Source organism: Salvelinus sp. IW2-2015, linkage group LG14 (assembly GCF_002910315.2).
Source record: "Salvelinus sp. IW2-2015 linkage group LG14, ASM291031v2, whole genome shotgun sequence".
In the NCBI taxonomy this organism is placed as follows: Eukaryota; Metazoa; Chordata; class Actinopteri; order Salmoniformes; family Salmonidae; genus Salvelinus; species Salvelinus sp. IW2-2015.
In genome coordinates, this window is record NC_036854.1 from 52,538,058 (window position 1) to 52,679,495 (window position 141,438).

A 141,438-nucleotide genomic window follows, 5' to 3' on the forward strand; every position below is an offset into this window, starting at 1 on the left:
TAAAGGCCTGCATCACTATACCGGGAAGTTTTCCGTTTCTAAAAGAACGTATTTGGGTGCTTTTGGAGCCTTTGCTCATGTTTTTTTCAGAGCTCCCATACACTGCACAGTAAGGATGAGGAAGTGATTTGTTGTTTGGTGTATGTTTCTCAAAAAAGGTGTCTATAATATGCCATTTGCATCAAAATGTTGATTTAGTTGTAAAAAAAAAAATAACTTATCCTTCATGACTCTCTACTCTGCTTGTTCTTCTTCAGTGGTTTTTAGCACCGGGTTCACGTAATGTACTTTGTGAAAGAGTACCCTGTAAAAAGTGCAGTACACATGACATTTGATTGAAGAAAGACATATCTATCTACCTATTTAAAACAATCAATCATAGTTACATTTGAGTAATTTAGCGGACGTTCTTATACAGAGCACTTTACTATTAGTGCATTCATCTTAAGATAGCTAGGTGAGATGACAACATATCACAATCCTGTCAAGTACATTTTCCCTCAACAAAGTATTTATCAGCAAAGTCTGTGCCAGTAGGATAAGTGCCATTTCTGGTGGGAGGGGGTGGCGCCGTGAGTGTTATTTAAGATACTCTTCAGAGGTAGGGTTAACGGTACAGCTACTGCCTTGCTCTAACAGTCTGCTCTCCTCTCTCAAAGCTGGATGCTGATGACGCAGAGCCCATCTTTGACGAGAGAGAGGTCCATGATGAATACTCAGAGATGCACATGCCTGTGTGACCCACACCATCATATACCTACCAACCACTGTATTCTTCCCTCAGTGTCCACACCATTCTGCCAATCAATCGACCAGCCAATGAAATGCCTGCCCAAAGGATCCACCAGCAAAGACCCTATATATATATATATATATATATATATATATATATATATATATAATTGACAGACCCTCTGACCATCATTGAGCACTGTTGGTACTGGTTTCCATTGCTTTAACCACACCTGACCAAAGGGTAAAGATGTCGCATGCAGGCTTTGGTCTTCTGAGACCCAGCTCTGTCATGGAGGGGTTTAAGACCACTCATAACCCCTGTCAATCTCATTCACTGGGACAGAGTTCAATTGGGTGTCATGAGTAGATTCAACGTTCTCATGACAACATACAGGTGTTCTCATGATGGCACACAGCTGGAAATGGGGACACATAAGGGGGAACTTCCTGTCCTCTGAAGGGGTCAGGGGTTAGGGGTCATAACCCTTCAGAGAGCACTTTGTGGCATTAGGTATGAATATAGACTGAAAGGTCCAATCGGTTCAGCATATTTATTTTGTTCATCCATGTTTTAAAATATTTCAACATATTTGCCTTTTGGGGGGGGGGGTCAAATTCAGTTGTGTTTTTATAGATGTGTATTTTCAAGGTTTATTCCAGTGACCGTATATGGTAGGTAGTTTAGTACACAATTATTCATTTTTCAACCCTGAAAGGTTGTGCTGATTCACATTGAATGCGTGGAGGATTATATATAGGATACATTCCTTGAATCAATATATTTAACATATTGTGATTTTACTTTTTATGTTTAGCTCTTTTAGCTCACTAAGCGCCTTATGAAGGACATGATGGCTGTACAGAGAAACCTAATTATGTTACTTTTGTTTTTAACAGCTGTTCCTTCAAGAGCACCTCTAAGCTCTCTGCACTTTTTAAGGCACCAAATCTGGACATTTCAACAACAAAAAATGTTTCTGGGGATATTATTGAATGTTTTATATTTTACTTAGTGTCTATCAAACACTGCTGTGTATTTTTTTWTTTTTTTTTTWAAAGATGCCTTAGATTTTTCTCTCCCGACAATTCCATTAGCTAAAAAGGAAGGAGTGTGATTTTATGTTTCCAAACGATTGCAAAGGGGACACAAACTGCTCCAACCTCAGACTGATATTAAGGTAGTGGTAGTCCGGGGGTTTTACCAATAGTCATTACAACACTGCTCAGCAATCACAGCAGTCTTGTGAAGTCGTGATGAAATGTGCGTATCTATGTTATTGTGTAGTTTATTTGCTTTCATCCAGTCATCATCCCCCTCTAGTGTTTATGCTGCCATTGTGGTGGCTAAAGTTTACCAGCAGAGGGAGACGAAATGTAACCAAAGTACACATTGTAGTACCGAATTATTTTAAAGTACTGTACTGAACGTGAAATAACTCTCCCCAACCGTTTCTTTTTCGTTAGCATTTTCTCCATTAAAAACCGAAATGGGATGACATCTCAAGTGCTACACAATCTCAAGACATTTCTGAAGTACCGTGTATATACACTAAACATAGTGCTACTTTCGCCAAGTACAGTAAACTTCTTGTAGTATTGTTTTAATAAGGAGCTGTTTAGTTTCTCATATTTGGTCATCTAAAGTATATCCTGCTGAATCCCTTTCTGAAGGTTTTCGACATGCATCTGTGGGGTTCACAATGAGGACATCAATAGAAGAGACAGTATATGTCCTGGGGGGACACCTTTTGCATTCTCACTGTGTGCATGTTAAAGTGGTCTACCTACCAGCATAAAGCTAGTCAGTGTTTTGGGGGGGGAGCACTAATCTATTTGTATTTTCCTGTGTGTGAGTGGTTTTATTTCTTGCCAAATCTCGGCCATTTAAAACGTTTCAAGTGTGGTCAGAACTATCAAATGTGGGTGTTAACTCACCTGTTTCTTGCCACCAGCTTTATGATGTTTCCGAGGTGGGCAAAGTGGTTCAGCAGGTCAACGCCATTCTCTCACAACATACCATTTTTGTCATACCTCTTAAGGTCTTTTTTTTTTTTTTCAAGTAGTATTACTGATTATTATCTAAATTATTATCATTATTATCCAAAGTTTTTAGAAGCAAATGCGTTATCTTAAATTCCTAAATGATACTATTGACGAAATTTCTGTTCAGTCTGTGTAGGCAATCTCCTTAGTTTTGCCCATGCCAGGGTAATCTCTTGTGGACAGACTACGTAAACATAAATCGTACTGTAGATCTGTCATGATACAGCTGGATGTGTGAGATCAGCAGCATTAGTTCCAGTGCTTGGGTTTTTTGTCGCTGGTTATTTGGACAAATCTTGATTTTTGCATCTTTCGAATTTCGGATGGAGCGGGGACATTTGGCTCTTATACTTGCCTGTAACTTGCAAAGAGAAAGGGTAGAGTTCTTTTTGTTTTCGGTTCTGATCCTCGTTCTATCTCTTCTCTTAACACTTATGGACCCAGATCTTAATTGAACATCTGACCAATTACGCAAGACTTAAGTTCTGGGTTTACTAAGATTGATGCCAGGGGAATGGCTTGAAGCCTTTTTAAAGATGTTGTTTTTAATATATACGGATGTCTGGAGTTAGACCTATGAATATACTTTTTTTACCTGAAATGCAGTCATTGATTGTGAAGACTGGACCTCATGTCTGTCTTTTGTTCTTTGTTGCCCCTTTATTGTTTCTCAAGCGAGGGGGAGGCCGAAGACATCGACCAACTCCTTGAATACCCTACTCCTTGAAACCAAATATTTTTATCCTTTAGTGTGTGTACCTTACTGTACTTATACTTGGGATATTGCCTTTCAACTGTAAAAGTTCAAAAATGTCTCTTTCTATGCACCTCAACTAAGCTATACTCGGCTCCATATTCCCATGGTCTATGGCTACAGGCAGCCCAACTCTGATCTTTTGTTCAATTATTGGCAAAAGAGCTGATCTGATTGGTCAAAAGACCAATAAGTGGAAAAAATATCAGTATCCGGCTGTCGGTGTAAACGCATTCGAAGTCCTATATTTGTGCCTGAATTGATCTACAACTGCACGTGAATGTATACGATATGTGATTGTGACATTTATCACCTGAATCTGTCATAGCCGTCATATATTTTTTTTCAGTATGTCACTCAAGTTCAAATCGTTTTCACTTTTAGAATGCCCATGGATCAAGGCCTGCATTTGCAACACGTTTCAGAGTAGGAGTGATGATGGGATCAGATTTCCATTTTAGATCCTACTGAATAAGATATGAACAGAGGGGATCTGATCCTAGCACTCCTACTCACTCTTCATGAATGCCGGTCCTGATCCCTCACATGTATTGCAATGTGGCATTATGTGTTGTCTTGAGTGTTTGAAGGGTGTTGTGCAGATGTTTTAAAAGATGTTGCTGTAATTCATGACCATGGACAAAATGGTGGTGTGCAAAATGTGTTTATTTTTATGGAAAACGGTATGGATGGAGGGAATATGTTCTGTACATGATTGTCAGTGCCCACGGAAACATTGCTATAATGCAGTTCCATTTTAAAAGAAACACAAAGCAGTCTGGGTGGTCATTGCTTATGTTCAGTGTACCGGTCAAAGGTTTTAGAACACCTACTCATTCAAGGGTTTTTCTTTATTTTCACTATTTTCTACATTGTAGAATATTAGTGAAGACATCAAAACGATTAAGTAACACGTGGAATCATATACTAACCAAAAGTGTTAAACAAATCAAAAGATTCTTCAAATAGCCACCCTTTGCCTTGATGACAGCTTTACACACTCTGCTCCGACTCATCCCAAACTATCTCAATTTGGTTGAGGTCGGGGGATAGTGGAGGCCAGGTCATCTGATGCAGCACTCCATCACTCTTCTTCTTGGTCAAATAGCCCTTACACAGCCTGGAAGTGTGTTGAGAAAAACGAATGATAGTCCCACTAAGCCCAAAACAGATGGGATGGTGTATTGCTGCAGAAATATATTATGATTTAACACTTTTTTGGTTACTACATAATTCCATATGTGTTATTTCATAGTTTAGTAAAACAATTAAGAAAAACCCTTGAATGAGTGGGTGTTCTAAAACTTTTGACCGGTAGTGTAAATAGTTAAAATATTGATGACCAATAAAGTCCATTTCTATTAAACATCACTGCTGTAGTGTTCTTTAACAATTCAACCAACATGTATTATTCATAACAAGATGAGTACAGTTAAAAGTTACAGGATAATACAGAAAATACTTTTTACGATGCATATACATTTTGATTTCATGTATGCTGTGACTAATACAAAACTATTTGTTATGTTGAAATATAGAAATTGCAACTTCCAGATTCTCATGTTGAATAACTTACTTCTTGTAACTAGGTCAAAAACAGCGCATGACCAGACCTGCACATTATCCTTGATTGCTCAATCCCTCTCCAAAAACACATTCGAGGCTCTTTCCCTTTTGTTTGTCAGTGTCAGTGTTCCTCCCTGAAGTGGAGTGGGTGTCTTCATACAGAACAACAGCCTTCAGTCAGGCTGTTCCATACACACTGGGAGGAAGATGGCTGCTCTGCTACTGCTGTTGTTGGTTAGTGCTGGAGTCCTGCTGTCTTCTACTGAGGCTTACAATAAACTCCCTGATAACTACAGGAAAGGAGTGGATCTGGCCCTGCAACAACTCAACTCTCACGCTGGAGTCAAACACCATTTTCTCTTCTTCAAGAGTCTCCTGAAGTCCGACATAGAGGTAAAAACCTTGTGCCGAAAACCATTGAGGTTTCCATTGCTGGGAGCTTGTTTTTCTGAGGACTGTGGCAAGACTGCGTTTTGTGTAGACCATTCTGGTAAATATTTATGGTTGTTTAGTCTACTCAATGATATACATTTTCTTCCTCTAGTCTGGATTTGATGTGGGCTACATTTATCACAATTTCTACCTGAAAGCCACCAAGTGCCCAAAGGGAACGGTTGACTCCATGCAATGCAAGTTCAGGAATGACCGAGTGAGTACCTGTAACTGTCTGAGCACAGTTGAGCTGTATCATCAATAACCTTAGGGCTTTCATACAATCCCATAAGTTATACACATCTACAGCATGGAATTGTAATGTACATATAATGCTGTCATATTGTGTGTATTTCTACAGCCATTGATAGACTGTTCAGTCTGCTACAAAACCTTTGCTGGAGAGATTGAGAAGGATCCCAAACCGTATGTCCACTGTGTCCACAAACCAGCACTTACAGAGGTTTGTTGGATCGCTAGTTGTCCCTTCCCCCAACACTAAACTGTTTCAATTACTCACCAGTCAAATTCTATAACTAAGTATGCTTATGAAGAAATTTTTAGATTTGTCATGAAGACAATTATAGAATTGTCTGTATACTAGTTCCTATAAAGATTAAGGACAATATCACGAGGTGAACTCTTATCTAATTCAGAAACGGACAGTAATTGCAGGGATTTGTTCCATCACATTATTGAGTAAAAGTTTATTTTGAAGACAAATATATATTGTGAACGTTATTTAAAGCAGAATATTAACCTGTTTATTTCCCCTTGTGAATTTCAGGATATGATGACAACAAGAGTAGAACACTGTAACAAAATGAGTTACCACAGTGGAACCCCTACTCTCCTGGCTTCAAAATCTTAAAGTGAAAGGGGCCATGTTAGTTCTGTGCCATGACGAAATAATGCTATTGCACAATACATCTGGATTTAGTCTGGAAAGAGAGCCTCATTTCGTCTGTATTCTGTGTTCATTATTCTGTATTCACCTTCATACTATTACTAATTACTTTAAACACGCTTAGGCTTGAGTTCCAAGTGTTCACGTCATGTATGCTACGTAGTTGTTTCCTATTCCTCTACCTCTGCAATATCCCAGTTGAATGTGGTACATTTATGTTCAATAAAGTTTTATTCAGAAAATATTAATTCAAGTCGTTGGTGTTCTCTCCTCCAAATAGCGCATAGGTAGACATGTTAGGGGAAATTCCTCTCGATGTTACAGCGTCTCCCATTTCTCTATAGGAAGGCCAAGAAAAGCAATCATGACAGTTGGTTGATAGCCTGTTTAAGCTTGAACTTGTGATTCCTATGGTCTGAGCAATATGTGTTTTGAGTCTCGTTAATGTTTACACCGGTGGAAGAAGTGTGTCTATTGTCCATAGGGTGTTACTAACAGTGAACTGAACAATGCAACACAAACAAAATTTGTTTAATATAAAATGTTATTTCAGTCTGGGTTTAATGTGCAATACATCTAGCACAATTTCTACCTGAAAGCCACCAAGTGTGCCAGGGGAAATGTTAATCCGTATGTTGTGTATATTCTAACAGCCACTGATGGACTTTGGAGTTTGCTATAAAACATTTGCTGGAGAGATTGAGAAACACCCCCAAGCCGTAAATTATTCATTTCTAAATGACAAGTGTTTAAATGTGTTTGAAATGATGACACGGCATAAGACCACTACCTTTATTTCATGCTATGACGACGACAAGACTACAGAGTACTGTCACAAGATGAGTTACACCGGCGGAGCCTCTACTCTCCGTCACCAAGACTGAAATACCATAGAATAGATGGTTAATAAGACAGAATTGAAAATTAACTGCATTTACAACACACTGGTGTTATTTCTAGTTTGTGCCAAGATCACAATTTCTTTTTCTCCAGCACCATACCAGTGTCGACATGTGTGAAAACGGCGCAATTATACATTTTGTAGTAGTTAAAAATAGCAATTTGATGTCATCAAAGTAAAAGATCTAATAACACAGAATTTCAAAACACTGAGATTGGCTGTGACGCGGGGAGCAGGAGAATTCCCACGCCCTGGCATGAAATGTGTGTTTTGAAAATCACTGTTACTTTTAATCCTAATCCTATCCTATCCTTATCTTTTTAACCACAGAACATAGAAACGTGCCATTTTCACACACTGGTATGGTGCTGGAGATGAGGTTGAAAAGTGGTGGAATTGCCGTTTAAGTAAATTCTGATAACATTTACACATATTGAATAATAATTTACTAAATGTACATGTACATATCTGTATATAGTGTAATATTTAGTATCTCAGCTACACTGAAATTATTTGTTTTAAACGACACAATAATGACCGAAATCTGTTAACTAAGCGGTGAGCCTTTACCATATTGATTTCATGCTTCCCTTTGCCAATTTAAACAAACAACTTAAATACTAGGCTAGCTGACTACTGAGAATCAACCTTTTGACCCGTGTTGTGAGACATTGGTTTCTAGATAATAGCAAATATAGAAGATTTAGAACATATCATTGTATGCTATTCATTTGAGAAAAGCAATTCTAGTGGTGGTAAGTACATAACAGTTGTGTAATGAAGTCCACATGGCCAGAGACCATGCCCTTGGGGCCCTCTTTGACCCAATGCCAGGGACAGATATTATTGTTACCCCAATCCGGTTCCTAACAAGTACATTACAAAGATATGCTCTGCCCATACTGCAAAAGAAATGTACAAAAAAATATTTTAAAAACATTTCCCTTTGAGTTTGTGCAGGTCACTACGACTTGGAATTCGGGTGATGAGCAGCCACAGGAAGATGGCAGTCTCCAGGGATGCAGGGCTAAATCCGTGGGGCGTTCACATGCAACAAAAGTATGGAAAGTAAGATGTGGGAAATAAATTGGCTTGTTTTGACTCTCAGCCCAGCTGCAAGATCAGTCCCGTTCCCTTGGTTTAGGTTCCTGCTTACATGGGTAATTCTACAGAAGTGGCGCAAATTGCAGTCCCACCCCTACATTTTTTTAATTTTATTTACATCATGATATGTTCTAATCCAGTCCAAGGCAATTACAAACATAATGCTAAATTAATATAGTACAATGTAATTGTTTATACACCTATTTGTATTGAGAGATGGCTGTGCCAAACACTGACTCCTGAACTTCATGTTTGAAAATAAAGCAATTCAAGATTTAAATGTTTTTAACGCTATTTCTATAGAACATCTTAAGTTGTTATATTATTATTATTATCTAATTAGTAGTTTTGTTTATTTTTAAACATCTTTCCCCCCCAAAAATGCTGTCCTACCTTTATATGTCACTGCCAAAACACACATTAAAATACTGTAGAATGAATGTGCTTTAAGCAACACCCATACAAATATCACTATAGATGACGGGATCACAATCCTCTCTAGCATGACCACATGGTGAGTAGTCTGTCTGCAAACATTTTGGAGTGAGGAAGTTGGTATATCTTCATGTATTTTTAAGAAGTGTCACTACCAAACATATAATATTGAAATAAATAAGTAAAGTATAGTTTTGGGATTCAAATATATGTTTGCTGGGCTGTACATATGTCCAAATGAAAGCTACCTATCCATATGCTAGCTATGGGAATGTATTAAGGTAAAAAAACAAGTCTATATTGTCCAAACCGAAACAATTGACACCATAGAGATATAGAGGTCTCAACTTTGTATCTGTGCCATTATGGTGTGTGTCACAGCACTGGCAGCACCTTTGAGGCTATCTCCATTTTAAAGTTGCATGCGCCATGCTCTACAACTGTGCTACAGAGGACCACCATGTGGGTAGTTACAGAGGGTCAAAGATCATACCCCAAGATATGCTAACCTCCCCTGTTATTGGTAATAGTTAGCATGTCTTGAGGGTATGATCTTTGAATCAAATCAAATCAAATGTTATTAGTCACATGCGCCGAATACAATACAGTGAAATGCATACTTACGATCCCCTAACCAACAATGTAGTTACTTTTATTTTTTATTCTTATGAAAAAAAAAATAATAATAATAATTAAAGAGCAGCAGTAAAATAACAATAGTGAGACTATATACAGGGGGCTACCGTTACAGAGTCAATATGCGGGGGCACCGGTTAGTTGAGGTAATATGTACATGAAGGTAGAGTTATTAAAGTGACTATGCATAGATGATAACAGAGAGTAGCAGCGGTGTAAAAGAAGGGGGCAATGCAAATAGTCTGAGTAGCCATTTGATTAGGTGTTCAGGAGTCTTATGGCTTGGGGATAGAAGCTGTTTAGAAGCCTCTTGGACCTAGACTTGGCGCTCTGGTACCGCTTGCCGTGCAGTAGCAGAGAGAAAAGTCTATGACTAGGGTGGCTAGAGTCTTTGACAATTTTTAGGGCCTTCCTCTGACACCGCCTGGTATAGAGGTCCTGGATGGCAGGAAGCTTGGTCGCAGTGATGTACTGGGCCGTTCGCACTACCCTCTTTAGTGCCTTGCAGTTGCCATACCAGGCAGTGATGAAACCAGTCAGGATGCTCTCAATGGTGCAGCTGTAGAACCTTTAAAGGATCTGAGGACCCATGCCAAATCTCTTCAGTCTCCTGACGAGGAATAGTTTTTTTTAATGCCCTCTTCATGACTGTCTTGGTGTGCTTGGACCATGTTCGTTTGGACACCAAGGAACTTGAAGCTCTCAACCTGCTCCACTGCAGCCCCGTCGATGAGAATGGGGTGTGCTCGGTCCTCTTTTTCCTGTAGTCCACAATCATCTTCTTTGGCTTGATCACGTTGAGGGAGAGGTTGTTGTCCTGGCACCACACGGCCAGGTCTCTGACCTCCTCCCTTAAAGGCTGTCTCGTCGTTGTCGGTGATCAGGCCTACCACTGTTGTGTCATCGGCGAACTTATTGATGGTGTTGGAGTCGTGCCTGGCTGTGCAGTCATGAGTGAACAGGGAGTATAGTAGGGGACTTAGCACACAGCCCTGCGGGGCCCCTGTATTGAGGATCAGCGTGGCGAATGTGTTGTTGTCTACCCTTACCACCTGGGGGCGGGCCATCAGGAAGTCCAGGATCCAAACAAACAAGAAATAAGACAACAAAACTGAAAACTTGAGCGTGCATGACTATTCACCCCCCCAAAGTCAATACATTGTAGAGCCACCTTTTGCAGCAATTACAGAAGCAAGTCTCTTGGGATATATCTCTATAAGCTTGGCACATCTATCCACTGGGATTTTTTCCCATTCTTCAAGCCAAAACTGCTCCAGCTCCTTCAAGTTGGATGGGTTCCGCTAATGTGTACCACAATCTTTAAGTCATACCACAGATTCTCAATTGGATTGAGGTCTGGGCTTTGACAAGGCCATTCCAAGACATTTAAATGTTTCCCCTTAAACCACTCGAGTGTTGCTTTAGCAGTATGCTTAGGGTTATTGTCCTGCTGGAAGGTGAACCTCCGTCCCAGTCTCAAATCTCTGGAAGACTGAAACAGGTTGCCCTCAAGAATTTGCCTGTATTTAACGCCATCCATCATTCTTCAATTCTGACCAGTTTCCCAGTCCCTGTGGACGGAAAACATCCCCACAGCATGATGCTGCCACCACCATGCTTCACTGTGGGGACTTTGTTCTCGGGGTGATGAGAGGTGTTGGGTTTGCGCCAGACAATGCGTTTTCCTTGATAGCCAAAAAGCAAAATTTTAGTCTCATCTGACCAGAGTACCTTCTTCCATATGTTTCGGGAGTCTCCCACATGCCTTTTGGAGAACACCAAACGTGTTTGCTTATTTTTTTCTTTAAGCAATGGCTTTTTTCTGGCCACTCTTCCGTAAAGCCCAGCTCTGTGAATGTATGGCTTAAAGTGGTCCTATGGACAGATACTCAATCTCCACTGTGGAGCTTTGCAGCTCCTTAGCGTTATTTTTGGTCTCTTGTGTTGCCTCTCTGATTAATGCCCTCCTTGCCTGGTCGAGTTTTGGTGGGCAGCCTCTCTTGGCGGTTTGTGTTGTGGCATATCTTTTTCATTTTTTAATAATGGATTTAATGGTGCTCTGTGGGATGTAAAATTCTGATATTTTTTTATAACACAACCCTGATCTGTACTTCTCGACAATTTTGTCCCTGACCTGTTGGAGAGCTCCTTCGTTTTCATGGTGCCACCTGCTTGGTGGTGCCCTAGCTTAGTATTGTTGCAGACTCTGGGGCCTTTCAGAACAGTGTGTATATACAGCGATCACGTGACAGATCAGTAACACTGAGATTGCACACAGGTGGATATTTATTTAATTATTATGTGACTAATGAAGGTAATTGGTTGCACCAGATCTATTTGTGGGGCTTTCATAGTACAAGAGGTGAATACATACAGTTGAAGTCGGAAGTTTACCATACCTTAGGTTGGAGTCATTAAAACTTGTTTTTCAACAACTCCACAAATGTCTTGCAAAACAACTATGGTTTTGCAGCCAAGGTTAGGACATATACTGTGTGAATAAACAACCAACATTTTCCCAACAATTTTTACAGACAGATTATTTCACTATATAATGCACTGTATACATCAATTCAGTGGGTCAGAAGTTTACATACACTAAGTTGACTGTGCCTTTAAACAGCTTGGAAAATTACAGAAAATTATGTCATGGCTTTAGAAGCTTTGATAGGCTAATTGACATCATTTGAGTCAATTGAGGTGTACCTGTGGATGTATTTCAAGGCCTACCTTCAAACTCAGTGCTCTTTGCTTGACATCATGGGAAAATCGAAAGAAATCAGCCAAGACCTTACAATTGTAGACCTCCACAAGTCTGGTTCATCCTGGGAGCAATTCCAAACGCCTGAGGTACCACGTTCATCTGTACAAACAAAGTACGCAAGAATAAACACACATGGGACCAGGCAGCCGTCATACGGCTCAGGAGGAGACGCGTTCTGTCTCCTAGAGATTAGCGTACTTTGGTGCGAAAAGTGCAAATCAATCCCAGAACAACAGCAAAGGACCTTGTAAGATGCTGGAGGAAATAGGTACAAAAGTATCTATATCTATTATCTATATCGACATAACCTGAAAGGCCGCTCAGCAAGGAAGAAGCCACTGCTCCAAAACCGCCATAAAAAAAAGCCAGATTACGGTTTGCAACTGCACATGGGACAAAGATCGACTTTTTGGAGAAATGTCCTCTGGTCTGATGAAACACAAATAGAAAGGTTTGCCATAATGACATCGTTATGTTTGGAGGAAAAAGGGTGAGGCTTGCAAGCCGAAGAACACCATCCCAAATGTGAAGCACGGGGGTGGAGCATCATGTTGTGGGGAGCTTTGCTTCAGGAGGGACTGGTGCACTTCAGAAAATAGATGGCATCATGAGGTAGGAAAATTACGTGGATTTAATCGAAGCAACATCTCAAGACATCAGTCAGGAAGTTAAAGCTTGGTCGCAAATGGGTCTTCCAAATGGACAATGACCCTAAGCATACTTCCAAAGTTGTGGCAAAATGGCTTAAGGACAACAAAGTCAAGGTATTGGAGTGGCCATCACAATGCCCTGACCTCAAACCTATAGAAAATGTGTGGGCAGAACTGAAAAAGTGTGTGCGAGCAAGGAGGCCTACGAACCTGACTCCGTTACAGCAGCTCTGTCAGGAGGAATGGGCCAAAATTCACCCAACTTATTGTGGGAAGCTTGTGGAAGGCTACCCAAAACGTTTGATCCAAGGTAAACAATTTAAAGGCAATGCTACCAAATACTAATTGAGTGTATGTAAACTTCTGACCCACTGGGAATGTGATGAAAGAAATAAAAGCTGAAATAAATAATTCTCTACTATTATTCTGACATTTCACATTCTTAAAATAAAGTGTTGATCCTACCTGACCTAAGACAAGGAATTTCTACTAGGATTAAATGTCAGGAATTGTGAAAAACTGAGTTTAAATGTATTTGGCTAAGGTGTATGTAAACTTCCGACTTCAACTGTATGCACGCACCACTTTTCCGTTTTTAACTTTTTTGAACTATTTWWWAAAAAAAATCACTTCACCAATTTGGACTATTTTGTGTATATCCATTACATGAAAAACAAATAAAAATACATTTAAATTACAGGTTGTAATGCAACAAAATAGGAAAAACATCAAGGGGGGTGAAAACTTTTGCAAGGCACTGTAGGTGTTCCTTTTGTCCAGTTGGGAAAGGGCAGTGTGGAGTGCAATAGAGATTGCGGAATGCAAATTGGAGTCAGTCTAGGGTTTCTGGGATAATGGTGTTGATGTGAGCCATGACCAGCCTTTCAAAGTACTTCATGGCTACAGACATGAGTGCTACGGGTCGGTAGTCTTTAGGCAGGTTACCATATTTTTTTTACCCCTTTTTTCTCCCCAGTTTCGTAGTATCCAATTGGGAGTAGTTACAGTCTTGTCTCATCTCTGCAACTCCCGTACGGACTCGGGAGAGGCGAAGGTCGAGAGCCATGTATCCTCCGAAACACAACCCAACCTAGCCGCACTGCTTCTTGACACAATGCACATCCAACCCGGAAGCCAGCCGCACGAATGTGTCAGAGGAAACACCGTACACGTGCACTGCGCCCGGCCCGACACAGGAGTTGCTAGTGCGCGATGAGACAAGGATACCCCTGCCGGCCAAACCCTCCCTAACCCGGACGACGCTGGGCCAATTGTGCGCCGCCCCATGGGCCTCCCGGTCACGGCCGGCTGCGAATCTCTGGTGGCACAGCTAGCACTGCGATGCGGTGCCTTAGACCACTGCGCCACCCGGGAGGCTGGCCTTGTGAATGTTGACCTGTTTAAAGGTCTTACTCACATCGGCTGCGGAGAGCGTGATCACACAGTCTTCCAGAAAACAGCTGGTGCTCTCATGCATGTTTCAGTGTTATTTGCCTCGAAGCAAGCATAGAAGTAGGTTAGCTTGTCTCTTAGGCTCGTGTCACTGGGCAGCTCTTGGCTGTGCTTCCCTTTGTAGTCTGTAATGATTTGCAAGACCTGCCACATTCGACGAGCGTCAGATGTGTGCCGGTGTTGTACAATTCGATCTTAGTCCTGTATTGACGCTTTGCCTGTTTGATAGTTCGTCGGCGGGCATAGCGGGATTTCTTATAAGCATCCGGGTTATAGTTCCGCTCCTTGAAAGCGGCAGCTCTAGCCTTTAGCTCAGTGTGGATGTTGCCTGTAATCCATGGCTTCTGGTTGGGGTATGTACGTACGGTCACTGTGAGGACGACGTCATCAATGCACTTATTGATGAAGCCAATGACTGATGTGGTGTACTCCTCAATACCATGGAGGAATGCCAGAACATATTCCAGTCTGTGCTAGCAAAACAGTCCTGTAGCTTACCATCTGCTTCATCTGACCACTTTTTTATTGATCTAGTCACTGGTGCTTCCTGCTATAATTTTTGCTTGTAAGCAGGAATCAAGAGGATCGAATTATAGTCAGATTTGAGGGAGAGAGAGGGCTTTGTATACCATCTGTGCATGGAGTAAAGGTGGTTCAGAGTTTTTTTCCTCTGGTTACATGTTGATAGAACTTTGGTCAAACGGATTTAAGTTTCCCTGCATTATTGTCCCCGGCTACTAGGAGCGCCGCCTCTGGGGGAGTGTTTTCTTGTTTGGTTATGGTGGAATACAGCTCATTCAATGCTGTCTTAGTGCCAGCCTCTGACAGTGGTGGTATGTAAAACAGCTACGAAAATGAAAGGTAAACTCTCTAGGTAGATAGTGTGGTCTACAGCTTATCATGAGATACTCTACCTCAGGCGACCAATAGCTTGAGACTTCCTTAGATATCGTGCACCAGCTGTTATTTGCAAAAATACGTAGTCCGCCTCCCCTTCTTTTACCAGACGCCACTGTTCTATCCTGCCAGTGCTGTGTATAACCAGCCAGCTGTGTGTTGATAGTGTTGTCGTTCAGCCACGACTCCTTTAAGTATAAGATATTACAGTTTTGAATGTCCCATTGGTAGTTTAATTTTCTGTGTAGGTCAGCTATTTTATTGTCCAAAGATTGCACGTTTGCTAGCAGAATGGAAGGAAGTGGGGGTCTATTCGATCGCCTACGAATTCTCAGAAGGCAGCCCCCCCTCCGGCCCCTTTTTTTTAGCCTCTTCATTAAAATCACGGGGATCTGGGCCTGCTCCCGAGAAAGCAGTATATCGTTCGCGTCGGGCTCGTCAGACTCATTAAAGGAAAGAAAGGATTCTGCCAGTCCGTGGTGAATAATCACAATCCTGATGTCCAGAAGTTATTTTCAGTCATAAGAGACGGTAGCAACAACATTATGTACAAAATAAGTAACAAATATAAGTTACAAACAACGCAAATAAACAAACAAAAGAACAATCGGTTGGGGGCAAGTAAAACGTCTGCCGCCTTTTCCGGGGGCCATTTTTCAAGAAATATTTTGAATTTGACCCTTACGCAATTTTGCAATTACGCCGCAGCCCGTCTGGTGTTCAACTTTCCCAAGTTCTCTCACGTCACCCCGCTCCTCCGCTCTCTCCACTGGCTTCCAGTTGAAGCTCGCATCCGCTACAAGACCATGGTGCTTGCCTTCGGAGCTGTGAGGGGAACGGCACCTCCGTACCTTCAGGCTCTGATCAGGCCCTACACCCAAACAAGGGCACTGCGTTCATCCACCTCTGGCCTGCTCGCCTCCCTACCTCTGAGGAAGTACAGTTCCCGCTCAGCCCAGTCAAAACTGTTCGCTGCTCTGGCACCCCAATGGTGGAACAAACTCCCTCACGACGCCAGGTCAGCGGAGTCAATCACCACCTTCCGGAGACACCTGAAACCCCACCTCTTTAAGGAATACCTAGGATAGGATAAAGTAATCCTTCTAACCCCCCCCCCCTTAAAAGAGTTAGATGCACTATTGTAAAGTGGTTGTTCCACTGGATATCATAAGGTGAATGCACCAATTTGTAAGTCGCTCTGGATAAGAGCGTCTGCTAAATGACTTAAATGTAAATGTAAATAATAAGTTGCATTGACTCACTCCATGTAAAATAATAGTGATTGTTTTATGACTCTGTACATCACACATACAGTACAATTATCTGTAACATCCCTCACTCTAGCAGTGCATTTCAAACACAGTTTTAACCACAAAGACCAGTCAGAAGTTTGGACACACCTACTCATTGAATGGTTTTTCTTTATTTTTACTATTTCTACAGACAAGTATGCAAAGCTGTCATCAAGGCAAAGGGTGGCTACTTTGAAGAATTTGTTTAACACTTTTTTGGTTACTACATGATTCCATGTGTTATTTCATAGTTTTGACGTCTTCACTACTTTCTACAATGTAAAAAATAAAGAAAAACCCTTGAATGAGTAGGTGTCCAAACTTTTGACTGGTACTGTATGTGTATTAAAGGTTTAGTATTTGGTCCAATATTCCTAGCACACAATGAATACATCAAGCTAGTGACTCTACAAACTTGTTGGATGCATTTGCTGTGTGTTTTGGTTGTGTTTCAGATTATTTTGTACCCAATAGAAATTAATGGTAAAAGAATGTTTTGTGTCATTTTGGAGTCACTTTTATTGTAAAAAAGAATATAATATGTTTATAAGCACTTCTACGTTAATGTGGATGCCACCATGATTACGGATAGCCCTGAATTAATCATGAGTAATGATGAGTGTGAAAGTTAGACGCACTCAAATTTTTTCGAAGTATATACCCAATATAAGGTAGGCTACTTTCAATTGGTATTTGATTCTGGGGAACATCAAGACAGGTGCAGGTTGTTAAATAGCTGTTTTATGATAGACACACATACAGTCGACCTGGCCCGGGTATCCTGGAAGGATATTGACCTCATCCCGTTAGTGGAGGATGCCTGGTTATTCTTTAAAAGTGCCTTCCTCACCATCTTAAATAACCATGCCCCATTCAAAAAAATGTTGAACCAGGAACAGATATAGCCCTTGGTTCTCTCCAGACCTGATTGCCCTTGACCAGCACAAAAACATCCTGTGGCGTTCTGCATTAACATCGAATAGCCCCCGTGATATGCACCTTTTCAGGGAAGTTAGGAACCAATATACACAGGCAGTACGGGAATGCTAAGGCTAGCTTTTTCAAGCAGAAATTTGCATCCTGTAGCACAAACTCAAAAAAGTTCTGGGACACTGTAAAATCCATGAAGAATAAGAGCACCTCCTCCCAGCTGCCCACTGCACTGAGGCAAGGAAACACTGTCACCACTGATAAATTCACTATAATTGAGAATTTCAATAAGCATTTTTCTACGGCTGGCCATGCTTTCCACCTGGCTACCCCTACCCGGATCAATAGCCCTCCACCCCCTACAGCAACTCGTCCAAGCCTCCCCCATTTCTCCTTCACCCAAATCCAGATAGCTGATGTTCTGAAAGAGCTGAAAAATCTGGACCCCTACAAATCAGCCGGGCTAGACAATCTGGACCCTCTCTTTCTAAAATGATCTGCCGAAATTGTTGCAACCCCTATTACTAGCCTGTTCTATTGGACTGGACTATTTATTACCTTACCTCCCTTATCCTACCTCATTTGCACATGCTGTATATAGACTTTTTCTACTGTATTATTGACTGTGTGTTTGTTTATTCCATGTGTAACTCTGTGTTGTTGTATGTGTCGAACTGCTTTGCTTTACCTTGGCCAGGTCGCAGTTGCAAATGAGAACTTGTTCTCAACTAGCCTACCTGGTTAAATAAAAGTGAAATAAAAAAATTACAAATATGTACTATCTCTGTAGAAGGATGGCAACTTTGTGATATATGGCTGGTAGCTCATGTGGTCTTCAGATACTGCCAGGCCCACCCCTCACCGCCTGTGCATGCAGGACAACTGCAACCTGGTCATGTACACAGAGAAGGACGCCGCCATCTAGCACACCAACACCTCTGCAAGATGTGCCTGATCCACCTTAAAGGCAACAACACCCTTGTGCTGCAGAAGGACGGGTTGACATCTGGAGCTCAAAAGACTCCCACAGCATTAAATGAATGAATCACAAAGACGAAAGCTTTTTTGTGTGTGTGGGCTACACTACTACAGTAGGCCTACATATAGTGTGTCTCTGAATATCTGAATTGGGCAATCATAACGTTTCATGTAAAAATGTGTATACTGTGTTGTGAACCAATAAAACAATCAGTTTATTTTAATTGTGTTAATTTTGGATTGTCAACAAAAGTGATGCAGAGGAGTTTTTGTATCATTTCAGCCAGCAGTTTTGAAAGGACCCCAAAAATTGCACAACGTATGGTTGCAAAGCTACCGGAAATGTATTCTGTAATCTATTGCAATTTTGTGTGTCCATATTGTCCATGAGTTTCTAGTGGATAGACCGTTCAAGAGAAAATAGCCAACTCTTCCAACTATTGCCATAATAATTGCCATAATAAAATAAGTGTAAAAAAATATTAAAGCTATTTCATGCTGAAACCCTCATATTAAACACCAATGGTATTCACTAAGTTGGTGCTTTATATTTAGGATCATTTTTTACAGCTTTGTCATAAAAATTATATTTTAAAACCATCTTATTTGATTATTTTAAATATTTTACGTGTGATAAAGCCACACAGAGGGCCAAAGATAATTACAGACACCTGTGATAATCTGAAGTACCCAAAAAAGCCACTAGATGTCATCTTATAAAATGAAATAATACATTTGAAAGCTACCAAAATTCTAGTAGTTAACTGGTAAACTTAAAACGGTTCCAGTAATATACCCTCCCTTTGCAATCCTAGTACAGCATTATCAATTTCTTATGATATGTTACGTCCTCCCAAAGAAAACTAACAATATTTGCATGATTTACAGTATCATTATTCATAATTAATTCATCATTCACTTTTGGTTAATGCATGTGACCGACCAATACCTCACAAAGCTTCTTCTCTCCAAGCTGAGAACTTGAAACAATCAAATGTATCAAATGAATCAAATGTATTTATGAAGTCCTTTTTACATCAGCTGATGTCACAAAGTGCTATACAGAAACCCAGCCTAAAACCCCAAACAGCAAGCATGCAGATGTAGAAGCATGGTGGCTAGGAAAAATTCCCTAGAAAGGCAGGAACCTAGGAAGAAACCTAGAGAGGAACCAGGCTCTGAGGGGTGGCCAGTCCTCTTCTGGCTGTGGCGGGTGGAGATTATAACGGCACATGGCCAAGATGTTTAAACGTTCATAGATGACCAGCAGGGTCAAGTAATAATAATCACAGTGGTTGTAGAGGGTGCAACAGGTCAGCACCTCAGGAGTAAATGTCAGTTGGCTTTTCATAGCCAAGAATTCAGAGTTCGAGACAGCAGGTGCGGTAGAGAGAGAGTCGAAAACGGCAGGTCCGGGGCAAGGTAGCACGTCCAGTGAACAGGTTCCATAGCCGCATGCAGAATAGTTGAAACTGGAGCAGCAGCATGACCAGGTAGACTGGGGACAACAAGGAGTCATCAGGCCAGGTAGTCCTGAGGCATGGTCCTAGGGCTCAGGTCCTCCGGGAGGAGATGGGGAGAGAGATAGAGGGAGCATACTTAAATTCACACAGGACACCGGATAAGACAGGAGAATTACACCAGACATAACAGACTGACCCTAGTCCCCCGACACGTAAACTATTGCAGCATAGAAACTGGAGGCTGAGACAGAAGAGGTCGGGAGACACTGTGGCCTCGTCCGACGATACCCCTGGACAGGGCCAACCAGGCAGGATACCACCCCACCAAAGCACAACCCCCACACCACTAGAGGGATATCCGCAAACCACTAACTTACTACCCGGAGACAAGTCAGAGTATAGCCCACGAAGATCTCCCCCATGGCACGAACCCGAGGGGGCGCCAACCTGGACAGGAAGATCACGTCAGTGACTCAACCCACTCAAGTGACGCACCCCTCCTATGATATGTTACGTCATGCAAAATAAATAAAACATCTCAACAACAAAAAAGAAATATCCTGCAATTTGTATGATGTTACAAATTCTAATTCAATATATTTAACATCCCCTACAATCTCTTTAAACTAACATCTTGTTTAAATCATGTTGTCATTGAAAAAGCTGTGGGATCGATTTCAAGGCAGGAGTACATTTACTCTCTATTGTGTCACTACGGTAGCATCTTCTGTAGTCTATGGAGACATCTTCATTTGTCTTTCCGTGATTTCTCGTACTTTATCTAATTGCCTCCTTCTCGACCAAATTGGAGGAGAAGGTGGGGGTCAAGGAAAGAGGAACTGAGAAAGAATATTTAGTGGCTACTATTATGCATTTTTCCAGTCCACCTCTCAGCCAAACACAAAAAGAAGCAGCCACGTTCAACTCAAAATCAATCAGATCAAGTCATTTCAAATCACTACTAGGCTGATGAGTTGCCAAGCAGTTTACCAACAGACACTGAATCTGGGAGCAATTGACCAATAGGCATAGAGCAGTCCTGCATTACTGTGTGAGTTATTTTATATTAAGCCTAATTAAATAAATCACACTGTAGAGTCAGAACAGTGGCACACATTCTTGCCATATTAGACAGTGTACACATTCATTTCAGTTTCTGAATACACCCCTGTATTGATACCTCCCTTGAATTTTTCCAAATGTCTGGTCATGTGAAATAATTGAACATTTAGGCCTCCTTGTGCTCATTTAGCGATTTGAAGGGTGTTTTTTGAGGATACAAGACTTATTTGATTGGATGTTGAATTTTCAGAAACAGAGTGCCTGTATGGTCTACATTTTTTCTATTTTAATACTTGATAACTGAATACATTAATCTAAAAACACGTATCACAGCTATGTCGCTGGAAATCGCGGTTACTATTGAAGTGAAAAACATGTTAATTGCTACGATGACTGAGAAGATGATTCCAATCATCACAGCACCCAGATGTCCAGACAAAACTTCTCAAAGGGATTCATCTTTACTTGTCACGTCACACTAATGTTAGCAATTTTTTCAATAAAACAAGCTCCAAAGCAAATTAGTGGGAGAAAAATTGGTTTATTCAGAGAGGACAAATCAAGATGTTACGCTGGGAGGTAGATGTTCAGATGTTCAGTCTCCCCTGTCCTCAGCTTTTCTCCACCGAACAAAGGAACAGGATTCCATGTATAACCCCCCACCCCAGCCTGGGGTTGACCAATCAGAAGTCCTTGCAGTACAACTTGGCCAATGGCCAAATAACAAGTATCCTGCCCCCGACTCGATGTACAGACCAATGAAAACCTGGCACACGTAGCTCACGTCGTTCTGAGTTCAGGAGTGACATTCCACAGATTCTGAACAGATGTTGAACTGAAACCCAACTCCTATTTACAATTCGCTATTGACCATTAGTCCTCTAGTTTTTAGTCCTCTCATCCTCTGTGTTGTGTATTTATCGTCAAAATATTCTTATATTCCCCCCTAGACCATGTATTTTTAGAAAACATTTAAAAAAAATCAGAATATAAACATTAGCAGTAAGCATAAAATCATTTACGTTAAACACCTTGCATTTCTATAAAACACAAAGGACATATTGTACTTGCCGTTGCAATAAGAAATAGATTTCACATAAAGTTATTGAAAAGAGGTATCAACAAGGGTGATACCATATGTGAGAGAGCATGGTTCACTCCAGCACAGTTACCACGGTCACATTGACCACAATCATGAGGCTTGGTGTGATGATGAAGACCTTTATGATCCTCACCACATTCTTGTGAAGATCACTGACACCCATCTCCAAAAGGACACGGTTGATGAATCTTATGATGTCCACTATCACGTAACCATCGGATTTTAGCATCGGGCAATAGCACACTGTATAACCTGGATGAGGATGAGAAATACCCGCAGCTCCCACTATTGGAAGTATCATGCTCATCAACAAAAACTTCCCCATGTACCGAATGTTGGAAGACAACCACATRACAAAGCCTAAATCATCTGGATTGTAATCATGATATTTAGTGCCTTCAGTCCTGATCTTTAGGATTAGGTCAGTTATTTCCTGACATTCAGCACCAATAACAGCACATGTACCCCCTTGTGCGGACAGAGGATAATCAAGGGCCAAACRATTTTGCATCACCACAGTCCGAATGGCAACCATCTCAGCTGTAATTAACTCAAGGCTCTCAACAGTACTATTAGCTAGGATTTCCAAAGAGTTAKCCATATTAATAACTTCCCGTGCTATTTTAGAAATACCATAAGMGGGAAAAGCAATCGCAAAGAATCTCTCCGTTTCTGTAATCTCACGTTTCATGATGGTGTGAAAAATGGAGAATTCACAGTACAACATATCCCAAAAAACACTACCCTTTCCACAACTTTGGTAAGCAGGAATAAGCATAGGGTCCACAGATAAAGTAAGTCCCGTTAGGAGCTATCATACCGTTATTGGCGATATTGGCGAAGGTATTGGCATAAAAAGTAGTCATAGTGCCATTACCGAGAATCAATTCAACAGACATTAGACATTCCGCAACCTTAGTACCATCACAGGCAGATAGATAGATCTGTTGTCTGATCACACTTACTCTGTCCTACTTTGACAAACACGTCCTGGTGCAGTTGAGACAAATTCCCGAGAGAGGGATCTATTAAAACATACACATGCCCTTGTTGGGTGGTTAATAACTAGGTAAGGTGGTTGCTGGTTAGTGTTATTGGTTATCTCAAGTGAAGGAAGGTACTGCAGAACTAGGTACTCTCGCGTGTTGATACTCAACATTCTCACCTAAATTAGTACCAATAATCGTCTCATACCAATTAACATCTCTCCATATACCCAACATTTCACTCTGGTTAAAAGGAATAACCCTTAAGACCTGCCCTTGATGTGAATGGTGCATACGTACAAACCCAACAGCTACTTTGATTGACTACTGTGGAGTCAAGTTGCATGATAATATCAAGGCCTAAAAAAGGTTGTTCAAATGAGCCTATCCACACCCCTGCATCAATCTTCCTTGGACCAATAGAAATTGATAATGTTTTTTTTTTTTTTCATATCTGACCCCCCCACTCCTCTTGCTCTCATCTTCTTCGCCCGTGTAGTGAGGACATATATGTTTTGCATAAGATATGGGCAATAGAGTGACTTCAGCACCCGTATCTACAAAAAAATCTACTGCAAAGTTGTTTTAAACATCATGTTCACATATATTCCATCCGATTTCATATGTACACCAGCTGAGATGGGATGTAAGAGGGGGTTTGTTAGTTTACCTCCACAAAACATCCAGCAAACTCTGCTGCTGAGCCGAAGAGTTTCTTACATTTCTCTATCAGCATTGTGTCGTTGGGGCTGTTGTCCTGTTTCCATTTTCCCTTAAGGGCTAGGCGTCCCGCTAGCGGGACAACTTCCGGTGAAACTGGAGGGCACACAATTCAAATAAATAATCATTAAAATTATGGATATTAAACATTTAGGTACATACAAGTGTCTTATGTCGGTTGAAAGCTTAAATTATTGTTAATCTCACTGCACAGACCGATTTACAGTAGCCATTACAGCAAAAGCATGCCATGCGATTGTTTGAGGACGYGCCCCACATCAAAATATTTTCCCACCGGCACAGGTTTCATAAATTCACAAATAGAGATTAAATATTCACTTACTTTTCAGAAATCTTCCTCTGATTTGTCATCCAAAGGGTCCCAGCTATAATATGTAGTGTCGTTTTGTTAGATACAATCCTTCTTTATATCCCAAAAAGTTAGTTAAGTTGGCGCCATCGATTTGAGTAATCCACTCGTTCAACATGCAGAGAAAGGAATCCGAAAATCTACAGCTAAACTTTGTTGAAACAAGTCAAAATACATTTCTATTGACTCCTCAGATACCCTAAAATGTAATCAAACTATAATATTTCTTACGGAAAGAAATATGTTCAATAGGAAACTGATTTTTAGCAGGTGCGTCTTCATCGCACGCCCAAATACACATTTCCAAGACTGTGTCCTTCTACTAAAACTCCTATTTCTTATTCGTTTTGGAAGTTACAAGCCTGAATCCATGAACATAGACTGCTGACACCCTGTGGAAGCCATAGGAATTGCATCCTGTGAGCTAGAATTCAGTATGCCTCTATACTTTCCATTGTAAGAGCATGGGCTCTCTCAAAAAAAATATTCAGGTTGGTTTTTCTTTGGATTTTCTCCTACCATATCTATTGTGTTATAGTCTCCTACATTATTTTAACATTTCTACAAACTTCAAAGTGTTTTCTTTCCAATGGTACCAATTATATGCATATCCTGGCTTTAGGTCCTGAGCAACAGGCAGTTTACTTTGGGCACGTCAGTCAGGCAGAAATTGAGAAAAAGAGACCCTAGCCCTAAGAAGTAAACGGACCCTTCTCCTCCTGGCCACTTTCTTTTCCAACATTCTCGTTGCCAGTGACCAGAAATCCTGCAATAATGACATACAGACAAATAATGTTGTTAGTTTCACTCGGAACCTGCACTACTCTAATACCCACGTCTCGTGAATGCTTAAAAGTTTTCGACCATCCAACTGTTTTGGAGATGCTGATTTATGTGTGATTACTGTCACTAGAAGTTTGTCTTTACTCCCTTTTACAGCCTGTGTTCTGGTTGGCCTAAGACATCATTTGTCACTGCTGTCAGAATCTGTTGACTCAAAGACAAGCAGTGCTGACCAGATGCTTGAAACCTGATCTGCCTTGCACAACTCAGTGTGAGGCTAGCTAAATTGGAGAACAGAGGCCACAGGTGGGGGTCACGTCTGACTTTTTCACCCGTGTCTCCAGCTTTACTTTGAAATGGTTCTAGACAGTGAATTTAAAATCTGTTTCATGTTCACATCCGGAAGAGCTGTACCATCCTTTTCTAGAGTGGTTTTCTCACTTAACAATAACATTACCTTAATGTCAAAAGTTATATAATATATATTCTATGTTTATACAGTGGCTTGTGAAAGTATTCACCCCCATGGCATTTTTCCTATTTTGTTGCCTTACATCCTGGAATTAACATGGATATGTTGGGGTTTTGTATCATTTGATAAACACAACATGCCTACCACTTTGAAGATGCAAAATATGTTTTCTTGTGAAACAAACAAAAAATAAGACAAAAAAACTGAAAACTTGATTGTGTATAATTCTTCACCCCCCCAAAGGCAATACTTTGTAGAGCCACATTTTGCAGCAATTACAGATGCAAGTCTCTTGGGGTACATCTCTATAAGCCACTGGAATTTTTTCCCATTCTTCAAGGCAAAACTGCTCCAGCTCCTTCAAGTTTAATGGGTTCCGCTGGTGTACAGCAATCTTTAAGTCATACCACAGATTCTCAATTGGATTGAGGTCTGGGCTTTGACAAGGCCATTCCAAGACATTTAAATGTTTCCCCTTAAACCACTCGAGTGTTGCTTTAGCAGTATGCATAGGGTCATTGTCCTGCTGGAAGGTGAACCTCCATCCCAGTCTCAAATCTCTGGAAGACAAACAGGTTTCCCTCAAGAATTTCCCTGTATTTAACACCATCCATCATTCCTTCAATTCTGACCAGTTTCACAGTCCCTGCCAATGAAAAACATCTCCACAGCATGATGCTGCCACCACTATGCTTCACTGTGGGAGATGAGAGGTGTTGGGTTTTCGCCAGACATAGCGTTTTCCTTGATGGCCAAAAAGCTCCATTTTAGTCTCATCTGACCAGAGCACCTTCTTCCATATGTTTGGGGAGTCTCCCATATGCCTTTTGGCGAACACCAAACGTGTTTGCTTATTTTTTTCTTTAAGCTATGGCTTTTTTCTGGCCACTCTTCCATAAAGCCCTGCTCTGTGGAGTGTATGGCTTAAAGTGGTCCCATGGACAGATACTCCAAACTCTGCTGTGGTGCTTTGCAGCTCCAGAGTACCTCCTTCAGGGTTATCTTTGGTCTCTTTGTTGCCTCTCTGATTAATGCCCTCCTTGCCTGGTCTGTGAGTTTTGGTGGGTGGCCCTCTCTTGGCAGGTTTGTTGTGGTGCCATATTCTTTCCATTTTTTAATAATGGATTTAATGGTGCTTCGTGGGATGTTCAAAGTTTCTGATATTTTTTTATAATCCAACCCTGATCTGTACTTCTCCACAACTTTGTCCCTGACCTGGAGAGCTCCTTGGTCTTCATGGTGCCGCTTGCTTGGTGGTGCCCCTAGCTCAGAACAGGTGTATATATACTGAGATCATGTGACACTTAAATAAAGTCCACCTGTGTGCAATCTAACTAATTATGTCACTTCTGTAGGTAATTGGTTGCACCAGATATTATTTAGGGGCTTCATAGCAAAGGGGGTGAATACATATGCACGCACCACTTTTCAGTTTTACATTTTTTATTTTTTTTTACATTTAATTTCACTTCACCAATTTGGACTATTTTGTCCATTACATTAAATCCAAATAAAAATATATTTAAATTACAGGTTGTAATGCAACAAAATAGGAAAAATGGCAAGGGGGATGAATACTATTGCAAGACACTGTATATTTATTTAATCCCAATATATATATATATATACAGTGGGGAGAACAAGTATTTGATACACTGCCGATTTTGCAGGTTTTCCTACTTACAAAGCATGTAGAGGTCTGTAATTTTTATCATAGGTACACTTCAACTGTGAGAGACGCAAGAAAAATCACATTGTATGATTTTTAAGTAATTCATTTGCATTTTATTGCATGACATAAGTATTTGATACATCAGAAAAGCAGAACTTAATATTTGGTACAGAAACCTTTGTTTGCAATTACAGAGATCAACGTTTCCTGCTAAGTTACTTGAACCAGGTTTGCACACACTGCAGCAGGGATTTTGGGCCCAACTCCTCCATACAGACCTTCTCCAGATCCTTCAGGTTTCGGGGCTGTCGCTGGCGAATACGGACTTTTCAGCTCCCTCCAAAGATTTCCTATTGGGTTCAGGTCTGGAGACTGGCTAGGGCCACTCCAGGACCTTGAGATGCTTCTTACGGAGCCACTCCTTAGTTTCCCTGCTGTGTGTTTTGGGCCGTTGTCATGCTGGAAACCCAGCCACGACCATCTTCAATGCTCTTACTGAGGGAGGAGGTTGATGCCAAGATCTCGCGATACATGGCCCCATCCATCCTCCCCTCAATACGGTGCAGTCGTCCTGTCCCCTTTGCAGAAAAGCATCCCCAAGTTAATGATGTTCCACCTCCATGCTTCACGGTTGGGATGGTGTTCTTGGGGTTGTACTTCATCCTTCTTCTTCCTCCAAACACGGGAGTGGAGTTTAGACCAAAAAGCTCTATTTTTGTCTCATCAGACCACATGCCTTTCTCCCATTCCTCCTCTGGATCATCCAGATGGTTCATTTGCAAACTTCAGACGGGCCTGGACATGCGCTGCTTGAGCAGGGGGACCTTACGTGCGCTGCGCAGGATTTTAATCATGACGGCGGTAGTGTGTTACAATGGTTTTCTTTTGAGACTGTGGTCCCAGCCTGTTCACGTCATTGACCAGGTCCTGCCATGTAGTTCTGGGCTGATCCCTCACCTTCCTCATGATCATTGATGCCCACGAGGTGAGATCTTGCATGGAGCCCCAGACCGAGGGTGATTGACCTTCATCTTGAACTTCTTCCATTTTCTAATAATTGCCTCAACAGTTGTTGCCTTCTCACCAAGCTGCTTGCCTATTGTCTCTGTAGCCATTCCCAGCCTTGTGGCAGGTCTACATTTTTAGCCCGCATGCGTCTTACAGCACTCTCTGGTCTTGGCCATTTGTGGAGAGTTGGAGTCTGTTTGAATTGAGTGTGGTGGACAGGTGCGTTTTATATACAGGTAACGAGTTCATAACAGGTGCAGTTATACAGGTTATGAGTGCGAGAACAGGAGGCATTCTTAAGAAGAAAAACTAACAGGTCTGGAGCCGGAATTTCTCTAACTTGGTTGGTAGGTGATCAAATACTTTATGTCATGCAAAAATAAAATGCAAGCAATTAGCTTAAAAATCACTACATGCATGTTTGATTTTTTCTGGATTTTGTTTTAGATTCCATCTCTCACAGTTGAATGTGTACTATAGATGAAAAATTAACAGACCTCTACATAGCTTGATAAGGTAGGAAACTGCGAAAATAACCGCAGTGTATCAATACTTGTTCTCCCACTGTTATTTATATAACTTTTGAGGAACTCAACCTCTTAGAACAGCAAATAGTTTCTTATAGTACACGAAAGATGACAACACATGCCATGACTGGAATACCATGATGCCTTAGTCAAGTTTTAGGGATATGTCAGTCAGCTGTTTGCTCAAGTGTGACCTTGAACTGGCGCTTCTTATGAATAGCGTGACGACTCGGTGAGTGGCAGAACGACGACTGATCCTCTTACCTGATGATGCCTTGATCAATCAGCTTGACCGACTCCCTTGATCGCAAACAGCTAGCGTCTGATGCAAACAGCTCTACCTTGATTGGATAACAGCTGACGTGATCTCCAGTTGATGCAAACAGATGCTGACCCTGACTTTCCTTGATGCAAACAGTCTGAGCCGACTCCCTTGAGTGCAACAGCTGACCACTCCCTGATGCAAACAGCTGACCGACTCCCTTGATGCAAACAGCTGACTGACTCCCTTGATGCAAACAGCTGACCGACTCCCTTGATGCAAATCAGCTGACTGACATTTCTTAAAACTTTCCACATACACATTCTTTGTACTGGGAAAACATGTTCCTTGTACTGGGGAAATCCAAACCTCTTACAGACATGTTTTTCACAGACAATATTTTCCGTTCATATTGTCCGAGATAGTTCAATCATATCATGCACTTGCAGCTAAGGTTATTAGGGTAACATGTTTAACTCATAACTTAACAAGATATTGATATAAAGCTCAGTCATGCCACCTCATTTGACTGGCTTATGTATTTTCCTGACACACAGATGAAATAAAATCATGGCCATGTATAGACTGGTTTACCTAACCTAAATCCAATATCTCACTCCAATCATTTCAATTGGGTCCATATTAGTTTTTCCTGACCAGACTCTGGGCCCTAGTTATAGCCTGTAACTAGGGTTAGAGTCAGGTCACATGGTCAGGGAAAATTTTGCCCATACTTGATGTCTTGTGAGACAAGATTAACTAAGACGGCCCTGTCAAACAGTACAGTGTAGATCTTACATGACTGACTCAGCACTGGAGTCAGCAGAACCTTACGATGCAGCCACTTGTCTTAGACCAATGATAAGACAACCTGGTGTTGCACATGGGATGTGTGAAACTTACTCCCCAGCCTGAAGTGTTCCCACTTGCACCGTCAAATAGCTAGCTTTTCACATGGCTTGACTGGTCATGTGTGCTAGTAAAGCAGAGGTCTTAGGTTCAAGCCTCAGTGTGAGCCGAATAAGGAGAAAGTGGTATTTGCTAAACAAGCAGTGTGACGTCCCTCATGAAAAAATACTATATTATTCACTGGAGTGTTTTTGCGTACTGTAGAATTTACAGTTAACTTTAGTATAAATACTGTCATGTAGGAAAATGGTAGTATATACTTAAGCAATTAATCTAGTGTTTTTGCAGATTGTAGTATATTGTAGCACTTACAGTAGTGTTTTTGAAGACTGTAGTATACTGTAGTATTTACTGCAGTGTTTTTGCAGACATTACTGTAGTATTTACTATAATGTTTTATTATCTTTGACATAGAAGTGGAGGCAGGGTATATGCAAATAAAATACTGTAGTATTTACTATAGTTGAAAAAGTGTTGTGTTTTTGCGTACTGTAGTGTTTCTGCGGACATTACTGTAATATTTACTACAGTGTTTTTTTACAATAGTATGCTACAGTATACTACACCATTCTATAGTAAGTACTACACATGATCGAGGGATACTACAGTGTGTAGTATAGTATTCTACAGTATAGAGGAGAGTGGGGTAAGTTGAGCCGAAAGATTAGTTGAGCCACTCCTTGTTTCTAGGAAACCATACACAAAATGTATCATGTTATCAAATATTTAGGATGAAGTTATCATTTCATGGAGTTTGTGAAGGAAGAAACCACATGGAAAAAGTGGTAAGCAAGTTAAAACTGATGTTCACAAAGTCAAATAAATGTATTCCGTTATAGATTTCATGATGCTTGTATATAAACCAAAGTAGATCGTTTTAAGATTGTTTTGTACATCAGTTGGGTCTCTTAAGCTACAATATGAGGTCCTAAACCTAGCATGAGAGTGCTTCCTGGGACCTGTGTGGGTTAATATGGTCAAAATGTTTGCCTTGGGGTAAGTTGAGCCAATGGCCATTGGGTAAATTGAGCCAATGGCCACCATACCCCATACAAATGATTACATTTCAGTTTAGTTTCTTGTCAGTTTCTCAAGAATTGTTATTGTTACAGAGCAGACATCATAATGCTGTGTATTTAAACGTAAAACAAGCAGGGGTCTAGCCACCCTTGAGGTTCTTGAGAGAGCAACCAAGGAAGAAGTCAATTTGAGAAGCAGCAAAGTATGAAAAAAAGTTACTGAATGACACTGAAGACAAAAAAGAAAAGAAAACAAACGAGAGGCTATGATAGGGTAGCAGAGGCACACAGGGTCTTATCTGATGACACGGAGTCTGAGCTTGCTAAATATATCAAGAATCGCGCAGACCAGTTTCATGGGTTCAGTAGCATCAAATGCAGAGAACTTGCCTATCAATTGTCACATCGAAAACAACATCCCTGTCCCAGACAACTGGTCAAGAAATGGAAGGCTAAGTAATATTGAACAGACAGATCTATATCTGAATGTAGGCATACGTTTAAGATATACAATATACCACACCCTCATTCCATGAATTAAACTTTTACCTACCCACACCATCCCCCACTGTTACAGGACACCATCACCCACATACCACAAGGCAGCTCAATTTACCCTGCACTGGGTATGCTCAACTAACCCCATACCTGGGGTAAATTGTGCCAAGAGACCACTTTTTTAGACAAGGTATGTGTAACGGCAGTCATATTCGTTCTCCTCCTCAGACGAGGAGGAGCATGGATCGGACCAAGATGCAGAGTGGTAAGTGTTCATATTTAATGAAAAAACAACAAAACACTTCAAAATACAAAAACCAGCAAACGTGACTAACCCGAAACAGTCCTGTGTGGCCCAAACGCTGACACAGGAACAAACACCCACAAAACACAAGTGAAACCCAGGCTGCCTAAGTATGATTCTCAATCAGGGACAACGATTGACAGCTGTCTCTGATTGAGAATCATACCAGGCCGAACACCAAATCCCAACATAGGAAATCAACCATAGACCAACCCACCCAACTCACGCCCTGACCAACTAAAATAAATACAAAACAAAGGAAAACAGGTCAGGAACGTGACACTATGTTTTGAAAACGTATGTTTACATGAATTGTAATCATTTCCAGGGTTACACAACCTTCTGAAATATATGTAGATATCTTTGTTAGAAGGAATACTATATTTCCCTTGATGTAGTGATGTTAAATGCGTAAGAATGGCTCAACATACCCCCCTTTCCCCTACTATAGTTTATAACAGAATTCTATAGTAAGTTCAAAAGTATTCTATAGTAAACTGTAGTGTTTTTTTCATGTGGGGTCCTTTAAAGTGGTGCCTACAGTTGCGCTCAGCTCCACGCTGGGGTCGCTGTTGAGTAAGTTTGAGGGGTGAATGTAGCACATGTGGATGTGTGAAACTTACTCCTCAGCTTGAAATTTCCCCACTTGCGCTGACAAATAGCTAGCTTTTCATGTGGCGCGACTGGTAAGAGGCTTCGGGAGGGTGGTCACGTGTGCTAGCCAAGCAGCGGTGCTGGGTTTGAGACTTGGTGGGAGCCATACCAGGAGGAAGTGGTACTCACTAAACAAGCAGCCTGATGGCCTTTACACCAGCATAATCCATCTATATTCTACATCATTTTACACATAAGGCCACTCAGGTCTACCGTAATTGAGTGAACATGGTGTCACATTTTGAGATAACCTCTAAAACATACAGTTCAGTGAGCTAAAAGTTCACTCCACTAATAGATCTGTACAGTGGCTCTGTATTCACCAAGTTTATGGGCATCCTATGAATGATGTCTTTCTTTTAAGTTATTTATTTAACCAGGCAAGTCAGTTAACAACAAATTCGTATTTACAATGACGGTGATGGGGGTCACCTTGGGGTCATGATAGGTTCTGCACCAAATGATTGATGTATTATAATAATTGATTATACTTATGTTGTATTAATAGAAGGGGAAGGGCTATAAGACCCCTCCCCCACTACATTTATAGGGTCCTGGACCACAGATGAGCAATATATGCATTATGAGGTTTAATACTGGTCCACAGTTCTTTTCTAGTCTCTGCCTCTTATAAGAAACGGTCTGAGAGATGTGTGAGTTATTGCGGTTCAAACAGGGTGTCTGTGAGAAAGCGCCTCAAGGCTAAAAGAGATACATAGACCCCTGCAGGGGAGTAAATAGATAAGAGTCTGTCACGTCCTGACCATAGTTCTTGTGTGTTTTGCTTGTTTAGTGTTGGTCAGGATGTGAGCTGGGTGGGAACTCTATGTTGTGTGTCTAGTTTGTCTGTTTCTATGTTCAGCCTAATATGGTTCTCAATCAGAGGCAGCTGTCTATCGTTGTCCCTGATTGAGAATCATATATAGGTGGCTTGTTTTGTGTTGGGGATTTGTGGGTAATTGTTTATGTCTAACGTCAGTAGCTTATGTATGCACTTTCGTTTGTAGCTTCACGTTTGTTGTTTTGTTTAGTGTGTATAGTGTTCGTTTCGTTTTCGTCTTCTCGTGTCTAATAAAAGAAGATGTATTCATATCACTCTGCGTTTTGGTCCGATCCATGCTCCTCCTCAGACGAGGAGGAGAACGAACGTGACAGAGTCAGAGCTGAGTCAGAGCTGACTCCACAACTGGAGTCAGGTGCAGGAGAGCAGAGATGAGTGAACAGGCACACTTTAATTGGCAGAAGCAAATCAGTCGGACGCAACAGCATCACAAGACTCCAGCCAAAGGCAAAAGCGAATAGCGCACTAGTCACACAAATAATGTACAACAATACAATACCACGGGTTCAAAACAATACCCGGAAAAAAACAGCCTGCCGCGTCACACAATAAACGTAACGAACAATTACACACACAGACATGGGGGGGAACAGAGGATAATATACACGTAGAGTGATGAGGCGATGTAAACCAGGTGTGCGGGAAAAAAAGACAAAACAAATGGAAAATGAAAGGTGGAGCGGCGATGGCTAGAAGACCGGTGACGTTGACCGCCGAGTGCCGCCCGAACAAGGAGAGGAGCCGACTTCGGCGGGAGTCGTAACAGTTACCTTAATGACATTATCCTGCGATTGAAATTTTGCCCACAAAACAACAGTTGATTACTTTTTTCAAATCCAATGTATTTTCCAGGTAGATTCCACGTCACAATGAGAAATTACTTTGAAACAACGTTGATTTAACTAGTTTGTGCCCAGCGGGTTGTTTTTGATCTCTGCTGAACTTCTAATTTCAGAGTCATGAGCAGAAACTACATGTCCAAGTCTGACGAGATGCGTAAGGGAGATTACCTTATGTCCAACAACCACAAGTGGAAAGCTTGCTTCCAGGTATGTGTCTATTACTTGGAAAATACTATGGGCCTACTTGAAAGAGTTATTTTTGGAGTCCATAGAAGACTTTTCCCATGACCAGTTGTCTAAAGTACTACTTAACTAGTTTTTCTTGGTATCTGTGCTTTACTTTACTATTTATATTTTTGCAACTTTTACTTCACTACATTCCGAAAGATTTTTAAAAACTTTTTACTCCTTACATTTTCCCTGACACCCAAAAGTGCTCGTTACATTACGACAGGAAAATTGTCCAGTTCACACAATTATCAAGAGAACATCCATGGTCATCCCTACTGCTTCTGATCTGGCAGACTCACTAATCACAAATGCTTCGTTTGTAACTTATGTCTGAGTTTTGGAGTGTGCCCCTGGATATCCGTTAAAAAAATATATACTAGAAAATGGTGCCGTTTGGTTTGCTTAATATACAGAATTAGAAATTATTTATACTTTTACTTTTGATCATAAGCATATTTAAAACCAAATACTTTGACTTTTACTCAAATATTATTTTGCTGGGTGACTTTCACTTTTAGTTGATGTAACGGCAGATTTCCTCCTCTTCGTCTGAAGAGGAAGTGTAGCAGGGATCGGACCAAAGCGCAGCGTGGTTAGTGTTCATCATGTTTAATAACGACAAAAACGTGAACACTACAAAATACAAAAACAACAAATGTGAAAAACCGAAACAGTCCTATCTGGTGCATAGACACAAAGACAGAAGACAACCACCCACAAAACCCAACACAAAACAGGCTACCTAAATATGGTTCCCAATCAGAGACAATGACTAACACCTGCCTCTGACTGAGAACCATTGTGAGGTCTGAGTTTTATTGATTGTATGGGGGGGGAGAGATAAGCACATTGAACATATGTGTGTGTGTGTTATAATTGTGCAACAAAGTGTGGCTAGACATATCGCATGACTTGACTAATCTTGGGAGGGGAGGGGTGCACATCACGAGGGGTAGCAAGGAAGGGAAAGTACCGAAAAGACACGATAACAGGAACTGTGAGTGCAACAACAGGGGTGTGGGGCAAGACAGCAACACTCAATCAAGATATCAGCGGACCCTCCGGAGCGCTAAGGGGCTGGACTAGCTTAAGCGCCAACACCAGCGATAGGCCAGTAAGTCTAAACCAAACTGGACCTCTACTCTAACAGGCTTGCTCTGAAGCAGGAACTAACAACTGTTAGAGTATATAAGGGAGGGGCTTTGGGGTGTTGCCCAGTTCTGTGTCTCATCCTGCGTGATGTTATATTGAACCCGTATATACGAAAGTTGCATTTGCCATTTATTGCTTAGTTAATAAAAAGTATATAGTATACAATCGGTGACTCATCGTCATACTTGTCCTTATACCAGATTGAATTGACGCAACCCTAACACCATATCAGGCCAAACATAGAAACAGGAAAACTAGACACACAACATAGAATGCCCACTCAGCTCACGTCCTGACCAACACTAAAACAACGAAAACACAAAAGAACTATGGTCAGAACGTGACAGTTGAGTCATTTTCTATTAAGGTATCTTTACTTTTCTTCAAGTATGACAATTGAATACTTTTTCCACCACTGCCCATGACTTTGGAACTATTTCTCTACATAGGAGGATGGCAACTTTGTGATCTATGGCAGGAAGCCCATGTGGAACTCTGACACTGCTGGACCAGCGCGACGCCTATTGCCTGTGCATGCAAGACGACTGCAACTTTGTAATGTACAAGAAGGACAACAAGATGATATGGCAGACCACGTGCCCGGCGTCCGGTGGCTGTGTAATGATGTGCCGCATGTGGCTGTGTAATGATGGCACCATGGTGGTGGAGAGAGACGGAGAGGAGGTGTGGTCCTCTGCTCAGTCTAAGGGATTCAAGCAGTGAGCGGAGCACCTGCATCTCTACCGGGTATAAGTTCATGCTGATAATAGCCACACTTTCCATCTGTGATGTATGACTGTCTTCCTTGACCTATGTTCAATAAAGAGCATGGTAAAAAAAGATCTGTTGTCTTCTGAATGTATTTTTCTTGGATTATCCTGATCTATCTATCAATGAAAAGGAATAGGGGTAACATAAATGGGAACAACCAGAAATGATCATAGAATTTTGAAGTATCCTCTTGCCATGAATGTGAGGAGAAAACAATATGGCATCTATTGAGCACATTGGGGAATCTGAGAGCTGTGAACACATCCGAATCTGGCAGATAAGAATAATGAATAATTGTTTCAATGAGCAGATATTTTTAGCACAGTGCATAGCGCACAAAACAGTTGAATAGCTCTGTTGAAATGTAGAGGGTGAGGTTCATTCTGTTGGCAGCCCCTCCTCTTTGTTACCACAGGCCTCTCTGAAGTGCCATTCTTAACGAGCCAGACACATCGCTCGTCTAGACACCACACTGTCCCTGTTGTTTCTCGTGCCAAGAGTAGCCTAAATCTCATTAGCAATGAGAGGGTTTGGCAGAGTGCTGGCTCAAAGGCTCTCCTCACCTATTGTGCACCAAATTTTTTTTGCAAGACTCTGTGATTATAGAGGTGAATGGGTTTATATCTGTGAATATTTATAAGACATGATTGGTCTTCAACAAATGATCAGTGGAAGACATCAAATGAGGTCAAGTGTTGTGGGGCTACTTTTGGGCTTAATGTGAATTAAATCGATCATGACTCAGTGCCTGTTGCCGACAGTAGATTAATCACTTATTTTTTTTATTGGATCTCTGTACATTTTTTTTTACAAAATTCAAAATTCTGCCAAAATGTCCACTAGATGGGGGACAACGCTTTTAATAGTGACACCTGTTTTTGTGATATGTCCAATTTCATCTGATGCGGAGTTGTGGTAAGAGTTTTGGCTCCTGCCTGACTATTGTTTGTGTCACACCCTGATCTGTTTCACCTGTCTTTGTGCTTGTCTCCACCCCCTTCCAGGTGTCGCCCATCTTCCCCATTATCCCCTGTGTAGTTATACCTGTGTTCTCTGTTTGTCTGTTGCTAATTCATTTTGTTTGTGAAACCTACCGGCGTTTGTTGCCCTGCTCCTGTTTGTTTCTTGCTGCTGTTTCCTAGTCATCCTGACCCGTCCCGCCAGTTCGTGGTGGAGGCCGATGCTTCGGATGTCAGAGTGAAGGCTGTCCTGTCCCAGCGGTCTGCCCTGGAACTCAAGTTGCATCCCTACGCCTTTTTCTACCCAGAGGAGGACAGAAGCTAGCTGTACTATGGTGCTACCCTACAGAGTGCTGCTGAGGCTACTGTAAACCTTCATTGCAAAACAGTGTTTTAATCAATTATTTGGTGATATGAATATATTTAGTGTAGTTTTACCTAAAAAGGCTAACTTTTTTAATGTTTCACTACAAAAAAATCTGAAATTCACTGAGGAGGATGGTCCTCCCCTTCCTCCTCTGAGGAGCCTCCACTGATCTATGGGTACAAAACAATGGGGATGGTAGGAATCTTGTTAGCTTGTTCTAATCTAGATAGCACACACGCTAATCATCTCAAAATAACTAATATCCTTTCTAAGGGACTGACTTTGAGAAAACAAATTGACTCTATAGAATACAAACATAGCACTATTGTAATTAGTTAGTTTGTATCAAGGAATTCCAACCTTCTATAATATATATCTGAATCCATTCACACAGTCAGCTAGATGAGATGAATTACAGAGTTGAGAATGGGAGTGCACAGCTGTGTTGTGATAGTCACGCATGATCTGACACATAATCTACATTTAAGCTAGCGTAGCCTGAAGCAAGGTTTTGTCTCTCTCTGCATTATATAAGTAGTTGCATATCAACAACAAAAAATTATGTTGAGAAATTACGTGCCTATACAAATATTTATATGCCTTTTTATGCCTCTGTTCAAGGAATGATGCGACTAATTACCCTATTACAGATCATACAACATAATTTTGTACAGCTTCCAGGGATATGCACTCCACTGGAAAGTAAGTAAGAAAGTAAGAAAGCTAAGCTAGTAAGTCTACACCCCTTGAACTTTTTTCATATTTTTCTGTTTTAAAAATAAATACAAAACTGAAATACTATAACAGGATAAATCTCCACCCCCCTGAGTTAATATTTGATGGAAGCACCTTTGGCAGACTTTACAGCTCTGCATCATTTTCATTAAGATTCTCCCAACTTTGCACAACTCTTAGGGCAACATATATCCATTGTTTTTGTCAAAATGGCTCTGGCTCAGTAAATTTGATAGGGGATCATTGATGGACAGCAATATTTAAACCTTGTCTCTGATTTTTTTTATCAGATATAAATCTGGTCTGAGACTAGACCACTCAGGAACACTCAACACCTCTTGGAAAGTCATTCTGGTGTGTCTTTTGCATAAAACTATTTTAATTGTCCCGCAGAAAAATAAACACTGACTGCTTCACTGAACACTACCGAGAGACTGAAAAACAGTTTCTATCTCAAGGCCATCAGACTGTAAAACAGCCATCACTAACGTTGAGTGGCTGCTGCCAACATACTGACTCAACTCTAGCCACTTTAATAATGTAAAAATTGATGTAATAAATATATCACTAGCCACTTTAAACAATGCCACTTTATATAATGTTTACATACCCTACATTACTCATCTCATATGTATATACTGTACTCTATACCATCTACTGCAGTCTTGCCTATGCCGTTAGGCCATCACTCATTCATATATTTTATGTACATATTCTTATTCATTCCTTTACACTGTGTGTATAAGGTAGTTGTTGTGAAATTGTTAGGTTAGATTACTTGTTAGATATTACTGCATGGTCGGAACTAGAAGCACAAGCATTTCGCTACACTCGCATTAACATCTGCTAACCATGTGTATGTGACAAATAACATTTGATTTGATTTGAGAATGCCAAGAGTGTGCAAAGCTGTCATCAAGGCAAAGGGTGGCTACTTTGAAGAATCTCAAATCTCAAATATATTTTGATTTATTTAACACTTTTTTGGTTACTACATGATTCCATATGTGTGATTTCATAGTTCTGATGTCTTCACTAGTATTCTACATTGTAGAAAATAGTAAAAATAAAAGAAAACCCTTGAATGGGTAGGTGTGTCCAAACTTTTGACTGGTACTGTATATAGCGCGTGTTAATGTCATCACCGGTTTACGGAAGTTTAGCATATGGACCAGCATCTAAAGACATCTATAGCCAGCAGCATACCACCCTGCATACCACTGCTGGCTTGCTTCTGAAGCTAAGCAGGGTTGGTCCTGGTCAGTCCCTGGATGGGAGACCAGGTGCTGCTGGAAGTGGTGTTGGAGGGCCTGTAGGAGGCACTCTTTCCTCTGGTCTAAACAAAGATCCCAATGCCCCAGGGCAGTGATTGGGGACACTGCTCTGTGTAGGGTGCCGTCTTTCGGATGGGACGTTAAACGGGTGTCCTGACTCTCTGAGGTCATTAAAGATCCCATGGCACTTATCGTAAGAGTAGGGGTGTTAACCCCGGTGTCCTGGCTAAATTCCCAATCTGGCCCTCAACCATCACGGTCACTAATAATCCCCAGTTTACAATTGGCTCATTCATCCCCCTCCTCTCCCCTGTAACTATTCCCCAGGTCGTTGCTGCAAATGAGAACGTGTTCTCAGTCAACTTACCTGGTAAAATAAAATAAAAAAATCTTTWAAAAAAAGCTAGATGTAATCCAGGCCCTGAGAATATGTTGGGGAGCACTCAGGACCTACAGGGTAGAGTTGGTAGAGATGCCGTTAAAGGTAAGATGACAACAGCTAGCCATTGCATATTGGGTAAATCTACAAGGACATAAGGTTACACATCCTACAAAAAAGGTGCCCCTAGAGGGCTGGGAACATAAACAAAATCTGAATACAAGCATTGGGTGGATAAGCAATTGCATGGCGAGAGAGATGGGGTTGTTTGGGAGGGAGTTTAGCCCCTCTGTGGTTCTAGATCTAGGCTTGCTTGAGAGGGTAAGCGATGTTGAGGAAGGAGTAGATTCAGTTGTAAGTGCACATTTAAGAACACAATACTTTGCTTTCTTGAATATATTCACAGATGGATCTAAGGACCTTAATTAAAACAGGGAGGACAGGAGCAGCTTTTAGTGTTCCTGAGTTTAAGGTGTCAGTCACAAAAAGAGCAACGAATCATTTATCTGTTTACACAATGAAGTTGTTGGGCATACTATTGGCTGCGGAGTGGATGGAAGAGGTGAGGCCAGACAGAGTAGTCATCTGCTCTGACTCTTGTGCAGCACTGATGATCTTAAATAAATGTATGTCTCAGAGCAGACAGGATGTATTGTATGAGGTTTTGCAGTGCTTGTATGGGGTGAAACAGATGGTGGTATTTATGATGTTCCTCTGGGTACCAGCTCATGTGGGAGTAGAGGGGAATGAGGATGTGGTTGTTATCGCCAAGCAGACTCTTAAACATCCTAATGTTGARATAGAATTATCAATCAGTAAAGCAGAAGCCAATGGGTTTATAAGAACAGTGGTTAAAAACAAATGGCAAGAGTTGTGGAACAGGGAGAGAAAGGGAAGACACCTGAGTAAGATCATTGTCAGGAGGAGATGGCGACAGTGGAACATGTTCTATTTCAGTGCCAGAAATATGTGAGGGAAAGAGAGCGATTGTTATTAGATTTGAAGAGTAATGGGGTTCAAAAGCCAGGATTAAGTGAACTCCCGGTGAAATCTTCGGGAGATGTAGTATTTAATTATGTATTTTCTTTTTTTCGGGAGATTTGATTATTGGGTAGGATTTAGACCTTCACTGTCTCTGTTCCACACTCCAGTCCAGCTGGTGGCGATAATTCCACTTAAAGTTGGTTGCCAACCGTCATATAAAATTCCCAGAAGAAGAAGCGCATTAACCAACAACAACAACAATGACGCATGGTGTTAGGAGATGTAACAAAAATATATACTTTATACCGTCAATGGGAGAGATAATTAACGAAACAAAAGGAGGCAACGGAAAAACAACTTTTTTACTATAATTTCTTTCCATACACATGATTTTGCTCTTCATCTGTGAATACGGATAGTAGGAACAACATTTCGCAATCTATTTTGCATGCAGTTGAGCGCGCAAACCGGACTATAATATTTTTCCTCGGTTAACCTATTAACACGACTATTATATCATTTATTTCCGCTTTTTATTTGAACTTTATCAGGAGTACATTTTGAAGGTGTTTTATTTTTGAGTGCTACGGTTTACCCCTGTGCTAACAGTAAGATGTGTTGAGCGCTTTACTATAGCTGTGTCGTCGGGGATTCTAGACTGTATAGACATTTGCGCTACATTCGAGTGAAACCAACTGGGAAATAACAATTAACACGGAATACAATGACTATGTCTGTACCGGAGAGCAATTCAGGGTCCGAGGGGAAGGAGGAGGAGAGTGAAGATGAGAGTGAAATCCTGGAGGAAAGCCCATGCGGTCGCTGGCAAAAGCGAAAAGAGCAGGTTGGTCTATCTGTTTGGTTGCTCCAGTGGCAGCGATTCAACTTGTGGGATACACATATTGACAGTTAAAGGGGAGACAAGATAAATATAATTCTGTTTAGAGCATGATTGCCTGGAACATTATTGCCTGATAGGCCTATAGTCTACGTCGTAACGAATCTAATAACCATTGGGGTTGGATGGTGATGCCTGTCTGTATTGTAGCAGCAGGTACAACCGATACATTACATAATAGTGGTAGGCAACTATATTCAGCTGCGGCCTTATTTTTTGTAGTAATGGATGGTCAGGGGCCAGAACATAGCCACAATGCCTAGTCTACTCCACCCATGCTGTACCGAGGATTTCCAGCACACAGCTTTAACCAACCATTTCCAGCACACAGCTTTAACCAACTACTGTAGGTATGTTGGTCTATTGTACTTTAAACAATGTGTATGCAGGTTGCTTATGATTCAAACCTGGGTCAATAGGTGCCCAACATAACACCAGGTGACGGTGTGTTGGACACGGTCACTCCTAATATAGAGGACTATAGAGCCTGTCTGCCTTCCTGATTTCTGTAACTGTTAGCTTACCTGCGTAATATTGACTTGTTTTGCAAACATGGTCCTGTTTTATTAATTGCTGTGCTGATCAATGGGCAGTTTATTAACTCGTCAAATGAATATGTAGCTTAACATTGTGTGTATTTGCTACAATAATACACATTTACTATAGGCCATATCTAAAAATACATACAGCTTAATGATATATACACTGTATACAAAACAATAAGAACACCTGCTCTTTCCATGACAGACTGATCAGATGAATCCAGGTGAAAGCTATGATCCCTTATTGATGTCAAATTGTTAAATCCACTTCAGTCAGTGTAGATGAAGGGGAGGAGACGGGTTTAATAAGTATTTTTAAGCCTTGAGACATGGGTTGTGTATGTTTGCCATTCAGAGTGTGAATGGACAAAACAAAATATTGAAGTGCCTTTGAATGGGGTGTGGTAGTAGGTGCCAGGCGCACCGGTTTGAGTGTGTTTCGTACTGCAATGCTGCTGGTTTCCCGTGTGTATCAGAATGGTCCACCATCCAAAGGACATCAAGTCAACTTGACACAACTGTGGGAAGCATTGGAGCCAACATGGGCCAGCATCCCTGGGGAACGCTTTCGACACCATGAAGAATCCACGTCCCGACGAATTGAGGCTGTTCTGAGGGCAAAAGGGTGTGCAACTCAATATTAGGAAGGTGTACCTAATGTTTTGTGTGTGTAGAAATATACACATACACAGAACAAAAATATTTTTTTGGTACTTTTCCCCCCCAATTTTGTGAAGTCCAATTGGTAGTTAAAGTCTTGTCCCATCGCTGCAACTCTCGTACAGACTTGGGAGATGCGATGGTCGAGAGCCTTGCATCCTCTGAAACGCGACCCTGCCAAGCTGCACTGCTTCTTGACACTGCTCGCTTAACCTGGGAGGCCAGCCGCACCAATGTGTCGGAGGAAACACTGTATAGCTGCCGACCGAAGTCAGCGTACATGCGCCCGGCTGCCACAAGGAGTCGCTAGAGTGCGATGGGACAAGGACATCCCAGCCGGCCAAACCCTCCCCTAACCCGGGCGATGCTGGGCCAATTTAACAACCCTGGTATTTCTTTATACAACTTTTCAAATATACATAACCAGCAGTTTACGGTCTAGCTACCTGTATACTCACCACCATTGCACTGGGGACCAACGAAGTCCAACCACCTGTTCTGCATGATAGGGTCTTTTGGCAGGGCATGCAAACCATAGTTGGTCAATCCTTATAGGGCTGCGATCTTTTGCATTGGGGGCGATGAAACAACGGAGCCCCATTCAACGAAAGGAAGCGAATTAGAAGGGGTGATTTGCACTTGGAGTTTGGCAAAGGGAGGCATGATTTGACATAATTGTAATCCAAACCCAACCTTCATTTACTCGTTGTGACTTACTGATGTTCCAAACTCCGTTTTGGACAAGACTGACTTTATGAACAAAATTTGCTTATTTACACTTTGTAGTCAATTGACATTAGAATGAATGCTTCTGACTCATATTGATGCCCCACAGGCCTGTTTTTAAAGAGATTTGTTGGTTTTAAGGGGAAGTCTCTAGTTAAAGGTGTATTATACAACATTTCCACATGCAGAGCCTGATAAAAAAAATGCAACCAAAAGTCTGTCATTGGTAGTGCCATTGTAACCTTTAATTCGACCTCTGCCGAAAGGTCGGGGCCTTAATGGCACAGGTGGTGTGCTTGCTTAACTGCAAGGGTTGCTGGTTTAAACCCTGGTCTTCTGGCTGTTGCCCTCTAATAGCTCAAGTCAGTTTTGAATTAACTATAGTCAAACATAATTGTCTGCAGTTTCTAGAAGATGAATAGATCAATTGATTGTGACAGTCTTACATTGTAAAATATGACTCAATTCCCATTGAATGCAAAGTAAAAGAAAACTGTTTAAAGTCATTGACTTTTGAAGGTCGTATAACTCAGCAATAGAGACTGAACTAAGGTATCCCCATGTACACTAGATCCACGACTTTCTTGTGCCTTTTACATCTTGTTTCTAGCCTAAAGTGTTCCGCGCCACTGGAAGAGTTGTTGACAAATATCCAACACATGGCCGAGTTATTCGTTTGGCACTGTTGATCAGCACACATTTGGATTCAAATGTCAAGAAGACAGGAGGAGCGTACTAGAATGTATTATGGATGTTAGAAACTGGTGAGTTTTTCTGATGCTAGCGAGCATGCATTTGCACACAGGATTCAGTGCAGAGGTGCTGTTTGTTTACATGTAACTTTAGCTAGCAATTTGTTTTCTCAGCAGTTTGAGTTGTGTTCTGTCTGACAGTGAAATGTGGCTAGCTCTTACCACAGCTTGGACTATGGAGTAGCTAGCTGGCTAGTGTTGCAGAAGCCCATTGCATGCATTGTAAGGTAGCAGCGTGACAATTTGACCAAAGTACAGCGTGTCCCACAAAATGTGTGTGTGTATATATAAACACACGTGTATTATTATATATATATGCAATGAAAATTGGTGGTCAGCTAGCTAGAAGGGTGTCTTTAGTCGCAAAACTTACCGTTATTTTCCAGTCCATTTAATTGTTGAGCTCGAGGTGATTTCATCCTCTAACCGTCAGATGTTGGGGGGAAATTAGCTAACTAGCATTCAGCTGACTGGTGTTAGCTAGCTACAGAGGCTAGCTGCTGGACGTTGGGCAAGCCAGCTCATGTTAGCTAGCTACCTATGTAGTTAATGAAAATATCTGTTTGCTTTTATTGATTAACCTTTCTAGCGCAGGCGTTCCGCTAGCGGAACCCCTCGACAACATTCCGCTGAAAAGGCAGTGCGCGAAATTCAAAAAATATTTTTTTGAAATATGTAACTTTCACACATTAACAAGTCCAATGGAGCAAATGAAAGATAAACCTCTTGTTAATCTACCCATCATGTCCGATTTCAAAAAGGCTTTACAGTGAAAGCACAACATATGATTATGTTAGTTCAGAGCCAAGTCAAAAAAACACACAGCCATTTTTCCAGACAAAGATAGGAGTCACAAATAGCAGAAATATAGATAAAATGAATCACTAACCTTTGATGATCTTCATCAGATGACACTCATAGGACATTATGTTACATAATACATGTATGTTTTGTTCGATAATGTGCATATTTATATCCAAAAATCTCAGTTTACATTGGCGCGTTACGTGCAGTAATGTTTTGATGCCAAAACATCTGGTGATTTTGCAGATAGCCACAGAAATCCCAGAAATACTCATAATAAACATTGATAAAAGATACAAGGGTTATTCACAGAATTAAAGATAGACTTCTCCTTAATGCAACCGCTGTGTCAGATTTTTTTTTTAAATTACGGAAAAAGCATAATCTGAGTACGGCGCTCAGAGCCCAATCCAGCCAAAGAAATATCCGCCATGTTGGAGTCAACAGAAGTTAGAAATAACATTATAAATATTAACTTACCTTTGATGATCTTCATCAGAATGCACTCCCAGGAATCCCAGTTCGACAATAAATGACTGATTTGTTCCATAAAGTCCATAATTTATGTCCAAATAGCCACTAGTTGTTAGCGTGTTCAGCCCAGTAATCCATCTTCATGAGCACTACGTCCAGACAAAAACTCGAAAAGTTCCGTTACAGGTCGTAGAAACATGTCAAACGATGTATGGAATCAATCTTTAGGATGTTTTTAACATAATCATCAATAATGTTCCAACCGGAGAATTCCATTGTCTGTAGAAAAGCACTGGAACGAGAGCTAACTCTGTCGGGAGCGCGCGTCACGAGCCTGAGACACTCTGCCAGACCCATGACTCATTCAGCACCCATTCCCCCCTCCTTTATAGCAGAAGCCTGAAACAAGTTTCTAAAGACGGTTGACATCTAGTGGAAGCCTTAGGAAGTGCAACTTGACCCCATAGACACAACAAACATCAGATTTCCCACTTCCTGGTTGGATTTTTCTCAGGTTTTCACCTGCCATATGAGTTCAGTTATACTCAGACATCATTCAAACAGTTTTAGAAACTTCAGAGTGTTTTCTATCAAAAACTACTAATAATATGCATATATTTGCATCTGGGACAGAGTAGCAGGCAGTTTACTCTGGGCACGCATTTCATGCAAAAGTGAAAATGCTGCCCCCTATCCCAAACAGGTTTAACCTCAGCATGAATAACACCATATAGCTAGGTAGCTACAGTAGCCTAGGTTTGTTCGCATACACTTATTATGCCCGGCAGCCTGGTGCAAACAGCTTTACTGTTGTGCAGCAACTGAGTTGCTGGTCCCGGCTCCGGCTAAAAAAAGACTTTAGCATTGTCAGAAATGCTACAAAAGGTAGCACATCGTTGGTTCTTAATAGACAGAAATGAGCACTTGAGAGCGATAAATTATAAGTGTAATCAAAACTGTTGCACCTACAAACTTATGCAGTCTGAAAGGTGGCAAGTCTAATGGTCACTTTATGGATGCTTTAATCTGGTTCTTATCCAACACCTAGATATTTTCTTTTTTTCTAATACTAAGGACCCAGTATGTGGTTCTCAGTAACGGCCGGACTGCTCATGACAGAGGCAGGGAGTGTGTTGTGTACCTCCAATCAAGGTGATTTGTGAATTATCATCAACATTGGTGTCATATTGGCTTAGTTATGATGGTAGGGAGATTTTAATTGAACATTGAGCATCAATCAACCCCAATCCCGACCGGTGCGACAATAATAATTTGTGCACTGTGCACCTGCCACCTCTCCTTCAATTCCAAGTTCAATACCAACTCTCCTTCAATTACGGAAAATACTTCGGAGCGAACGAAACAGCACACCTCAGTCTTGCTATATGTAGCCCATGTATCTGATGCTGTCTGGACAGAAGAGGAGTAAACTATTTTTGTCCAGACAGCATCAAATACATGGGCTACACATACATGTCCTCTGCCTCAACGACGATGGCAGTATTATCAGCAGCACCTGTCTTTTTTACTAAAGAAATGCATTGACTTAGGACATTTTTCAGTTAAAATTCAATCTAGTTTATTTTTCCTTTTTCTCTGCCCCGCTTTGAAAGCGCCTCACTGCTGCAGCTTAATTTCAATAAAAGTCACGTTTCCAATCCTATCGCGTGAAACAATGCATGGTAACTCTGTCAGGGTGGAATATTCCATTACTGTGAACCAGTCCGTAGGTGATTAATGACACTTCTTTTCTGCTGTTATGAGAAACTTGCATCATATCATAACACTTATTACACATCTATAAGCATTTCATGAATGTGGTTTAACAGGTCCCAACCGCATTATTAAAGGTTAATGAAAAATATGAATAGCATATCTATAGCACATTCATGTCATGCTATGCAAGAGCTCATATTTAGATATCTTAATAGATGCATCATTATAATGACAGCGTAGTGTAATCACTATGGCTGTTCTCAAAAGTGTGCTGCTGCCATACAAGTGTTAGTAAATATGCCAAAAGGCCAAATGACATTTAGAAAATCATGCTGATATATAGCCTGTATCAGCCCCATTCTCCCCACCGGCCGGTATAGGCCCGTGACTTCCCTTATTCTTCTTCTCTCTGAGGTCAATGGTGCATGAAGATCACCACAGGGTTGAATCCTCAGGGTAAATCTTGTTGAATAAAATCGTGTAGTTGAGGGTCATCAACTCATTCGTAACTCATTAACAGCCCTCCTCCACATCACAATTAGGCCTAAGTTGGTTCTATGTATGTGAAGGGCTTACTGAGAAAAACTTCCAAAAGGACTAATTTGAGGTAGAAAGTTAGAGCACACAACAACAAAGTAGAGATTGGTTTATTTTATCTCACTTTAATCCGTTGGACAGGATGCGAACAGGTGACTTGACATTGAATATCCCTTTGAGCATGTTGAAGTTATTAATTACACTGGATGGTGTATCTATACACCCAGTCACTACAAAGATGCAGGCGTCCTTTCTAACTCAGTTGCCAGAGAGGAAGGAAACCAATGAGGGATTTCACCATGGGGCCAATGGTGACTTTAATACAGTTACAGAGTTTAATGGCTGTGATAGAAGAAAGTGAGGATGGATCAACAACACTGTAGTTACTCCACAATACTAACCTAATTGACAAGGGTGAAAATAAGGAAGCCTATACAGAATAAAAATATTCCAAAACATGCATCTTGTTTGCAACAAGGCACTAACGTAATACTGCATAAAAATGTGTCAAAGCAATTCACTTTTTGTCCTGAATACAACGTGTTTTGTTTGGGGCAAATCCAATAAATCAAATCAAATCAAATTTTATTAGTCACATACACATGGTTAGCAGATGTTAATGCGAGTGTAGCGAAATGCTTGTGCTTCTAGTTCCGACAATGCAGTAATAACCAACAAGTAATCTAACCTAACAATTCCACAACTACTACCTTATACACACACACAAGTGTAAAGGGATAAAGAATATGTACATAAAGATATATGAATGAGTGGTGGTAAGAACGGCATGGCAAGATGCAGTAGATGGTATAGAGTACGGTATATACATATGAGATGAGTACTGTAGGGTATGTAAACATAAAGTGGCATAGTTTAAAGTGGCTAGTGGTACATGTATTACATAAAGATGGCAAGATGCAGTAGATGATATAGAGTACAGTATATACATATGAGATGGGTAATGTAGGGTATGTAAACATTATATTAAGTGGCATTGTTTAAAGTGGCTAGTGGTACATTTTTACATAATTTCCATCAATTCCCATTTAAAAGTGGCTGGAGTTGAGTCAGTATGTTGGCAGCGGCCGCTAAATGTTAGTAGTGGCTGTTTAACAGTCTGATGGCCTTGAGATAGAAGCTGTTTTTCAGTCTCTCGGTCCCTGCTTTGATGCACCTGTACTGACCTCGCCTTCTGGATGATAGCGGGGTGAACAGGCAGTGGCTTGGGTGGTTGTTGTCCTTGATGATCTTTATGGCCTTCCTGTGACATCGGGTGGTGTAGGTGTCCTGGAGGGCAGGTAGTTTGCCCCTGGTGATGCGTTCTGCAGACCTCACTACCCTCTGGAGAGCCTTACGGTTGTGGGCGGAGCAGTTGCCGTACCAGGCGGTGATACAGCCCGACAGGATGCTCTCGATTGTGCATCTGTAGAAGTTTGTGAGTGCTTTTGGTGACAAGCCGAATTTCTTCAGCCTCCTGAGGTTGAAGAGGCGCTGCTGCGCCCTTCTTCACAACGCTGTCTGTGTGGGTGGACCAATTCAGTTTGTCCGTGATGTGTACACCGAGGAACTTAAAACTTTCCACCTTCTCACTACTGACCCGTCGATGTGGATAGGGGGGTGCTCCTCTGCTGTTTCCTGAAGTCCACAATCATCTCCTTTGTTTGTTGACGTTGAGTGTGAGGTTATTTTCCTGACACCACACTCCGAGGCCCTCACCTCCTCCCTGTAGGCCGTCTCGTCGTTGTTGGTAATCAAGCCTACCACTGTAGTGTCATCCGCAAACTTGATGATTGAGTTGGAGGCGTGCATGGCCACGCAGTCGTGGGTGAACAGGGAGTACAGGAGAGGGCTCAGAACGCACCCTTGTGGGCCCAGTGTTGAGGATCAGCGGGGTGGAGATGTTGTACCTACCCTCACCACCTGGGGGCGGCCCGTCAGGAAGTCCAGGACCCAGTTGCACAGGGCGGGTCGAGACCAGGGTCTCGAGCTTGATGACGAGTTTGGAGGGTACTATGGTGTTAAATGCTGAGCTGTAATCGATGAACAGCATCTCACATGGGTATCCTCTTGTCCAGATGGGTTAGGGCAGTGTGCAGTGTGGTTGCGATGCGTCGTCTGTGGACCTATTGGGTCGGTAAGCAAATTGGAGTGGGTCTAGGGTGTCCGGTAGGGTGGAGGTGATATGGTCCTTGACTAGTCTCTCAAAGCACTTCATGAGACGGAAGTGAGTGCTACGGGGCGGTAGTCGTTTAGCTCAGTTACCTTAGCTTTCTTGGGAACAGGAACAATGGTGGCCCTCTTGAAGCATGTGGGAACAGCAGACTGGGATAAGGATTGATTGAATATGTCCGTAAACACACCAGCCAGCTGGTCTGCGCATGCTCTGAGACGCGGCTGGGAATGCCGTCTGGGCCTGCAGCCTTGCGAGGGTTAACACGTTTAAATGTTTTACTCACCTCGGCTGCAGTGAAGGAGAGCCCGCAGGTTTTGGTAGGGGGCCGTGTCAGTGGCACTGTATTGTCCTCAAAGCGGGCAAAAAAGTTGTTTAGCCTGTCTGGGAGCAAGACATCCTGGTCCGCGACGGGGCTGGTTTTCTTTTGTAATCCGTGATTGACTGTAGACCCTGCCACATACCTCTTGTGTCTGAGCTGTTGAATTGCGACTCGATTTTGTCTCTGTACTGGGACTTAGCCTGTTTGATTGCCTTGCGGAGAGAATAGCTACACTGTTTGTATTCGGTCATGCTTCCGGTCCACTTGCCCTGGTAAAAGCAGTGGTTCGCGCTTTCAGTTTCACGCGAATGCTGCCGTCAATCCACGGTTTCTGGTTTGGGAATGTTTTAATCGTTGCTGTGGGTACGACATCGTCAATGCACTTCCTAATGAACTCGCTCACCGAATCAGCATATTCGTCAATATTGTTGTTGACGCAATGCGGAACATATTCCAATCCGCGTGATCGAAGCAGTCTTGAAGCGTGGATTCAGATTGGTCGGACCAGCGTTGAACAGACCTGAGCGCGGGAGCTTGTTGTTGAGTTTCTGTTTGTAGGCTGGAATCAACAAAATGGAGTCGGTGTCAGCTTTTCCGAAAGGGGGGCGGGGGAGGGCCTATATGCGTCGCGGAAATTAGTATAACAATGATCATGGGTTTTTCAGCCCTGGTAGCACAATCGATATGCTAATAGAATTAGGGAGTTTTGTTTTTAGATTAGCCTTGTTAAAATCCCCAGCTACGATGAATGCAGCCTCAGGGTGTGTGGTTTCCAGTTTACAAAGAGTCAGATAAAGTTCGTTCAGGGCCATCGATGTGTCTGCTTGGGGGGAATATATACGGCTGTGATTATGATTGAAGAGAATCCCTTGGTAGATAATGCGGTCGACATTTGATTGTGAGGAGTTCTAGATCAGGTGAACAGAATGACTTGAGTTCCTGTGTGTTGTTATGATGATCACACCACGTCTCGTTAATCATAAGGCATACCCCGCCCCTCTTCTTACCGGAAAGATGTTTGTTTCTGTCGGCGCGATGCATGAAGAAACCAGCTGGCTGCACCGACTCCGTTAGCGTCTCTTGAGTAGCCATGTTTCCGTGAAGCAGAGCACGTTGCAATCCCTGATGTCTCTCTGGAATGCTACCCGTGCTCGGATTTGTCAACCTTATTGTCAAGAGACTGGACATTGGCGAGTAGTATGCTAGGGAGTGGAGCGCGATGTGCCCGTCTCCGAAGCCTGACCACGAGACCGCCTCGTTTGCCCTTTTCCGGCGTCGCACAGGGTCGCCGGCTGGGATCAGATCATTGTATTGGGTGGAAAGGCAAAACACTGGATCCGTTTCGGGAAAGTCATATTCCTGGTAGGAACGATGATGAGTTGACGTTAATCGTATGTTCAGTAGTTCCTCCCGACTGTATGTAATGAAACCTAAGATTACCTGGGGTACCGATGTAAGAAATAACACATAAAAAAACACAATACTGCATATTTTCCAAGGAACGCGAAGCGAGGCGGCCATCTCTTTTCGGCGCCGGAAGTCTATTGTCATACCATCCTTCTCTCATCCTGGGATTTACAGTATTATGCAAAAAAAAGCCCGTTGGGCATCTTACCAGAATGCTAACAAAAGTAGCACGAATTTCCATGGAGGGTGCTAGCTAAATATGCTAACTTAAATAAACAAATTGCGAAGACAGGTAATCCAGCTCATAAAGTTATACATATACAGGTAGGAGCTATCGAATGGCATTTTCTGTGAGTTTGGACATATACAACCGATGTGAATGAGAGACATTGTGCATATGAACAAGGTTTTGATGCATGCTTCTCTGAAGTAAGAACAGTACTGGCTCTGGAGCAGCATGTATATACTCGCTTTGTCTGTGTGAAGTTATGAGTTTGGCCTGCCTGCTCTGCTCAGAGAAGATGGTGGACGTGCACACCGGAGAAGATGGGGGAGGAGCAGAGAACGGAGAGGAGAAAAAACGCAAGGAAATCAAAAGATAGCAGTGGCAGCTGTACAGATAACTCATCCAAAGGGCTCCAACACGGCAGAAGGTTAACACAATACGATGCCCCGCCACCTTATTAATTCAGCCACTTACTTAGATAACTAGCAAGTTAAACTTAGGGGTCACATTAATGCAGAATTCTTCGTTTTTCACACAGGAAATCTATACCGAACTAAAATTCTTCTTATTGTAATTTCTGCTCAGCATCAGACAAATTTTGTGCTTCGTTTGCACTTCTCCACTCGGATGAGAATTCACGAAGAGCATTCTATCAGCAGACAGTGCTCTGACTGATGTGTAGCTACTTTTCTCCGGTGCTTTTATCAGTGTGCCAGCCTACTTTTCTCAAGTAAAATGCCGGATTAAACAAAACATTAGGAAATGTAACTGGCTACATTTTTTTAATGACAAACATTTGAAATATGATGGCCATGCATTGTTTTTGCTAAAAAATACCTTGCTTTTTCATTGTAAACTAATTTAGTTGTGTGGCTGCCAACCAAATAGCATTGCACTTCTGTTGTTATCTGATGAAAATGAAGCAATTTACTGCCGAATGTGTTGCACTAATGTATTTTTTTGTGAAGGAAAACTATAGTTGCACGTCCCTGATCAGTTTATTGAAGCAAAAAAACACTGTTGACTCAATATAAAACGCGACCCCTGACAATACATAGCTGGACTCATCTGCTCCCGCTTTCTCCAGTTGTGCAATTTACAAACAAGCCCGTGACTGGCTCAACTGTTCTGGGGAACTACGGTATGCTTCATAATGTGACCGGTGAAATGAAGCATGCTGCTTTATCTCCTAATTTATTGCACAATTTGACTGCAGGTATTTACTTAAAAAGTAGCTACAAATATAAACATTTTGTGAAAAACTTCAAATAAATTATTTTAATGGTATTGACGTCATTGAAAAACTATTTCAAAATACCCCGGTATATACAGTATACCACCCAAGCCTACCATTCTCCATATTTGTAAGCATAGTGGTGCCTGCATCATGTTATGGGTATACTTGCAATCGTTAAGGACTGGGGAGTTTTTCAGGATAAAAAAGAAACGGAATGGAGCTAAGCACAGACAAAATCCTAGAGGAAAACCTGGTTCAGTCTGCTTTCCACCAGACACTGGGAGATTAATTCACCTTTCAGCAGGACAATAACTTAAAAGGCCAAATCTATAGTGGAGTTGCTTACCAAGAAGACAGTGAATGTTCCTGAGTGGCTGAGTTAGTTTTGACTTAAATCTGCTATAAAATCTATGGCAAGACCAGAAAATGGTTCAATTACAATGATCAACAACACATTTGACAGAGTTTGAAGAATTTTTAAAAGAATAATGGGTAACAATGCTAGTGTGGAAAGCTCTTAGAGACTTACTCAGAAAGACTGCCAAAGGTGATTCCAAAGGTGACTGCCAAAGGTGATTCTAATATGCATTGACAGGGGGTTGAATACTTCTTAGGGTTTCCCAAACTCAGTCCTGGGGCCACCATGGGTGCACGTTTAGGCTTTAGCCCTAGCACTACATAGCTGATTCAAATAACCATCTCATCATCAAGCTTTGATTATTTGAATCAGCTGTGTAGTGCCTGGGCAAAAACCAAAACGTGCATCTATGCCGGGCCCCAGGACCGAGTTTGGGAAACCACTACTTATCTACTAAATAAAATTCATGTTTTACAAATGTTAGAATCTAAGAAGATAATAATGATAATATGGTTCAAGGTAAATGGCAAATTACAGCACAAAATAATACTAATAATAAGAGAAATGGTGTGTCTTGTTAATAGGGGTAAAGGTAAATATCTGTCGTTCTGCCCCTGAACAAGGCAGTTAACCCACTGTTCCCCGGTAGGCCGTCATTGTAAATAAGAATTTGTTCTTAACTGACTTGCCTAGTTAAATAAAGGTTGAATAAAATACAAAAATAAAACAAATAGTCAATGTCAAAATATTCAGGTGATATTTGGGTGTCTTTGAATCCAGAGACACAACAAATCTACGCAACAATATTATAGAAACGAGGATAGTGAAAAATCTGAGTTTAGCCTCTTAGCATCCAGAGTGTCTAAGGATTATTTTCTTACATTGTTGTGTCTCAATGCGCCACTGGGCTATAAATAAGAGCTAAGTGCAATGGGCAGGTCACTCTGAGGAAGATGTCAGCTTGACGTCGAAACGTCAGTCGCCTATTCACATCCTGTACAATTGATTTATTTTCGCTCCCTTTAATCCATCTCAGCTTTTTTGTTGTTGAGTGCTCCAACTCCTTTCTACCTCGAATTAGTCCTTTTGGAAGTGTTTCTTGGTAAGCCCTTCTCATGATTTTAGTAATTTGTTATTGAACACTCCTCCTTTCCCTTTGGTGGCTGAAGCGCGAAGGCCCACCTGAACTCTGGTCTATGTATGAATTCTATGCACTCAAAGGAAAGTCATCTATTTTCCCATTCATAAAGCATTTATAGCTAAGCACTTAATGGTAATTATAGATCAGTGGCAGTTTGTATTTAAAGGTAAATGTATGAATAACATTTTAAAGGTCAATGTATGAATTCTATGCAGTCAATTTAATGTAATTTCTGATACTGTATTTACATAAGTATTCAGACCCTTTGCAATGAGACTCGAAATTCAGCTCGGGTGCTTCCTGTTTCCATTGATCATCCTTGAGATGTTTTTATAACTTGATTGGAGTCCACCTGTGGTAAATTGATTGGACATGATTTGAAAATGCACACACGTTTATATAAGGTGCATGTCAGAGCAAAGACCAAGCCATGAGATCGAAGGAATTGTCCGTAGAGCTCCGAGACAGGACTGTGTCGAGGCACAGATCGGGGTAAGGGTACCAAAACATTTCTACTGGATTGAAGGTCCCCAAGAACACAGTGGCCTCCATCATTCTTAAATGAAGAAGTTTGAAAGCACCAAGACTCTTCCTAGAGCTGTCTGCCCGGCAAAACTGTGCAATCGAGGGAGAAGGGCTTTGGTGAGGGAGGTGACCAAGAACCCGATGGTCACTCTGACAGAGCTCCAGAGTTCGTCTGGAGATGGGAGAAACTTCCAGAAGGACAACCATCTCTGCAGCACTCCACCAATCAGGCCTTTATGGTAAGAGTGGCCAGACAGAAGCCACTCCTCAGTAAAAGGCACATGACAGCCTTCTTGGAGTTTGCCAAAAGGCACCTAAAGGACACTCAGACTATGAGAAACAAGACTCTCTGGTCTGATGAAACCAAGATTGAACTATTTGGCCTGAATGCCAAGCGTCACATCTGCAGGAAACCTGGCATCGTCCCTACGGTGAAGCATCATGCTATGGGGATGTTTTTCAGCAGCAGGGACTGGGAGAATAGTTAGGAACGAGGGAAAGATGAACGGAGCAAAGTACAGAGAGATCCTTGATGAAAACCTGCTCGAGTGCTCAGGACCTCAGACTGGGGCGACGGTTCACCTTCCAACAGGACAAAGAGCCTAAGCACACAGCGAAGACAACCCAGAGCCAGGCCTTGAACCCGATCGAACATCTCTGGAGAGACCTGAAAATAGCTGTGCAGTGACACTCCCCATCCAACCTGACAGCTTGAGAGGATCTGCAGAGAAGAATGGGAGAAACTCCCCAAATACAGGTGTAACAAGCTTGTAGCGTCATACCCAAGACGACTCGAGGCTGTAATCGTAATTTTTTTGATATTTGTAATAATGAGAATTACAACAATACTGAATGAACACTTATTTTAACTTAATATAATACATCAATAAAATCAACTTAGCCTCAAATAAATAATGAAACATGTTCAATTTGGTTTAAATAAYGCAAAAACAAAGTGTTGGAGAAGAAAKTAAAAGTGCAATATGTGCCATGTAAGAAAGCTAACGTTTAAGTTCCTTGCTCAGAACATGAGAACATATGAAAGNTATGAAAGCTGGTGGTTCCTTTTAACATGAGTCTTCAATATTCCCAGGTAAGAAGTTTTAGGTTGTAGTTATTATAGGAATTATAGGACTATTTCTCTCTATACGATTTGTATTTCATATACATTTGACTATTGGATGTTCTTATAGGCACTTTACTATTGCCAGTGTAACAGTATAGCTTCCGTCCTTCTCCTCGCTCCTACCTGGGCTCGAACCAGGAACACATCGACAACAGCCACTCTCGAAGCAGCGTTACCCATGCAGAGCAAGGGGAACAACCACTCCAAGTCTCAGAGCGAGTGACGTTTGAAACGCTATTAGCGCGCATCCCGCTAACTAGCTAGCCATTTCACATCGGTTACACCAGCCTAATCTTGGGAGTTGATAGGCTTGAAGTCATAAACAGCGCAATGCTTGAAGCATTGCGAAGAGCTGCTGGCATAACGCACGAAAGTGCTGTTTGAATGAATGCTTACGAGCCTGCTGGTGCCTACCATCGCTCAGTCAGACTGCTCTATCAAATCATAGACTTAGTTATAACATAATAACACACAGAAATACGAGACTTAGGTCATTAATATGGTCGAATCCGGAAACTATCATCTCAAAAACAAAACGTTTATTCTTTCAGTGAAATACGGAACCGTTCCGTATTTTATCTAATGTATGGCATCCATAAGTCTAAATATTCCTGTTACATTGCACAACCTTCAATGTTATGTCATAATTACGTAGAATTCTGGCAAATTAGTTCGCAACGAGCGAGGCGGCCCAAATTGTTGCATATACCCTGACTCTGCGTGCAATGAACGCAAGAGAAGTGACATAATTTCACCTGGTTAATATTGCCTGCTAACCTGGATTTCTTTTAGCTAAATATGCAGGTTTAAAAATGTATACATCTGTGTATTGATTTTAAGAAAGGCATTGATGTTTATGGTTAGGTACAGTCGTGCAACGATTGTGCTTTTTTCGCAAATACGCTTTTGTTAAATCATCCCCCGTTTGGCGAAGTTGGCTAACTTTGTTAGGAAGAAATAGTCTTCACACAGTTCGCAACGAGCCAGGTGGCCCAAACTGCTGCATTATACCCTGACTCTGTTGCAAGAGAAGTGACACAATTTCCCTAGTTAAAAAACTCATGTTAGCAGGCAATATTAACTAAATATGCAGGTTTAAAAATATATACTTGTGTATTGATTTTAAGAAAGGCATTGATGTTTATGGTTAGGTACACGTTGGAGCAACGGCAGTCCTTTTTCGCGAATGCGCACCGCATCGATTATATGCAACGTAGGACACGCTAGATAAACTAGTAATATCATCAACCTTGTGTAGTTAACTAGTGATTATGATTGATTTTTACAAGATAAGTTTAATGCTAGCTTGCAACTTACCTTGGCTTCTTACTGCATTCGCGTAACAGGCAGGCTCCTCGTGGAGTACAATGTAATCAGGTGGTTAGAGCGTTAGACTAGTTAACCGAAAGGTCGCAAGATCGAATCCCCGAGCTGACAAGGTAAAAATCTGTCATTCTGCCCCTGAACAAGGCAGTTAACCCACCGTTCCTAGGCCGTCATTGAAAATAAGAATGTGTTCTTAGACTTGCCTAGTTAAATAAAGGTGTAAAAAAACGCCCAAATCGGTGTCCAAAAAATACCGATTTCCGATTGTTATGAAAACTTGAAATCGGCCATTCCGATTAATCGGTCGACCTCTAGTCTGAATACTTATGTAAATGTGATATTTCAGTTTTTTATTTTTAATACATTTGTATTGTGTGTAGATTGATGGGGGATGGGGAACAATTAAATACATTTTAAAATAAGGCTGTAACGTAACAAAGTGGAAAAAGTGAAGGGGTCTGAATACTTTCCGAATGCACTGTAAAAAAGGTATCTGTTTTTTATTTGGAATAAATTTGCAACAATTTCTAACAACCTGTTTGCTTTGTCATTATTTGGTATTGTGTGTAAATTGATGAGGAATTGTTTTATTTAAATTATTTTATAATAAGGCTGGAACATAACAAAATGTGGAAAGAATTTGTCTTACTTTCCGAATGCACTGTGGAGGGCAAGACTGCACAGCCTCCCATAATTGTATGGTCCTGGGAGGGGCCAAGGGCTTATATGTACAGTTGAGGTCGGAAGTTTACATACACCTTAGCCAAATACATTTTAAACTCAGTTTTTCACAATTCCTAACATGTAATCCTAGTAAAAATGCACTGTCTTACGTCAGTTAGGATCACCACTTTATTTTAAGATTGTGAAATGTCAGAATAATAGTAGAGAGAGTGATTTATTTCAGCTTTTATTTCTTTCATCACATTCCCATTAGGTCAGAAGTTTACATACACTCAATTAGTATTTGGTAGCATTGCCTATAAATGGTTAACTTGGCCCATTCCACCTGACAGAGCTGGTGTAACTGAGTCAGGTTTGCTCGCACATGCTTTTTCAGTTCTGCCCACAAATTTCTATAGGATTGAGGTCAGGGCTTTGTGATGGCCACTCCGATACCTTGACTTTGTTGTCCTTAAGCCATTTTCCCACAACTTTGGAAGTATGGTTGGGGTCATTGTCCATTTGGAAGACCCATTTGCGACCAAGCTTTAACTTCCTGACTGATGTCTTGAGATGTTGCTTCAATATATCCACATAATTTTCCTGCCTCCATGATGCCATCTATTTTGTGAAGTGCACCAGTCCCTCCTGTAGCAAAGCACCCCCACAACATGATACTGCCACCTCTGTGCTTCACAGTTGGGATGATGTTCTTTGGCTTGCAAGCCTCCCCCCTTTTCCTCCAAACATAATGATGGTCATTATGGCCAAACAGTTCTAATTTTGTTTCATTAGACCAGAGGACATTTCTCCAAAAAGTACGATCTTTGTCCCCATGTGCAGTTGCAAACTGTAGTCTTGCTTTTTTATGGTGGTTTTGGAGCGGTGGCTTCTTCCTTGCTGAGCGGCCTTTCAGGTTATGTCGATATAGGACTCGTTTTACTATGGATAAAGATACTTTTGTACCTGTCTCCTCCAGCATCCTCACAAGGTCCTTTGCTGCTGTTCTGTGATTGATTTGCACTTTTCGCACTGAGTTTGAAGGTTGGCCTTGAAATACATCCACAGGTACACCTCCAATTGACTCAAATGATGTCAATTAGCCTATCAGAAGCTTCTAAAGCCATGACATCATTTTCTGTAATTTTCCAAGCTGTTTAACTTAATGTATGTAAACGTAGCCTTTTTCTATCCGAACTGAGGCGTGGACAATTACGCACAACAAGAATGACACAGACACACTCCGACATAACTCGGGGAAATATGAACAAAGGAAACCATACATTGAACTTTTACCTCATGAGTCTTGGTAACGTTCATGTGCACAATAAACATTGCACCAAGTGTGCGTTTCACAAGTCAATCTGTTGCACGTTTTTTTGCAAGGGAGATGCTGCGGCTACTGTCTCTGGCTGTGTGGAGAGTAATCCACAGAGACTGTGCCACAAAATGAGTGACAAAACATTGCAAAACCTGGCCAGATCATTTTAAGTCATCAGTCTCAAGTCAAAGTTGAATCCGGAGTCTTGAGGCTTCAGGTCAAGTCTCAAATCATCAAATTTGTGACTTGAGTCAGACGCGAGTCTAAGTGATGTGACTCGAGTCCACAACTCTAGTAAAACGTTCTGACACATGGTGGTAAAGCTAGCTAGCATTTCCCCCTTATTCACTAATATAGCTACTAGCTAACTTGCTAAGCCACTGGCAGAATGTCAACACTTTAATCATAAAATTCATGAAACATTTAGTTAACAATGTTATTTCACTATTTACATCGTCTTTGACACTTTTTTTAAACAATACAAATTAAGAGACAGAAACCATTTGCTTTTGTTTGGACTGCAGAGAATTACATGAGATGTCAGTGTGTAATCACTTCAGGGTGACAGCCCTGTGTTCTTCTGGCTGCTATTTTTGCTATTTTAGCTAAATCTCAGTCATGAAAAACAAAAAGTTTAACTAAATGTTACCATTTAATTTTTTTGGTCCCTTCGAGAGATCCCCCAGGAAGTGACGTCCTGTGTAGCCAAAATAGAAAGAAATTCATATTGTTTCTGGATCTTAATTTGTCCTGTTGGTAAAGGTTTGTAATATGCAAAAGTGCAATTTAATTCTTATAGTGAGATGGATACCATTGTTAACTAAATGTTTTATGGTTATATTAGCATTTATGATGATTTTGTAATGTTTATTGACTTAGTTGGAAAACGTATTGACATTGCCAGGGACTTAGCTAGCTGTTTGCTAGCTAGCTAGCTACATTAAGGAATAAGAGGGAAATGCTAGCTTCCTTTTACCACCCTGTGTTCTTTTTACTCAGAAATGAGGAATTGAATTTGAATTTTTTGATTTGTGAAGTCTATTCAAGAATAGTCAAACATAAAAATGTTAATAGTAGGATTTTTTGCCGATGTCCATTTGTTTTCTGTTCTACGTCTGGAAAAGGTTCATATAAATGTTAATATTTCCTTTAACATTTTGTGTTGTCTATTCTTTTTGATAAGTGTGGCATGTTTATAAATGCTTTATACATTCTTTATGAATGGTAAAATTGGAATGACAGTACATTGACTGTGTATAATTCATACCTGGACCTTTTAATGTTAACCGTAAATGCTTTATGAATGGGAAAATACAGAAGGTTGGACTTTAGTTTGGCTGCATATAATTCATACGTACACTGTAGACCCTTCATGTGTGTGTTCTAGACCATTAACTTAATCGTGATGTGGAGGAAGGCTGTTAATGAGTTACAAAAGAGTTACCCTCAACTACGTGATTTGATCTGTAAAATTTACCCTGAGTATTCAACCCTGTGGTGATCTTCATGCACTGTTGACCTCAGTGAGATGGTAAGTCAGGGGTCTATACCGGCCGGTATGGGAAATGGAATTGTGAAGTCTATATATCAGCATAATTTTCTAAACGTGGTTTGGCCTTTAGGCATAATCATTATCACTGGTATGGCAGGACACTTTTGAGAACAGCCATAATTATTTTAATGATGCATCTATTAAATATGAGCTCTCGCATAGCATGACATGAATGTGCTATGGATATATTTCATTAACCTTTAATAATGCATTTACGACCTGTTATAAGACATTCATGATGCTTAAATGCTTATAGATGTGTAATGAATGAGTTATGAATATGTAGTCAAAGGAAATCCTTATCTATAGGGTATTGATATGAAATATATGTATGTTAAGAAATTATTGATCTATGTTCGGTTCTAAATAAACTAACAGAAAACTAGGAAAAGCTCAAACCAAGTTTATTCACCCAATGGGTAAAACAGCTGAAAAGACAAAGACCTGTTTCCACCAGCACATATATTTATACCCCCTTTAGGCGGAGTCTCCTCCTTTTCTCTAAACACTACATCTTTGTTGCTAGGCAGGAAGTTAAGTGATGTGGGTAATAAACTGTTCCTTCTCCCTTAATCTGACCTGACCTCGGCCCCCATTCCTCACTAATCCACAGCTATCCACCCTTATCAGTGACTGTAACCATTTAATTGCCTTTTCCCTTACTTAGTAACTCTCCAAGCCCATGGCTCATATCCACCCTTAATTGACCCCACCATATACATTCCTCCTACATTAACTTCTGGTGTAGCAAGTATTTCAAATGACAACCCAACATCTATTATCAATTAGTATTCTGCTGTGTGGATTAATACATTTTTTAGAGGCCTTTTTTGAAAAAAATATGGCCTCATTAACCTGGGCACAGTAGCCAGGCAAACCCCCCCCCCCATCCCTCCCCGTTTCCTTTGCAACTTTGAAGCTTCCCACAGATTTTGCTGCTGCTGAATCAACCTGCTGAAGCAAGACAGAATGAGGCCCCTTGATGACACATCATCAACGAGCCAGCTCACGAGGCCCCTTGATGATGTGAGGCCTGATGCAATTGCCTCCTCTGCCTAATGGTGCAATTGATGCAATTGCCTCCTCTGCCTAATCCGCCACTGCCCGTAGCTTCCACTGTGCTTCGCACAATTGCCTGACCTCCCTCCCGCTCTCAGTCGCAGGGTACTTCACATGACAGACACGTTTGGCCAACAACACACACCACGGCCCACCATTTCTCCCAGTGTTTTTCCACTCATGGATTACTGTCATTTCCATGTAAAAAATATCCATGAGCAGCAATATGTGAAGTTCATAGGAGCATGTCAAATTGGGTGTCAGATGAAAGCTAAGTCAAAAAATTTTTTAAATGGAGGCTTATATAAATCTTTCTAATATTTTCCATCCTAAAAATGAGGAATAAGTAAGGGCTTTGAATGTTTGTCAAAGGGATGGAAAAGGGGTCTAGAAAACATCTACCAGAAAAAGTCTTAAAGGGTATTAGAAATACATAAAAACACTAATATTAAGACCCCTGCCAACTAATATGCCTTCTGTAAGTTTAAGAAACATTGTCTTGTGCCTTGAAATTCCGTTACCAAAAATCCACATCTAAGATATTTTCTCATTTCTATTCTTCATGAGGGAGGATAATGAAAGTTCACAAAAGTAACAAGTAAAGATGGACCTATCAATTAGTTATAGTGTTTGACTGATATCAATTTTGAAGTGATTAAAACGCAAAATTCTGTTACCAAATCGTTAACAGAATTTCAGAAAAATGGATGAGGAAAATCATAGTAGTCACAAACCACAGTTGAGTCACCTGTTACTGTCCTCCATTCCAGTGGCATACTGTTATGTTCAGTTGAAATCTGTTTTCTTTATGTTGTCTGGTGGTCAAAGAAATAGTCTGAAAAGTCTGGACAACCTCTCTTTCATTAATTTAGTTCATTTCATTTTGGTCCGGTCCCGACCAGCCTTGATTTCAATGTCCACAGACGTCTGGACCGGCCTTTATTTTGCCCAAACATTGACATAAATTTTGAGCACCTCTATCTTCTGAATGTTTTGTCATTTTAGGTCGAAAAAGTCACTTTCTGACAAATTCTACCATGGGCAAATATGTATGGAATGTTTTGTTCAACTCAAAAGGTGTGCGGTCAAAAATGTATTTAATTCAAATGGAACGACCCTTAAGAGACATTGTCATACTGTGGAAGGCAGAGAGACTCTATTGAGGTAATATTTTGACCCATTTTGGTTTTTCCCCCAACTGGTTTTCGCTTTGTCAATTGTGTGTCATGTTTATATTAGCAATTTCTCTCTTACATTTTTGCTGTCAATTTGCAAACCCCGAGAGGTAGTCACTAGCCTGGTCCCAGAACTGTCTGTTATCTTACCAACCAATTCCTTGTCATTCATTGTCATGCTAAACACGACAATTCCATAAGAAGTTAGCAAGCTAGCAGAAACAGACTGGCACCCAGCTAGGTAGTCGGCAGCTTGATTTCAAAGATTTGTGGTACTCTGTCTACATGGGGCAATCATAGTGTCTGATTTGGGTGTTTGTGCAGCCCTTTACATGAGGACAGCCAGATGGACCTCAGAAACATGGCGAAGGTCATCACAGAATCCTATCCCTTTTCAAGATAAAACACGTTCGTATCATCCCATTTGAAAGGAGTTTACATTCCAGAGGCCTATGTCAAAAGTAGTGCACGCTATAAGGGAAAGGGGTGCCATTTATGGATGCAGACTAGGCATTTCATTGCACCATGGAGGTTAAATGAGCTCACGGACAATGGCGGAGTAACTCTACTCTACCTGGACCTGTAAGTGTGGGACCTTTTACTTGTGGCCTAGCTGGGGAGATTATCACCTGCAGCCCAAAGCCCCTTCACCACTGAACCCCAGGGGGGCTGGAGAGCGAGATGGAAGGAAGCGTGATTTTTGCCCAAATAATCCCTCCTAGAGAGAGACATTGTCCATCATCCCATGCTTGCATTAATCCTCCCTAGAGAGAGACAGATTGTCAGTCATCCCATGCTTCCATTATTACATCAATGGTAGCAGTGAAGATGGGACTGCAGTGATGGAAGGACCCAGTGGATTGTCTCAATGTAAATGTATGACTGTTGAGGGACTGTGTAAGAATGATGATTGACAAGGACTAATATATTTGCATAGTTTTGTACAGATGTCACTGCTCACTGTTGCAGGTCTTTGTTTTGAGACAGAGGGGGGGAATAGGTGCCAACAATGTGCACCAATGGCTTTATGCAAATTACTGCTTCTCCATGGCAACTTACTAGAAGGTACATGCTTGACATGCCTGTCATGGAGAAGGTTGATGTCTCTTAAATACTAGTATTGTCAGCAACATCTTTAGCTGTGCTTTACAGTTGTCGTACCATACAGTAGGCCTACATGATATTACAGTACTGTACATGGATCACATTCATGTGGTAACTGTGACTGACACATCCTCAAGCAAACAATTATCCAAATGGCCACCAAACCCTCAGCTCAGTCTGAGCCACGTGTGTAGCTGGCCCTTGTAAACCCCTGTCATGTCCCAGCTGGCTTACTTTAAGGGATCTCTCTAATGACCGCCACTTCCTAATGATCCAACACCGCCCGCTCGACTTTGTCGCCTGGACAGGGCAACAGCTGCTCTACGTGGAATGACAGCCACTCCGATGTCCCCTGGAGGGACACAACCCGCGGTTCCACCTGTTCACATGGCTGCATGTCATCTAACGCAGCACAGGGCCGATGGGTTTCTCTCTTGTCAACCCTGTCATGTGTTAAATAGACACTCGCTGTTATGCAAAAGCACATAACAGAAATTAATCCCCCCTCATCTCATATTCAGAGCCCACTTGATTGTTATTTTTCCAGGTTGTTAAACTGGAAGAATATTTAATCAGATTGAATTACATGTACACTTTCAGGGAGAGTCTGTTGGATTATCTTTCGTCTGACATGAGTTGAGGAACACATGGATTTCAGGCAAAATGAAAAGCAATCGGGGCAATTCCACAGTGTCGGAGTGATGCTGAGACTCACTTTAAAATGTATGTCAAACTAAAATAAATTATTGCAAAGTTAAACATATCATACACATCTATGCACATTGACTACTTTGAACAATTTACACAGAACATTTTACAAAAACACATTGACTTGAAGAGCGGTACAGATGCAAAGTGTGTGCTGTTGGTGTCATCATTCTGTTACCAAACTTTGCATCTACACTCAAGGGCATCATGCCCTTAGGGGGCACAGGGGCACGTACCCCCTCAGATTTTTAAATAATTTTTCTGTAATACTACTAGCCACCTATCAATTTTATGAAGTTGGCTTTAGTTAGACCTTAGAAAAGCAAGCAATAACTAAATCCCACTGGGTACAGACATTAGTTCATTGTCTAGTTTTGATTTACATTTGGTTGAGTTGTCAGCTAACGTGAATTCAACAACAACAACAAAATCACCATGTCCTTACATGGATGACTTTTTGTAAATCCAATCAGATACAACATTGATTCAATAAGTTTTTGCTCAGTGGGATGTACTGAATAAGGCTCACATTGCTTTGTCTTTTACCCAGATTTTTGCAGAGAAGCAAGTTTAAATTCTGTAGTCAGTCAGGTGGATACAGACAGCAATTTTTTTTTTTTACATAGAATTAAGCATAATGACTAGGAAAAAGCTGTTTCAGGTGTTTTAAAAACACAGAAGGCATACTCCACAGTCCACACAGAAGGCATACTTTACAAAAGCAGAAATGTATTGACAAAAGATTATACCAGACATTCAGTGGCACTCACAGTTTTATAGTTCTGGGCATTTTATTTTAAAGGAAGCTCCGTACTGACGTTTGTGTGTTCAGTGTGTTAACCATTCTCTTTCTCTATGAATGTAATTKACCTTTGTAGTGTATGAGACATGTTTTATGGCCCGCCTTTTATGGGTCTGTCAGACATGAGAGTAGTTCATAAAACCTTGTTGCCACACAAACTAGTTTCTCTCAGAGAACAGCTTTTTGTCACAAACGTTCATGAAACTACAGGTGGGTTTGCCTTTGAGCAAACATACAGAAGATATGCTGAAATGCACATTCATACTCCGGCAAACACAATGGTGTTAATAAACACTAAAAAAAGCATTAACCAAATTACTGACATTGGTGATCATTCTTACTAAGTGGCCTATTACTGTCTTATGCTGAAACCTATTACTGTCTTATGCTGAAACCTATTACTGTCTTATGCTGAAAACTATTACTGTCTTATGCTGAAACTATTATGTCTTGATGGCTGAAACCTATTACTGTCTTATGCTGAAACCTATTACTGTCTTTATGCTGAAACTATTGCTGTCTTATGCTGAAACCTATTACTGTCTTATGCTGAAACCTATTACTGTCTTATGCTGAAACCTATTACTGTCTTATGCTGAAAACTATTACTGTCTTATGCTGAAACAAGCTGCTATCCAAACAATGGCCAGTCAGTGTCTACAATAGGCTGTCAGCCTGTCACACAGCACAACACATGGTGTTTCCAGGCCTCCTGGCCTGGCCTTGGCTAAGAATATTGTCTGTCAGGTGCACTAGTGTGGCTAGATCCCGTTGCCAGGACACGGTGTGACTCCATATCCCTCAGTGTCATAGGGCTGAGATCTGAACGAGGCAGGAGCTCGGTCAAAATAAACAACAGACCAGATGGTGTGCAACACAACCTCTTAGAGTCTGTCATTAACAGCGGCGGTGTTCCTTTTATTTGACAAATGCAGCAGATTTTTTTGCTGTTCTTTAAACTGGTTTGACTTGTAATGTTTGATATATTGCACACTATATGGTCCACAGATGGATAGCTCTATTGTGCTAGTGTAATATCTGAACAGATTAGGCCTATATTCCTCTGGTAGGTTATGAGCATGGACGTTATGGTCACACAGGCTATTGACCCCACATGACCCCTATGGAACTTGTGACCTATTTCTGAAATGTGAGAGCGTTCATTGATGAGGCCCTTTGGGGTCACTGTATACATAACTGGCAGTGTTTTCCTCAACGGTCTTGTTACGTTCCCTTCGACAGGGGAGCTGGCATGAAAAGAAATCCTTGGCTGTGTCTAAACTTGACAGTTCATGCAGTTTTAAGTATTCCGATCATAGAGTTTTGATCATGGAATTCCGAACAGGTCATGGATCTACACCTACATTTATATGTGTCTACCGTGTCCACAGCGTGTCTGGATTCCCTTTTCCTGCGCTATATTCAAATGCCAGTATGCATTCTACAAACGGTGGAATAGGCAAAATATGATAATAACAAAATAATAATTAGCAAACTTCTGTAGCTAACCTCTAGCTAGCCAGCAAGCTAGCAAGCAACACTAAAGGGATTATCATAACTCTAGCCAAGCAAGAAATATATTTTATCAATTTTAGCTAGCTGGCTAGCATTTATGAGTTGAGCAAACACGTTCTTAACACGCTAGTAATGTATTTCCTCCAACGTTATAATGAAAAGGTGCCTCTCGGTCCCAAAACACGTGTTTTCTGGAGATTGTGGGAGTGCTGATGACGTAGCCCCATTGTATGCGCTTTTGGGTAGCCTGATTTGCGTCCAGACTGAGGAGAAATCCGCACACAGTGCATCTCTGACCACCTTACTGAAGTGGTGAGCCAGATCTGAACACAATCAGACCACAAAATGACTTTTGTGTGTCTACACCTGTTTTTTCAATGCTATCTTCATATTCTGATTGCATAAGTCACATGTACAGTGCATTTGGAAAGTACTCAGACGCCTTTTGTTACGTTACAGCCTTATTCTAAAATTGATTTTAAAAAATCCTCAATGTACACACATTACTGTACCCCATAATGACAAAGCAAAAACAGGTTTTTAGACAATTTTGTAAATGTATTACAAATTTAAAAAAATGAAATACCTTAGTATTCAGACCCCTTGCTATGAGACTCGAAATTGAGCTCAGGTGCATCATGTTTCCATTGATCATCCTTGACGTTTCTACAACTTGGAGTCCACCTGTGGAAAATTCAATTGATTGGACATGATTTGGACAGGCACACACCTGTCAATATTACGTCCCACAGTTGACAGTGTATGTCAGAGCAAAAACCAAGCCATGAGGTCGAAGGAATTGTCCGTAGAGCTCCGAGGCAGGATTGTGTCGAGGCACAGATCTGGAGAAGGGTACCAAAAGATTTCTGCAGCATTGGAGGTCCCCAAGAACACAGTGGCCTCCATCAGTCATAAATGGAAGAAGTTTAGAACCACCAAGACTCTTCATAGAGCTGGCCGCCCGGCCAAACTGCGCAATCGGGGGAGAAGGGCCTTGGTCAGGAAGGTGACCAAGAACCCAATGGTCACTCTGACAGAGCTCCAGAGTTCCTCTGTGGAGAGGGGAGAAACTTCCAGAAGGACAACCATCTTCTGCAGCACTCCACCAATCAGGCCTTTATGGTAGAGTGGCCAGACGGAAGCCACTCCTCAGTAAAAGGCACATGCCAGTCCGCTTGGAGTTTGCCAAAAAGCACCTAAAGGACTCTCAGACCATGAGAAACAAGATTTTCTAGTCTGATGAAACCAAGATTGAACTATTTGGCCTGAATGCCAAGCGTCGCATCTGGAGGAAACCAGGCACCATCTCTACGGTGAAGCATGGTGGTGGCAGCATCATGCTGTGGGGATGTTTTTCCAGAATCGGGGACTGGGAGACTAGTCAGGATCGAAGGAAAGTTGAATGGAGCAAAGTACAGAGAGATCCTTGATGAAAAACTGCTCCAGACCTCAGACTGGGGCGAAGGTTCACCTTCCAACAGGACAACGACCCTAAGCACACAGCCAAGACAACGCAGGAGTGGCTTTGGGACGACTCTCTAAATGTCCTTGAGTGTCCCAGCCAGAGCCCGGCCTTGATCCCGATCGAACATCTCTGGAGAGACCTGAAAATAGCTGTGCAGCGACGCTCCCCATCCAACCTGACAGAGCTTGAGAGAATCTGCAGAGAAGAATGGGAGAAACTCTCCAAGTACAGGTGTGCCAAGCTTGTAGCGTCATACCCGAGAAGACTCAATGCTGTAATCGCTGCCAAAGGTGCTTCAACAAAGTACTGAGTAAAGGGTCTGAATACTTATGTAAATGTGTTTTTGCTTTGTCATGAGGTATTGTGTGTACATTGTTGAGGGGGAAAAAAACATTTAATTAATTTTAGAATAAGGCTGTAACGTAACAAAATGTGGGGGAAAAGTCAAGGGGTCTGAATACTTTCCCGAATGCACTGTAAGTGTCAAGTGTAGACACGACCCTTTAGGAATAGGTGACATGCTGCAAGAATTCTGCAAGGTTCATCCGTATATGTCATTGTTGTCGAAATCCCATGACTTCCCTGCCACCTTGGATCCATGTCACAGTGTCACTTGGCAGTTTGAGGTTGCCACCGGTGGGTAATTCGTTTGTGGTGAAATGTTGATTTTAGCCCTGTTTTGTTGTGTTGATTGATTAATATTCTTCTGATCACTTCCTTCATTCCGATAAGTTAACTTTTAGTAGGGATAATTCTAGAAAGTGCATATTACTACTGACAGAGCCATTAAGATTTGCATAATTTAAAAGTCCAATGATGCCACCATCAATGTTCCCTCTAAGCTTTGCGCCCACGCACAGTAGCCCGAGACTGCCACCCAGCGCCCCCCCAGCCCAAGGAGAGAAGCACAAGATTGAACTAAACTCAACTTTCCCCTGTTAGTTAACAGTATCAACGTTTCCCTTTACTGTGGGAATTGTGATCGCATCAACGCAATATTAGCCACTTTCAATGCAACATACCGAAACAAAATTGAACTATGCAGGATATTTTGTTAAAGACAGAACGCATCGGAGTACAATTCTAATGTGCAGGACCATACCAGAGTATGTGAGCAGAGTTGAGCCGGTTGGAATCCAGCTCAGAGCGGTGTGCAAGCTCCTGCTCTCCATGTCCTTTCCCACCGCTCCATGTCCTTTCTTACCGCTCCATGTCCTTTCCCACCGCTCCATGTCCTTTCTTACCGCTCCATGTCCTTTCCTACCGCTCCATGTCCTTTCTTACCGCTCCATGTCCTTTCTTACCGCTCCATGTCCTTTCTTACCGCTCCATGTCCTTTCTTACCGCTCCATGTCCTTTCTTACTGCGTCTGTCTTGTCCCTTTTACGGCTCCATGTCCTTTCCTTACCGTCCCATGTTTTTCTTTTTCCTTTTTCCTAACGCTCCATGTCCTTTCTTACGCTCCATGTCCTTTCCTAACCGCTCCATTGTCCTTTCTTACCGCTCCATGTCCTTTCCTAACCGCTCCATGTCCTTTCTTACCGCTCCATGTCCTTTTCCTACCGCTCCATGTCCTTTCCTTACCGCTCCATGTCTTTCCTAACCAGCTCCATGTCCTTTCCTACCGCTCCATGTCCTTTCCTACCGCTCCATGTCCTTTCTTACCGCTCCATGTCTTTTCCTACCGCTCCATGTCCTTTACTACCACTCCGCAAAAAAATAGGGGGGAAAAATGCTACTCCAAATTCGCCCCATTCATTAAAATCACAATTTAACCAACACCCATCGATTTTTGTGACTACCTGGACCTACCATTTGGTTTTGAAGTATTGAAACCGCACCATATGGATTTCAATGAAAAGTATTTAAATAAACATGAAAAGGTGAATGTAAGAAGCGAACATAATTTCAAATAGGCTACATGTCATATTAAACAGCATATAGGTCAGGAGCCAGACAGGGAGCCTAAGGCTATACAAAGGCATACAAAGGCCTACAAAGAAATACTTTGTGAACCATTTGCGAGTGCGACACAATAGGCTGGTAGGGACATAGACCTCAGCATTTAAACAACATTTAATTGTATTAAATCATTATAGTCTATAAATTGCGCATATAGGCTGTGACTTACTTAGAATTAAATAAAAATGAAAAATGCCTTATTAGGCTCAGTGCCATTGAATTCACTTTTAGAAACACGAGTTTGGTGTCTGGAGAGCTGCGCACTTGCAGAGCCACTGGGGATGCTAAACACCCTTTGGGCCACTCTTGCCAGGCTGGGCAGGGATGCAGTTGTTTTTAAGAAATTATATCGGTAGGCCTAAAGGGTTTTAGGCAAAATAACCCAATCAAAACAGAAAGCTCCTTGAACGTGGGAATATGCCAAGCCTATTGGGCCAAAATCAATTAGGGCCTAGATGTATAGATAATTGAACAAAACTGAACGAAACGTTTAAGAGATCTGATTTTTAGTTTATATATACACTTTTTCCTACAATGACACACTTATCTACCCACCTCGTTCCTTTCTTTTAGCATGTGCGCATAGTACACCATCATGCTTTCGGGATACTTCTCTTTTCAGATTCCACAAGGATTATTTAGTTGTGGACACTACATCACCGCACTCCCTCTCTTGGTCCTCATGTTTGTAAGTCATTTTGGTTTAGCGCCTGTGTATTTTATTAGTTTCTTTATAAAAATATTTAGCGAACTCCATGACAGTATCTAAAGCAAGGGGCTAAAGACAGCAGCACACAAGTAGACTAGAAACGCATGCTGGGCTGGGCATGCCCTGAGCTCGTGAAGTGAGTGCTACTGAGGTGAAGTGAGTGCTACTGGCCTGAGCTCGTGAAGTGAGTGCTACTGGCCTGAGCTCGTGAAGTAAGTGCTCCTGGAGTGGGCTAAAAGGCTGACACTCCTTGTCAGCCTTTGGGAATCTCGCTCCAAGCTCCAGTCAAATTGGGCACGCTCCTCGCTCCGCTCACATACCCTGGTCCATACTCTACACAGCCCAGTCCGGCATAACCAAACCGAGCTGCAGTAGGCCTATATGCAAATAGACCATCGCCATATATGGATCTGTGCCATTTACTTTGAACTGGACTGTTTATATAGCTGTGGTCGTGAGTAGATGCACTTGTTTTGCGATCAAAGCAAGAGCTGCATGTAGTCAGCAATAGGTGAGTGATTGCTTCCTACAAGAGCACACAACATGTACAGTCAGGTAAAGAGCTTTTTTTTTGTCTTAAAGGGGCAGTGTTCTATATAGACAGGCTTTTTAAATTTAATTTATTTAACCTTTATATAATAGGCTTGAATAAGTTAAATAGGCAGAAGATAGCATAATTTGTCTGATTCTCTGTAATAATGGTATGGGAATAATAATGCATTTTATTTTGTAAAGTGGTTTCTTGCATCAAACAACTCAACAACATTATCAATTACCTCCTTGTCTGAAGGACAAGTGGATTAACAGGTTAATGTCAAGCCTACATTGAACACCACACATTGGCTGCTGCTGTATGCTGAATGACAGCTATTTCCATGTTAAAATGTTATGGGATGCTTTTTCTCCATTGTTTCTGTTGGTATGCCACTGATAGGCCCACATTATAACCAAATGGCCACTGTTAAAACGAACAAAGCGTGTATAGCCTCAGTATTCACAGTAAACACGCGTTGGAAGTTGCGTAGAATTTAGACAACGTTCAAGTTTGCGATCAGCAAACCTGAAATTTGCTCAGTGCTGAAATAAATTTGAGAGAACATTGGTCACCATGGAAGGCCAAAACTCCATCCCACCAAATCAGTCTCACATTTTTGACTGCACCTGGCCTTTAAAGAATAATGCATCCACTGATCTATTTATCTCCCAATTTTCATTGATAGTAGGAGAAGTAGAGCTTTCCCACTGGGCCTCCAATTTCCTACTCCGCAATGGTTAGGCCTATTAAATGTTGATATCCATCTTGTTCGATTCAAATGGAATGGTGCTTCTCTCATTAAAATATGCGCCAAATAATATACTCAGTGTCGCAACTAAAATAACAAAAGTCATCAATCAATCAAATGTATTTATAAAGCCCTTTTTACATCAGCCAATGTCACAAAGTGCTGTACAGAAACCCAGCCTAAAACCCCAAACAGCAAGCAATGCAGATGTAGAAGCACGGTGGCTAGGAAAATCTCCCTAGAAAGGCCGGCACCTAGGAAGAAACCTAGAGAGGAACCTGGCTCTGGGGGGTGGCCAGTCCTCTTCTGGCTGTGCCGGGTGGAGATTATAACAGAACATGGCCAAGATGTTCAAACGTTCATAGATGACCAGCAGGGTCAGATAATAATAATCACAGTGGTTATAGAGGGTGCAACAGGTCAGCACCTCAGGAGTAAATGTCAGTTGGCTTTTCATAGCCGAGCATTCAGAGTTCAAGACAGCAGGTCCGGTAGAGAGAGAGTCCATAACAGCAGGTCCGGGACAAGGTAGCACGTCCAGTGAACAGGTTCCATAGCCGCATGCAGAATAGTTGAAACTGGAGCAGCAGCATGACCAGGTGGACTGGGGACAGCAAGGAGTCATCAGGCCAGGTAGTCCTGAGGCATGGTTCTAGGGCTCAGGGCCTCCGAGAGAGCGAAAGACAGAGAGAATTAGAGGGAGCATACTTAAATTCACACAGGACACCGGATAAGACAGGAGAAATACTACAGATATAACAGACTGACACTAGCCCCCCGACACAAACTATTGCAGCATAAATACTGGAGGCTGAGACAGGAGGGGTCGGGAGACACTGTGGCCCTGTCAAACAGGCAGGATATAACCCCACCCACTTTGCCAAAGCACAGCCCCCACACCACTAGAGGGATATCGTCAACCACCACCCTACTACCCTGAGACCAGGCCGAGTATAGCCCATGAAGATCTCTCCCACGGCACGAACCCAAGGGGGGCGCCAAACCGGACAGGAAGTTCACGTCAGTGACTCAACCCACTCAAGTGACGCACCTCTCATAGGGACGGCATGGAAGAGCACCAGTAAGCCAGTGACTCAGCCCCCGTTATAGGGTTAGAGACAGAGAATCCCAGTGGAGAGAGGGGAACCGGCCAGGCAGAGACAGCAAGGGCGGTTCGTCGCTCCTGTGCCTTTCCGTTCACTTTCACACCCCTGGGCCAGACTACACTCAATCATAGGACCTACTGAAGAGATGAGTCTTCAATAAAGACTTAAAGGTTGACACAGAGTCTGCGTCTCTCACATGGATAGGCAGACCATTCCATAAAAATGTAGCTCTGTAGGAGAAAGTCCTGCCTCCAGCTGTTTGCTTAGAAATTCTAGGGACAGTAAGGAGGCCTGCGTCTTGTGACCGTAGTGTACGTGTAGGTATGTACGGCAGGACCAAATCGTAAAGATAGGTAGGAGCAAGCCCATCTAATGCTTTGTAGGTTAGCAGTAAAACCTTGAAATCAGTCCTAGCCTTAACAGGAAGCCAGTGTAGAGAGGCTAGCACTGGAGTAATATGACAACATTTTTGGGTTCTAGACAATATTCTAGCAGCCCTGTTTAGCACTAACTGAAGTTTATTTAGTGCTTTATCGTCGGTAGTCGGAAAGTTGAGCATTGCAGCAGTCTAATCTAGAAGTGACAAAAGCATGGATCCATTTTTCTGCATMATTTTTGGACAGAAAGTTTCTGATTTTTACAATGTTACGAAGATGGAAAAAAGCTGTCCTTGAAATATTCTTGATATGTTCGTCAAAAGAGAGATCAGGGTCCAGAGTAACGCTGAGGTCCTTCACAGTTTTATTTGAGATGACTGTACAACCATCAAGATTAATTGTCAGATCCAAAAGAAGATATCTTTGTTTCTTGGGACCTAGAACTAGCATCTCTGTTTTGTCCGAGTTTAAAAGTAAAAATGTTGCCGCCATCCACTTCCTTATTTCTGAAACACAGGCTTCCAGAGAGGGCAATTTTGGGGCTTCACCATATTTCATCGATATGTACAGCTGTGTATCGTCCACATAGCAGTGAAAGTTAACATTATGTTTCTGAATGACATCACCAAGAGGTAAAATATATAGTGAAAACAATGGACCTAAAACAGAACCTTGAGGAACACCGAAATTTACAGTTGATTTGTCAGAAGACAAACCATCCACAGAGACAAACTGATATCTTTCCGACAGATAAGATCTAAACCAGGCCAGAACTTGTCCGTGTAGACCAATTTGGGTTTCCAATCTCTCCAAAAGAATGTGGTGATCGATGTTATCAAAAGCAGCACTAAGGTCTAGGAGCACAAGGACAGATGCAGAGCCTAGGTCTGACGCCATTGAAAGGTAATTTACTTCACGAGTGCAGTCTCAGTGCTATGATGGGGTCTTAAACCAGACTGAAGCGTTTCGTATACATTGTTTGTCTTCAGGAAGGCAGTGAGTTGCTGGGCAACAGCTTTTTCAAAAATAATTGAGAGGAATGGGAGATTCGATATAGGCGAATTTAGTTTTTTATATTTTCTGGATCAAGGTTTGGCTTTTTCAAGAGAGGCTTTATTACTGCCACTTTTAGTGAGTTTGGTACACATCCGGTGGGTAGGGAGCCATTTATTATATTCAACATAGGAGGGTGAAGCACAGGAATCAGCTCTTTCAGTAGTTTAGTTGGAATAGGGTCCAGTATGCAGCTTGAAGGTTTAGAGGCCAATACTATTTTCATCAATGTCCCAAGAGATATAGGATTAAAAAACTTGAGTCTCCCTTGATCCTAGGTCCTGGCAGTGTTGTGCAGACTCAGGACAACTGAGCTTTGGAGAAATACGCAGATTTAAAGAGGAATCCGAAATTCGCATTCAATGATCATGATCTTTTTGTCAAAGAAGGGCATGAATTTATCACTGCTGAAGTGAAAAACATCCTCTCTTGGGGAATGCTGCTTTTTAGTTAGCTTTGCGACAGTATCAAAAATAAATGTTGGATTGTTCTTATTCCCCTAAATTAAGTTAGAAAAATAGGATGATCGAGCAGCAGTGAGGGCTCTTCGATACTGCACGGTACTGTCTTTCCAAGCTAGTCGGAAGACTTCCAGTTTGATGTGGCGCCATTTCCGGAAGCTTGCTTCAGGGCTCGAGTATTTTCTGTATATCAGGGAGCTAGTTTCTTATGACAAATGTTTTTTGTTTTTAGGTGTGCGACTGCGTCTAGGGTATTACGCAAGGTTAAATTTAGTTCCTCAGTTAGGTGGTTAACCAATTTTTGTGCTCTGATGTCCTTGGGTATGTGGAGGGAGTCTGGAAGGGCATCTAGGAATCTTTGGGTTGTCTGAGAATTTATAGCACGGCTTTTGATAATCCTTGATTGGGGTCTGAGCGGATTATTTGTTGCAATTGCAAACTTAATAAAATGGTGGTCTGATAGTCCAGGAATATGAGGAAAAACATTAAGATCCACAATATTTATTCCACGGGACAAAATTAGGTCCAGAGTATGACCAGAGACATGTTGGACAAACATGTTGGACAAAACCCACTGAGTCGATGATGGCTCCGAAAGCCTTTTGGAGTGGGTCTGTGGTAGAGGTCGACCGATTATGATTTTTCTACGCCGATACCGATTATTGGAGGACCCAAAAAAGCTGATACCAATTAAATCGACCAATTGTTATATATATATATTTGTAATAATGACAATTACAACAATACTGAATGAACAATAAACACTTATTTTAACTTAATATAATACATAAATAAAATCTATTTAGTCTCAAATAAATAATGAAACATGTTCAATTTGGTTTAAATAATGCAAAAACACAGTGTTGGAGAAGAGAGTAAAAGTGCAGTATGTGCCATGTAAAAAAATCTAACGTTTTAGTTCCTTGCTCAGAACACATGAAAGCTGGTGGTTCAATATTCCCAGTTCTTCAATATTCCCAGTTAAGAAGTTTTAGGTTGTAGTTATTATCTGAATTATGACGCGTCGACTTTCTCTCTATATCATTTGTATTTCATATACCTTTGACTATTGGATGTTCTAATAGGCACTTTAGTATTGCCAGCCTAATCTCAGGAGTTGATGGGCTTGAAACCATAAACAGTGCTGTGAATCAAGCATTGCTAAGAGCTGCTGGCAAACGCAGTAAAGTTTGAATGAACGCTTACGAGCCTGCTGCTGCCTACCACCGCTCAGTCAGACTGCTCTATCAAATATCAACTCATAGACTTAATTATAATATAATAAACACAGAAATACGAGCCTTAGGTCATTAATATGGTCAAATCCGGAAACTATCATTTCAAAAACAAAATGTTTATTCTTTCAGTGAAATACGGAACCATTCCGGGTGGGAACCCTAAGTCTAAATATTGCTGTTACATTGCATAACCTTCAATGTTATGTCATAATTATGTAAAATTCTGGCAAATTAGTTCGCAACGAGCCAGGCGGCCCAAACTGTTGCATATACCCTGACTCTGCGTGCAATGAACACAAGAGAAGTGACACAATTTCCCTAGTTAATATTGCCTGCTAACATGAATTTCTTTTAACTAAATATGCAGGTTTAAAAAAATATATACTTGTGTGTATTGATTTTAAGAAAGGCATGGATGTTTATGGTTAGGTACAGTACATTCGTGCAACTATTGTGCTTTTTTCGTGAACGCTCTTTTATTAAACATCACCCGTTTGGCGATGTAGGCTATGATTCGATGATAAATGAACAGGCACCGCATTGATTATATGCAACGCAGGACAAGCTAGTTAACCTAGTAATATCATCAACCATGTGTAGTTAACTAGTGATTATGTGAAGATTGATTGTTTTTTATAAGATAAGTTTAATGCTAGCTAACAACTTACCTTGGCTCCTTGCTGCACTCGCGTAACAGGTGGTCAGCCTGCCACGCAGTTTCCTTGTGGAATGCAATGTAATCGGCCATAATCGGCATCCAAAAATGCAGATTACCGATTGTTATGAAAACTTGAAATCGGCCCTATTTAATCGGCTATGACGATTAATCGGGTGACCTCTAGTCTGTGGACTTTTCCATGTGAATATTAAAGTCACCAAAAATTTGAATATTATCTGCCATGACAACAAGGTCCGATAGGAATTGGAACTCAGTGAGGAACGCTGTATACGGCCCAGGAGGCCTGTAAACAGTAGCTATAAAAAGTGATTGAGTAGGCTGCATAGATTTCATGACTAGAAGCTCAACAGATGAAAACGCAGTCTTTTTTTTGTAAATTGAAATTTGCTATCGTAAATGTTAGCAACACCTCCGCCTTTGCGGGATGCGTGGGGGATATGGTCTCATTTTAACACAATAAATTAATCAGAGTTAAGCCATGTTTCAGTGAGGCCAATGAAATCAAGATTATGATCAGTGATTAGTTCATTGACTATAACTGCCTTGGAAGTGAGGGATCTAACATTAAGTAGCCCTATTTTGAGATGTGAGATTTCACAATCTCTTTCAATAATGACAGGAATGGAGGAGGTCTTTATTCCAGTGAGATTCTAGTCTATAAGAAGGGGCAAGGTCATGAAGTTTCTGTCAGCTGAATGAGCGACACCGGTTGAGCATTCCTACAGTATTTCCTTCCAGAAGCCATGAGAAAATTGTCCGGCTGCGGGGACTGTTAGAGGGGATTTATACTACTATCTGTACTTACTGGTGGCACAGATGCTGTTTCATCCTTTCCTACACTTACCTACCCTTGCCTAACGATTGCGTCTGAAGCTGGGTTTGCAGCACGGCTATCCTCATGATTAGGCGATCGTTCTCCTGTATATTATGAGTACAGCGACTGCAATTAAAAGGCATAATGTTAATGTTACTACTTAGCTTCGGCTGGTGGAGGTCGTGTAGAACCACGTCCAGATAAAGCGTCCAGGGTGAAAAAGTTTAATGAAAAAATTGAGCGAGTGGAAAAATGTAAAATATAAAACGGTAATTAAAAAGTAAAAAACGTAAAGTTGGCAGGTAGCAAAGAAACGTTAGCAACGAACCGCACAGCAGCACGTAAACAAGTCTACAAGTGACTCCTGTAAGGGATTTAGTCCTATACTGTTTATGGGAATTCTGGTTTTGAAAAACAGCTCACAGCTGAGGCCCTCTTTCAAAACTCTGAGAATTCAGGTTAGGACTCACGGTGTCAGGGATACGCGGGGATACGTGCTCAATTTGTTCTGCTTCGCTCCTTTGGAAGCTCACCGTCGCGTGTTCGGTACAGTGGTGGGTGAAACAGCCTAGGATACGCTGTGTTCAGTGATAGCTATAGACTGAAGAGGAAATACACTGACATTTTATAGCCAAGAGGCTTCAAAGCATAGCAACGGGTTCAGAACCATTACAAGCCAGAAGAAAAACAGCCTTGCAGTCTCATTATTGAACCCAAAGTTCATCACCCTCCCCAACCAACAGCATGAGATGATTCAGGGGTCTATAAGAAGGGGCAAGGTCATGAACTCTGCCTCCTCACAGTGACCTTGGGGGCTTTGATATTCTATTCCTGGTTCACAGTAGGATCTATCATGTTGGTCATGGGTCATTCATTCCAAAACCAAACAAAATGTCCACGAGGCCAACAACACATTAATAACATTCCTGCTTCAAATATGTTTTTTTCTAAAACCAGACTCTCCAAAAGCTAGAGATGCCATGCACCTGTAACCCAAGAACCAATGGTATTTTTGACCTCTTATTTTGATAAGAGGGTAAGGTTTCCTACCCTAAACACAAATCAAGGCAAATGTGAAACTAACAGAAGAGTTTCAGGTCAGGGATATGAACAATGACCATCTAACCTTTATTATTTGCCTGTTAGTCCCTTAGCGCCCTCCAAGTTCATCCTCTCTCTCATTGTTGTCCATAATCTTTGCCATGGCGGCACAAATCTAACCACCGCCTCAATATAAATAACTCCTGTGATCCATGCTCAAGGGATTATAAGAGGTTTTCATTTTCTAATTTGAATGTGTGTCTTGTTCCTGCAGCCTGGCGAGAAGTAAGCAGGTCTTTTGCGTGCAGGGACCAGAGTAGAGAGTAAAATGTGACTCAACACCAACCGACTGTTCATTAATTAAACGTGCTTTGGCTTCTGTGAATGGCCTCCTGCTGTGAACTGGTGAGACATAACTTTACTAGTGCAGTAGGCTCATTTAGTGGACAGCTCAGGGAAATTGGCATTGGATATTTATAAAAGACTGATTGTAGTAGCGTGCATCCCTTGGCCCGTGCTTGGAGAGACACTTTGATCCTGCTTTGTCTTTCATTCTGCTAATTTGAATGGACTGTCACACAATCTGACATCATAGTGCTCTTTGGCCAACATGCAGATGTTTGGCATTTTGAGCATGCTTTGTCTTCCATTGCATTTCATAGTGTCAGTTAGCCTAGCGGTTAAGAGCGTTGGGCCAGTAACCAAAATGTCGCTGGTTCGAATCCCCGACCCGGGCCCGTGTGAAAATTCTGTCTGTGCTCTTGAGCAAGGCACTTAACCCTAATTGCTCCTGTAAGTCGCTCTAGATAAGAGCATCTGCTAAATGACTAAAATGTCAATGTAAAAATGATGCAAACTTAATAATGGACACTTTAAGCATCTCTCACACAATCTGAAGTCATGGTGGTCTTCGGTCAACATGTTGCCTAACAGCCAGTCAAACGCCAAGCTGTCAGTCCAGTGTGTTACTCATTCTCTGATTCAGAGGGGTTGGGTTAAATGCGGAAGACACGTTTCAGTTGAAGGCATTCAGTTGTACAACTGACTAGGTATCCCCTTTCCCTTTCATCACTGCCTCCCAGGGTAAGGGATACAACGGATACCCATCAATCATGAGCACAAGCACTACACTGCCAAAGGACACACGCACTCCCTCAACTGTCTCTCTTCTCTCCCTCGTCTCCCTCCCTTTGTCTCTCCATCTCTCTCTGCATGGGGTCAACATAATAAGCTCAACACAAGTTACTAAACTAATTACAACCATATAACAAAAAAATCTATGTCTGAGAGATTTTTTCATTAAGTTAAATACTTTCCTAGACGCACTCAGATATGTGTATTCTATTTAGTCCGCTTACACGAGAAAGAACATTTAAACAAAACTTGCAACATATTCAAGTGAGTGCCTGGCTTTTTTATGTGATCGATGGTTGGCTCCAAGCACGCTTTCATTTATTTTCACAAGAGAATAAGAATGGAGCACATTCCTTCCCTTATCAGATATTGTGCAGACCTTTTACATTATTTTCTATGTTTCTAACGGACTGTAACATATTGTCAGATTTTAGGCGTGTGCTTGCTTTATTTTGAAAGATAAGATGGGTGTAAGATAATGCCAGTTGAATGTGACCAACATTCACTTGTTGCACGCCACCCAAAACTCTGTCCAAGCTGCTCTTCTTACAGTAACTGGCCACTGTGTCAAATAGTGCAAACTTGTCTTTGCTAAACTGGCCAAGCCAAGCTGTAGGCTTTCACCCTGTGTTACCTCTTACTTTCTCTTCCTGGCACAGTGCTGAACTTGTTTGACCTCTGAGGTTTTGCAAGGGGTTCAGACTCAGACCCTGTAGGCCTCTTCTGGTTCTGTAGTGGCCTTTTTAAACAGGCAATATGTGTGATTTTACAAACATGAATTGGATAATCCAGTGGGCAGCAATGACCCCTCTTTTGGAGAACTTTAATACATGGGTGGACTTTGCCGGGCTCTAATAAGCCTCTTCGGGAACCAAGTCAATCTCAGATGTTTTTAAGTAGTGGGACAGGTGCCAGATTCAGGTCAAAGCAAGTACTCATCCCATTAGCCTGGCTGCCGGACCTATCGACTGACTGGGTCGTGTAGAAGTCTCACCCAGTTCTAATCATTCTTCCTGGAATTTGACTGTTTTTGTTCATAAATAACACATTTTTGAGCAATTATTCTTTGTTTTGTAAACCTGCCATTTTTATATTTTATTCTTGCAATTGGCTGCTGCCAGCATTGTTGAGGTGCAAATGAATATATTTAGCCTGAAAGGGCTCCAACTGCAGAGCAGTGTCTGATTTCCACCCAAATATAATAATCATAAAGGCCCTGCTTCTGGTTCTCTCATGAAATCATTTTTACGGTCTTGGAAGGCATAAACACCCATTTTGATTTAGTGTTGTTGCCTGCATTGKAGAAGGATCTAGTTCATCACTTTAAGTGGTGAATGGCAAATACCGCTAAAAGTGGTATGCAGTGACCATGATCTCCATAATATTGCGTTGTAACTGGCCTCCCAGAGCATGAAAGTCACATTGATCTTCATAAATCTCTAATGCATGATGTATTAATTATGTGCTTATTGGAGTCGTGCTCATTGAAGTTGTATAATGTGTGAAACGAGCTGTATATCATTTGATATACGGTCAGGTCCATAATTATTGGCACCCTCGGTAAAGATGAGCAAAAAAGACTATATMAAATAAACAATACAAATACTGAGCTATGTTCCATGCTCAAAAGAATTATATTATTTTATAAGAATACAATTGCTGAAGTAATAAAAAAATCTAAAAAAGATAGGGGTCAAGGTTATTGGCACCTTGACCCTCAGCCTTTTTCTAAGATGTTTTATGAGATTGGAGAACACATTGGGAGGGATCTTTGACCATTCTTCCAGACAGAATCTTTCCAGATTTTTGATATCCTTCGTCTGTGTGTATGGACTGCCCTCTTCAATTCAAACAACATGTTTTCAGTGGGGTTCAAGTCTGGAGACTGAGATGGCCATTGCAAATTGTTGATATTGTGGTCAATTCAAATCAAATGGTATTTGTCACATACACATGGTTAGGAGATGTTAATGCGAGTGTAGCGAAATGCTTGTGCTTCTAGTTCCGACAATGCAGTAATAACCAACGAGTAATCTAACCTAACAATTCCACAACTACTACCTTATACACACAAGTGTAAAGGGATAAAGGATATGTACATAAAGATATATGAATGAGTGATGGTACAGAACGGCATAGGCAAGATGCAGTAGATGGTATCGAGTACAGTATATACATATGAGATCAGTAGTGTAGGGTATGTAAACACAAAAGTGGCATAGTTTAAAGTGGCTAGTGATACATGTATTACATAAAGATGGCAAGATGCAGTAGATGATAGAGTACAGTATATACATATACATTATATTAAGTGGCATTGTTTGAAGTGGCTAGTGATACATTTTTGATCAATTTCCATCAATTCCATTGTTAAAGTAAGCTAGAGTTGAGTCAGTATGTTGGCCGCAGCCACTCAATGTTAGTGGTGGCTGTTTAACAGTCTGATGGCCTTGAGATAGAAGCTGTTTTTCAGTCTCTCAGTTAACCATTTCTTTGTGTATTTTGATGTGTGCTTGGGGTTATTGTCTAGCTGGAAGATCCACTTGTGGCCAAGTGTCAGCCTCCTGGCAGGGGCAGACAGGTTTTGGGCTAAAATGTCCTGCAACTTGGTAAAGTGAATGATAACCAGGCTATTGATTTATTTAACAATTTTCTTTACAAAATTAAACAGTTTATACTTTGTCAATATAACTTGTTATATAACCATCCCCAACTGAGCATAGATAGTTAATTTCCATATTGCTTGACCTAGCAACTCAGAAATCAGATCAGTTTGAAATATAGCTCTCCCTTTAATCCTTTCAACAAACAATTGTTAATGGATAATGCATTTTTAAACACACAAATTCCCTTCACCTCTTTGTTTTGAGATGCTGATATGAATTGAGCCGGTGGATGACCTCTTATCAGGCTACACAGCGCCCCCTAGACTGGAAGAAACCGACTAAGTACTGTACCGACCCTCGCTATATGAGCCACTTGACAATTCTCACCAAGTGGCTTAACCCTGTTGGCGTGATACGTAGGGTGTTTCCCTTTCATGCCGGGTTCGCTTCCCTACCCCGCCGTTCACTACAGTATTATAAAAACCAACCTATAGAACACACAGTCTTTGTCTCCCCTGTTCAGTTATTAGAGTGTTTTTGGGCTGTTTAATCCTGCATGTTGTTAGAAGAACAGGGTCGTTCCTCCTCAAAAAGCACAAGAGGATTTCGACACCTAAGATACTTCTGAAATAGTTTCTGTAGTTGGAAACAGATACGATTAGCATTCCTGAAAAATTATTTTGTTGAAATATAATTAGATTTCTGAGACATTAAGCTAATTGATTGCACCCAAATATGCAATTTTTTATTACATTTACATTTACATTTAAGTCATTTAGCAGACGCTCTTATCCAGAGCGACTTATTCATAGGATTCAGATAATATTCAGTAAATACACTGAGTGTACAAAACATTAGCCAGTGTGTCTATGTATGCGGATGACTCAACACTATACAAGTCAGCTACTACAGCAACTGAAATGACTGCAACACTTAAAGAGCTGCAATTAGTTTCAGAATGGGTGGCAAGGAATAAGTTAGTCCTAAATATTTCAAAAACGTAAAGCATTGTATTTGGGAAAAATCATACACTAAACCCTAAACCTCAACTAAATATTGTAATAAATCATGTGAAAATTGACCAAGTTGAGGTGACTAAACTGCTTGGAGTAACCCTGGATTGTAAACTATCATGGTCAAAACATTGATACAATAGTAGCTAAGATGGGGAGAAGTCTGTCCATAATAAAGTCTTGCTCTACCATCTTAAAACCACAAGGCAGGTCCTACAGGCTCTAGTTTTGCCGCACCTGGACTACTGTTCAGTCGTGTGGTCAGGTGCCACACAGGGACTTAAGAAAATTGCAGTTGGCTCAGAACAGGGCAGCACGGCTGGCCATAGGATTTACACAGAGAGCAAACATTAATAACATGCATGTCAATCTCTCCTGGCTCAAAGTAGAGGAGAGTGACTTCATCACTATTTCTATTTGTGAGAGGTATTGTTGTGAGAGGTATGTTGAAAGCACCGAGTTGTATGTTTAAACAACTAGCACACAGCTCAGACCGTCTGGAATACCCCACAAGACATGCCACCAGAAGTATCTTCACAGTCCCCAAGTCCAGAACAGACTGTGGGAGGCGCACAGTACTACATAGAGCCATGACTACATGGAACTCTGTTCCACATCCGGGTGGTCCACATTGTCCCGAAATAAAGCGAACTAAACACAGCTCCTGTAGCGTTGAAAACATTTGTTAGCGTCCTCCATTTTGAGGCCACAGGCTAGCTAGGCTAGCAAAGCTAGCTGGGCTTTCGTGTCTGTCTTCTTGACAGGGAATTCTAAACTTGTTTGAGAGAGAATTACACGGCTATCCAAAACATCAGGCCAAGATAAGCCTACACCAAACACACAATTAATTTGAATTTTTGTGAAAAATGTATTTTGTAGAGTATTGTAACTCAGGCTAGTAAAACACGTTTTGTCAACAACACGTGAATGCTGTTTGTCTGTCCTGGCATCAATGTCACCTGCTGTGTGTGTTGGGCGTGATATTACCCAACATCTGATTTGGACCAAACTTCTTCCTACCAATGAATAAGACAATACACCACCCATGGAGTCCCCACGTCCCATGCCAATCCTACCCCAACAACAAGTATACAGTATCAGTTCTTTATGTTTGACAAGTAGGATGAAGCTGTGGATTGGAGTATTGCTTCTCCATAATATGTAATGTATCCCCTGTGAATCTGGTGATGTTTTTTCCCCCTGTTCAGAGAAATTAGTAATTCAAGTCACTTGCATTATTTGCCATAAAATTGTGTGAAAGTACCAGGTTTTAACCATTTGATGCTGCCGTTCCATGCTATACCGTCACACTCTTTTATCCATTTTGCTGGTCTCTTGTGTTTATTAAATAGATCACAACATTTCCTTTTCAACTTTGGGTAGAAATCCAATAGATTTGACTGATTATGAAAATAAATGGTGTGGTCATCCTCACAGTTCAAGCCAATCATCCATGAAAGCGACAATCTGAACCTCCATTTTAAGAGACTTGATGAGCACAAGCTCATAACATCAACACCTAGTTTTGTCTGTGGAATCTCAGTCGAATCCTTGATTAAAGCCATTGGCGAACTGTGGCTATTGGACCTAGCTAGGCCTTCAGTGAGGGGGGCAAAAATATTCTAACACACGTTGTACCAAACTCAAAGATCTAGAAAAATTACAGGAACATAGCATCACTTAATGCACACAACTTAATCAATCAGGCCTGAGGCGAAGTCACGCTTCGGTCTGCCACTCACACAGAGACCGCACCCGTACGGAGAATGCTACCAGCAACAACAACCACGCTGCTTACACAACCTAAGGTAGCCTAACGCCATCACGATCACACTCACCAAAAGCGACACACACACACACGGTATGTTCAAACACACATGTACGCTCACACTCATAACGTATGCAAAAACAAAGACACCCGCACAGTCTCTGGAGGTGGAGGTGAGATCAAATAGTCCTTTCCACTCACCATACTGAGCACACTGGCTTATCTAAAGGGTCTTCAACACTTGCTCTAATGCTTATCACATCCCAGACCAAATGACTTCTAACTTCTAGAATGTGATTGTGTTTTAGTCATCTCTCTCCCACTGGCGCTGTGAATACAAAGCTTTGTCAAAACAGGCTGACCCGGGGAACAAAGACAATGTGGCTAGTGTACTCTTGTAACCCCGGTACTTGAAGAAGCACGACACAGCAGACAAAGAGAGAAGAGTAATCACACTTTTATCTGGATCACAAATTGGAGGGGGGGGGTATTCCATACATTTTCATGGAACAGAAGACATGAAATATTTTTCAGAGCTTTTTGTAGGACTGGTAAAGCCCATGTTGTTACAGTTAAAATCTGTAGATTCATATTTTCATTGTTGATGTAAGCACATTTGAAGTTGTGTGTTTTCAAATGGTTGAATTGAGTGGCTCTATACTGTCAACATCTCCCAAATCCCCATACTGTTTTGTGTTTGGGAAATGATGAGGAATCTTGCCGTCTCCACTTCCCACTCGAGCTCTCAGGAGCAAAGGCAACGTCAACAAGGCTTCCCAGTGTGTTTTGATTGTATTGTGTCCAACAGCTCTGTGTTATGGTACAGCTTTGTGTCTACTGACTCAGGGCTTAAGATCTTTCATCCTGCCTTGCTCTCGTACATTCCATCCTTGACATGGCCCTCAAGAAAATGATCAGGTGAAACTTGAGAGATTGTCTCTCTATGGATGAAGTCGACAGGGCCATTAGGACCACCCTGGATGACCTTGCTAATTCTTTCAAAGAGCCAGAACATTTCGGAGCTTTGGAAAGAAATAGTGCGAAGAATGACTGTGCTATTAAACTTGATAAAAGCTTCTAAATGAATCAAAAGGAGTCTGTTCAAATCTCCCACCGGCCATTATTCAGAAGAGCTTCAGGTTAAAGACTTTGGAGAAGATACCATTTGGCTGGGACTGAGATACCCAATGACAAATTCAGTGTTAGGAAATTGTTTGACTGTTTAATTAGCAATATAATTCAAGTTATTCTTTGGTTTGTTGTGGGATGTGCAGTATGGGGATGCTGGTCATTTTCTATTCGTCCAAACTATTTTTTATTTGTCAAAGCAAAGAATAACACTAGATTGTGGGTTGCTTCATCACCATTGTTAGTTTGAAAACCAGTAAACCACAGAACAGAGCGCCAATATCTCAGTCCCATTTAATGTTAAGCTTGTCACGCGGGACTAGGTGGGTGCAGGAATCAGACGCAGAGAGAGTTCCACTGGGGTATAGTGCTCTTTACTAAGGCACACACAAAATATAAGCCCAACAATACAGGGCGCGGACATACAACGTGACAACCCAAAAACCACAGGGTGTCAAGTGTAAGAAAGAAAATCAACCTCAGCCTACAATGCACACACGTAACAAAATAAAGACAATCCCGCACAAAACAAGGGCGGGTCTACCTACTAAATATAGGGAAGCTCATTAAACGAAAACAACAGAAACACAGGTGAAACTAATAAGACAAAACAAACAGACAAACGAAAAAGGGATCGGTGGCGGCTAGTAGGACGGTGACGACGACCGCCGAGCACCGCCCGAACAGGCAGGGGAGCCAACTTCGGCGGAAGTCGTGACAAAGCTGATGTAACAAAATGTAGTAGTTGAGTAGACCTACCCTGAGTCGTTATCTGGTATTAAAATTGGTGTAGGGGGAGGCAGAGAGAGAGAGAGAGATATGGTAGTGGGGAGACGGAGTCCTTTGTTATTCTCAGGACCCACACACTTACATTGTATCCCCCTCAGACAAAGGAACTCTTTTTAATTTGTTTTCTGCTACAGTGAGTACAGTACAGAGACACCCACTGCACGGCCATAGATGGTGACGAGTTGCCACATTGTAGAGGGCCTTAATAACATCCTCCCTTCCACCTCTCCCTAATCCTCCCTTGGTCCTCTTCTCTCTGCCTGACTAATTCTAGCACCCTGTCTCTAACACACACAGAGACAATACGCCGGCCCCGTGGCACATGTGGATGAGCTTTCATTCATCATCATTGTGTGTGTAGTGGTGCTGTCTCTAGTGTTGGCTTTCCCGGCTGGATATCTATAATCAGGTTATTTCCAGGGAGGCCTGAGATCAGATCTTCAGTCATTTGTGCTGTCTCCCAAATGGCAAACTATTCCCTTTATAGTGCACTACTTTTGACCAGGTCCCATAGAGCTCTGGTCAAAAGTATGCACTATAGGCTATAGAGTGCCATTTGCGACGCAGCCCTGGTTTCCTCCAGTTAGGGTTTGGAGCAGAGCCAGAGATGGACATCCACAAGCCTATTTATGCCTACTATAAGTGTATCCGGAGTTGGTGTGAAAAGCTTAGTATGCAGTTTTGACCCCATTCTCACCCCCCCCTCCTGTGGCCTAGGTTGCGCCCCCGGCCAGAGGATTGTGGCTGACTGTCTGTGGATTACCTGTGGCTGACTGCTTATGGATTCAACAACATAATTTTTAATCAGCTTGCTGTAGAACATTACATTTGTTTGACATACATTTTAGATAGCTTTGAGTTAAATTAGTATCTGACCAGTTTTCTTGTTTATTAGTATTAGGAAATGGACTGGTACAGTGAATGTCCAAGATGGCAGCATGTCAAGTCGTTTGTCTGTGACTAGTACATTTTAACCTACTAATAACCTATTTATTTATGGTTTGTAATGACTTGGTCCTGACTATCTTGGCCAGGATGCTCTTGAAAAAGAGATTTTAAATCTCAATGAGCCCTTCCTGGTTAAATAAAGGTAAAATAAAAATGTAAATAGGGTGGCAGGTAGCATAGCGGTTAAGGGCATTGGGCCAGTAACTGAAAAGTCCAAGAGCTGACTAGGTGAAAAGTCTGTCGATGTTCCTTTTGAGCAAGGCGCTTAACCCTAATTGTACCTGTAAGTCGCTCTGGATAAGTTTCCTAAATGACAAAAAATATATAAATAAACAAGCATTTTGAATATGGGTATTTCCACGTAAAAAGCCCGATGAGCATTAACATGTGAAGTTCATAAGAGCATATCAAATTTGGTGTCAAATGAAAGCTAAGGGTCTATATTTGTGAGAAATGACAGCATATATAAATGTTTCTACCATTTTCCATCCCAAAAATGTGTAATAAACAAAGGTTTTGATTTCTGGTGAAAAAGACGGAAAAAGGCTTAGAAAACATCTACCAGAAAAAGTCTTAAAAAGGTATTAGAAATTGTTAAACACTATAATGCTAGAAGTAAAGACCCCTGCCAACTAATATCAACATTTATATTTCATTTTGCTGAAATTATTTGCCTTCTGTAAGTTAAGAAATAATGCCTAGTGTCATTCTGTTACCAAAAACCCACATATTTTCAAATTGAAATCCCTCATGAGGAGGAAGGCTAATGAAAGTTCACAAGGTAGAAAGGTAGACCTACGAATTAGTTATAGTGTTTTACTGATAACAATTTGGTTTATGATATATTAAGTGATTAAAACACGTTACCAAATCAGTAACGGAATGACCCAAAAATCTGTAACAGAATGATTGCAACTGAATTGGCTACCATGGGAATGCCACAGATGTCTCAAAGTATTGAGGGAGCGTGCATTTGGCATGCTGACTGCAGGAATGTCCACCAGCACTGTTGCCAGAGAATTGAATGTTCATTTCTGTAACGGCTGTCGTCTTCCTCCTCGTCTGAGGAGGATAATTTAGAAGGATCAGAGGACCAATGATTAGCGTGGTAATTGTTCATCTTAATTTAATAAAGGTGAACACTCAAATACAAAAACAACAAATAGAACTGTTTCGGTTGTTACATCTGGTGCAGACACACAAAGACTGAAAACAACCACCCACAAAACCCAACACAAAACAGGCTACCTAAATATGGTTCCCAATCAGAGACAACACAAAACACCTGCCTCTGATTGAGAACCATATCAGGCCAAACACAGAAATAGGAAAACATAGAAATATAAACATAGACTGCCCACCCCAACTCACGCCCTGACCATACTAAATAAAGACAAAACAAAGGAAATAAAGGTCAGAACGTGACAATTTCTATACAGTAAGCTGCCTTCCACGTTATATTAGAGAATTTGGCAGTACGTCCAACCAGCCTCACAACGGCAGACCACGCCAGCCCAGGACCTCCACATCCTGCTTCACTTGCGGGATCGTCTGAGACCAGCCATCCGGACAGCTGATGAAACTGTTGGTTTGCACAACCAAATCATTTCTGCACAAACTGTCAGAAACCGTCTCAAGGAAGCACATCTGCGTGTTGTTGTCCTCACCAGGGTCTTGACCTGACTGCAGTTTGGTGTCGTAACCGACAAAAGTTTTCTGTGGACATTTTTAAAGTAGTCATTGTGCACAGAGTTGTATGGTTTGTTTAACTTTGCAATCAATGTTTTTTGTTTGAAATACTTATAAAGTGAAAAATCATAGTCTCCGTGTCATTCTGTTACTGTGGATTGCCCATATCTATCGGACTAAATACTTTCCAAACAACAGAAAGCCTTCCAGACAGATTCACTGAAATGACCTGCATTATCTGATCATCTTTTTTTAACACCAAAACATCAACATCAATGTTTGTGTTTTTTTTTAACCTGAACCCAACAACCTTTTCCCCAACCTTAACCCACCTCCCTTCAGCAACCAATCACAGCCTGTTTACTATTTTCACCCTACCATGACTGAGCACCAAACTCCACCGCCCCAACAAACACACCCAGGGTGCACACTCAAGCACAGGGGGCTGTTTCGTAACACAGAGGGAAAATAAACAACAGCATCCAAACATGAGTCCCTGTGTAGCCCCAGTAGACATGCTTTACAGTAGCACAAAGACCATGGAATCCAAAGCCCGCCAGCCAGCCGCCCCATTAGTGCCACTATGTCAGAGCATTGTGTTCTTACGTCGCTCTTATTTATAATGTACTCTCCTTACAGCCCCTCTAGACTAGGGCTCTCCGTACTTCAAGTTGGAGAGTATTGGAACCACACTGCAGGTTCACTTGTGTAATAGATAAAGCCAACAGTGTTTACAAGAACATTTGAAATGGATATACCGTGTATACCCCAGATATTGGTTTTCTCTACAGACATAACAGTGATATTAAAAGCATCTTGTGCGGTCAACACTGTGTTGCGACCTCACGTAAGGCCTCAAGTCATTATGTGCCAATGCCAATCGCCTACGCACCTTGGGTAGAAGGCAGCGCTAGGTGGGCAGAGTATGGGCCAAAGCAGCCTGGTAGGATGCCAATGTGGCAGGCTGCTGTCATCTGGGCTGTATATTTATGGCAGTGGGCACAGCAGGGTGGGTCTGTGGATTGGGTGTGGGCTTGTTGATTAACAATGTGGTAACACCGTGGTGAAAGAGGCCATTTTAAATCTGTTTAACTACAGTATGTGTAAGCTCTTGCATTTCGTGAAGGTGCCTATGAAAATGTCTACTGTGCTGCTACTACTACTACTACGTAATTACTATTTAAGATATTAATAGTAAATTCAATTATAATTTGAAAGCTTATAAGCACTTAAGTAATAGCTTTCATATGGTAGACACCCAAAACGAAATAGCATCACATCACTGTTTAGACATAACGTTTTATCTCAGATTCCCTCTTTCAAATGAATTCTAACACTTTCATTGAAGACATACAGATGTCAGTTGGACCAACGCCAGCTATCAAAATCACCCTCCCTCTCTCACTCGCTCAAACGCTAAAGCAGCGGACAGAAAATGAATAAATCTGCTGCATTCAAATGTATCTGAAATGCATCCAAACACATCAGCGACCGTTGTTTTCTATACAGTAGCTTAATAACCTACACAAGATAGATATTGGTCTCCGCTACAACATACAAGTGTCAAGTTTCTCGGGAAATGCAGCCTTACAGTAGGCTACACCTAGGTTTCTAGCGAACCGAAGGTTACAAATCAACTGTCAAAATGTAGTTAAATCGTGGCCTGGGATAGTCTAGCGGTTAGGGCCACTGCCTTCAGCATGCACATGTAAGCCTACCCTGTATGCGTGGGTTGGATTCCGGCCCAAATAACTCAATCGACTGATTTTAGTTACACATAATTAAAAAATCCCCATAAAATCAGTCAGTTTCAGCTAGAGATAACAGGTCTGCGTTGGCTACGTCTCAATCCACCGCATCTGCCAATGTCGGCCTTCCCCATCTGCTGCGGAAGGTGACCAATCGGTATTCTCACGAAAACGTCTGTAGCGTTTTGCCTACAACCTGTTATGACCACTCTATGGAAAGGGGAGACTCTCACGAACACGATGGTGTTCTCCACTTTGCTCTATGACCCCCAGAAGCATCTGAAGGTAACCCATACAAACGAATGGAAGTATTGAGGTAGTTTTTTGCCCCCAAAAATATAGGGTTAAATACGTGTCAGATATTTCCTTAGCTTTCTTATATCTCCTAGATAAAGGACAGTTACTTCAAAACCTTATTCCTTATGCTTTTTTTTATAAGTCTATTTAGCCATTTATGAATGTGTTATTCAATGCATTTCTATGCGCTCTAGTAGTAAAAGCCTAATTGAATATTTTATTGGAATACCTAATTGGGTGCTAAAATTCTAATTCAAATAGCTAAATAATCCATGATATGACCATCTTTAAACAATTCCATATATTAGCTTAGTACCCCCCCCCCCCCAATGGCTTAGACTTTGAGATGAATGGATAACATAAATAGGAAACTAATAAAATAATAACAGTAGGCTACACCAACATTAGTTTCCATTCATGCAAAGTGTCAGGTAAATTGCCACAGATTTGCTGTGATAAACAAGGAAATACTTTATTTCAATTGTACATAATGCTTGTCAAATAGATAAATCAACCTTAGTCTTTCAAAAAGGACTAAGTTGTTCCGATGATAATACCAAACAGAGGGCGAAGGTATCTTTAAAGACTTTGGTTGCAAGCAGGAATAAGAAAACACCAACATCATCTTTTAGGGAGCAGTATATATTCAACAATCCCTATCCCAGTCTGCTGTCCCAACATGCTTCAAGATGGCCACCATTGTTCCTGTTCCCAAGAAAGCTAAGGTAACTGAACTAAATGACTTCTGTCATCGTGAAGTGCTTTGAGAGACTAGTCAAGGATCATATCACCTCCACCCTACCTGTCACCCAAGACCCACAACAATTTGCTTACCGCCCCAATAGGTCCACAGACGATGCAATCGCCATCACACTGCACACTGCCCTATGCCATCTAGACAAGAGAAATACCTATGTAAGAATACTGTTCATTGACTACAGCTCAGCATTCAACACCATAGTACCCTCCAAACTCATCATTAAGCTTGAGGCCCTGGGTCTGAACCCCGCCCTGTGCAATTGGGTCCTGGACTTCCTGTCGGGCCGCCCCCAGGTGGTGACGGTAGGAAACAACATCTCCACTCCGATGAACCTCAACACTGGGGCCCCACAAGGGTGCGTTCTCAGCCCCCTCCTGTACTCCCTGTTCACCCACGACTGCATGGCCATGCACGCCTCCAACTCAATCATCAAGTTTGCAGATTACACAACAGTGTCAGTGTCTTGATTACCAACAATGACGAGACAGCCTACAGGGAGGAGGTGAGGGCCCTCAGAGTGTGGTGTTACCTCAATGTCAGCAAAAAAAAAGAGATGATCGTGGACTTCAGGAAACAGCAAAGGGAGCACCCCCCTATCCACATCGACAGGACAGCAGTGGAGAAGGTGTAAAGTTTTTTAAGTTCCTCGATGTACATATCACCGACAAACTGAAATGGTCCACGCACACAGACAGTGTGGTGAAGATGGCGCAACAGCGCCTCTTCAACCTCAGGAGGCTGAAAAAATGTGTCTTGTCACCGAAAACACTCACTAACCTTTACAGGTGCACAATTGAGAGCATCCTGTGTGTGCTGGTACAGCAACTGCACCGCCCACAACCACAAGGCTCTCCAGAGGGTGGTGTGGTCTGCACAACGCATCACCGGGGGCAAACTACCTGCCCTCCAGGACACCTACAGCACCCGATGTCACAGGAAGGCAAAAAGGATAATCAAGGACAATAACCACCCGAGCCACTGCCTGTTCACCCCGCTACCATCCAGAAGGCGAGGTCAGTACAGGTGCATCAAAGCTGGGACAGAGAGATTGAAAAACAGCTTCTATCTCAAGGCCATCAGATTGTTAAACAGCCACCACTAGCACAGAGAGGTGGCTGCCTACCTACAGACTTGATATCATTGGCCACTTTAATAAATGGAACACTAGTCACTTTAATAATGTCACTTTAAGAATGTTTACATATCTCACATTACTCATCTCATATGTATATACTGTATACTGTATCCTACACTATCTATTCTTTACTATCTATTGCATCTTAGCCGCTCTGTCACTGCTCATCCATATATTTTATACTTATATATTCTTATCCCATTCCTTTACTAGATTGTGTGTATTAGGTTTTGTGGAATTTGATAGATATTATTTTGTTGTTGTTATTACCTGTTAGATACTGCTGCGCTGTCGGATCTAGAAGCATAAGCATTTCGCTACACTCGCAATAACATCTGCTAACCATGTGTATGTGACCAATAAAATTTGATTTGGGAATGAGGTGACCAATAATGGTTGCTATTGAGATCAGCTGTGCGGGTGAATTTAGCGCATATTGATGGTTTAACGAGACATCAGCTGGCGATAATCTAGTGCTATCGATGGTATAGGCCCCTTGTTATTTTTATTATATTCCAATACATTCTGAAGGCTACCCGTTAGCCTATCCATTGTCACATAATGAATGGTGTGAAAACCGATAGATTACTTTTTGTGTTTCCATGGCTGAGCTGATTTGGGCCTTCAGTTGATTGACAGCTTGTTGAACAGCTAATTTCACCATTCGCGCCAACCCCGTCTCTTTAATCAAACGACAATGATTTGGTCATTATTTTCAAGAATCTGGCACTTTGCCACACCCATGTGTTAATGTTAAAATCCTCCCACTGCTAAATGGCATATTGTTAGACCTAGGCTATATTGTCATTATCCTGTGTGATCATTATAAGCCTATCATGGTTTGCTGACGAGCACAGACTGAGTCATTCCACCTCAAAAAGCACACGAAAAAGATTGTTCTGAAATTGTTTCTGTTAGAAACAGAAAGTGTGCATTCCTACAAGATTATTTTATTGAAATAAAATGTGATCTCTGAGAAATTAAGCTAATTGATTGCACCCAAATTGGCCATTTTAATTTATAGGATTCATATAATATTCAATAAATATATATAGTACCTAAAATCCAATTTGGACAAAACTTATTTCTAGGTATGGTACTGCATTGTATACAAACACCACTTCCACCACTTCCGATTCTAAATATTTCTTCAGCCATTCAAATCCTCCTGCAGCAGGATTATTTTCCTCCTGTACAGGGTGGATTGAGAAGAGGTGATGATCAAATATGGCTTATGCCTTTTCTGTAAATGCTATTACGTTTTTAATGTAAATCTTACATGAGGGATAACACAGCATATCCTGTGAAAGATCAGTGCTGCTCTGGAACACAGACACAGTGCTGCTGCTGCTCCGTTCAGAGTCAGTCTGGCCTTTTCCCTGACTCAGTGTCCTCAAGTCTGGTAGCACCACATGCCCCTGGCAGTCGACTCCCTCGCCCAAATCTTTCTCTCTCTCTTTGGCTCTGCCCTTCTCTCTCACATCCTATTGCTCAGGATCATTAAGAGACTGCCGGGTATTAACAAGTGGAATGGGTTTGGGTGCATCGTACAATTGAATACTGCAGTAGATGTGTAGCCGTTGAACCTGTCAGGTTTTCTGAGGGTTTCACGGTAACAGCTGATCTTTGTACTGTTCAACATTTTTTGGACTCCATAGAGACAGGAAGGGCAGCCCTCCTGTATCTGTCAAGAACAGGTTCGACCACTGTGGGCCTTACTTTTGCCTCTTTTGTGTTATCTGTACATCAGGGGAAAAAGGGATTGGGATAAGCTATCTTGTGTGTGCTTAGCTCTGAGCTGCAATGTGTGACTGACTATCTTGCTGGCTGTCTTCTGGGCTGAGCAGTCATTTGTGCTGTGTTAATGCATACTCACTGCTCATCTGTGGCGGAAAGAATGGGAGCCCAGGGCTTGTCTGTCTCTGTCTGCTCTGCCAGGCTCTGGAACACAGACAAACAGTGCTGCTACTGCTCCGCTCGGAGTCAGTCTGGACTTTTCCCTGACTCAGTGTCCTCATAAGTCTGGTAGCACCACATGCCCCTGGCAGTCGGCTCCCTCGCCCAAATCTTTCTCTCTCTATTTGGCTTTGTCCTTCTTTCTCACATCCTTTTGCTCACCCCCACTCCCAATTTCTCTCTCATCCCCTCTCTCCCAATCTCTCTTTTGTTCTCAGTCCCATCCCCCCTCCCCCCTGTCTCGCCTTTTCATGAATCCATCTCTTCACTCCGGAAGTATCTCTGATCCTCGCTCCCCTTGTCTTTCTGCGTCATCATGACACAGATGGTCGGGGAAGCAGGTTTTTTAGCAGTCAGACGTTATGGGACATCAGTGCTATAGAATTTTTGTAAACATAAGATCCATATCTGCCCATTTAATGAATGAAAACCGGTATCCATTCAGGATTTAAAATGGGGATGCATAGCTTTGCAAAACGGCTGGCAATCCTCCCCATGCAGGGTCATTCTAAATCTCCTGTGACGTTTTGCAGCCATAGAGAGCATGGCTGGCTCCGAAACATCTAAATGATTCACGATAATGGCTACATGTAGTAAGTTATGGCTGGAACAAGACACATGCTATATTTATGCTTGTTCCTCCTCAGTTATGGCATATGCGGCGCTTGTGAGATCTCTCGTGTGTGTTTGTCTCCCCCTGTAGATCAGTCAAGGTAATGTCCCAGGTGTTGAGAGCGCTTCACTGGCCATGGACACAGAGGAGGGAGTGGAGGTGGTGTGGAATGAGGTGCTCTTCAATGACAGGAAGATCTTCAAGGCACAGGAGGTACGTCAGACAGAAGCTGTGCACCCTATTCCCTATATAGTGCACTACTTTTGACCAGGGGTCATAGGACACTATATAGGGAATATGGTGCCAATTGGGATGCAGACAGGGTTTCTATTGTCAATGGCTATATGTTCCATTCAGAGGAGGCTGGTGGGGGGGGATATGGGAGGACGAGCTCATTGTAATAGCTGAATCAATGGAACGGAGTCAAACATGGTTTCCATAGGTTCGATGTGTTTGATAACGTTCCATTTATTTCATTCCAGCCATTACAATGAGCCCGTCCTCCCATAGCTCCTCCCACCAGCCTCCTCTGGTTCAATTATATGTACTTTCATTCTCCAGAGAAAGCTCACCAATGGAAGTAGAAGTCAATGATTTATAAGTGCATATTTTGGCGAACCACCTATTACTGTACATACAGTACCAGTCAAAAGCTTGAACACCTACTTTTTCAAGGGTTTTTTCTTTTTWWAAAATTATTTTCTACATTTTAGAATAATAGTGAAGACATCGAAACGATTAAATAACACATATGGAATCATGTAGTAACCATGAAAGTGTTAAATCAATCTAAATATATTTTATATTTGAGATTCTTCAAAGTAGTCACCTCTTGCCTTGACAACAACTTTGCACTCTCTTGGGATTCTCTCAACCAGCTTCACCTGGAATGCTTTTCCAACAGTCTTGAAGGAGTTCACACATATGCTGAGCACTTGTTGGCTGCTTTTCCTTCAGACTGTGGTCCAACTCATCCCAAACCATCTCAATTGGGTTGAGGTCGGGGGATTGTGGAGGCCAGGTCATCTGAAGCTGCACTCCATCACTCTCCTTCTTTGTCAAATAGCCCTTACACAGCCTGGAGGTGTGTTGGGTCATTGTACTGTTGAAAAACAAATGACAGTCCCACAAAGCGCAAAGCAGATGGGATGACGTATAGCTGCAGAATGCTGTGGTAGCCATGCTGGTTAAGTGTGCTTTGAATTCTAAATAAATCACAGACAGTGTCACCAGCAAAGGACCCCAACACCATCACACCTCCTCCATGCTTCACGGTGGGAACCACACATGCGAAGGTCATCCGTTCACCTACTCTGCGTCACAAAGACACAGCGGTTGGAATCAAAAATCTCACATTTGGACTCATCAGACCAAAGGACAGATTTCCACCGGTCTAATGTCCATTTCTTGTGTTTCTTGGCCCAAGCAAGTCTCTTCTTTTTGGTGTCCTTTAGTAGTGGTTTCTTTGCAGCAATTCGGCCATGAAGGCCTGATTCCCGCTGTCTCTTCTGAACAGTTGATGTTGAAATGTGTCTGTTACTTGAACTCTGAAGCATTTATTTGGGTTGCAATTTCTGAGGCTGGTAACTCTAATGAACTTATCCTCTGGAGAGGAGGTAATGCTGGGTCTTCCTTTCCTGTGGCGGTCCTCATGAGAGCCAGTTTCATCATAGTGCTTGATTGTTTTTACGACTACCTTGTTAAAAGTTCTTGACATTCTCCATATTGACTGACCTTCATGTCTTAAAGTAATGATGGACTGTCATTTCTCTTTGCTTATTTGAGCTGTTCTTGTCATAATATGGACTTGGTCTTTTACCAAGTAAGGCTATCTTCTGTATACCACCCCTACCTTGTCACAACACAACTGATTGGCTCAAAAGCATTAAGGAAAGAAATTCAACAAATGAACTTAAAGGCACACCTGTTAATTGAAATGCATTCCAGATGACTACCTCATGAAGCTGGTTGAGAGAATGCCAAGTGTGCAAAGCTGTCATAAAGGCAAATTTGTTTAACACTTTTTTGGTAACTACATGATTCTATATGTGTTATTTCATAGTTTTGATGTCTTCACTATTATTCTACAATGTCGAAAATAGTAAAAATAAAGAAAAACCCTTGAATGAGTAGGTGTGTCCAAACTTTTGACTGGTACTGTATGTACTCAAACCTCTCCCCACCCCATCTGTTTTTCAGGAAAAGATAAAGGAGATGTTTGAGAACCTGATGCAGGTTGAGCACCCAAATATAGTGAAGTTCCATAAGTACTGGCTGGACATGAGAGAGAGTCAAGCTCGGGTATGTCTGCTATCTATACTAAACAAAAACATAAACGCAACATATAAAAGTGTTTGTCCCATGTTTCATGTGCTGAAATAAAATATCCCAGAAATGTTCCATACTCACAAAAAGCTTATTTCTCTCAAATGTTGTGCATAAATGTGTTTACATCCCTGTTAGTGAGGATTTCTCATTTTCCAAGATAATCCATCCACCTGACCGGTGTGGCATATCAAGAAGCTGATTAAGCATGATCATTACACAGGTGCATCTTGTGCTGGTGTAACTGGTGTGAAATGGCTAGCTAGTTAGCGGGGTGCGCGCTAATAGCGTTTCAATCGGTGATGTCACTTGCTCTGAGACCTTAAAGTAGTTGTTTCCCTTGCTCTGCAAGGGCCGCGGCTTTTGTGGAGCGATGGATAACGATGCTTCGAGGGTGGCTGTTGTCGATGTGTGCAGAAGGTCCCTGGTTCGAGCCCGGGTAGGGGCGAGGAGAGGGACGGAAACTATACTGTTACACTGGGGACAAAAATTGTCCACTTTAAAATGTGCTGTTTTGTCATACAACACAGTTTTGATGGAGCGTGCAATTGGCATGCTGACTGCAGGAATATCCACCAGAGCTGTTGCCAGATAATTTAATGTTAATTTCTCTACCATAAGCCGCCTCCAATGTTGTTTTTAGTGAACTTGGCAGTACGTCCAACCGGCCTCACAACCGCAGACCACGTGTGACCACGCCAGCCCAGGACCTCCACATCCGGCTTCTTCATCTGCGGGATCATCTGAGGCCGGGAAGGGGGGTGCTGAGGAGCATTTCTGTCTGTAATAAAGCCCTTTTGTGGGGAAAAACTAATTCTGATTGGCTGGGCCTGGCTCCCCAGTGGGTGGGCATGGCTCCCAAGTGAGTGGGCCTATGCCCTCCCAGGTCCAGCCATGGTTGCGCCCCTGCCCAGTCATGTAAAATCCATAGATTAGGGCCTAATGAATTTATTTAAATTGACTGATTTCCTTCTAACTCAGTAAAATCTTTGAAATTGTTGCATGTTGCGTTTATATATTTTTTCATAATAGATCATTAACACTCACTCTCGGGAAATGTTTCTCTCCCGTCATCTCTTGGTTTGGTCTGCAGACTGATAGTATCTCTTTCTGCTAATCTGTTGGACAGGTCATCTTTATCACAGAGTACATGTCCTCAGGAAGCCTGAAGCAGTTTCTCAAGAAAACCAAGAAAAACCACAAGACCATGAATGTCAAGGTCAGTGTCTCTCCCATAGGGGAAATACCCTGTGACATCCGTGACACTAGTCAGTTAATGACATACTTGTTGATTCCCACAGTACCATGAGTTGGGTTGTGTTCAGTAGGGAGAAAACATTTGAAACGGGGAGGTACTACCTGAACTCTCCAATAAGAACACAGATTTACATTCTCCGTTTGAAAACGTTTTTCTACCTTGTGCCCTACTGAGCACGGCCCTGATCAGACATTAGAGGATTATACTTTGGTAGTTCCCTTTGTCGGTCAGCTCCGTATGGAAAAAGTGGTAAGCAAGTTAGGTCCAAATAAATAGATTTTCACCAAGTCAAATGTATTTATTATATTAGAGGTTTCGTGATGCTTTTATCTAAACCAAAGTAGATCATTTAAAGATTGTTCAATACATCAGGCTTCAATATGAGGTCCTAAACCTAGAATGAAAGTGAATCCTTGTAGCTGTGTGGGCTAATATAGACAAAATGCTTGGAATAAGTTGAACCAATGGCCATGTGGTAAATTGAGCCAATGGCAAGTTGAGCAAATGGAAGTGTTTTCTTCCCAGGCGTAATGCAAGGCATTATTGCTGGGATATGAGGTAACAACAGGGCATGGGATATGAGGTAACAACAGGGCCTGGGATATGAGGTAACAACAGGGCCTGGGATATGAGGTAACAACAGGGCCTGGCCTATGTTAAGTGTTTGTTAGGTGTTAAGCCTGTGTTAAAAGATGCTTACAATTATTTAAATGCAAAAAAGCGATTGTGGTTGTGTTGAATTGTAATATTAACTCCTGCTGCTCAACTCACCCCATACCCAGGGTAAGTTGTGCCAATTTGGGGACAAGCTGTTTTTAAAACTAATATTGACATGAATTCTGATTATTTCCAGTGATACACAACATCCTTAAATATATGTAGATATCTTTGTTAGAAAGAACACTATATTTCCCTTGACGGAGAGATGCTGAATGTAAAAAATGGCTAAACTTAGCCCACTCTGCCTTTCAACACAGCAATGGGGGAGTTTGTGCACTAGCGCCCTCTACTGAAGAACATTAGAATCAAGCTTGGCAAGGCCAATGAACACGATTCACTCCTTCAATTCTTCCGCTCTTCACCTTGAGCTGAGCAGAACAATACAGGCATTTCTTAAACAAACATTGGAATGTGACATTTATCAGGCTTTACTCCGACTTAACTGTCCCAGAAGGGCGTGCTCATCCTTCTGGACATTGTTTGTTAAAGTTTGGGAACTAGTTTTGTGAAGTTTCAATTTGTTATTTATTATTCTGCCTGTTTAGGCTCGCTAACTGCTTGTAATCAGGGTTGGTTAGGTTACTTTTTAAAATGTAGTCCATTACATTTACTAGTTACCTTTCCAATTTTTTTTAGCGGTAACGTAGTTTTTGGATTACCCAAAAGCAGTAACGTAATCTGATTAGTTTCCATGACTTTTAGATTACTTTCCTCTTAAAAGGCATTAGAAGAAGACAAAAAGGATCCATCAAACGCATTTGGTGTCATCATCATAGTGGTCTCTGACTTGTGGTTAAACTCGCTCAGGTGTAACAACACTTACACTTGCGCCTATTTTCAATGCTGAATTGAATATCATTGAGAAAACAGGTGTCAATGTATTTTTTTCTCCCAACCATCCTTTCTGAAGATATAATCATCTAATTTTTCAAAAGTATCTGTAATCTGATTACTAGTAACGTAACAGATTTACAGTTTTTTGGGAATCAGATTACTTGTAACTCCCCAACCCTGGTTGTAAGTAAAATGACTGGAACGAACGAGTCGACATAGTCTGTTAAACCGGGTCACAACCTTGCCCACAGTCATGCGGTTTCACCATGTCTTTGAATGATACTCGCAAGTGTTGTCTTGTATGGGTGCATGGGTGCATGCTCAGGCTGCTCTGGATCGAACCAGCTTGCGTCCTTATGCAGCCTTCACCCCTAAGGTCATGACTATGTCCTACAGGTCTCTAGCTTTTGAACTTTTTCCATTTCTGCCTCCTCTGTTTGCTTCTGAGGAGCAACGAAAGTTACATGCCCTATGGCCGGTAATGGCATTACGCAGGTATATTGAGTGGACCAGGGGTGTCAGTTTGTGCGACCAACTGTCTGTTTTGGTAATCCGGCTTGTGGTAGAGTGCTTTTTATTTTATTTTAATTTTATCCCCTTTTCTCCCCAATTTTCGTGGTATCCAATCGCTAGTAATTACTATCTTGTCTCATCGCTACAACTCCCGTACGGGCTCGGGAGAGACGAAGGTCGAAAGTCATGCGTCCTCCGAAGCACAACCCAACCAAGCCGCACTGCTTCTTAACACAGCGCGCCTCCAACCCGGAAGCCAGCCGCACCAATGTGTCGGAGGAAACACCGTGCACCCGCCCCCCTCGGTTAGCGCGCACTGCGCCCGGCCCGCCACAGGAGTCGCTGAGAGCGCGATGAGACAAGGATATCCCTACCGGCCAAACCCTCCCTAACCCGGACGACGCTAAGCCAATTGTGCGTCGCCCCACGGACCTCCCGGTCGCGGCCGGCTGCGACCAGAGCCTGGGCGCGAACCCAGACTCTGGTGGCGCAGCATAGCACTGCGATGCAGTGCTCTAGACCACTGCGCCACCCGGGAGGCCGTAGAGTGCTTTCTAAGCAGCGTCTCTCCCAATGGATTGTGGAGGCTATTGCTCTGTCATATGACAGCAAAAGGCAATAATGACCTACACCAGGGGTCTGGTGGCATCTTGGGTGTTGTTTAAAGGGTTGCCTGTAGGAGATATTTGTGCTGTGGTGAGTTGGGCATCACCACGCACTTTTGTGAAGTTCTATCGCTTGGATGTCACTGCCCCCAGTGTAGCCCATATCGTGCTTTCAACTGGGGCATGAGAAGGTCATTAGGCAGGGCAGATTGCAGATAGGCAGATTGCACAATACCCAAGTACCACAGGTTTTCCTGTCGGGTTGGAATTCTGGGTAGGCCATTTCATTTGGTGTCCACTTGGGGCGTGATTTCATATCCCCATAGCTGTGTTGTACCGAGTTGACCGACTGACTGGGAATGTTTCATTATGACTATAACTACTGTTCCCTGAAGGAGGGAAACAAGGTACAACACCTGTTTGGCCCCATGCTGCCAAGTTCTGGGCTCAGTGAAGTGGGGTACTGAATTGAAAGGATGAATCCTTGTCAGGCGCGATTCTAATGTTATTCAGTAGAGGGTGCTAGCGAGCCAACTCCCCATAGCTGTGTTGTACCTCGTTTCCCTCCTTCAGGAAACAGTAGTTGCAGTCATAACTGTATGCTTACTGTTCCCGCATACTTAAACCATATTACACTTTTTAAGTGTCTGCTGTTCACTCTGTCATTCCAGGCTTGGAAGAGATGGTGTACCCAAATTCTCTCTGCCCTCAGGTAAGACCAATAACTTTCCCTTTCTCTCATCCCCTCGATTTATATCCAATGGCAGTCTGAACTATTAATCTAAGACTGGGGTCTTTAACTCTTGTTCCAGTCCAGCACTAACATATCTGATTTTACTAATCATGTTCCAGCAGCTCTCCAGGGCCAAAGTGTTCAGTCAAGTGAATGGATCTTCAATTGCCATCTTATTTACCCCCCAGTTACCTGCACTCCTGTGAGCCGCCCATTATCCATGGCAACCTGACCTGTGACACCATCTTCATCCAACACAACGGCCTCATCAAGATTGGCTCAGGTCTTACGCCGCAGACTTTCTACCTAATCTTAACCCGAACCTAACTACAACCTAAACCTAACCCTGTGGTAACATGCATTAGGAACAGTTCAATTGTGACTTGAGAGCTTCATCGGAATAAACGGTAGCAGTAACAGTTAGCATTGCATGCTAGCAATCCCCTATACTGTACATTGTGTGTACTACAATTGCCCAAATATGTATTATCATTGTTCTTCTATCTATGCAACTGAAAGTAATACTGGACACCCTGCTCTTTTCTATCCACAGTATGGCACCGGTTGTTTGTGAATGGTAAGAACCATATAAGTGTGCCGCACATCTAATTCTCAGTGAACGCCACAATACTCTTGTGTGGTCTGGGTTTGATTTTCTAGCTGTCTGTCTTGTCCTCCCAGTGTTTCCGGAGGCCAGTGTTCATGGTAAAGTCCGTGCACACCGAGACGAGCAGAGGAACCTGCACTTCTTCTCTCCTGAATACGGCTGTGAGTGTTTTACTGAGCCTTCCTCGATTCTGATACAGTATATGTACTGTATGTCTGGTCTTCATGCTTTTATTGGTTGCCAGTTTCACTCTGGAATTTCCCACCATGCTGTGACTAGGCAGTTAATATCCTACATGTTAGAATAAACATTCTCTCTCTCTCTCTGTGTCTAGCGGCTGAGGATGACTATGCCATTGACATCTTCTCCTTCGGGATTTGTGCTCTAGAGGTGAGCACCCAGCTGCAATAGTTTCTAAATGTATTATAAACCTTACTCTCCGTCCTTACGGACGCTAAGAAAATTATTTAATTCTGATCAATGAATTTTGTCTTTTAGGACAGTGAAGCACTGCTAGCAAATCTGAGCTTTGTGTATATAAAACAATTGTATTGTTAAGTTATTGAAATGTGTAGGCCTGTGACAATCCTTGCCACAGAAAAGATTACCATCAGGAAATGGAGAGTTTGCTCTTCATTTTTTTTTATTGCTCTCTTAAAGTTTTTCATGTGTAGGCTTACACAGGAAAAAGGGTACATTACAGTGGTAAGGTAATAGGGCCTAAAGCATTGTGAATTCCACTACAGTAGCACAAACATCACCTATCAAGTATTCATGATCAAAACAGTGGCTTCTGATACCCAAGTGCCTGCCATGAACAGGCACACAAACATAACACCAAAATCTTGCTACAGACCTTTACAGCACATCTTTCAAAACAATATTTTGGGTAATGCATTTCCTTTGGAATTTACCTTGGGTTGAGGTTTGTTTGAATGACAAATAAGTATTTGAACGTTCGAGCTCTGGAAAATGCCACGTGAGAGAAGACTGGGGCAGGAAGGTATATGCAGACTTTGTCAAATGTTTGTCCTTATGCATTATTAATTGTGACTGAGTATGACCGACGCAGTGGAAACAGCAGAATCCTCTCAAGGGTGAATGGAAAATCTTTAAAAAAAGAGATATTATAAATATTAGCATTATATAATTAATGACAATGGTTATGAAAATTAACAGAAGCCATTCAAAGCATATTACCGATGCTTGTTTATTCATGAAAAGCAAAATTCAAAACATTGGGCGCGGGAAAAAGTCAAAGGATCCTAGAAGTAAGGCTATTGTTTGTCAAATCTAGAATAAATCTAGGCCTACATGTATATCAAAACTATATTAACTACCATTCAAAAGTGTGGGGTCATTTAGTAATGTCCTTGTTTTTGAAAGAAAAGCACATTTTTTGTCTATTAAAATAATGATCAAATTGATCAGAAATACAGTGTAGACATTGAGTTGCAAAGAAAAATACATATCTCAGACTGCCCAATAAAAAGAAAAGATTAAGATGGGCAAAAGAACACAGACACTGGACAGAGGAACTCCCGGAGTCGCCTCTTCACTGTTGACGTTGAGACTGGTGTTTTGCTGGTACTATTTAATGAAGCTGCCAGTTGAGGACTTGTGGGGCTTCCGTTTCTCAAACTAGACACTAATGTACTTGTCCTCTTGCTCAGTTGTGCACCGGGGCCTCCTACTCCTCTTTCTATTCTAGTTAGTCAGTTTGCTCTGTTCTGTGAAGGGAGTAGTACACAGCGTTGTACGAGATCTTCAGTTTCTTGGCAATTTCTCGCATGGAATAGCCTTCATTTCTCAGAACAGAATAGACTGACAAGTTTCAGAAGAAAGTTATTTTTTTCTGGCCATTTTGAGCCTGTAATCGAACCCACAAATGCTGATGCTCCAGATACTCAACTAGTCTAAAGGCCAGTTTTATTGCTTCTTTGAATCAGAACAACAGTTTTCAGCTGTGCTAACAATTACAAAAGGGTTTTCTAATGATCAATTAGCCTTTTAAAATGATAAACTTGGATTAGCTAACACAACGTGCCATTGGAACAGTGATGTGATGGTTGCTGATAATTGGCCTCTGTACGCCCATGTAGATATTCCACACAAAAAAAATCTGTCGTTTCCAGCTACAATAGTCATTTACAACATTAACAATGTCTACACTGTATTTCTGATCAATTTGATGTTATTTTAATGGACAAAAAATTTGCTTTTCTTTCAAAAACAAGGCCATTTCTAAGTGACACCAAACTTTTGAACGGTAGTGTATGTAGGCTAAATGTAGCCAAATTCTTTCGGGTAAATGTCATGATCTGTGATCAATTTAGAATAGGTTAGTTTAATAGCCTACTGTTGCATGATTATTGTTATTCACACTGAGCGGCTGGACCTACGCTTTTATAGGCTTTGCCTTGGGCGCAAAATGGCGTCATAATGGCATTGCCATAACGCCATAGTTATTTTTTATTTTTTAAATGTAAATCTTTGTCAAACCCAATAAAGCCTGATATAAATAGTCACCCGGGGCTTTATTTAATGGTCATTTGGAATGTCAAGTCAATGAGCATTTTGGGTAAATAATACAAAACATTGAGGAATATTAAGTCGCCAGTACCATGTAACAGGATGATGCGCTTCTTTTTAGAACATCTGTGCAAAATTGTAGGAGTAGACCCTGCTTAGTGTATTATAATATAGATGTGTTGCATTGTCTTCTTTGTAGACCTTCAAGTTGTGTTCATAAGCACAGTGCACACATGTCCTCTCTCTGCCTAATATTTTTTATTTTATTTAAAATTTTTACCCCCTTTTCTCCCCAATTTTCATGGTATCCAATTGCTAGTAATTACTACCTTGTCTCATCGCTACAACTCCCGTACGGGCTCGGGAGAGACGAAGGTCGAAAGCCATGCGTCCTCCGAAACACAACCCAACCAAGCCGCACTGCTTCTTAACACAGCGCGCCTCCAACCCGGAAGCCAGCCGCACCAATGTGTCGGAGGAAACAACGTGCACCTGGCTCCCTTGGTTAGCGGCACTGCGCCCGGCCCGCCACAGGAGTCGCTGGTGCGCGATGAGACAAGGATATCCCTACCGGCCAAACCCTCCCTAACCCGGACGACGCTAGGCCAATGGGCGCGAACGCAGAGTCTCTGGTGGCGCAGCTGGCGCTGCGATGCAGTGCCCTAGACCCCTGCGCCACCCGGGAGGCCCCTCTGCCTAATATTTCAGACACTGTGTATAGTAGAACACACCACACAGACCATACAAATACACCCATGTCCATCAGTGGTGTGTATTCATGAATGCCAAGGTAAGCCAGTTTGGATTTGGCTTCAGACCAATCACATCACATTAGAAGTTGTCGTTATCCTCCGGTAGCTAGCTAGCTAAAATTGTCCCTTTCCTAAATTCGTCATGGATGGAGATAGGGATTTGGACTTGTGGTTTTAATTAATTCTCCATACTGGCCAATGATTATAACGGCGATTCTGATCAAACCATGAATTCATACATTGTGCCCCTGGCCTGAGAGGATGTAAGTTCAACATGTAGCTAGATGTAGAAATGTTAGGCTAATGTTAACTAGCTGGCCTGGCGCATCATTGCGCATTAAAGGGAAATTAGGCTAGCGAGCAAGCATTTTAGCCAGGTGGACTAGGACAACAAAAACTAAAAGCTTGTATCACAGAGTCATAGACCGTTTAGGCAACATGAAAGAGGAGGATGGTACTGGCATTTCTCTGCAAGTAGAGTCTCACACACACATAAATCATTACCATGGATAGCCACATCATATAGCTTATGTTGATTGGACTAAATTGTTTTTGTTATCTTTTAGTTGTCACTGTATTAGACTAAGCATAGGTGATTAGATGATGTTGAAATGGTGCTGGAATAGTGGAAGCAGCGCCTGTTTTCTTTGCAACTTGGTAACTCGCCTTGGTTATAAAGCAATAGTTAATTAGTTGTCGGAAGATTTAACTTGCTTGACCTTGCTGTATGTCATATAACTGTTTGTTACATGCAATATATTTTTACGCATTCACCGGACAGATGTTGCTCTTTGGTTTTGTGATGAAACAAAGGTGTGGTGGAATTTATTCTGCCATTGTGTCTTCTTATTGTCTCGGCCTTAGGTCTATATATCACAGTGTCAAGGCACATGAACTAGCAGGTTATAAAGCAAACAACGCAATTACAGTTGAAGTCGAAAGTTTACAAACACTTATGGTGGAGTCATTAAAACTAGTTTTTCAACCACTCCACAAATGTCTTGTTAACAAACTATAGTTTTGACAAGTCGGTTAAGACATCTACTTTGTGCATGACACAAGTAATTTTTCCAACAATTGTTTACAGTTGTATCACAATTCCAGTGGGTCAGAAGTGTACATACACTAAGTTGACTGTGCCTTTAAAGAGCTTGGAAAATTCCAGAAAATGATGACATGGCTTTAGAAGCTTCTGATATCATTTGAGTCAATTGGAGGTGTACCTTTGGATCTATTTCAAGGCCTACCTTCAAACTCAGTACCTCTTTGCTTGACATCATGGGAAAATCAAAAGAAATCAGCCAAGACCTCAGAAAAGAAATTGCGGACCTCCACAAGTCTGGTTCATCCTTGGGAGCAATTTCCAAACGCCTGAACGTACCACGTTCATCTGTACAAACAATAGTACGCAAGTATAAACACCATGGGACCACGCAGCCGTCATACCGCTCAGGAAGGAGACGCGTCCTGTCTCCTAGAGATGAACGTACTTTGGTGCGAAAAATGCAAATCAATCCTAGAACGACAGCAAAGGACCTTGTGAAGATGCTGGAGGAAACGGGTACAAAAGTATCTATATCCACAGTAAAGGGAGTCCTATATCGACATAACCTGAAAGGCCGCTCAGCAAGGAAGAAGCCACTGCTCCAAAACCGCCATAAAAAAGCCAGACTACAGTTGCAAACTGCACGTGGGGACAAAGATCGTACTTTTTGGAGAAATGTCCTCTGTTCTGATGAAACAACAAAAATAGAACTGTTTGGCCATAATGACCATCGTTATGTTTGGAGGAAAAAGGGGTATGCTTGCAAGCCGAAGAACACCATTCCAACCGTGAAGCACAGGGGTGGCAGCATCATGTTGTGGGGGTGCTTTGCTGCAGGAGAGACTGGTGCACTTCACAAAATAGATGGCATCATGAGGTAGGAAAATCATGTGGATATATTGAAGCTACATCTCAACACATCAGTCAGGAAGTTAAAGCTTGGTCGCAAATGGGTCTTCCAAATGGACAATGACCCCAAGCATACTTCCAAAGTTGTGGCAAAATGGCTTAAGGACAACAAAGTCAAGGCGTGTGCGAGCAATGAGGCCTACAAACCTGACTCAGTTACAGCAGCTCTGTCTGGAGGAATGGGCCAAAATTCACCCAACTTATTGTGGGAAGCTTGTGGAAGGCTACCCAAAACGCTTGACCCAAGTTCAACAATTTAAAGGCAATTCTACACTCAATTAGTATTTGGTATGTAAACTTCTGACCAACTGGGAATATGATGAAAGAAATAAAAGCTGAAATAAATCATTCTCTACTATTATTCTGACATTTCACATTCTTAAAATAAAGTGGTGATCCTAACTGACCTAAAACAGGGAATTTTTACTTGGATTAAATGTCAGGAATTGTGAAAAACTGAGTTTAAATGTATTTGGCTAAGGTGTATGTAAACTTCAACTGTATCACAACACATAGGGGGAAAAAAGCCATATTACAACCTGCCTTGGCTTCCCTGATGATTTTACCCATGCACCGCTTCTGATGTCCATTCTTAACATAACCTCATTTATTTATAGATGGCTGTCCTGGAAATCCAGGCTAATGGGGATGCTGTTGTCTCCAAGGAGGCCATCACCAACGCAGGCCAGTCTTTGGAGGATCCCCTCATGAGAGTGAGTCTCACTCATGTTTCCTTTCATCGCCCAAATATAGCCTAGCAACACAGTGGGCAAATGCACAAAACACATGAATACATGAATCTTTCTCTGATTAAAACAAACACGTTGTCAATTGGATTTATTTAACTAGGCAAGTCAGTTAAGAACAAATTCTTATTTTACAATGACGGCCTACCGGGGAACAGTGGGTTAACTGCCTTGTTCAGGGGCAGAACGGCAGATTTTTACCATTCGGTTACTGGCCCAACGCTCTAACCACTAGGCTACCTGCCGCTGTCAATAGGGACAGGAGTTTTCCTTGACTGCGTGGCCTGACCAGGAAACCAGACAGAGTTTTTCCTTGTTAGGTCACATGGTCAGGAAAGAAAACCATCTGGTCAAGTTAAATCAAACTTCACATTTTAAATGGAATTTGACATACTCTACATTTATCAAACCCTAACCACTACATAGCTTTAACTTGGCTCCACTCCCTCTTGTAGGAGTTCACCCAGTCATGTGTACGTCATGAAGCCAAGCAGCGGCCCACAGCCCACGACCTGTTATTCCACCGCGTGCTGTTTGAGGTCCACTCCCTCAAGCTTCTGGCTGCCCACTGCCTCATCAGCAACCAGTGTGAGTGTTTCCTCAGTCTCTGGAGCCCCAAAGCACACAGCATGCAGTATGTGGAATTGCCGTTTGAGTGATTCCTCACGAAACCCAGACAAAAAAAATACCATGATTTTGGGGATGTTCACGACATTTCATCCATAGAATTGGAGGAAGGATTTGAATCTAAAAGCATAATTCAGAAATAAAACCTCTTGAGCTGACAGCCGTTTTGCACAGTTTTGATATGGCTGTATTCAACAATCTACCAAGGCAATATTTTGAATAATGTAGTAGTTTTTCACCACCCTCAAATCTATGGCCTTTCGCTTTCACCTGAAATTCAACCGGAATGATCTAGTATATAATACAAGTATAATAAACCATATTCAAATATGATGATATCATACTTTACAATAGATATATATAGTTACAATCAGTTTTAGGAACATCTACCCAAAATATTTCACCTTTATTACTTTATCCAAAATATCATGACATTAGTGATAGTCAAAATTTGTGAATGTCTAAATCAACATTTTGACAATTTAAACAGCGTGTGTCCACCCTATCGACAAGGGGAGATGCGCTGTGAAAAGGGCGCTTTTTCTTGGTTCTATTCATGTGTTTTGTGTCTGTCTCCGACATAAAGAAAGTTTGACTTCCACACAAAATTACTTCTTTACTTATTTTAGGTTTAAGGAAGTGTGTAGGTCGCATTCTATATCATACAACTATGAAAGTTATATATTTAGAACCGCCTACTCAATCGGGCACTTTTTAAATTTTATATTTATTTCACCTTTATTTAACCAGGTTGTCTAGTTGAGAACAAGTTCTCATTTGCAACTGCGACCTGGCCAAGATAAAGCAAAGCAGTTCGACACATACAACAACACAGAGTTACACATGGAATAAACAAACATACAATCAATAATACAGTAGAAAAAATCTATATACAGCATGTGCAAATGAGGTAGGATAAGAGAGGTAAGGCAATAAATATGCCATGGTGGCAAAGTAATTACAATATAGAAATTAAACACTGGAATGGTAGGATGTGCAGAAGATGAATGTGCAAGTAGAGATACTGGGGTGCAAAGGAGCAAGATAAATACATAAATACAGTATGGGGATGAGGTAGATTGGATGGGCTATTTACAGATGAGCTATGTACAGGTGCAGTGATCTGTGAGCTGCTCTGATAGTTGGTGCTTAAAGCTAGTGAGGGAGGTAAGAGTCTCCAGCTTCAGAGATTTTTGCAGTTCGTTCCAGTCATTGGCAGCAGAGAACTGGAAGGAGAGGCGGCCAAGGGAAGAATTGGCTTTGGGGGTGACCAGCGTGATATAACTGCTGGAGCGCATGCTACGGGTGGGTGCTGCTATGGTGACCAGTAAGCTGAGATAAGGCGGGGCTTTACCTAGCAGAGACTTGTAGATGACCTGTAGCCAGTGGGTTTGGCGACGAGTATGAAGCGAGGGCCAGCCAACGAGAGCATACAGGTCGCAGTGGTGCGTAGTATATGGGGCTTTGGTGACAAAACGGATGGCACTGTGATAGACTGCATCCAATTTGTTGAGAAGAGTGTTGGAGGCTATTTTGTAAATGACATCGCCGAGGTCGAGGATCGGTAGGATGGTCAGTTTTACAAGGGTATGTTTGGCAGCATGAGTGAAGGATGCTTTGTTGTAAAATAGGAAGCCGATTCTAGATTTAATTTTGGATTGGAGATGTTTAATGTGAGTCTGGAAGGAAAGTTTACAGTCTAACCTAGGTTTTTGTAGTTGTCCACATATTCTAAGTCAGAACCGTCCAGAGTAGTGATGCTGGACGGGTGGGCAGGTGCGGACAGCGATTGGTTGAAGAGCATGCATTTAGTTTTACTTGCATTTAAGAGCAGTTGGAGGCCACGAAGGAGAGTTGTATGGCATTGAAGCTCATTTGGAGGTTTGTTAGCACAGTGTCCAAAGAAGGGCCAGATGTATACAGAATGGTATCGTCTGCGTAGAGGTGGATCAGAGAATCACCAGCAGCGAGAGCGTCATCATTGATGTATACAGAGAAGAGAGTCGGCCCGAGAATTGAACTCTGTGGCACCCCCATAGAGACTGCCAGAGGTCCTGACAACAGGCCCTCCGATCTGACATACTGAACTCTATCAGAAAAGTAGTTGGTGATCCAGGCGAGGCAATCATTTGAGAAACCAAGCCTATCAAGTCTGCCGATGAGGATGTGGTGATTGACAGAATCGAAAGCCTTGGCCAGGTCGATGAATACGGCTGCACAGTAATGTCTCTTATCGATGGCGGTTATGATATCGTTTAGGACCTTGAGCGTGGCTGAGGTGCACCCATGACCAGCTCTGAAACCAGATTGCATAGCGGAGAAGGCACGGTGAGATTCGAAATGGTCGGTAATCTGATTGTTAACTTGGCTTTCAAAGACCTTAGAAATGCAGGGTAGAATAGATATAGGTCTGTAGCAGTTTGGTTCTAGAGTGTCTCCCCCTTTGAAGAGGGGGATGACCGCGGCAGCTTTCCAATCTATGGGAATCTCAGACGATACGAAAGAGAGGTTGAACAGGCTAGTAATAGGGGTTGCAACAATTTCGGCAGATCATTTTAGAAAGAGAGGGTCCAGATTGTCTAGCCCGGCTGATTTGTATTGGTCCAGATTTTGCAGCTCTTTCAGAACATCAGCTATCTGGATTTGGGTGAAGGAGAAGTGGGGGAGGTTTGGGCGAGTTGCTGTGGGGAGCATAGGGCTGTTGACCAGGGTAGGGCTAGTCAGGTGGAAAGCATGGCCAGCCGTACAAAAATGCTTGTTGAAATTCTCAATTATTGTGGATTTATCGGTAGTGACAGTGTTTCCTAGCCTCAGTGCAGTGGGCAGCTGGGAGGAGGTGCTCTTATTCTCCATGGACTTTAAAGTGTCCCAGAACTTTTTTGAGTTTGTGCTACAGGATGCAAATTTCTGCTTGAAAAAGCTAGCCTTAGCTTTCCTAACTGCCTGTGTATATTGGTTCCTAACTTCCCTGAAAAGTTGCATATCACGGGGGCTATTCGATGCTAATGCAGAACGCCACAGGATGTTTTTGTGCTGGTCAAGGACAGACAGGTCTGGAGTGAACCAAGGGCTATATCTACTCCTGGTTCTAAATTTTTTGAATGGGGCATGCTTATTTAAGATGGTGAGGAAGGCACTTTTAAAGAATAACCAGGCATCCTCTACTGACGGGATGAGGTCAATGGCATTCCAGGATACCCCGGCCAGGTCGATTAGAAAGGCCTGTTCGCTGAAGTGTTTTAGGGAGTGTTTGACAGTGATGAGGGGTGGTCGTTTGAACGCAGACCCATTACGGATGCAGGCAATGATCGCTGACATCTTGGTTGAAAACAGCAGAGGTATATTTGGAGGGCGAGTTAGTTAAGATGATATCTATGAGGGTGCCCATGTTTACGGATCTGGGGTTGTACCTGGTAGGTTCATTGATAATTTGTGTGAGATTGAGGGCATCAAGCTTAGATTGTAGAATGGCCGGGGTGTTAAGCATGTCCCAGTTTAGGTCACCTAGCAGCACGAGCTCAGAAGATAGATGGGGGGCAATCAATTCCCATATGGTGTCCAGGGCACAGCTGGGGGCAGAGGGTGGTCTATAGCAAGTGGCAACGGTGAGAGACTTATTTCTGGAAAGATGACATTTTAGAAGTAGAAGCTCAAATTGTTTTGGTACAGACCTGGATAGTAAGACAGAACTCTGCAGGCTATCTCTGCAGTAGATTGCAACACCGCCCCCTTTGGCAGTTCTATCTTGGCGGAAAATGTTATAGTTAGGGATGGAAATTTCAGGGTTTTTGGTTGTTTTCCTAAGCCAGGAGTCAGACACGGCTAAGACATCTGGGTTGGCAGAATGTGCTAAAGCAGTGAATAAAGCAAACATAGGGAGTAGGCTTCTAATGTTAACATGCATGAAACCAAGGCTTTTACGGCACTGTCAAATTTGGCATATTTATTACATTTTGGCCTTACACAGGCCTCCTTTTAGACTGCGTAATGTTTAATTTGTAAGTGCTACAAACCAAAATTGGTGTCAGATGAAGCTTTACTGCTTGTTCGATAATATGAGTAGTATTTTGATTTCAATAACTTTCATACATTAATTTATGAATATTGAAAAATATGAATATTGAAAAAACTATTTTTTTTATTTAATAATTGTTAAATATATTGTTGAACATAATATGCTCTACGGGCATATCAAAGTTCCAGAGTGGAACCTCTGCTAGTTTTAAAGTTATGACCCATTTTATACAGAGAAATTGGTATAGGTAATGTAACCAATCACAACCCTCCTTTTACTTGTATCATTGCACATCCTGCAAATCGCCAGTAGGGGGGGACCATTTTGAATCCATTTTCACATTCACTCTGTTGGTAATGCTTACAGGTTGGATCATAACAGTAAAAGTAGCAGAGATTCCACTCTGGAACATTATTATCTATGCATAATCACTTTACCTCAACCTACATGTACACATTACCTCAATTACCTCGACTAACCGGTGCCCCCGCATATTGACTCTGTACCGGTACACCCTGTATATAGCCTCGCTACTGTTATTTTATTGTTGCTCCTTAATTATTTGTATATTTTTTATTTTATAAATGTTTTACTTAAGTTTATTTTAGTAAATACTTTAACACTTTTTCTTAAAACGACATTGTTGGTTAAGGGCTTTGAGCAAGCATTTCACTGTAATACCTGTTGTATTCGGCGCATGTGACAAATAAAATTATATTTGATATGCCCATAGAGTATATTATGTTCAACAATATAGTGAAAAATTTGGATCAAAAAAGTTTTTTTCAATATATTCATGTTTATTTTTCAATATTTATAAATTAATGAAAGAAAACACATTACAGCGAAAGTGGTAAAGCTTCATATGACACCAAATTTTGCTTTGTAGCACTTACAAATTAAACATTATGGAATCTTAAAGAAGGCCTGGGTAAGGCCAAAATGTCAGAAATATGCCAATTTTGATTAATTATTTCTCAATTATGCTTTTAGAGACAATTGTCAAATATATGCCAACATTCCTTCAACCACAAGACCGCTCTTTGGATTAAATGTTGTGAAAATCCCCCAAATCATGGTATGTTTTTGGTCTGGGTTTCATGAGGAATCACTTTTATTTTGCCGGGGGAACCAGTCTGTTTGGCTAGCCTGGGTACCAGTCTGTTTGGTATGACAAGGAGTGGCATGATGACACGAACAGAGTGGTATCCAGGCTAGCCATTTCTATGGGAGAGAGAAAATGTTTCCACATTAATTTCCTTTTTGTCATGTGACAGCTGAAAAATAGTCTTATGTAGATTTTGTGGGATGTATCTTTCGTTACAATGGAAGTGGAAACATTTTTCTATTTAATTTGCTAATAGACAACCTGGTGTGGAATCCATGTAAAGCTCCCTTTCCCCTCTCTATCCAGACCTGCTCCCAGAGAACTGTGTGGAGGAGAAGACCAAGTCCTTTGATCCCAACGGTCTCATGGCGGAGATCAAACATGGCGACCGGCCTGGCGTGCAGCTCAAGTACTCCCATGTGTCCCCTTTGGAGCTGGACAAGTTCCTGGAGGATGTCAAGTAAGGGCTAACTCCACTCACCCATTGGGCTCAGGTCAAAAGTAGAGCACTATATAGAGAATAAGATGCAATTTAGGACGCAACCTGAGAGGACTGCCTTGTTCATTATTATATACGCACCTGTATTATATACGCACCTGTGGCTCCTGACTTCATTTTGAATCCCCCTCCTCAGGAATGGGATATACCCCCTCATGAACTTTGCGTTATCGCGGCCCCACCCCGTTCCCCGTGCCCTCTCCCTGTCCCATGAACAGGTGGAGTCGGTAAAGACCCCCACCCCTGAGCCCCAAGAGACAGAGAGCAGAAAGGTGAGGTCTGTGTGTGTGTGTCCGCATCTCATTCTATTTGTTTATGTCTGTGTGAGAGAGACAGTGTTGCAAGTTAAAGTACGCTTATCACTCTAATGCAATGTTGGTCTGATGGTGTGTTGCAGGTAATTCAGATGCACTGTAACTTGGAGTCAAATGAAGAAGGGACCAAAACTCATGTGAGTTTGATTATAATCTTTTAAGTAATGGCGTCCATCTCACGGCAGCCTTTTGCAGTTACCATAACTGACATGACAAAACATCCCCTCTACTTATTTTTTTTATCCTTGGATCCCCACAACTAATTGCATTTGGGGGATAAGCATATTCTGGGTTAATGAAATGTATTCCTCTCTCCTCTCCTTAGCTCTCTCTGTTTCTTAAGATGGATGACAAGCTCCATCGACAACTCAGCTGTGACATCCTTCCAAGTGAGTTCTAATGGACACTTTCATATCTGTTAATACAGTTAATTTATTGCCACCCTTGATAAAGATGAGCAAAAAATAAATAAATACAAATACTGAGCTCTATTGTATGCAACAACAAAAAAGTCACAATTATAATACACAATTGCTCAGATAGAGATTTTTTTTACACCCCTTTTTTCAATACCTCACCTTGCGAGGATAATGGCACTGAGACTTTTCCTCAAATGTTTTATGAGATTGGAGAACACATTGGGAGGGATCTTAGACCAATCCTCCATGCAGAATCTTTGCAGACCCTTGATATAATTAATATGCGCTTATGGACTGCCCTTTTCAAGTCAAACCACATGTTTTCAATGGGGTTCCAGTCTGGAGACTGAGATGGCCATTGCAAAATGTTGATTGTGTGGTCAATTAACCACCTCTTTGTGGATTTTGATGTGTGCTTGGGGTTATTGTCTTGCTGGGAGATCCATTTGAGGCAACCAGGTTTTGGGCTACATTGTCCTGGTACTGGGTAAACTTCATAATCCCGTTGACCTTAACAAGGGCCCCAGGACCAGTGGAGGCAAAATAGCCCCATAACATCAAATATCTACCACATTTTAACAGTAGGTATGGGGTTATTTTCTGCTTATGCATCCTTATTTCGGACGCCAAACCCACCACTGGTGTGCTTGGCCAAATAGCTCAATTTCCATGTCATCTGACCATAGCACCGTTGCCAATACCATTTAGTATACTCCAGGGGTTTACATTTGTTGGATGACATGAAAATAGAGCTCTTTGGCCATGCACACCAATAGTGTTTATTGCATACTGTTGTATGAGGCTCAACTATTTTGAATGAATCTTTCAGATGACAGCTCCAAAGACCTTGCCAATGAACTTGTTCACTACGCTTTCATAAGTGAGGTAGGTATTATTTTTGCGTAATGTTATTGCAAATGGCCTTAATCATTATAATCGATATCCTGTAATGATCTAACCCTGTGTAACCCCATGCAGGAGGACTGTGAGAAGCTGGCAGGGTTCCTTGAGGATGCGCTCACCAGACACAAGGGCAAAGCCTCTGGAACCACACAGTGAGAAGGGTCCGTTATCAAAACTGGCTCACAGAGAGGGGCCTCATGCATTGACCAGTCGAACAGAAAGAGAAAGGAGCCAGAAGGCAGGATCCCTCAGCCAGGATCAGAGGGGTCGTGTCCAGTGATGGTTTGAGGGATTGGGCCTGGTGATTGGGACTGGGGCTGATGATTGGTGGATCATCCCATACAGGGCTAGGATAGGCCAGGATTGAGAGGGACAGGAAGCATCTCTGGTTGGAGGACCCATAGACATCATGGCTACAGTGCATTCGGAATGTATACATTTGTTTACGTTACAGCCGTATTCTAAAATGGATTATAAAAAACATTTCCTCATCAACCTACACACAATACCCCATAATGACAACGTGAAAACAGGTTTAAAGAAATATTTGCATTAAAAATATTTAATTGTATTAATAATAAAAAACAGATACCTTATTTCAGTATTCAGACCCTTTGCTATGAGACTCGAAATTGAGCTCAGGTGCTTCCTGTTCCCATTGATCATCCTTGAGATGTTTCTACATCTTGATCAGAGTCCACCTGTGGTAAATTCAATTGATTGGACATGATTTGGAAAGGCACACACCTGTTTATATAAGATCCCACAGTTGACAGTGCATGTCAGAGCAAAAACCAAGCCATGAGGTCAAAGGAATTGTCCGTAGAGCTTCGAGACAGGATTGTGTCGATGTACAGATCTGGGGAAGGATACCAAAATAATTTCTGCAGCATTGAAGGTCCCGCAGGAACACAGTGGCATCCATCATTCTTAAATGGAAGAAGTTTGGTACCACCAAGAGTCTTCATAAAGCTGGCTACCCGGCCCAACTGTTCAATCGGGGGAGAAGGGCCTTGGTCAGGGAGGTGACCAAGAACCCGATGGTCACTTTGACAGAGCTCCAGAGTTCCTCTGTGGAGATGGGAGAACCTTCAGGATCGAGGTAAAGATGAACGGAGCAAAGTACACAGAGATCCTTGATGAAAACCTGCTCCAGAGCGCTCAGGACCTCAGACTGGGGATAAGGTTCACCTTCCAACAGGACAACGACCCTAAGCACATAGCCAAGACAACGCAGGAGTGGCTTCTGGTAAGTCTCTGAATGTCCTTGACTGGTCCAGTCAGAGCCCGGACTTGAACATCTCTGGAGATACCTGAAAATAGCTGTGCAGTGACTCGCCATCCAACCTGACAGAGCTTGAGAGAATCTGCAGGGAAGAATGGGAGAAACTCCCCAAATACAGGTGTGCCAAGTTTGTAGCGTCATACCCAAGAAGACTCGAGGCTGTAATCGCTGCCAAAGGTGCTTCAGCAAAGTACTGAGGAAAGGGTCTGAATACTTATGTAAATGTTATTTCAGTTTTTTATTTTTCATACATTTGCAAAAGATTCTAAAAACCTATTTTTACTTTGTCATTATGGGGTATTGTGTGTAGATTGAGTGGAAAAAATATATAATACATTTTAGAATAAGGCTGTAACGTAACCAAATGTGGGGGGGGGGGGGGAAATCAAGGGTTCTGAATACTTCCCAAATGCACTGTATGTTCAGCTATCCCACAATGCAGTGGAAGATTGACAATTACACCTGCCTAAAAAGGGATGTAATGCCTTAAAATGTCTTCATGACTTTGTTCCTCCATAATGCCACTACTGTTACTGTACTGCCAGTAGAGATATTTCCAATGATGGATGGACATAGTTAATTCGATACGAACCAATAAAACAGCTATGTTTTCATGTTAATTTACAGTACTTTAATTAATAGTTTATAACTCCAGAAATGTTAATTGTTTTTGGAAAATAATCTTAAAAAATAAGAATTTTTATAAAATGACTCCCTAGTTTTATAAGCCCCAGCAATACCTACTGTAGAAATGTCTAGTGAGAGTAACTTTGACAAAGATGAGAACCGTCCAACATGCACTGGTAATGCTAAACATGCTAACACTTAACTTATTCATGTTTGCATAGTTTTATGAACAGCATTGGTGTTGCACAGACCTCTTTTTCTGTTTAAGTTTTAATGGTGTATAATGGTCTTCAAACATACTCGCAGTGCATTCTACCAATCCTTTACTAGCCTGAATGACTCTCCATGCATTAGTAGTAATGAGCAATGAGATGATGCCTCTCTTTTAGTCTGTAGTGCTCTTTAAGGGTTTTCCCTGTGAAAGTGTTCTGTAAGCCAAAGACTTGCAAAGTGCCTGTGATGGCAACCTACCATGTACAAAACCCATAAAACATTACACAGCAACATAAAGCAACTTCAGAATAAGATGAAAAACTCCCCTAGACAGTCAACAATTCAGGCTATTGTGTTGTCAACAGAATGATATACTTTTATTTTCCTTTATTCTGAAAACCAGATTGTGAATGTGAAGAGGGGCCACAGCAGAAATGTTTAAATCCATTCTAGAAATAGAATTGTAGCTAAACACATAGAATATGTGTACTTAATATAGTGAATATACTCCACTCCAATTGAGACATTTTAGAACAAGAATATAAATGGAGGGTTTTCATAAATATTTCAGAAGAAATAAAGCCCAGAATAAAAATAATTTGGGAGCAATCAATTGCTGGTTTACTGAATGATACAGATATTGTATCTTAATTTGATCATTCTGTTGTCGCTGAGAATTTTCCTGCACCGCAGGAAATTGAAATGAGACTTGTGATTTACAAAAATTCACTGAAAACCCGCAGTTATCTTTTTCTCTCGCTCGCTCAAATGCCAAAGCACCAGATTGAATGTCGCAGTAGTACATTTATTCTAATGTACATCAACAACTGTTATTTTCTATAGCTTAATAACACAAGATGGATATTGGTCTCCACTACGACATACAAGTGTATTCGAAATATAGCCATAGGCTACACCTAAACCATAGCCTATCAAAACTAATTTCCCATTTGGAAATTCTTTTTTTTATAAGTTTAATGAAATCCTGTTGTAGGATTATTTTACTCCTGTGACAAAACTGGTCAAATTAAGATAACAACTACAGTACACAACACAAAAAAGCATTATATACTTATGTACAGTAGGTTGAAGCTGAATTCTGCGTTAATAAATGTGCTATTTAGCCTTTATGTCCACAGATCCCTAATCTCGGTTAACCCAGTAGACTGTCCACAAGAGATTAACAGATCCCCAATGCCTTTTTAAAGAAAGCAAGAGTCAAGTAATAAGGGATTTTGGACTAAATGGATTTAGTAAATTATGGATGGCTTTAAAAAGTTGCCAGTGTTTTTAGGGAGGAGAAAAAAATTAATGTTCTTAAATCAATCTTGAACAGTATATATTCTTCAGTATCTGCATCTGTTAACAATATTACATTTGTTTCTTATGCTATCTGTAAAGCTGTGGCCCCATTACAATTGCAGTCCTGTACAGATGCTGCATAATCTGCTAATTTCTCTTAAAATGTCCAGCCTTTTATCAGCTAGTCTCGAGGGAAACATTTCTGGGAGAAGAGTTATCGGTAGAATATTGTGTAGATAAATGTGTTTACCTTGAACAGAGGTGTGAATGCTTAGAGTGGTGCTGCTGTTGCTCTTATCTGGTCTCATAATCTGCAATGCATGTATTAATAATAGCTGAAACTGTTCAGACTTTGCTTTTACAAGATTGCCTTAGTCATTGACTGACTCCAGGGGGGACCTGCTCAAGAAAAATGTATGCCCATTCATCAGTCTTTTTCTGTAGTGATCACTTTCTCCTCAGTGTGGATTCTGTTGAATTAATGTAGGCTCTGTATTGTACTGGACGTGTTCTACTTATCCTTCTGTAAATTATTGTACTGCAATGAATGACAATAAAAAAAAATTGTCACATCATGGTGAGACTGTTTGAAGATTATTATTATTCTTTTAAATATATTATTGGTCTTGGTGTCCTGACAAACATTTAAACTTTAAGACACAGATAAGTAACCATTTTCTCCCCCCAAATCAAGCTGTTACTTTCAGTTCGAGGGGCCTAACAGCAGACAGACAGTGACCAGGGGGAGGTCACACTAGTGAAAGAGGTTTTACTTAAAGGGTCAATCTGTGATTGCTACATCCTTTTTTTCTTTGAGAATATAACTTGCCTCATCAAATTAAAGTTTATTTGTCACGTGCGCCGAATACAAAAGTGAAATGCTTACTTACAGGCTCTAACCAACAGTGCAACAATGGTATTAGGTGAACAATAGGTAAGTAAAGAAATAAAAACAACAGTAAAAAGACAGTGAAAAAACAGTAGCGAGGCTACATACAGACACCGGTTAGTCAGGCTGACTGAGGTAGTATGTACATATGGTTAAAGTGACTGCATATATGATGAAGAGAGAATAGCAGTAGCATAGAAGAGGGGTTGGTGGGTGGCGGGACACAATGCAGATAGCCAGGCTAGCCAATGTGCGGGAGCACTGGTTGGTCGGGCCAATTGAGGTAGTATGTTCATGAAAGTATATATGATAAACGGAGAGTAGCAGCAGTGTAAAAGAGGGGTTGGGGGGGGCACACAATGCAGATAGTCTGGGTTTAGTTCAACGGTCTTACCCCATCAGAAGCCAAAACATGGTTAAAACTTTAATTCTGAGGGATGGTCAGTCCTTTCATCCATAGCCCCATCCCTCAGCTATTTACCAAAACAGGGGCAGGGTAGCGACTTATTGTTTGAATATGCAGATTGCCCTTTAACCTTTCCTGACTATGACAAACACAGCTATGAATGTAAAGCAATTGTATGGCTACATCAGCACTACAGTGTAATTTCAAGCACATCTCTACTTTAGTCAAATGGGCGAAAGAACGACCAAATCAAACCTAGAAACCCTGAACACTGACCTGAAATCAAGCTCTCGCGAGTTTAGTGTTTGTCCTGCAAGTCTCGCGGTACTCGCAAACTGGTGGAGGGCCTATTCAAGTAGGTGTGCTTCATGGCGGTGACGGAGATTGCGGTAAATAACTTGCTAAATAAGTTAAATATGAACTCAGTTATTGTTGTCCCCGTCCTGTTTCTCAAATAGTTGTGAACCTACATATCTTGTAGGAATTATTGGTTTATTCCCGTGAACCACGTTTAATTCACAAAACCTGAATTTAGGCATGCGGCCTTTATCAACTACTAGCAAGCTAAGTTAGCTAACTACTGCGACAATTGGATCTAGACTAATGCTTTCTAGCTAAAAAAAATAAAGCAATTGTTAGCTCACTGGTAAAGATGCTAGTATGTTAGACTGCCTTGTTGGAATTACAATGCATGATTGAAAATAGTGATATGCTAGGTAGCTATGTTAAAGAAGATGCAACGACCAAGTTAGGCAGCTACGTTAGCTCGCCTCAACTATCCTAACGTTACTTACGATTGAGCTCCACTCAAGTGTAGCAACTTAGCTAGTCATTTAGCTAACTAGTAAGCGTATTACTTGCTTACGCTTCGCATTACCTAGTAACTAGGGGTGTAACGGTTCACCAAACCCACAGTTGGGTACGTACTATTGCGTTTTTGTTATCACGTTTCGGTACAGCGGGAAAATKAAATGCCATTCACAATGTTCCTGCCATTGTCTGTTGTGACAGGGTTGTTATGTGGGCCTCAGGTTTCCACTCTGATGCTGCGTTTGTAACTATGTGGGAGGTGGGAATTTAACGTTTCCAGTTGTGAAGTCATAAATACCAGTTGGATGCATTCATGTGATTTGAACTCGAGAATTGTCCATTGGCAAATGGTCAACCATAAACTGAAAGTACAACTTTCATGATTGTAAACCAATTATAGAGTTCAAAAACCACATGAATAAATTGCTTTTAATTACAGAAAATGCTGTTAGAGGCCATTTCGTTAGTAGGTGACAGAGGTCACCATGTGGGAGGTGGGTGCCCAGGATGACAGACAAGTTTCCCAATAGGAATTAGTTGGAGGTCCATTCAAGTGTATTTTTCCCAATTGTATGTGGTTAATTCCCACTTCCATCTTCGAGAACGCACCATGACACTGCTTCCTTCAGTGCCAGATGCGTGACTCGTAAACAGCGAGTGTCCGTAACAAGGTACATCTCCCACTCCGGGGTAATGTGATGGGAAAGGGGCTATCACTGTTAAGTATGCGGCAGGGCTTGATATACACTTTTTTAGCCATTTGTTCTTGGGACAAGTAAGACATATTTTTTTACTTGTCCGAAAGCTTAGACCACTTGTTCCAACAACAAATAAAGGTCCATAACACCATCAGCCAAAAGGGTGACTGAAAATGAGTGAAGTGCAAAGGAGGGGTCTGAAATAATTTTCGGGGCTTTTCCATATATAGATGATGTTATCGCCTACATGGCCGCTACACATTTGGCTGGCGTGCTACGACGAGGGACGAGAGGCATCATGATATTGGCAAAATATATTTAGTGGAGCCAAAAATTGTCGAATAGCCTATTCCACTCTGGTGGAGTTGTGGCACGAAAGAGAGGCCTAGGCTACTGTACATATCTGTCTCTGTGTGTAACGGAGCGAGTGACACCGTCACAGAGCCTTCCTGGCTGTGCGTCTTGTGATGGGTTGAAAATCATAATGAGCTGCAGAGCGACTCTGCTGTCGTTCCTCAGAACTGGATAATTATAAACTATTTGCATTGTTTCATCATCCTCTCTTATTCGCCTAGGCTACTATATGCATTGTAGGTAGGTTGCACATTGCTAGAATAATATGGAATTAGGCCTAGGCCAACTACGCAGTTCATTCATAGGCTACAGCTGAGGAAAGCTTAAGTTCTTTTGACTCCTCATTATATTTTTCAATCTTGGTATTTTGCTCAATTTCACTTCTTGTGGGTTAAAATATTTGTAATTCAAAATAAATCTGTGAATGAGAATTGCATAGACTCCAACTTTTATAATTATTCCCATTTAAAAGCTGCAACTTTAGAAACAACACTTTATTAGAATAGTTTGGGAAGCCTCCCGAGTGGTGCAGCTGTCTAAGGCACTGCAGTGTTTGAGATGTCACTAGAGACCCGGGTTCGATCCCGGGCTGTGTCAACCAGCCGTGACCGGGAGTCCCATAGGGCAGCGCACAATTGGCCCAGTGTCGCCCGTGTTAGCGAAGGGTTTGGCTGAGGGGGCTTTTTGCCTTAGCTCATTGCACTCTGGCGACTCCTTGTGGCGGGCCGGGCGCCTGCAGGCCAACTGATCGTCAGTTGAACGGTGTTTCCTCCGACACATTGCGGCTGGCTTCCCGGTTAAGCGGGCGGGTGTTAAGAAGCGTGGTTTGGCGGGTCATGTTTTGGAGGACGCATGACTCGACCTTCACCTCATGCAGCCTTACAATGTATTAAAAATCAAAACATATAGCCCAACGTTTGTAGAACAACTAAAGTTACATTATTAACTCTAAATTAAGCATATAGGAGTACCTATTTCTTTGTTAACCGCTCAACACAGAATAGCCGCATGTGCGCACTCCCTCAAATCGTTTGGAGAAAATATCCTTTCTATTTTATTCAGGTTCGTTCAATTAGATTCTTTATACTATAAAATAATGCCACGGAATTATAACCAAATCTTGTCTGCTAGATTAATTTGTGTAGCCCACAGCCATATGGCATTAACTAGGTCAGGACCTATCATAAGGACAACTCAGAGTATGCTATTCTGTTTTTCTGAAAAATACAACATTTTCTTCATATCATGTTTCTTTAGAACTGTCTAAAATAAATAATGGATTTATTGTGAAGGTGTAGGCTATATTACATGGATTTAAAATGTAGATGTTCCAAATGTCTGCATCAGTGGCTTGTAGGTGTGGAAGCCAGGAGATGCTAAATGTGTTAATTAACGGTCAATTACTGTGAGACCAACCGTTATTTGCGTGACAATCACCGGCTGACAAAATCACAGCCCTAACTGTGGGGGTCGTAGAGCAAAACAGAGAGCACCATCGTGTTCGTGAGAGTCTCATCTTTCCATAGTCATAATAGTTTGTAGGCCAAACCGTTCGGACACTAGACGATTTTGCGAGAAGACCGATTTACTTAGAATGTCAATCATTCCCTGCTGTGCGCTGCCTGAACAAATTGTGATCAGAGTAATTGTTTGATATTGTTTTTACTTTTTACGAATGGACAACTGAAATATTTTGTGATTGTCTGACTTTAAAATATATATATATACTTACCCCGGACAAGCCTTAACGTCGAGCCCTGAAGCGCAACACGGTGCATTGGAAAACGTATTGAAAGCTTTGGCTTGCTTATATTGGACAGGTGCTACCTGTTTGCTGAAATGGGTGCAATTGGGAAGTACGTAATGTGGCTCGAGCACTTTCACGACAGGGTTTCCGTTAGCCAATAATAGGCGCTAAAAAAATTGCCACCGGTCCGGGAGAAGAAAATATCCCATTGCAAAATACTTTTTTGCCTATTAAATTGATGGAAATACATTTGACTGGTCATGCTTATCTGTGTATGAGTTAACTTGCATAATTGAGTGGTATTCAATTAGCGCGTGTGTGCAGTATATTCGTTATGTATCTTATTTATCAAGTGTACAGCATACATATATTGAGCGGAAAATCTGTCAGACAGCGTGAGCGTGGCTGCTACAGCATCTCAAAGAGCAAATTCATAGTTGACGGAAGGCAGGCTTCATCAGCTCGTCACACCACTTTGCTGGAGCTGGAGGCATTATGCATTTTGAAAACATATAGTTAATTGTTTTGAAACCTGAGCGTTTTACTACATATTATGAGGCATGTCTTATCTTGCTTCAAAGTAGCCTAGCCAAATTCAGACCATATCCGTGGAGGCAATTATTTTATATAAACCTTCTTTCATTGTACAGTAGTAAAGGCGTCATATTAGCATCCCATGCTAGTTGTTGCATATTAGATCTACATTTCTAACATATATTTTCATCTGTCACATGACACCGCTCGCATGTGTGGTGCGCTTTTGACAAGTGTTTTCCTGATAATTGCATTGTGGAACAAACATTCGCACATAGCCTACTGCGTATTGATACGCTTATAATGTGAAGAAATAATAGTTTATCAACATTTTAGGCTAAATATTCTGATTTGTTGCATCAGACTCATTGCTTTTTAAAAGTTTTGCTTTATGTAGCCTAGGCCTGCTAGTTGTATGAATTTTGGATCTAGTGTCCCTCAACTGTCCCAGTCGGTTTGGAATAGGCTATTTCTTTCTCGACAAGCTGTAGATAAGTAAGGAAACTTCTCTACTGTTGTCACGATCGTCTTCTTGTGAGAGATTGGACCAAGGCGCAGCGTGTGCAAAATACATCTCTTTATTTTGGAAGAGAGAAAAACACGAAAACGAACACTATACACAAACTAACAAAAACAACAAACGACCGTGAAGCTAAATAACGTAAGTGCACAGACAAGCAACAAACGTTCAACATAGACAATTACCCACAAACACATGATGCCCATGGCTGCCTTAAATATGGCTCCCAATTAGAGACAATAAACCACAGCTGTCTCTAATTGAGAACCAATCCAGGCAGCCATCGACATACAAACACCTAGACAAGACATTTCCCCATTAAACCTACAAACCCCTAGACAACCCAAAACACATACTTCCCCATGTCACACCCTGACCTAACTAAAATAATAATGAAAACAAAGATAACTAAGGCCAGGGTGTGACAACTGTGGGGGATAGTAGATTCACATAGGCTAGTGATTTTGCTGTTCGTTACTTGTCTTGTTGGCTGAGAAAAAGTACATGTGGACAGTTATTTTAACATCTTCAAAGTGCGCAACATAATTAGGTAAGAAGGACCGCACATCATTGCGTCCTCGACTTGCATGTTCTGTTAATATGAATGACCATAATCTAAATGTGATTTCTGTCATTCTAAGCACCGTGGGTGGACTCCCTACTCAGGTTACGCACCCAATGCATATGGGTTCTGGTAAATTTCTCAAATGTCCGATAAATTCAATGTCACATTTTCCGAACCGAAACATTGTTTAACATGGTGCTGAAACCCCCTATTCTCAACCATGGAGAATGGGCGCATATCCGCGGCTATAAACTAATAACTATAAACATAGCTTACTTATTGTTCGTGCAATTTATTTGGGAGGTGTGCTTGGGTTGCATGAAGGTCTGCTTGGATGCAGAGGGGATGTTGTGGTGTTTCTTTGCGTTTCTTTCTTGTACTGGTATACTGGGATGATATCAGCCAAAATGTGTCGGCAGCTGCATAGGCTATTCTCATTGAGTGTGGTGACATACTGTTCAAGTTTTATCCACAACTCTCCTTCCATCGGTGTTGCAATCTACTGGGAAGCCAACATTTAACCAAACTGGAGATTTAAACGATGATGGAGGATCCTCCAATTCTGGTTTATCGACCCCACCACTCGCCATCGTACAGAACTAGTTCCCAGCTGCGCCTCACAAAAGGACAGTTTGAAATGCGGCAATTAAGATTTGAATTGTGATTACAACGTAGGGTTGTAGTTGTTTTAACAGAATAGCCTGAAATGTTTTTTTTAGCTCAGATTTACTCAAGGCATATTTTTTTAAATTTTGTAAATATATATATTTAAAGTATTTATTTGCGTTCACAGTGCGGAACGAACCGAGTTACCTGAAGGTTCAGTACGAATACGTGTACCGTTACACCCCTACTAGTAACAAACTAGCTACATAGCTATCTCGTTTGCAAGTTAGCTAGCTAAGTTTGTATAAAATTAGCTAGCTTAGTTAATAATACCTGGTGCAAATAAAGGATACCAAGTTTACCGCCTTGCAGCTGCTATCATGTTAGTCTGAAGGCATTTTCTCTCTCTCAGACTTTTTTGAATTGTTAAGGCTTCCCATTCACTCTTCCCCCCTGGGTTATCCTGCCTCTGGTCCCAGCGTTTAGCAGGTTGTAGGTAAGGAGCTCTTCTCTACGCACGCTTGTCTTGAGCGTCCCAATCACTGATGACTAGTCTTTGATATTGAGATTACCTGACCCCCCCCCCCCTCCCCAGTACGACATATGCACTGTGATGATTCTCAATCTATACCTAAATTATCCTTATTATGATCATAGTAGAAGAGAGAGATGTAGTCTACCAAATGTGCAGTGCACAGCAAGTGTCATTCATTTCTCCAATGAATAAGTGTTCATGTCTCCTGAGGATGCTCACATGTATTTTCACTGCTGTGGTTCTTCAGGGAGGGACAGCTCTGATGATGGAGAATGGACAGGGCACAGGCGCGAAGCTTGGCCTGCCGCTTCTCACCCCGGAGCAGCAGGAGGCACTACAAAGGGTGAGCCTACTACATGTACATGACTAAATACAGGTGTATACGTAATGTCTCTACATTAGTCAGTTTGCCTGCGGTTGCATTATTCTCTCGCGTTTCCTTTATTCTCTCACGCTCAATGACTTTTTTTCAGGCAAAGAAGTATGCCATGGAGCAGAGCATTAAGAGTGCCTTAGTGAAGCAGACCATTGCTCATCAGCAACAACAGCTTACCAACTTACAGGTGAGACGTGCAGAATTCTATACTCTTACAACTGCAACTTAACTCTACATGTCGTTGACCATATGTTCTTATCTCTTAACGCCAACCACAGGCACTCAATTATAGGCTCATATCTAAGAGTAACTTGGACCATTAGCAAGATTGTCACATAGTAATTCGATATGACTATCTGCCCTGGGAGCTTTGTAGGTATGAAACATGACTTTATTGTTTAGTAGCACAAAACATAGCAGCACAGCATATAAAGTATATTTGTCTGCTTACGATGATAGGATGGGTATATTTGTCCTCTTGTTTCTGCCTCTCTTTTTTTCAGCTAGAGAAGATCAGCATGAAGACTTTGTTAAACATGTTGAATGCTTTGCACTTCTTTTCCACATAGGGGTTTTGATTGTGGGGTGATATAGTGAAATGGTTTTGGGGAAGATTTGAAGTGGGTGGCAGAGGGAAAGTCAAATCAGTCCTGAAAGCTTTTTATGGGGAGTGTGTAATGTCTCTAAAAGCTGATGTATAGCAAAGGAACAACATTTGAAAAAGCAAAGCTTAAAGATATATCTAACCTACTTTTCAGTTCCTTTTTCATCTTTACTGTCTTTCAGATGGCAGCAGTGACAATGGGCTTTGGAGATCCTCTCTCACCTTTACAATCGGTCAATAGATTATTACACTTTTTTCTCTGTGCGCATTCATGATAAAAAGGACTGTTACCCTTTTTTGATCGGCCACTCTGGGCTCCATCCTAGCCATTGCAGCTGACCAAATAACTCATATTTCAAAAGAAGACATGTTTATAAATATTATAAATATGAGGGACAAGTTCTTATACAATGTGCTGCGTCTGCTTAATTCAGTCTGGTTAAAGATGCAAAATGTAACTTTTTGGGCGAAACATTCATATATATATATATATAAATGTGAGTTATACATCTGTCATTCTCATTGAAAGCAAGTCTAAGGAGCGGTAGATCTGTTCTGTGTGCACTATTTCTATGCTTCCCATTCTTAAGTTTAGTTTTAGCATCTTTTACTTTCGGTTTTGTACACCAGCTTCAAACAGCTGAAAATATAATATTTTTGGTTATTGAAAATATATTTCACAGCGGTCTAATGGTGCAACGATTCTCTACTCTTTACATTGCTTGTTTTGTCTCACAAACTGAAATTAGGCAAACTTTTTGAATTTTTGCAACCAGGAAATGGCAGATTAAAGAAAAAGTGCCCTGAAGTTCTTCCACTGGGTGGCAACAGCTGTTGGTCAATGTTTTTTCAACTGAAAGAGATTCATAATGGAAATTTGGGATTTGTTTGAATTCATACACACTGCATGGTGAAAAGTATGAGGACACCCCCTCAAATTAGTGGGTTTGGCTATTTCAGCCACACCCGTTGCTGACAGGTGTATAAAACCGAGCTCACAGCCATGCAATCTCCATATACAAACATTGGCAGGAGAATGGCCCATACTGAAGAGCTCAGTGACTTTTAATGTGGCACCGTCATAGGATGCCACCTTTACAAGTCAGTTCGACAAATTTCTGCCCCCCTAGAGTTGCCCCGGTCAACTGTAAGTGCTGTTATTGTGAAGTGGAAACGTCTAGGAGCAACAACCGCTCAGCCGCGAAGTGGTAGGCCACACAAGCTCAGAAAACGCGACCGCTGAGTGCTGAAGCGAGTAAAAATGTCTGTCCTCAGTTGCAACACTCACTACCGAGTTCCAAACTGCATCTGGAAGCAACGTCCGCACAAGAACTGTTCGTCGGGAGTGACATTGAAATGGGTTTCCATGGCCGAGCAGCCGCACACAAGCCTAAGATCACCATGCGCAATGCCAAGCGTCGGCTGGAGTGGTGTAAAGCTCGTCGTCATTGGACTCTGGAGCCGTGGAAACGCGTTCTCTGGAGTGATGAATCGTGTTTCACCATCTGGCAGTCCTATGGACAAATTTGGGTTTGGCGGATGCCAGGGGAACATTATCTGCCCGAAAGCATAGTGCCAACTGTAAAGTTTGGTGAAGGAGGAATAACGGTCTGGGCTGTTTTCCATGGTTCGGGCTAGGCCCCTTAAATCCAGTGAATGGAAATATTAACGCTACAGTATACATTGACAATCTACAAGATTCTGTGCTTCCAACTTTGTGGCAACATTTTGGGCAAGGCCCTTTCTTGTTCGAGGTCCATACAGAAATGGTTTGTTGAGATCGGTGTTTGAAGAACTTGACTGGCCTGCACAGAGCCCTGACCTCAACCGCATCAAACACCTTTGGGACGAATTGGAACGAGATTTTTGACCAGCAGGTGTCCATATACTTTTGGCAATGTAGTGTATTTGAGCACAATACAAACCCTTTATTCATTTTTTTTTTGCAGAACATTTATTATGGCTTTTTGCTCTATAGCCTGAAATCGCTATGCAAATGTAGTTGAGAATATCAATGCAGGGAAGTTCATGTCTTCTTTATAAATATGATGTTACTTTGCATTGATTGACGCTGAGAAAGCCAGCTTGGGTGTGGGGCTAAAGAGGGTTAGCAGTCTCTTTCAATAACTAAAATGAGAGATCTTCTCAAACCGGAATCCCTTTTTGGCAATCTCAAATTTTATGATGTAAAATAGGAAATCACTTTTTTCTTATGCAATAGATTAGGCTGTTACTAGTTCGCCTAGTTCGCCTGTGGGTGATAACGCAGCTATGCTTGAGTAAAAGGAACCAGTAAACTGCTTTCAGTGGTTACCCATCCCTCCCTCCCCTTAGAGACGTAAGTGTGAAATGCTTTCCTCAGGCTTTTTATCTTTGTATGGATGCTTTTCAACTGATATACAGTGTTGTGAAAAAGTATTTGCCCCCTTTCTGATTTTCTTTCTGCATATTTTTTATACTGAACTGTTATCAGATCTTCAACCAAAACCTAATATCAGATTTATTTATTTATTTATTTTTATTTTACCGTTATTTTACCAGGTAAGTTGACTGAGAACACGTTCTCATTTGCAGCAACGACCTGGGGAATAGTTACAGGGGAGAGGAGGGGGATGAATGAGCCAATTGTAAACTGGGGATTATTAGGTGACCGTGATGGTTGAGGGCCAGATTGGGAATTTAGCCAGGACACCGGGGTTAACACCCCTACTCTTACGATAAGTGCCATGGGATCTTTAATGACCTCAGAGAGTCANATTGGGAATTTAGCCAGGACACCGGGGTTAACACCCCTACTCTTACGATAAGTGCCATGGGATCTTTAATGACCTCAGAGAGTCAGGACACCCGTTTAACGTCCCATCCGAAAGACGGCACCCTACACAGAGCAGTGTCCCCAATCACTGCCCTGGGGCATTGGGATCTTTGTTTAGACCAGAGGAAAGAGTGCCTCCTACTGGCCCTCCAACACCACTTCCAGCAGCACCTGGTCTCCCATCCAGGGACTGACCAGGACCAACCCTGCTTAGCTTCAGAAGCAAGCCAGCAGTGGTATGCAGGGTGGTATGCTGCTGACAATAAAGGTATGCTGCTGACAATAAAGGGATCCTGAGTGAACAAATAACACAACAATTACATATTTCATAAACAAAGTTAAGTATTTGTAGACTCAGGTTCCCTTTATCTGATATTAGGTTTTGGTTGAACATCTGATAACAGTTCAGTATCAAAAATATGCAAAAAGAAAGAAAATCAGAAAGGGGGCAAATACTTTTTCATGGCACTGTAGGTGTTGATTTAGTTTGTTGTCCATGTTGAAATGTCATCTCATATACACGACTGGACTACAGGTCAGTTTCAAGGGCTAAATATTAGCGAGGGGCATGCATGTCCATCACCTCTTGTGCTTTCACCCATATAAATACAGTAATGATTCAGATTTCTTAAAGTTATGTAGCTGTATAAGTGTCTGCATTTACAAAATGGCTGATATATTGTTATATACTGAACAAAAATATAAACGCAACATGTAAAGTGTTGGTTTCATGAGCTAAAATAAAAGATCCCAGAAATGTTCCATATGCACAAAAAGCTTATTTCTTTCAAATGTTGTTTATATCCATGTTAGTGAGCATTTCTTCTTTGCTAAAATAAACCATCCACCTGACAGGTGTGGCATATCAAGACGCTTATTTAAAAAGCATGATCATTACACGTTTTGTCACACAACACAATGCCACAGATGTCTCAAGTTTTGAGGGAGCGCGCAATTGGCATGCTTACTGCAGGAATGTCCACCAGAGCTGTTGCCAGACAATTGAATGTTCATTTCTCTACCAGAAGCTGCCTCCAACGTCGTTTTAGAGAATTTGGCAGTACGTCCAACCAGCCTCACAACCGCAGACCACGAGTAACCACGCCAGCCCAGGACCCCCACATCCGGCATTCTTCACCTTGTCTGAGACCAGCCACCTGGACAGCTGATGAAACAGGAATATTTCTGGAAAAACTAATTCTGATTGGGTGGGCCTGGCTCCCTGGTGGTTGGGCCTGGCTTCCAAGTGGTTGGGCCTATGCCATTCCAGGCCCTCCCAAGGCTGTGCCCCTGCCCAGTCATGTGAAATCCCTAGATTAGGGCCTAATGAATTTATTAAAATTGACTGATATCCTTATATGAACTGTATCTCGGTAAAATCGTTGAAATTGTTGCATGTTGCGTTTTTATATTTTTGTTCAGTATAGATAGCAATAGTCACAAATCCATTTTTCAGGACTCTTTATTTTGCATATGCCCAGATTGCATCCATCCCTGACATTGGCCTGTATGTCTATTGTTGGGAAAAGCAAACACAATAGAGAATTTAAAATATTCCCAGTGATTTACATAATGAGACCTCATAAAAAAAAATCACAGTTTACCCATACACATCTAGATTTGATTTTGTGTGTTCTTTCTTTCTTTGGCCCCCTAAGCATCATGGTGTGTTTTTCTCCGTGGTTACCAGGTGGCGGCTCAGCGGCAGCGCGCTCTGGCCATCATGTGCCGGGTGTATGTGGGCTCCATATACTATGAGCTTGGGGAGGACACCATCAGACAGGCCTTTGCCCCCTTCGGCCCCATCAAGAGCATTGACATGTCATGGGACTCAGTTACAATGAAGCACAAGGTCAGTTTATAGAGCATGCTCAAACTACATCGCCACACAGAATTGCAATAGGATTAGAATTAGATCTGCATTAATCATATGAATGAAACTTTTGATTCACAACTGGAGAATTTGACATGCTCGTGTTTGTAACTGTTGTCTCATGGGTCTATGTCTGTGCGTGCAGGGCTTTGCCTTTGTGGAGTATGAGATCCCGGAGGCTGCACAGCTGGCTCTGGAGCAGATGAACTCGGTCATGCTCGGGGGCAGGAACATCAAGGTGAGTGGCCTGGAGAGGCAGCCTGTCCTGCCCAGTGGAAGTGGACCTCTCAGAACCCCCCCTCTATACCCCTGGAAAGAGCGGTGCTCCTGCTATCATCTTTTTAACCTTTTTATCTTTTCTATCGAGGATGCATGGAGACAGTTCGGACATCCCCTTTTCTCATTTCGCTCCTTGTGTGTAACTGAACTATTTCTGGGTGAATCACTAATTGGTAGTATCTCTAATTCTGTGTATTTAAAGCCACTCATTTCTTTTTCTTTCTTTGCTTGTATGTATGTCCATTCATTTAAAGGTGTGTGTGGTTGTGTTTGTGTGTGCGCGGGTGTGTATTTTTGTGAATGTATGCGCGTTCTTCTGCTTCCATGTCATCACCACATTGTTTTAGTGACCAGTTCCTCTAGGATACCCGGGCAGCGTGTGATGATGCGTTGCTCTGTGTCCGAGATGTGCTGATGATGGGCTGCGCCTGGTTGGTGTTGCTTGGCCGCCCCACCTGGAGCACATATCATATACTACATAGCCGCTCAAAGAGACGCTCCAGACACTAACCTATAGATGACAGTTGTTAGAGGAGATGCCTCTGAGACATGTCGGTCCTTGACAGTGTAGTGCCAGCCACGGGTTTTGTTAATTTATAGCTATTTCCACTAGTTGATCCCCAGCTGCAGCTCCGGCTTAAGGCAATCTGAACAGGCCTTTCTTTTAGTGTTGGTCAAACATGCCTGAGTGAGTGAGCAAGTCATAGTAGCAGCTTTTACAGTATAATTATCTTCATGAATTTCAGATAGGCTATACTTTTCTTTTAGTTTCATGATTTCTATTGTACGTTTCAGTTGATGATTTTGAAGTGATTAAGTTGTTGGTATGTTATAGTCTAGAAAGAGTGAGAGTTAAAGAAAATAGTGTGTCGATAGAAGACATTGTCTCTAGACTATAGTGCAGGTTGTCACATTTCATATCACTCGTATTACCTTAGCCCTGGTGGACAGATGCAGTTTAGCAAGGCTAGTGTGAACTTGGCTAAGAATACATTAGGCGGCAATTACAAAGAGAAAGCGGCTCCTTCAGATCTCTAATAGAGCATTTCCATACAGGATTGACTCCAAAGGCTCAGACTTTTCTGTTTACGTCTACGTGGGCTGGCACCCATGTCTTACCGGGCCATGGCTCCGACGGGCCTGCGCTCACTTGGGCCCAAAACCAGGCCACTGGTACTTTTCAGCTGGCATTTGCATAACAATGGCTAACTGTGAATTTTAGCAACTTCTCGATAAGCGACCGTTTTGATTATGCAGAGGTTGTTAATTCTGCTCTTCACATGCTTCACTGTCAGCCCTAGCTATGGAAACACAGATTCCCTAGTATAACATAAGTGAGTATACACTCGTGTAACACTGGTGTTACAGTTTGAAAAGCAGCGTAATTGCGTTGTCCTGAGTTGAAGGTGTTAAGTGGTTTTGGCGCTCGAGGTGTTGCGTTGCTTGGTCAGTGGCTGTGACACCCCACTCATTGGCCCTGTGCTGGTATCTGTGCTGTAGGTGGGGCGGCCAGGTAACATTGGTCAGGCGCAACCCATCATCGACCAGCTGGCAGAGGAGGCRCGCGCCTACAACCGGATCTWCGTKGCYTCCGTCCACCCTGACCTCTCAGACGAGGACATCAAGAGCGTCTTTGAGGCCTTCGGGAGGATCAAGTCCTGCACGTTAGCCAGGGACCCCACCACAGGAAGACACAAGAGCTTTGGCTTCGTCGGTGAGCAGAGAGGCCCCTGGCGGGTGGCGGCCCTCGGGATGTGCTGTTGCTGTGTGTTTGTCCTCCTCCTAACTCCTCTCCCCCCCTCTCTCCCTGGCAGAGTATGACAAGCCCCAGTCGTCCCTGGACGCAGTGTCCTCCATGAACCTGTTTGACCTGGGGGGCCAGTACCTGCGGGTTGGCAAGGCTGTGACCCCTCCCATGCCCATGTTGACCCCCACCCAGCCTGGTGGCCTGCCCCCCGCTGCAGCCGTGGCTGCTGCAGCAGCCACCGCTAAGATAACGGCCCAGGCAAGTATGATTCCCTTCCAAAGGGATCTATTGGCCTTCCAGGTAAATATACTTCTGATGCACAGTACCAGTAAAGAGTTTGGACAAACCTACTCATTCAAGGGTTTTTCTTTATTTTTACTATTTTCTACACTGTATAATAATAGTGAAGACATCAAAACTATGACATAACACATATGGAATCATGTAGTAACCAAAAAATATTTTATATTCTTCAAAGTAGCCATACTTTGCCTTGATGACAGCTTTGCACACTTTTGGCATGCTCTCAACCAGCTTCACTTGAAATGCTTTTCCAACAGTCTTGAAGGAGTTCCCACATATGCTGAACACTTGTTGGTGTGTTTGGTCATTTTCCTGTTGAAAACAAATGATAGTCCCACTAAGCGCAAACCAGATGGGATGGCGTATCGCTGCAGAATGCTGTTGTGGCCATGCTGGTTAAGTGTGCCTTGAATTCTAAATAAATCATCTTCACTGTCACCGGCAAAGCACCCCCACACCATCTCACCACCTCCTCCATGCTTCACAGTGGAAACCACACATGTGGAGATCATCCGTTCACCTACTCTGCGTCTCACAGACATGGAGTTCTCAAATCTCAACTCACAGATTTCCACCAGTCTAATGTCATTGCTCGTGTTTCTTGGCCAGTTTCATCATAGCGCTTGATGGTTTTTGCGACTGCACTTGAAGAAACATTCAAAGTTTTTGAGGTTTTCCGGATTGACTGACCTTTATGTCTTAAAGTAATGATGGACTGTCGTTTCTCTTTTCTTATTTGAGCTGTTCTTGCCATAATATGGACTTGGTTTTTTACCAAATAGGGATATATTCTGTATACCACCCCTACCTTGTCACAACCCAACTGATTGGCTCAAACACATTAATAAGGAAAGAAATTCCACCAATTAACTTTTAACAAGGAACACCTGTTAATTTAAATGTATTCCAGGTGACTACCCCATGACGCTGATTGAGAGAATGCCAAGTGTGTGCAAAGCTGTCATCAAGGCAAAGGATGATTACTTTGAAGAATCTCAAATATAAAATATATTTTGATTTGTTTAACACTCTTTTTTAGTTACTACATGATTCCATGTGGGTTATTTTATAGTTTTGATGTCTTCACTAGTATTCTACAATGTAGAAAATAGTAAAAATAAAGAAAAACCCTTGAATGAGTAGGTGTGTCCAAACCTTTGACTGGTACTGTAGGTAGCTAGGTGTAACCATAATTCAAAATGTACTCAGTAAAGTTTTAATATAGTAAAGATACATGTAATTTGTATATAAAGCTTACTTTTCTGATTTTCTGTGTGCTTTAAGTAACATACTCAGAGTGTACAAAATATTAAGAATGCTCTTTCCATGACATGGACTGACCAGGTGAAAGCTATGATCTCTTATTGCTGATGAGACAGGTTAAAGAAGGCTTGTTAAGCCTTGAGACAATTGAGACATGGATTGTGTATGTGCCATTCAGTGGGTGAATGGACAAAATATTTAAGTGCCTTTGAACGGGGCATGATAGTTTTATTTGTTTATTTTATTTCATCAAAATATAGTAGGTTCCAAGCGCACCGGTTTGCGTTAATTTTCTGAGGGCAAAATGGGGTGGTGCAACTCAATGTAGGAAGGTGTTCTTAATGTTTTGTACACAGTGTTTATTTTGATGTACCCTGCAGTTCTAGAATTTGATATAATATTTGATGAATTGATAATGCATAACCCTTGCAGGGCAATATAAAGTATTCTACTGCTGTGTGTTTGCTAACAAAATGTGCTGTGCCATATCTGCTTGTGTTGTGATGTGAGCTCAACCTACAGTTGCAAAAGTATTAGGGATGTAACGATTCACCAATTTGCATCGGTCCCCGATTCTGATGTTTAATTAAGATACAAGTGCATCGGTCCGCAGACCCCAAACGATCCAAACATAGCATGCATCAGTCAAAATCTATTCAAACACTACGAATCGCTGGTTTGCGGTGACATTTCTTTTTCTAACCAAAATCCAAATGAGACAAAATGTTCAGCTGCCCCTTTAAGGGCGGGAGGTTACCATGGTAACAGGCCACTCGAGTTTTGTCAGATGTGTCTGAGATTTGGGATCTGACTAGGTGGTCTCTTTGCTATTAGTTGAAGCAACAGACTCAAACTAATGTTGACAACAACCAAGCTTGTGAACAAAATGTAAATAGCCAAGAAACACGCGGACAAAGTCTCACTTTGTAGACTTTGGAGTAAATTCGATCAACTTTTATGCCTGTGCGCAGCACCTCCAAAAACAATTCTATCAGCACTTAACTCAATGCGCACAGCTCCCCTGCCAGGCAGAGGATTTAGCAGCTATGAAACAAAACAACAGAAATACTTTGAAAACAACTACTGCAGCATTTTTCGACAATAAATCGCAACTCACACGTGCTCATACAGACTTTTGACAAAGCCCTGCAAATTGACATTCTTACCCGCCAATATGCCCTAGTGCCAGGTCTAAATCGGTCACTGATTTAGAGGGAAACGAAAGAAAGCAGTGGAACTGGCTTCGTGGTCCAGAGTTGAGTTTGAGGACTATAGACATACATAATTTACACACACACACACACACACACACACACACCAGGTTTCTGTTAGGAAAATGTTGCGCTGGACATTTGACCGGAAGCATTTTCATTTACCGGACATTTGAGAAATGTACAAGACCCATATGCATTGAGTGCGTAACCTGATTAGGGCGTCCACCCACGGAGCTCAGAATAATATAAATCACATTTAGATTAAGGTAATTCATATTAACAGAACATGCAATTCGAGGATGCAACGATATGCGGTGATTCTTACTGAATTCTGATGTCCACTTTGAAGATGTTAGAATAACTGTCCACATTTATTTCTTGAAATTTAGAAAGAGAGGAAATCTAATATGCAACAACTAATTTTGGTTTCTTATATGACCTAAGGTTGTACCTTTGGCTACTGGACAATTTAAAGCAAGTTGATATAAAATAAATGGTCTGAATTTGGCTAGGCTACTTTGAAGCAAGGTAAGACATGCCTCATAATATGTAGTAAAAAGCTCAGGTTTCAAAATAATGAACTATATGTTTTCAAAATGCATAATGCCTCCAGCTCATTGCAAAGTGGTGTGACGAGCTGATGAAGCCTGCCTTCCGTCAACTATGAATTTGCTGTTTGAGATGCTGTAGCAGCCACGCTCACGCTGATTGACAGATTTTCCTCTCAAAGGCTCTGTATGCTGTACACTTGATAAATAAGATACATAACGAATATACTGTACACACGCTAATTATGCAAATTAACCTATACACTGATAAGCATGACCAGTCAAATGTATTTCCATCAATTAATAGGCTAAAAAGCATTACTTCGCAATTAGATTTTTTTCTTCTCCCAGTGCCAATTAGATTTTTTTCTTCTCCCAGTGCCAATTAGATTTTTTTCTTCTCCCAGTGCCAATTAGATTT

General features: G+C 41.7%; 4 protein-coding genes across 10 annotated transcripts in view; all 4 read left to right on the plus strand.

Moving 5' to 3' along the window:
* Positions 1-4,903, plus strand: part of LOC111973200 (anion exchange protein 2) — a 112,221-nt gene extending 107,318 nt beyond the window's left edge. For all 3 annotated transcript variants that reach the window (XM_024000478.2, XM_024000479.2, XM_070446730.1), the window contains one exon: positions 660-4,903. In XM_024000478.2, coding sequence (XP_023856246.1) covers positions 660-740 — 81 coding nt within the window. In that variant the 3' untranslated portion in view covers positions 741-4,903. The remainder of the gene's footprint in view (positions 1-659) is intronic.
* On the plus strand, positions 2,228-6,685 carry LOC111973383 (uncharacterized). Its single transcript, XM_024000730.2, has 4 exons — positions 2,228-5,491; positions 5,643-5,747; positions 5,892-5,993; positions 6,318-6,685. Exons 1-4 carry the CDS (start codon positions 5,306-5,308, stop codon positions 6,399-6,401), a joined length of 477 nt encoding a protein of 158 aa, XP_023856498.1. The 5' UTR covers positions 2,228-5,305; the 3' UTR covers positions 6,402-6,685.
* Positions 6,686-41,041: 34,356 nt separating this feature from the next.
* On the plus strand, positions 41,042-120,565 carry LOC111973437 (nuclear receptor-binding protein 2-like). 2 transcript variants are annotated; one of them, XM_024000802.3, is made up of 17 exons: positions 41,042-41,666; positions 97,531-97,653; positions 99,640-99,741; positions 100,895-100,984; positions 104,367-104,407; positions 104,617-104,711; positions 104,982-105,005; positions 105,110-105,196; positions 105,370-105,425; positions 110,891-110,986; positions 111,475-111,607; positions 117,076-117,229; positions 117,405-117,540; positions 117,666-117,719; positions 117,908-117,971; positions 118,831-118,886; positions 118,980-120,565. In XM_024000802.3, the coding sequence occupies exons 1-17, from the start codon at positions 41,547-41,549 to the stop codon at positions 119,058-119,060; spliced, it is 1,512 nt and encodes a 503-aa protein (XP_023856570.1). In that variant the 5' UTR covers positions 41,042-41,546; the 3' UTR covers positions 119,061-120,565. The 2 variants fall into 2 exon arrangements, with proteins under 2 accessions (XP_023856570.1, XP_023856571.1); XM_024000803.3 differs by lacking the exon at positions 41,042-41,666 and adding an exon at positions 97,155-97,420.
* A 3,344-nt stretch (positions 120,566-123,909) lies between these two features.
* LOC111973203 (poly(U)-binding-splicing factor PUF60) overlaps positions 123,910-141,438 on the plus strand; it is a 27,953-nt gene continuing 10,424 nt past the window's right edge. The window contains exons 1-9 of one of the 4 annotated variants that reach the window (XM_024000483.2): positions 123,935-124,015; positions 129,873-129,956; positions 130,243-130,338; positions 130,469-130,558; positions 131,158-131,208; positions 135,481-135,642; positions 135,809-135,901; positions 137,443-137,656; positions 137,757-137,989. In XM_024000483.2, coding sequence (XP_023856251.1) covers positions 130,258-130,338; positions 130,469-130,558; positions 131,158-131,208; positions 135,481-135,642; positions 135,809-135,901; positions 137,443-137,656; positions 137,757-137,989 — 924 coding nt within the window. In that variant the 5' untranslated portion in view covers positions 123,935-124,015; positions 129,873-129,956; positions 130,243-130,257. Of the gene's footprint in view, positions 124,016-129,872; positions 129,957-130,242; positions 130,339-130,468; positions 130,559-131,157; positions 131,209-135,480; positions 135,643-135,808; positions 135,902-137,442; positions 137,657-137,756; positions 137,990-141,438 lie in introns of all 4 variants that reach the window. The other 3 variants (XM_024000484.2, XM_024000482.2, XM_024000485.2) reach the window with 3 other exon arrangements.

What these genes read in the sequence shown, in the direction of transcription:
- LOC111973383 (XM_024000730.2), top strand. Translation starts at nt 5,306, where the DNA reads ATGGCTGCTCTGCTACTGCTGTTGTTGGTTAGTGCTGGAGTCCTGCTG. An exon ending in TCCTGAAGTCCGACATAGAG is followed by an intron (nt 5,492 to 5,642) that starts GTAAAAACCTTG and finishes TTCTTCCTCTAG; the next exon opens with TCTGGATTTGATGTGGGCTA. An exon ending in GCAAGTTCAGGAATGACCGA is followed by an intron (nt 5,748 to 5,891) that starts GTGAGTACCTGT and finishes GTATTTCTACAG; the next exon opens with CCATTGATAGACTGTTCAGT.
- LOC111973437 (XM_024000802.3), top strand. Translation starts at nt 41,547, where the DNA reads ATGACTATGTCTGTACCGGAGAGCAATTCAGGGTCCGAGGGGAAGGAG. An exon ending in CAAATTCTCTCTGCCCTCAG is followed by an intron (nt 104,408 to 104,616) that starts GTAAGACCAATA and finishes TTTACCCCCCAG; the next exon opens with TTACCTGCACTCCTGTGAGC. An exon ending in TGGAGGATCCCCTCATGAGA is followed by an intron (nt 110,987 to 111,474) that starts GTGAGTCTCACT and finishes TCCCTCTTGTAG; the next exon opens with GAGTTCACCCAGTCATGTGT.